At 45.5% G+C, this 108,294-nt stretch overlaps 3 protein-coding genes across 5 annotated transcripts; 1 reads left to right on the top strand and 2 right to left on the bottom strand.

Annotated features, from left to right (window-relative positions):
- The first annotated feature begins 11,567 nt into the window (after positions 1 to 11,567).
- On the top strand, positions 11,568 to 22,928 carry RAB17 (RAB17, member RAS oncogene family). Of its 2 annotated transcripts, none has more exons than XM_053362612.1 (6): positions 11,568 to 11,737; positions 15,988 to 16,165; positions 18,516 to 18,667; positions 19,915 to 20,040; positions 20,520 to 20,613; positions 22,293 to 22,928. In XM_053362612.1, the coding sequence occupies exons 2-6, from the start codon at positions 15,991 to 15,993 to the stop codon at positions 22,415 to 22,417; spliced, it is 672 nt and encodes a 223-aa protein (XP_053218587.1). In that variant the 5' UTR covers positions 11,568 to 11,737; positions 15,988 to 15,990; the 3' UTR covers positions 22,418 to 22,928. The 2 variants fall into 2 exon arrangements, with proteins under 2 accessions (XP_053218587.1, XP_053218578.1); XM_053362603.1 differs by having other exon boundaries at positions 11,569 to 11,791.
- A 2,899-nt stretch (positions 22,929 to 25,827) lies between these two features.
- Positions 25,828 to 30,273, bottom strand: PRLH (prolactin releasing hormone). 2 transcript variants are annotated; one of them, XM_053367465.1, is made up of 3 exons: positions 29,945 to 30,273; positions 27,100 to 27,269; positions 25,829 to 26,299 (listed from the first exon to the last, which is right to left on the bottom strand). In XM_053367465.1, exons 2-3 carry the CDS (start codon positions 27,197 to 27,199, stop codon positions 26,136 to 26,138), a joined length of 264 nt encoding a protein of 87 aa, XP_053223440.1. In that variant the 5' UTR covers positions 27,200 to 27,269; positions 29,945 to 30,273; the 3' UTR covers positions 25,829 to 26,135. The 2 variants fall into 2 exon arrangements, with proteins under 2 accessions (XP_053223447.1, XP_053223440.1); XM_053367472.1 differs by lacking the exon at positions 29,945 to 30,273 and having other exon boundaries at positions 25,828 to 26,299; positions 27,100 to 27,536.
- A 6,392-nt stretch (positions 30,274 to 36,665) lies between these two features.
- On the bottom strand, positions 36,666 to 100,421 carry MLPH (melanophilin). The gene is made up of 16 exons (XM_053362623.1): positions 100,295 to 100,421; positions 89,513 to 89,734; positions 87,761 to 87,897; positions 83,544 to 83,582; positions 81,969 to 82,060; positions 80,911 to 81,030; positions 78,779 to 78,980; positions 74,710 to 74,873; positions 63,427 to 63,510; positions 61,460 to 61,666; positions 48,325 to 48,480; positions 47,701 to 47,793; positions 45,757 to 45,849; positions 44,070 to 44,127; positions 37,994 to 38,091; positions 36,666 to 37,142 (listed from the first exon to the last, which is right to left on the bottom strand). The coding sequence occupies exons 1-16, from the start codon at positions 100,405 to 100,407 to the stop codon at positions 37,116 to 37,118; spliced, it is 1,905 nt and encodes a 634-aa protein (XP_053218598.1). The 5' UTR covers positions 100,408 to 100,421; the 3' UTR covers positions 36,666 to 37,115.
- Between the last annotated feature and the right edge of the window lie 7,873 nt (positions 100,422 to 108,294).

The raw sequence follows: 108,294 nt of genomic DNA on the forward strand, positions 1-108,294 counted from the left end.
CGCAATTTCAATCCAACATCATTCAGCATTCCTTAATTTTACAATATTTCTGTAAGTAGTCCTTAAATTTTTCCCAATCTTCTTCTGCCGACTCTTCTCCCTGGTCACGGATTCTGCTCGTCATTTCTGCCAATCCCATACAGTCAATCAGTTTCATCTGCCATTCTTCCAGAGTGGGTAGATCTTGCGTCTTCCAATACTTTGCAATGAGTATTTTTGCTGCTGTTGTAGCATACATGAAAAAAGTTCTGTCCTTCTTTGGCACCACTTGGCCGACCATGCCCAAGAGAAAGGCCTCTGGTTTCTTCAAGAAGGTATATTTAAATACCTTTTTCAATTCATTATATATCATTTCCCAGAAAGCCTTAATCCTGGGGAATGGTTGCTGTATTCAGAGCCAGGAATGAACTTTTCCTGCAAACAGATTGGCCCCATTTGGAGGTTTTGTCTTCCTCATGAGCAACAGTCAGCGGTGGAGCAGATGCCTGCGCTGTCCAGGACGGAGCAAGCCGCCCACGAAGGCGGAGCGAGCCGCCGATTGCAGACATTTGGCGCACCGCCAGCCCGCCCGTGACTCCTAAGCTTCCCCCAAACTGTCAAAATGAAGGGGGAAGGGGGGGATGCTGCCGGCAAAGTGGTGCAGCTCCCTGCTTCCCCCGACAGCTCGGGGTAAGCTTGGGAGTCACGGGTGGGCAGCACTCCGAATGTTACTTCCCCCCCCCAGGGGTGACACCCGGGGCAGATCGCCCCCACCACACACCCCTTCCTCTGCCACTGGCAACAAGCTTGGGCAGATAAGAGATTCCATTGGGTGGAATCCTTAGTCTAATATTGGGTAAAGTGGTGCATTGCCCCTATCCTGAGCAGGTGCGATTGCAGGGTACCCTGTTAGAGGGGAATCTGTCCAGAAGCCAAGCAGAGGGGCCTCGGGGGACCACCTACATAGAACTGCGTCTTGAGGAGGCCTCCTAATCCCAGGCCCAACCCTGCTGAAGTGCCGGCCCTCCATCTGGAGGCTAAACCCAGTGCCTGAGACAAAGCTTGCCTACAACTGCAATCAATAAAAGGTGCGGCCAGTTTTAAATCCCAGGATGCTGTCTTGTGCAGTGTGTCCCACCTATGATTGTCGAGGCCTCTGTTCCCCGGGGTGGGGGTCACTGCAAGTGGGTCTGCAATATTATAATTGCTAAGAAATAATGCTGTATCTGATTATGCTAGAAGCTGATGCAAAAGGAATACAAGAATATTCCGCGCCGTGAAAGGCCATAGAACCTTTAAATTTAGCACATTTTGCTTGGGTCATCTTTTCAGATATTTGCTACTATGTGAAACCCTGCACTGGTAGGTTGTTGCAGACGTGCTTCAAATGATAAGACCAAGGTGGGAGAATCAGAAGTAAGTGATATATTAAAATTTTTTTAAAAATTATTCATTTTTCTTTTTCATTCATTACACATCCATCGCACAGTGGAATTCATCTAAAATACAATCTGAAAGAAAGTCAGGTGTGCAGTGCATGGTGGGCTGAATATATCACTGTGTCTTTTTGCAGTTTGCCTAGTTTCACGGATGAAAGGAACAAAGCGTTACTATATGTGAGTTACTGGCCAAACCAAACAATCTGGTCTTGCTAGGCAATAAAAGAAAAGATGAGATCAGACCATTTGGGGGCAAATCCTGTGATACTCTTTCTACATCACTATGGCTACACTGCTGCTATTAATATTTTGTCAGAAATATGCATGGACAGAAAATATATGAACAGAAAATTTAATATTAAAAAACCAGCAGCATTCAGAAAAGCTTTGCCGTAAGAGAAACATTCCATGTCCCTGGTCACTTTACTCCTAACTTTGAGGAAGAAGAAAAAGAACCCTAAAATTGCTGAACTAGAATTTATTAGCAAATTTGATTTCATTCAGGTTGGACTTCACTGAGTCTATTGATTTCTTTCATACTGGAGATATTAAACTAACACAGCTCATTGTTTATCTCTCTCGTGTAGATAATGCAACGCCGCCTCCTGCCAAAATCAGAAAGTGGGCTTTATGAACAGTCTGTCACTTTATATACATTAAATCTCCGGGAGCAAGTTGTGATTTTCTCCCCTTCTTGAACAACTTTAAATCTACACTCAGATACAAGATCTCTCTGATTTTGTTGGTTGTACAAAATAAAACCCTGCAGGAACCACGGCCGTATCTATTTATTTATTTCTCACTGAATGTAAAAGTGCAGCATTTGCCTGTATTCTGTGAATTCCCCACTGACTGTATCTTGCATATGGGACATTTCCTTGTCTTTCCTGGTATGGCACACTTATTTTGCTGTTGCTCCTGGCCTAGAGCTTTAGGAGACTGATGTATGGAAGAAGCTACCCTGCGGCAAGGGCTGGACTTAATGGCCCTGTAACCCCTCCAGCCCCCTTATTCAATGGAAGACAGGCAGACATTTGTCATTGATACTTTGCTGCATAAAAACCTCATCTTTTGGAGAAATTAACTAGGTCGGAGATACTGTGGTTCAAGCAGTAGAGCATTGTGGATCTGGCTCCATATATGTGGTTGTCAGTTATTTGGATAATAGGTTGCCTTGAGCTAACTCAGCTTCAGTCCCTGGCAAAATGAAGATACTCTGCACTTCAGGAGACAAGGCGAGAAAATGTCAAGGATTAAGATTATCTTATCTTCTTATAGAGATAAACTGGAAAATTTGAGAGAAGTGCTGACCGCCATAGGATAAGATGCTACAGAATTATTTTCAGAATTCTGAAAGAAAGGAGGAGGCAGGCTGCCAGTTAACAAAACACAGCAGATGAGCATTTCAAACCTTGGCACTCCTGCCAAGGCAGAATTTGATGGAGGCATTGGCTGAGTCTAATTACTGGAAAACCCTTTTTACGACTGTTGTCTTGGGACTGGCATGTTATGTACAAAGAGCAAAAAAAAGATAGTCATCTTCCATTGTGATATGGACCTTCTGCTCTGGAGGAACCAATAGTGGCAGCATGTTATTCTGTACTAGTTTTGTAATTTGATTGTTAACACAAATCTTTCTGTATGCATCTTTGACAATACTGTCCACTCCGCATTATATAGTTGGTACCCAAACTGAGACAGTCTATATCTGTGGCACACAATGTATGTCTTAAGTGAACAGAACCTTTGTGTATAGCTAATGGGAATTAGCTGCTATGATTCCAGATACTTGGAAATTCCCCTCTGAATTTGATTCTGCCAGCTGTGGGGTCCAAGTCTCACTTCAAAAACAATAGATCAACAGTGAAATTGAGTGTCCTGAGCTGGCAGGACACCAAAGAAAGGGAGAAGGATCCTGGTGAAGGGTGTAGCTGTGATTGGTATACATCAGGAGGTTGGGGACTTAGGAGGTACTCACAGGACATGAGAGGCTGCTGCAGGGGCCAGGGGAGCCTGGGGAGGGGGACACATCACTAGAACCAGAGGTGCCCCCATCTCCAGGGACACAGCAATCTCTGAGGAGCTGGGAACAGCAAGAAGTGCACCCAGGAGACTGAGGCAGGCAAGGAAACCCAGCCCAGCGGAAGACCTTGAGGTCCACAAATAACAACACTTTGGAGGCCCCCAGCCTCATCAAAGTTAGATTGGTTTCAACTAGGGCCAGGGCCTAGTTGAAGGTGGTGGAACGCTCTGTCACAAGAGACTAGGGCCCTGCGGGACTTGACATCTTTCCGCAGGGCCTGCAAGACAGAGCTGTTCCGCCTGGCCTTTGGTTTGGAACAAAAAGATTTAAAAAGACATATAGTTCATGATACAAACTTTTCAATAACATATTTCTCTGACCTCCTCATACCTCCCCTTCTTGTATTCCCTTTCAAATTATTTGTTCAGCAAATCCTTAACTTAAAGCATTACAGCTTGTAATATCACCTTATTTTCTATCCAAACCCTTTTTTTCTTCCATATTCCTTTATATCATTACAGCTAGAAACCACTCAATTTCAATCCAACATCATTCAACATTCCTTAATTTTACAATATTTCTGTAAGTAGTCCTTAAATTTTTTCCAATCTTCTTCTGCCGACTCTTCTCCCTGGTCACGGATTCTGCTCGTCATTTCTGCCAATCCCATACAGTCAATCAGTTTCATCTGCCATTCTTCCAGAGTGGGTAGATCTTGCGTCTTCCAATACTTTGCGATGAGTATTCTTGCTGCTGTTGTAGCTTTTACTGTGATTTTAGCCACCCTGAGCCTGGCTCTGGCCAGGGAGGGTGGGTTATAAATAAAAATGATGATGATGATGATGATGATGATGATGATGATGGAATCAGGTGGAGATCACAGGGCTCATTAGCTCTGGGATGAGGTTTGTGGTCACTTAGCTGGATGAGCTTCAGGGCAGGTGAGGGTCATAGCTGCACAGCTGGCACAAACTCAGATACATCAAATAAGATTGGGTGGAAGAAAAAGAGAAACAAGGCACAAGCACTGTGTCTGCTCAACTTTCTCCGCTGCTGGAGCACAACTTGGCTGCTTTGGGGACCCCACCGGACTGTGACTTTGAGGCTGACCCCAGGTGTTCCAACCCTGGATCTTCTGCAGAGGGCAGAACCTGACTCTGCGGATTGACTTTGGACCTTGCTCATTGTATTGGACCTGGACCGATATTTGACCCTTTGGATGGTCTGCCTCCTCTCTAGTGTTGCTCTTGGGGCTGTGAGCACCATCAGGATTTACCTCTGGGTATGTTGGGGTTCAGGACAGTGAGTGGTGCTGTGGGCTTGCCAATCAGAAGGTCGGCGGTTCGAATCCCCACAACGGGGTGAGCTTCCGTTGCTCTGACCCAGCTCCTGCCAACCTAGCAGTTTGAAAGCATATCAAAGTGCAAGTAGATAAATAGGTACCGCTCTGGCAGGAAGGGAAACAGCATTTCCGTGCACTGCTCTGGTTCACCAGAAGCGGCTTAGTCATGCTGGCCACATGACCCTGACGCTGTACGCTGGCTCCCTCGGCCAATAAAGCGAGATGAGCGCCGCAACCCCAAAGTCGTCTGCGACTGGACCTAACAGTCAGGGGTCCCTTTACCTTTACTTATGCCGCGGTTTAGTACAGTGAGGTTGTTCAGCTTTCAGTTTTGCACATCAAGTTATGAACAATACAAATGTATTGATCATTCCTGCAACCAATTTTGATGCTTGACAGTGTGTCTGTGTTGTGGTCTCTGCTCTAATTCTGTATTCTTTAGTCTCAGCTTGGCTGTGAAACACTATTTATGCATCAAGAAGATACTGGCCAGCAAATGAAATTCTATGCGCAATGAGGCTTTGAACTTTTGTTTCTTAAGCCCCACTGTTATGCCTTGTGGCCAGTGAAAGCAAGGGCGGGCTGGTGTTGAAGGAAAAGGACTCAAAATCCCACTGGGCTTGCACCAGCCCTTGGGTGTTCCTAAAGGAACTCTTTGGATCCTTGTCACTGAATCCCCAAATACAAATAGTCCAATTTTGCCATAGTCCTTTAGCTCAGTAGAAGGGGTGACATTGGAAGAGGCAGCACACCGAGCTCTCTGTGTGACTTCCTATATCACAAAAGGAGGGCAAACAATCCTTTTTTGACCTGTGTTCCCATCCCTCTCCTTGCTGTGTATTTCACACAGACAGAGGCAATGATTTTAATGTCCCAGTGAACAAGCCATCAGAACACATCAGCCTCAAAGACCAGACTTCAATAATGTCACATCCCCTCCTAGGCACAGCTGAGGCAAGAAAAACCAATTCAACTGCTGTGCGCTCATGTCATGAATGCATATTATTTGTTGTTTCCTTTTTTTTTTAAAAAAAGCATTCTTGGAGAACTAAGTAAATCTCTATACACAGCAAGCGAAAGACAAAAAACAAAATACCCCTTTTATGTAGACATACCTACGGGAAGGCACAAAGAAAGGGTGCTCTCATTCTGAAAAGCAAAGAAGACATAATAGGAAATGAGAGAGCTGAAGTCATCACAGTCTCTGCAGAAATGAGCTGAGAAAAGCTCTGTGCCCACATGAGCAGATCTGACATCCCCCCTGGCAGGGAACCTAATAAACGGAGACACTGTCCACTTGGCAAAATGAGCTCAAGTTAAAAGACTTCCAAGCTGACAACTTTTGGTATCTAATAGTATGTTTGTTAAATTAATTATTTTTTATGCTGATGATTATTCCCGCCTCAGTTCTCCCTCTGGATCCCTCCACATGGAAATTAAGAAGATTGCTGGTTCACAATCATCCCAAGGACCAAACTAGATGTGACTCAGGAGACCCAGCAGAGGGGTCTCAGTTGTTGTTGTTTTTTTAAGGAAAAAAAACGGTAGTAGAAACGTGTTTTGAATCAGGACCATGAAGCAGGGGAAGGAGTGTTTAACTCATTCTCATTTTCCTTATTGAATTCACCCCAGGTTGCAATTTACCTAATGATGAAATTCTGAATCTGTAAGATTTCTTTGGTGAGGCAAATAATAGCTTTGGGGTTCAGTACCGTATTTTTTGCTCTATAAGACTCACTTTTTCCCTCCTAAAAAGTAAGGGGAAATGTGTGTGCGTCTTATGGAGTGAGTGCAGGCTGCGCAGCTATCCCAGAAGCAAGAACAGCTGCTTTTGCTGCACAGCGATCCCTCTTGTTGTTCTGGCTTCTGAGATTCAGAATATTTTTTTTTCTTGTTTTCCTCCTCCAAAAGCTAGGTGCGTCTTATGGTCTGGTGCGTCTTATAGAGTGAAAAATACGGTAAGCTTAATGGGGAAAATGGCATTTAGTGTGGCAGCACCTGCACTTTGGAACTCCCTGCCTATTGAGATCCAAGCATGCAGCTACACAGTACTGTTTCTGGTGTCTGCCCAAAACACTCCTGTTTAGAGAAGCCTACCCAGATGCTTGGGGATGCAGGTGGCGCTGTGGTCTAAACCACAGAGCCTAGGGCTTGCCGATCAGAAGGTTGGCGGTTCAAATCCCCGCGATGGGGTGAGCTCCCGTTGCTTGGTCCCTGCTCCTGCCAACCTAGCAGTACGAAAGCACATCAAAGTGCAAGTAGATAAATAGGTACCACTCCGGTGGGAAGGTAAACGGCGTTTCTGTGTGCTGCTCTGGTTCACCAGAAGTGGCTTAGTCATGCTGGCCACATGACCCAGAAGCTGTACGCCGGCTCCCTCGGCCAGTAAAGCGAGATGAGCACCGCAACCCCAGAGTCATTCATGACTGGACCTAATGGTCAGGGGTACCTTTACCTTTACCCAGATGCTTAGAAAGTTGAAATAACTTTAATCTGTTTTAGTATTGTAACTTTGGTATGCTTTAAATTAGGTTAGGGTTGTGATTTTTTCTTGATTTTACAGCTTGTAAACTGCTATTAGGTTTTAGAATCAAGCAATGTATATGTTTTTATGAAATAAAATAAATAATATGCCATTTCCATGAAACAGATTCATGGGAAAAACACCCAAATATATAAATGATCAAGTTTGTTATTTAACTTGCTGGTCTAAGCTCCACTTATATGTAGGGCTACATCTTCCAAAAATCACTCTGAGGGCCCATCCAGATTTCCTTTCATGCTGCATTTATAGGCACAGGTTCAGGCTTTACGGCTCCATGTCCGAGTGTTGGTGGGTTTTTGCCTTGTTTGGTTTTTGTCCTGGTGCTTTCCTGCGAAAACACTTTCTTCCTTGCTGAAAACAGTTCTGCAGAAAACCTGGATTGCCGTTTGCCCCAATTCACCATTAAAGAGCAGGTTTTCCTGGGGAAAGCAGCGAGGCAAAAAAAGAGAAAAAAGTGCTTGGGCAGGGACTGGAATTTCGCATGGAGCCCAAGCCTAGAAAGCTGTGCCTCTGACAACACATTGATGGGCAAAGCTGCATCTACTGATTTTCTGCGCCTGTTAAAGATACAGGAGATCATTTATTGAGAGAGAGAGAGAGAGAGAGAGACTCTCCCCCTTGCAGCTTGTCAGGTCTGAACATTTTTTTGAACTTTGAGAACGATGTGCTGACATCCTTTAGAAACATCTGGGCCTGCTCTTTAGCCAGTTCTGCTTTTGTTTACTGGTGAACTCTTGTGTCTGGGAGTGCATCACTCACTGTGCCAGGGCTCAGGAACCTTTTGCCCTCCAGATGTTGCTGGCTGGGGCTGGTGGCACTGTTGAGTCTAACAACATCTGGAAGGCCAACAGTTCCCCAGATCTGCACTACATTGTAAAAAATTAACCTCTAGCATAAGTAGCTCCATGTTGCAGGTGCAAGACCCAGGGGAGGAGAAGAAGAAGAAGAAGAAGAAGAAGAAGAAGAAGAAGAAGAAGAAGAAGAAGAAGAAGAAGAAGAAGAAGAGGAGGAGTTTGGATTTGATATCCCGCTTTATCACTACCTGAAGGAGCCTCAAAGTGGCTAACATTCCCCTTTCCCTTCCTCCCCCACAACAAGCACTCTGTGAGGTGAGTGAGGCTGAGAGACTTCAGTCAGAGAAGTGTGACTAGCCCAAGGTCACCCAGCAGCTGCATGTGGAGGAGTGGGGAAGCGAACCCAGTTCACCAGATTACGAGTCTACCGCTCTTAACCACTACACCACGCTGGCTCTCCAGAGACGGTTATCAGTCGAAATGAGCCAGAAGCAGATTTTCAGTCAAAGCCAGGCTGGCTCCAAGATCCAAAGACCCCACCAGGGAAAGGCAGGAGGCACTGAGTCCATGTCGCCATCCAAGAGAGCACTTGCTTAGATGGCAGAGCAAGCACGGAGGCTAGGACTTTCTAGGGCCTAGTGGGTCAGGATTCGCCCGTGGGGTCCTTGATACTACAGCCTTGATAAAGCCCTTGAAATCCACAGCTCAGTTGACCAGGCTTGCAGTAAAAACCAACTGGGAGGTCAAGAGGTGAGAATCCAGAACCTGACTGCTGGGAGCACAGTTGCCATGTGACTTGAATTGGCTTTCAGCTAATTTATAATCTGAGCATGACCATTTCTGAAATTCATCATGCTTCGCACTGTCGGCACAAAAGAAAGTACCCAGTGGACGAATGGTAGACTCCCCATGCAAGATCTGTTGTAGCATTAAAAACAAACATGAGAAGCAGCTTCTGTAGATCTTCCTCTCATGGCATTGGTCATTTTGAAATGGGTAACAGTGGGGCACATGTTGCAGCACCACAGCATGCCAGGATTGTGCGCATTGTGTCATTTCTCCGTTGAAAGGAGAAGGAAATGCCACTTTCCTGCGATTCTTCCTTCTGCTCAGGCTGCAGTTGGCCCCAGAAGAGGACAAAAATTCAAAGCACCAAATATAGGTCATTCCTTCAGGGGAGGAGGGAGTGCAGCTGTGGTGTAGCTGGGAAAGGCAACTGCAGCTTGGCACAGACAGGCCGGGCTGCCTCCTAGCACCGCTCAATGTCATTTGTGTGACATCATGGGAATTAGTATTCTGCACAGAGGGAAGAAATTAAAATGCACACCACAGATTTCATTCCATAGACAGATCGCCCTCTCCCAACACTCAGCCGTGGGATGAGACATATGGCTTCTGATAAACAGAGGAATGGCACAAAAGAAAACCCACAAAAGAAAACCACAATGAAACTACACAAAACAAGATCTGGAGAATCCTTGCCTCTAACTTCAGGTGCTTTTTTTACACAAGGCTGCAAATTGCGTGCTAACAGCAGAACAGATTCTGGAGAAGGAGGCTGGGAAAACCATACATTCAGTGAGAAAGAAACAAGATTAGTGATAAGCCAAGTGTGGCTGGGCTGAGGAGATGGACCTGGGGCTTTTCTTTGCAATCCGAAAACAATCTGCCAGAGCTTTTGCTATTTGGCATTTTCTGTTGCTGTTTTTAAAAGAGAGCAGCTTTTTCAAGCTAGCTTTTGAGCTTGTATTTGATTGGAAATGACCATTGTAGACAGGGGGGCCAACTTGACTAAAATATTGGTAAGGCCTGCCCCACATAATTGATGCACACACCTCAGTTGAATGACAATGCCCATCAACTTGGGGGGAGTGGCCCCCTCAAATATTTTATCGGGGAGAGTCAAAGGGACCTCAGGCCCTAGGAGTTGGCTCCTAGGATTGTAGGAATGCTTTGCTACATTTTCCTTCCTGTTCTTCATGCAACAAGCGGCTAATGCAGAATGAGAGTGCAGTACATGAGACTGGTGACCATTGGATGTTCACTGTCTTTCACTGAGACATAGAACTGGGGAGCTGGAAGGGACCCCAAGGGTCATCTAGTCCCACCCCTGCAATGCAGGGATCACAGCTGAAGCATCCATGACAGATGGACAGCCAACCCTTTTTTATTAAAAAAAAACACAATGAAGAAGATTTGCTGCTTTCCAAGGTAGTTTGTTCCACTGTCAGACAGCTGTTATCGTCAGAAAGCTCTTCCTAATATTTAGTTGGAATGTCGTTTCTTGCATTTTTTCTATCTGATGTGCATTATCAAAAGTTTTCTTGAAGACTTTTAGAACAAACCAGGTGGGTAAAAGTTTCAGCAAAACTTGGTTCCTAATCAATGAAGGGTCTTGTGGAGTCTTACAGTGGCGTCATCACAACTTGCACCATAACATTCATTATTTCTGAAGATGCCACAAGACTCTTTGTCACTCAGTGGACTGACACGGCTGCAGAAAGTGGCTCCTAACATAATACTTTCAGCAGACGGCGAGAATGACTCATTCCTTACAGGGAAGGGCGAAGAGGAGGAGGCCATGGGGTGTATGGCTGGCTGTAGCCCAGGTAAGATCAGACGGCGAGGAGATAGATAAAAGGCGCTCTGGTCTTGAATGGTACACAAAGCTAGGCTTAATCAAAAACACATGGAAGCCTTTTCGTGTGTTTATTTAAGTCTGGGATCAACTCCCCTACAACGTCAGTGCAAAGACCCATAACACCATGTTGTGATATGATAATATGACGAGGGTACTCTCTTTGTTTTTAAAATAAATTTAAAACGCGGGGACGCGGGTGGCGCTGTGGGTAAAAGCCTCAGCGCCTAGGACTTGCCGATCACATGGTCAGCGGTTCGAATCCCCGCGGCGGGGTGCGCTCCCGTCGCTCGGTCCCAGCGCCTGCCAACCTAGCAGTTCAAAAGCACCCCCAGGTGCAAGTAGATAAATAGGGACCGCTTACTAGCGGGAAGGTAAATGGCGTTCCTTGTGCTGTGCTGGCTCGCCAGATGCAGCTTGTCACGCTGGCCACGTGACCCGGAAGTGTCTGCAGACAGCGCTGGCTCCCGGCCTATAGAGTGAGATGAGCACACAACCCTAGAATCTGGCAAGACTGGCCCGCATGGGCAGGGGTACCTTTACCTTTACCTTTTAACAAATAAATAGGTAGTTCTAGTTAATCCCCTGAATTTCTAGTGTTTGTATTTTTAAAAAAAAGGAAAACCCAAACAGGAGGTGGTGTATAAATCAGTTGTGGGAAATGGCTAGGAACAGGTATCAGGCAGAGGTTTTGCCTTGAGGTTCACTGAGTTGTGCAGGGCTCCACCCTGTGAGAAACACCCCCTGCCAATGCAACTCACCTGGATCATCAGGTTTTATGGCTCTGCATTCTTTACAGCGCAATTCTGAAGGTGACTGTCCAAGAGGGAAATCAGTGGACCTTAAACTCTGGGTCAGCTTGCTGATAAAAGCAGCAAGCGGCTGGGAAAGTACAAGAGCCCTTCCCTGACTGGAGAAGTCTTGCTTTTGTTGTGCCACTGCCGAGGCTGCCCATTCTCCCACCTCAGCACCCCCAAGTAAATGAGCAGAAATCTTGAAAAGGAGAGAACACGGCAGGAACGTCTGGAAAGGTAAGATCTTCAGAGAGAAGCACCCAGACACTTAGTAGAAGAAACTGAGCAAAACGGTTACTCAGTGACCCATGAGAGGAACGGGACTTGCTAATATATAACTTGTGACATGCAGCTACCAGAAAGGTTTGTTTGCTTTGATATGGACAGCCTGGATGAGAGGTGGGTGAATGTTCAGCTAAAAGAGAAACTGGTTAGATTAGTCCTCACATAAAATGGGCCTTGTATCATTTAGAAAACTAGCAGGAATATACAAGGGATAATCAGGCTCCATACGGACTTGCATGGCGGATTTGCAAGAGGAACTATTTTGCTTCCAGTGTGGATTATTTCTGTCAGGCATTAGCTTTAGCCATTAAAGACATTAGAAATAGTAATAGTTATTCTACTACTACATGGGACACCATTTCCACAACCAAAGGTGCTCCAAACTACAAATCTCAACTAGGCGATTCGTATCTGGACTGCCGTTCCACTAAATTCAATAACATTTCCTTCTGGGCAAATAAATAGCCATAGGATCAAACAGCTAAAGACTGAGGGCCCTTCCTGGTAACCTGTTCATTGAGAATTCATCCTGATTTGTTTGCAGGGAGATTAGATGATGTTGGTTGTGTACTGAGCATTCATTTGCGTTTGTTGTGGGGAGGTTAGAGGACATGGCATCAAGGAAGTGTCTTGCACTTTATTGTGCATTTTCCTGTCACTTTCTTTTTCATAAAACTTTTTTTTTGGGGGGAGTGGGTCTGTTGTGCAAGGATCCCACTGGACAGCCCTCTCAGCTACAGTTCAGGAAGTTCTCACTTAAATCTCCCCTCTGATCTGAACTCAGTTAACCCAACTTCCTTTTTGCAATATGGGAGGCAATGCGACCACAGTTCTTTTTAAAGCTTGCAACAAGATATATGCTTCAAACAGGTAATAAATGCTAAGCAGTATTATTACTAAATAGGACAGTTTTACCACTTTGGGGATTGGCCCAGGCTTAGCCTGGGATAAATAACGCCTTCCACTCCCCTGTCATTGTTGCACGTTGGCAAGTTGTGTGGTTTGTGCAGGATTGCAATCCTGGCAGTGCAACGGGTTGTGCTCCTCCCAGGCTTCCCCAGCCGCCTCCATGCAATGGGCCCAGAGCTACCTCTCCTTACTCCCTTGCTTTTCTCTCCTCCTCCAGTGCTGGGATGCCACTGAGGTGTCCCAGACTGCAGCTGCTTCTTGGGTCATGTTCTCCAGGCCTTCCCCTCCATCCTGCTTTCAGTTGTAGCTGAGGGGGTTGCTAGAAGGGGAAGACCCAGTAGAAAAGTAGACTTGGTGGTCCTTCCTCTTGGGAGCCGGATGAGCAGAAGCAGGAGAAAGAGGACTCATGATGGCACATCCAGCAAGGCTCTCCTTACCTTCTGACCGGGTGGATTTCCTCAGCCCCAAGACCTCTATTTCACTACCAGTCCTTCACCGCAGACCTGCAGCAATAGCCTCAACTTTTTTGGCTCAACCTCTTGATTTTCCACTGCTGAGTTGTGTGGACTACACAAGGATCCCAGGAATTATATTTGCAGAATGTTTCTAAGAAATGTGTGACGATGTGGGCAGGAAGAGAAGGAATGATTGCTTCATCTCGATGGAAAGAGAATGATGAGCTCACTATGATGTGCACATCCTAGCAGGATGGAAGTTGTTTATTCTCTGAGGGACCCCCTCCTTATATTTATGGGCCCCATCAGTCACCTGGCAGTGACAACAGCACACCAGTCATACTGGGGAGCTGCTATTTTAATTTCCCACAGCACAGTGCCACTCTGAGCATTGAGGAAATTAAAATAGCGGCTTGGAGGCACCATGGGGGGGTGGCCCCTCCTGGATCCCTGGGGTGCCAAGTGCTGGTGCTGGACCTGCTGCTCCTCAGACTCAAGCAAGATTACCGGTACATCCTATTAAGTATTGCTGTGTTAGAAACTTGGAGGCTAGCTTAAGCTCCAGGCGAAGTGACCCTCTGAAGCATTCGGAATGGAGATTGAACAATTCCTTAAAAAAAAAAGTAGTACTTCGTATGATAAAATTGACCTTTTATCTCTTCTGTACCATCCTGTAAAGGCATGTGTCCAACTGCTGAAGTGGAGTGGAGGTGGCCAAGTTCAGGTGCATTAAAAAGGGACGCAAGTAGTGCTGTGGTCTAATCTACTGAGCCTCTTGGGCTTGCCGATCAGAAGGTCGGTGATTTGAATCCCTGCGATGGGGTGAGCTCCCGTTGCTCTGTCCCAGCTCCTGCCAACCAAGCAGTTCGAAAGCACACCAGCGCGAGTAGATAAATAGGTACTGCTGTGGCAGGAAGGTAAACGGCTTCATGCTGAAGGTTTGATTACTTTCAAGTGTGGAATTAACATTATGTGGCTCTTGAAAAGGGACTATTTCTGCAGTCTGAAGCAGTGAGTGGGCATATGTGAGAAAAGTGATCCTTCAGGTGAACTTGTTGAAGCTGAAGAAAGAGACCCTTATTGTCACCTTCACTCAGCCACTCACAAAAGGGGGGGGCCCTGAGCAGTGTCCGGGCACAAGTGAAAAGAATAACCTGTGCTGTTATCTGCAGCATTTGGGAATAAGTGTGATATCCCAGAAAAATGTGATTCCCCTTCAGTAGCAGCTGTCACCATCTGCCTCTCCATTGTAGCCCCTGAGATTCAGCAGCTTTTCAGCACCATGTCAGTTCTCTGCTTCTTCTATTTTTGCCCCGTGATCTGTGGACATTCCCCCTCCCCAACCCATTCTCTAGTCCCTCGGTCCCCACTCAAGTCTCTCAGCTGCCTCAAGAGATGCTTCACTCTGTCCAGGTCAGAGGTATTTTCTTCCACAAGGACAGCAAGGCAAGGCAAGTGGATGCGCTAGTGGCACTGATCCTCTGGGCTCATCCGAGGTCACTCACCGTTGGCAGTGGAGGTAGAAGGACACTAGCACCCCCTCAACTTGATAACACTCACTTTAGCAGCTGTCACTATCTAAGTGCTTTGAACAGGCACTCAATGAAAGAGCCCCCAAACCAAGCAGGAACATAACCGGGGTGGGGTGGGGGGTAGTTTATTCAGGCAAGTAGACATGAGAGGCAAGGAAGCTATGCATGAACTCCAGGAAGAAAATCATATTGATCAAAAAGTAAGATAAAAATGTATTTAAGGAAATCGTAGTTTACATGGCATTTTAACAGTAGCACCATACTTTGGATCATTATGTTATTTGACCAGGAGATACTTAATGTCATCGGTTGCATGAATAGGCCTTTTCTTTACTCCATCCTCATGGTGCCTCTCAGTGTTGGGATATTTCGTTCCACCTTAAGAACAGACGTGTGGATTGTTGTGTGTCACATGTCTGTTTACATTCCAGCACAGCTTGCTGGGAACTTCCATTTGTGTATAGCTTTTGCTTTAGCTGTCTTGCTTTGGACATGAAGGAGGTCAGACATGTTCCCTTTCGTCCTGATGTGTGCTGAATAAACTGCTTGTAAATATGCTCACACAGCTACTTCTGTTGTGTAACGTTTACTCTGCAGAGTAGCCACTTCTGTTGCGTAGCGTTTACTCTGCAGAGTAGCGTGCCCTAGCTGCACCAAGAACTGGAGATTGCCTGCCACACTGGCCGGTGGGCTGAAGCCAGCTGGGGGCCTGCCAGTTGCCCCCGTTTCCTTGGTTGCATGCCAACACTCAGAACACAGAGGCGTGATGTGTGCCCACATGTGGAAAACTTAATTGTGGAATATAAAAAGCTCCATGCATTTTGATAATGCATTCTTCAGAGGCAAAAAATACACCTGAAAGGAACTACAGTGGTACCTCAGGTTACAGACGCTTCAGGTTATAGACGCTTCAGGTTACAGACTCTGCTAACCCAGAAATAGTACCTTGGGTTAAGAACTTTGCTTCAGGATGAGAACAGAAATCGCACAGCGGCAGTGGGAGGCCCCATTAGCTAAAGTGGTACCTCAGGTTAAGAACAGTTTGAGGTTAAGAACAGACCTCCAGAATGAATTAAGTTCTTAAACCGGGGTACCACTGTACTTGGTGCAAAGGTTGAGAAATGTCATTATCCAACGGCAAAGTGTTCCATTTACTGCAGCCTAGTTGTGAGGCTTCGTCTCCTCTTCCTCTCAGTTCCAGAGCCTCTGTTGCTGCCAAATCATTGCCTTTCCTTTTCCTTTTCCTCTCCAGGACATGGCTCAGAGAAGGGTGCAGAACAAGGAGGCCACGCCCTACCTTTATGTCCCCTCCCTAAAAGATTCTTACATTTTCAAAGTGGTTCTTCTGGGAAGCACGGCTGTAGGAAAGTCAAGCCTAGCCTATCGTTATGTGAAGAAGGACTTCCGGGACTCTCTGCCTACTGTGGGCTGTAAGTGAATGGTGCTGAGGAGGACCCTAATGCTGGCTGAAGGGGCCCTGCCTTTTGCATTAACCGACATGCTACAAATTACTCAGAATAAGGTCAAGGATGCAAGTCATGAACATTGGGCTGAGGAACTGCTTTGGCACAGCCTCAGCTATTTTTATTATGAAATATTGTCTCCATGACAACCAGGCACAGAACACCCTAGAGGGATGGAGCACTATCTCTTTCCTTGCAACTGTAGTGACAGAGTGACCCCCAGTGATAAAAGCAACACAGTGCACAACTTGAACATCATCATGTGGTGGGGGGGGGCATGGCTAATTGACATCTATCCACCCTCCCCCCAGCTGCTGAAGTGCAGCGGATGAGGAGGTGAAGAACGTGGCCAGAAGACACGGAAGAACCTCTTGGTGTGTCTGTGTATTTGTAGACGCTGTGGTGATCACACGGGGTCCCCGGACGTTTCACCGTCTATTGATCCCTGTGCCACCACTTTATTTCTCGCTGCCACCACCCAGGCCCTACCTGGTACAATACTGAGTCCAGTCAGGGTTAAATTGGAACATAAACTTCTGTTTATTTATTGCAGTTTAACAAGCGTGTGGTTTCATAAACGGTATCGGTCAATTTCAATCATGGGGTGCCTATCCAGACCTCTAACTTCCGCTACCTGCTCTCACTCACTAAACCACCTCTCAGATATTTACTTGTCTTCCTAGCTCCTAACTGTTCCTGACTCGGCTTATTTCGCTGCACTAACTCAACCTACCCACAGACTCTATCCCAATTCACTCCCACTCCAACCAACCACCCAACTCCCAACAAACTCTCCCCTTCGCCCCTCCCAGAGCTGGTTTTATAGTTCCTCTGACTCCACCCCCTGGGTCCTGACTGGGTAACCTGTTTAACTATTTCACCTCCAGCACTCTCATATACAAGCAATTTTGAAAGTAGGACCACGTGGGCCCCCTCCCTGCAAAGCATCATGAGGACATTGAGAGGGGCCCAGAGTTGCCCTTCCCAGTATTTATCAGCCAATTGCTAGGAAATGAAGTGGACGTGGAAGTGATTGTGGCAGAGTTCACATGCTTTCAAAATAGTCCAGGGTTAAAGAAGCAATGGACAGAGGCTGAGGGATGCATTGCAGTGACTTTGGTTCTCAGCTATATGATGACTTGATATACTGATATAAAAATTGATTTCTGCACTCTTGTGCACCTTGGGAATGCAGGCGACAGACGGCATGTTGTACAATTAAAGCCACCTGTAATCTGAATGGATGCATAGTCTATTACCACTTCATATTTAACAGGGATGGCTTCCCCAACCTGGTGCCCTCCAAATGGACTACATGCAATTCCCATCATCCCTGGCGATTGGCCAGTGGACAGGGCCCTCTGCATCTGGCCGGCACCAGGAAGGCTCCCCAACAAGCATGGCACACCTTGTTATTTTAAAAGAAAGCAATGCCTGGGCAGGTGCAGAACCTTACTTGCACATCAAAGTTCCATATTTTGACTTTTGAGTAGAAAAAGATTAATACAGAACATTACTGAAGCTGCTTTGTGAGTCTGGAAGTTGACAGAAGTGCAAATCAGTTGATCTCATTTATTTGGATATGAGAAAAAAACAGTAGACCTGAACATTGTTTTCCATTGATGTACACATAGCTGAAGCAGTTCTCATCCCGAAAGAGGCAATCCCTGCACTCTCTCACACACTGATAGCGTTATGACTTTATTTATAGCTTTATTTATTAATTGGCTAAGTGGTTGACTATAAAAAGTCATATCTATATAGGCTGATCAAATGTTCCAAGAGGCTTGGTTAGCAAGCTGCCCTGAGCCAAGCCTTGGTCTAGGGCACTCATGCCAGTGGGCAGGACCCTTCCCATTGCTGCCCTCCTCCCTCCTGCTGTGCTGCCGCCATTAAGCCATGTTTTGGCTTAGCATGTCATTCAACCCTGGGCTTGCAGCTTGTCTCACTCCAGCCAAACAATAACTGGTCTAGTAACCAAGGGTTCTTCTTAGGTTTACTCTGCACGGTTTGTCTGGAGCAAAACAAGCCAAGAGTCTGGGCTCAGACAACATCTCAAGCCAAGCAAGACTTTGCTCATGGCAGTTCAGCAGTGGGAGGACCCGGCAGCTGTGATCTCCTTTCTCAGAGCCCTCACACTTGTGCATTTGTGCAAAGCCATGGTTTGGTTTACGATTATCTGCAAAGTGGCCCATTAGCACAAGGTGTAAGCATAAGGATGAGCGTGACCAGTAAGGCCATCTAGTTAACAAAAATCTAATCTCCATTGTGTCTGCAGCTTCTACTGGAAAGCGATTCATTTCTCTTTTGCTTTTAGGTTCCTTCTTCACGCAGGTTCTAAGTTTGGATAACACCACAATTAAGCTTGAGATCTGGGACACTGCAGGCCAAGAGAAGTACCATAGTGTCTGCCATCTCTATTACAGAGCAGCGAATGCTGCTGTTTTGGTTTATGATATAACGAGGAAGGTAAGGCAGGAATGCTCTGCGTAGGCCTTCCCTTCCCTTTTCCCATTTCACCATTTCTGAATGTGTAATTTTGCTTTATTTTCCAAGGAGAAGTTGTCATATTTTTCTGTATTTGTATGAAAAGGTTGCTCTGGTGCATTTTTGTACCTTCAAGTCCTGGAAAACCTTTTTAAAAGTGGCTTAAACCAGGACAATTTGGGAGCATGTTGGAACAATCACAATATCACAGCAGAGTAAATCAAAATCTCCTAGAAAAGTCAACCAGGCTGATGTTGTCACACACAATAACGTATGAATCAGACACGAAAGTGTTACTGACAAAGAAAACGTCTTAAAATGAAGGATGTCAAACTTGCTGAATATGATGACATTGTGGAGAATTGTGAATTTTTATGCAAAGTAAGGCTGTGGCCTCTGGTGGTCTTTGCCCTTCAGTTCTGCTCCAGGAGCCCTCTCTAAATGAACAGCTTTCATTACCAAAAATTTGTCTCAAGTAGCCCTTTAACTTGTGGAGATGCATGGAAGAGGCTGCTAGCAGTATGGAACTGTTCATAGAATCATCGCCTGGGGAGAGCATTCCGCAAATAAGGAACCCCTGCAGAGAAGGCCTATTCCTGTGTTGCCATCTTCTGGACCTCTTATGGGGGAGGCACATGACAAAAGGCCCCAGATGATGACTGCAAAGTTTATATGGGGAGAGGCTGCCCTTGAGGAATTGTGGCTGTGAGCCGTTTAAGGCTTTATAGGTCAAAACCAGCACTTTGAATTGGGACCAGAAGCTAACTGGCAGCCAGTGCAGTTGAGCCAAACCTTCTTGCCCCGGTGAGCAAACTGGCTGTTGAATTCTGCACTAGCTGGAGTTTCTGAACAGTCTTCAAGGGCAGCCCTCCGCATGACGCAGTAATCTAACCTTGGGGTTACCAGAGCATAGACAACAGTAGTTAGGCTATCCCTGTCCAGATAGGGCGTAGCAGGGCCACCAGCTGAAGCTGATGGAAGGCACTCAGTGCCACCGAGGCCACCTGAGCCTCAAGTGACAGCAAAGGATCCAGGAGGACCCCCAAGCTACATAGCTGCTCCTTCAGAGGGAGTATAACCCCATCCTTCATTACTAAGCACATTTTTTAATGTTGTTTGGTTGCACATGACACATTTCGCACACTAATACAGAACCTAATTTCTCTTAAGAAATTATAGCTCCATTATTGCTTGTATATCAGTTATTTACATATAAGTTGTCTTTTCAGGAAAGTTTGGAGAAAGCAAAAGTGTGGCTGTCAGAACTGGAGAAGGAATTCCTTCCTGATGAAATAATTATAGCTTTGGTTGGCAATAAACTGGACCTTTCTGCTGAACGGGAGGTCACATTACAGGTAGACGTTATTCTTGTATTTAGGCCAATGCCTTTACAAACGTAGGCCTTCTCACTCCCCCCGTCTCCCTCTCATACATATATACACATTCCTCTGCCGAAACACTCAGTCTCACATAGCTGTTTTGGAGTTTCTCATGTATGTGGCAACCGATCACAGAATCGTAGAATTGCAAAGTTGGAAGGGTCACGAGGGTCATCTAGTCCAACCTGCTGCAATGCAGGAATCATAGATGGTTGGTGGGATGCATTTGGCTCTCCAGGTCAAATTCGTGCCTTTTAATAATAAACACATAAACCACCACTCTCGCTTAACTCAAGAAGGCAAATAAATAAATAAATAAGAAACCCACCTTGAGTAGCGTAGAGGGTGTGTTATAGGATTATATATGAATCTACATATCTCTCTCTCTCTCTGTGTATATATATATATATATACAGTCTACTTCCTTGAAATCATAGATAACGTTGTTTCTCCAGGAGGCAAAGGATTTTGCACAAACAAAGAACCTGCAGTACATGGAAACCTCTGCAAAATCTAATTACCAAGTGACAGAACTCTTCGTGTCTCTGGGTAAGTTAATTTGCACAGTTAACATTTAACAAAAGGTGCTCTCTGTCTCTCAAAGTTTTGCCTACGCTTCTGATTTATGCTCTTATGCTTCTCTCAAGATAGAATACCCAACGTAAACTCTATTTCATTTTCAAGTACTAATCTTGTTTTGTTGTTGGCATCCATATGTCTCAAGAGAATGGAGTGCATCTTGGGGGGTGTTGTCAAAACTGCTGTGTTAGCAGCACTGAAGTGACCTCCTGGGGCACAAGTTTGGGCCGTGTGCCTAGAGGTCCTGGGCTGCCCAGATGACAAGACCCCTGTCTTGGCCTCGCTGATGGGGTCCAAAGGAAAGCAGAGCAAGATGTTTGGGAGCAACTTGGCTGCAGGAGTTGCCAGAAGGAGGCGTACAAGGCACCATCCAACCATCTTAGGGACTCCAGTCTGGATTTGTGTATGGTTTGCTCTTTAGCCTTTTCTTCTCCTGAAGATATCCCACAAGGCAGCAGAGGCTGGAGTTTTCCTTCTCCTAGATGGGCTACCTTCCCAGGTTGACAGGTCCCATCTACCCCTCACTTCCCTCTACAGAATGTGCAGAAACTACCCTCTTGACCATTAGACCCATGCTTGGTCTCGTCCTCTCAATCCACCAGAGTCTGTCTTTGCATGCAGGGGATAGACAAGTCCCTAACTCAATAAGGGTTTGAGACCTATTGGCTGCCCTCACCTGGTTTAGCTGTCCTGTTGGAGCCATTTCCTGGGGTGTGGTCACTGTTGCCTGCTGACAGCTTCTAGGAAGCACAGGTGAGAACTGAGTGCAGGATGGGAACATAATAAAATGTCAAACATAAAGAACTTCCTGATACAGGGCTGCCTTCAGATGTCTTCTGAAAGTTGTGTAGTTGAGAATGGCGTTCAGCCTTGGCTCAGATTGCTTCTGAAGGTGATCTGAGAGCACAACTGTAGAAATTGTTCCACGTTCTCATTTTATCTTACGTCCGCTTCAGCCATCAAAGCACATCACCTGCTTTCTCTTCAACATATAAGAGTGGTAAGAAACCATTGTAGCAGGTGGAGCTGGAGGCTGTAAAATGACTCTTGCATAGATGAGAAAAGCCACTTTCTATGTCCACACCGTTTAACATCATTGCTCCAGAATAATAGCCGCGTCTGCAAAACAATCACCCAGTTCGTTTTAGGTGGTTGAGCAGCATGCTGATGTGCATGGCTGAAACTGCAGTCACTCCCATCCTCTCAGGTCCTGCTGCTGCTGCCTTGTTGGGAAATGCAATAGCCTGGCCTCTCATGCCATCCACTGGGTTTGTTTCTCTCCCAAAAGGCCACCTATGGAAGCCAAGTTTTGTTCTTAACTATGGTTTACTGTGTCTTGCAAACTGGGTCAATGATCTATTATTTGGCCATCAACTCCATGACCATTCTAGCTGCCTCCTCCAGCCTTTAAAGGGCAGGGGGCATCTGAAGGCCACTGTTTGACCTTCAAGGGTCAGAGACGTCACCTTACTCTTTCTGAAACCCAGAAACAGGCTCAGGCTCACCAACTGGTCATGTGGTGGAGGAAACAGCTGCACATGGACAATTGTTATTCCATGTAAGCAGATAAGTAAAAACTTGCACTTTTAATTAAGGCTGTAAATCTTATATTTCACAGAAAAATAACCATTTCTCCCTTCCTCACAAAGCTCATGAATTGTTAAAACAAGAACAACAGAGAGAGAAGACATTTCAATCAACACAATGGAAGAAATCACGTGTTGATCTGCGAGAAACAAGTTTTCCCCAAACGAAATGCTGCCAAGCAATCTGAGATTAGTTGTTCGGTGTGGCTGGCGTTGCTGCTGCAGTAAAAAATGGAAGCCCGCTTCTCCAAGCCGGAGGGTTTGCTCTGCTTTATGTGCCTACCTCATTCATTGTCACTGTGAAAAGACATTAAAAAGTAATAATAATAATAATAATAATAATAATAATAATACAGTGGTACCTCGGGTTAAGAATTTAATTTGTTCTGGAGGTCCATTCTTAACCTGGAACTGTTCTTAACCTGAGGTACCACTTTAGCTAATTTCTGTTCTCATCCTGAAGCAAAGTTCTTAACCTGAGGTACTATTTCTGGGTTAGCAGAGTCTGCAACCTGAAGTGTCTGTAACCCAAGGTACCACTGTAATAAAATTTTATTTGTATCCCGCCCTCCCTGGCTGAGGCCGGGCTCAGAGCAGCTAACATCATAAAAACAAGACACACTTCCAAATTATTTGTAAAAGCTTTCAATAGTATAGTTTTTCTTTGGTATCCAAATGTAATAAAGAGAATAAATAGAAGAGGAAAAAATAGCATTGTATCATTTCATAAGAACAGGAGAAGATCCCTGGCAGATCAGACCAAAGTAGCGGTCTATCCTGTCTAGCCACCTGCTTCCCATGGTGGCACAAGTGAAGTGGCCCAAAGTCACATTCCTGGTCAGCCACCGCCAGCTCACATCCCTTGAGCATATATGTCAAATTAGGATGGTTTGCCCGGACACACACCACTCTAAACTTGTTTACATCTCAAAGGGTTGCTGCTTGGATCTAAGCTACTGGAGAGTTGGTGTTGAGGTAATTGGAGGGGCAACACCTAAACATTAGGAAGAACTTCCTGACAGTAAGAGCTGTTCAACAGTGGAATTTGCTGCCAAGGAGTGTGGTGGAGTCTCCTTCTTTGGAGGTCTTTAAGCAGAGGCTTGACAACCATATGTCAGGAGTGCTCTGATGGTGTTTCCTGCTTGGCAGGGGGTTGGACTCGATGGCCCTTGTGGTCTCTTCCAACTCTGTGATTCTATGATTCTAACACCCCTGAGCTGGCAGGCATGAACAAGGCAAGGAAGAAAGAAAGGGAATTGAGCCATAAAACACAAGGTGCTGCTGCTGGGCAGCTGGGTGATTCGGTGCCCTGGTATCGCTTTCAACTGAGAGGCCTTATTCCAACAGGATGGGTGCATGTGGGTGGATGTGTCTGGAGTGTGAAATGACTTACGGGTGTCTGGAGTGTGAAATGACTTACGGGTGAGCGGTTTGGCAGTGAGCATTTGCTTGAGTGGTGGTTTAAGCATTGGATAGGCGTAGTCTTGGTTGGAGGAGAGGTTGTTGTCTCTGTCTTCCCCTACAGAAAATGGCTTATCCTTTTAAAGGGATGCTTCTGTTTTTTATTTTTTTTTATTTTTTTATATAAATTTTTATTAATTTTTCAACACATATTAAAAGACAATACAAAACAATACATAAACAAACAAACATATAAACACGTATAATTTCTTAACCTTCTTTTCCTTAAACCTTCTTTCAACGACTTCCCCATACCTCCTTTTTCTGCATCCCTGTTTTAAATCTTTCCAGCAACCCCTAATTTCAATTACTTATAACACTTCCTTTAAATCCTTTTCCTCATATCCAATTGTTTATCGCTGCAATTCTATTTTGCATTACTCAAGACATTTTAACACTCATTAATTTTACAACAGTTCTTAAGATAAACTTTAAATTTCTTCCAATCTTCTTCCACCGTCTCTTTCCCTTGGTCGCGGATTCTGCCGGTCATCTCAGCCAGTCCCATGTAGTCAATCACCTTCGTCTGCCATTCTTCCAGTTAAAGGGATGCTTCTGTCCAGATGCCCTGGTGGGGGCTAGGTCACAGCACTTCCCAGGTGCAACTCCTACCAGCAGATGGGCTAGAAGGGGTGGGGTTCTACCCAGTGCCAATGCCAAACCTCTTACATCTGTAGTCAATAAAGGTGTGACCTGATTTCACCCAAATACAACAGGTCTCATTATTTATGGGGGATGCCTGGGCATGCAAGAGATAAGATAGTTATCTTCCAATATCTAAAGGGCTGCCACATGGATCAAGCTTGTTTTCTCCTGCTCTGGAGGGGAGGACCTGAACCAGTGTCTTCATTATAAGAAAGGAGATTCTGACTAAACATCAGGAAGAACATTCTGACAGGAAGAGCTGTTTGACAGTGGAACAGACTTCCACGAGAGGTGGTGAGCTCTCTTTCCTTGGAGGTTTTTAAGCAAAGGTTGGATGGCCACCTGTCACCCTTAGAGTCCCTTCAAATTCTACAATTCTATGGTTCTATTATTCTAATTTGTCAAGCTTGTGAATATTTCTCTTCAGGGTTGGTGAATAGTAAAAGAATTGCCTTCTGCCACTTAATCCCAGATGAGGATGCCAGTCTGACTTGCATGACAGAGATGTGGCTTTGGGGGTGGGGTTATCTTCTCTCAGCTTTGTTGATAGGCTTTCTCAGTGCAGCATCAACTTGATGGGTGGGAAGAATGGGTGCTGCCATGATTGGTCAAGATTTAACCTCCACGATCGGGGTTCCTGTCCAACAGTCCACTAAACTTGAGTGTTTGCCTGTAGTGTTGGGTTCTTGAGTTAGGAGAGGATTCTGCTAGGGGACAACCCTCCCCAATGCCCGGCAGTCTACCTTTCTGATTTTAGAGGTAGTGTTGAAGACTCCATGAAATTTGAAAATGGGGAGCCTTGCTGCAGTGGAGGAAGCCTCTTGGGCACCTGGGACGGTGCACCCAGGGGCGGGGCAAGCCACACCCAAAGGGATGGGGCACGCAGTGCCCATAGGGACGGGACATGCCTCTGGGGCTGGGGCCTCAGCTGCTCTACAGCTGGAGGGAGGCAGTGAGCGGACATTGTGGAGCCTGCGGGCGCCTGAGACATGTGGCTTGGGCGTGCTGCAGGCCCTGTGGTGAGTGCCACCCACCATTTTGTCACTCCCCTCAGTGGGGGCACCTGGGGCAGCCCGCACCCTTGTTACTCATTGAGCATCCATACACAGACCTCCTTTCTGTGAGCAAATTGGAGCTTTGTGGAAACTGTTTCTAATGATGTCCGGTTCAATGCTCAGTTTGGAATATATTAGATTTGATGTCCTGTTAAGGTCAGGATGGTGTTGATACTGACTGGGGTGGGTGTGGGGGTCTTAAATGGTCAAAGTCTGTATGTATTTAAAAGAAATTCATATTAATTCCTTATTTACAACTGACTCACCTTCCCCATCCCTTACTCTGTTAACTCTGTTGTATTAAATTTTGGGCTGTAAGCGCGTTGGAGCAGGGAGCTGTTCTCTTACATTTTTTAAGTCCCAAGAATGTACACCTCTGGTACTATAAAAGCAAGTAAATGAAATAAAAACTTGTATCATCAACAAATGGGTGCTTTGGAGTGGAGTTTAAGGATAGTTGTTCTGCAACACATTAACGTCATTCACAAAAGGGACAGCCTTTACTGGTGCAAGAAATCTGAAAATGAATTTGACAGTAAAAGGAATACAATGTGAGGGCGTAGAGAGATATAGTCTAAGGAAATTCTTCAGCCAAACCCTGCTCTTGAACTCTACTCCTCTGGCACGAGACATAAAAGAAACAGGGCAAAAAGTCCAACATTTTTTATTTGGCCTCCGGAGAGATTGCGATGTGTGTGTGTGTGTTCTTTCTTGTCGGGATGGGAGATCGTTCACTTCAGAGGCATCATTCATCTTGCAGCTGCTCATCGCTGTCTCCTATGGGGAAGCAGGCTTGCTGGGGCCGGTGGTCACTTTTCTGGGCATTCTCCCCTGCTGCTCTCCTTCTGCCAAACCGTCCCACAGGTCGGATCCCTCGCCCCGTGTACCAGGAAGGATCAATGTCTGGATCTGGAAGGCAAAGCCCAGGTGGTATTGAGAGCCTAGGAAAAAGATAAGTCCTTCCCACTCCTGCACTGGAATACCTGGCATTGCTCTGCCATATTCTAAAGCACTGGCGCACTTGTTTGTGGGGAGGCAATGTGAGCTTTTCAGCACTAGCAAAGCTTTTTTGCAAGACTACCCTTGTTGAGCTGATGGCATTTTTTCTACCTGTCTAATTTCACACCTGCCTAATACGCCTGCGGGTTGTGTGCTAGGAGTGGCAGTGGCAGGAATAAAGGAGTGAAAGAGAAGCACACATGGAAGGACACCATGTAGCAAAGTGACTTTCGATGCATACGGAATGCTATTAGAAAAGCCAACCAATAATTTCCACTTTCCCTGGCCGGGGGGACCCAGGAAGGGGAAATGTTTCCCCCCCTGGCTTTGAAACTTCCAAAAATGTTCCACCTCTAGTTGGAGGGCCAAAGGTTCCCTCCACCTTCTGTAGGCGCTCCCTCCTCTTGTCTTCTAAGGTCCCTCAAGACTCATCACAAGTGCATGTTAAAGATCAGCAAACCCTGAGCTGAGCTCCTTTATGAAAGTTCACATTCCACTCCATCTGGTTTGATGATTGTGCTGCACACCCATCACTCGGGTCTAGCTGCTCATCCAGTTATCAGTGGTTGCCACATCCCTTAACTCACTGCAGGGAACACTGGCCATTTCCCAGTGTTGCAATGATAAACAGCTTCCTCAGAAAGGGTCTCTTCAGCACAGCTGCTTTTAAAAGTTTTGTCTTCTACCCTGTACAGTCCCCAAGAACTTACTTCTGACTTCCATGGATCGCTCAAGGATTCGGCATTCGGCGTCAGGCAGCAGCAGGCAGTCCATCAGCAAGCACAAGAGGCAGATGATGAAGAGCCTCATGTCTGTTTCCTTTTCCCTCTTCAAAGGTTCTGTGACTCGTAAGGGGAACCTGGTGAAGCTCAGGCCCCAACTGCAGTCACAAGGGAAAGGTCTATCAGTTTCAGGCAAGGAAAGTGCCCTTCAAAGGCACACTTCAGGATGAGTGACAGCTGCAACACAAAACTCTACAACATGCACAACAGGTTTGCAACTTTCATTTCAAGAACTATTAGTGGGGGGTGTGAAAAGAAAAGGGAAGGGAAAGGAAAGGTATTCAGCTGTATTCAGGTTTTTGCCTGAACATGCAAGGCTCAAAGTGAGCACATGCAAGTCCCATCCTCAAGTCTTCATGAGCAGGTTGTCCTGAGCTTGAATCTGAGTAGCATTCCTCATGCAGTCTGGGTCTCTGATGATGCAGTGCACTCTGCTCATGCAGAGTATTTTTTAAAAAGAAGTTTTCTACTTTTCCCATGATTTGGTGCTTTTTATGCCTAAATCCTCTCTGTTTGAGAGAGAGACAGAGAGAGGGGTGGGGTGGGGGGAGGGAGAATGTGAATGAAAATGAATATCCTTGTCTATCCATACATATCTGATTGAGACAATACCTGATTGAGACACCCAGGAAGAATATGGGCTCTCTCTCTGTTTTAAAAAAGCATCACCCAGAAGTCTGCCACTTCTCCAGCAGAAGCTGAAATCACACCCCAGCCCATCACATATGTTTAAAGCTTATCTTGAGCCAGTCCCTGGCTCTGCCTGGAGCTCTTTGGAGAGTAAGTACGGTAAAATGAAAATAAGTAAATGATTTACTTGGTCCTATAAGGATCAGAAGCTCTCAAGTTGTTAGGTGGGAAGCCTCAGCAGAAGAAGAGAGTTACACACACACACACACACACAACACGGAGACAAATGCCTCTGCAAAGGACCTCAGATTTCCAGAACATCTGGAGGGTGGGGAAGTAGTAGTTGAGGGGAGAAGACAACAACATACAGCACAAGCAAATCCCATCACGCGTCACCTTCTGGGCCAACAGGTAACTTTGAGGAAGATTCGGGAGGTGTAACCATGAAAGGTCTCCTGTGTGAATGAAGTCCTCATGTACACATGTAACATCATAGTTGTGACACCGGCAAAGGAGAGGGGGCAGCTGCAGTGTGCACATGCACTTATTTGGATTGGGGTTCCCCTTGCTTACTTTCAATATTTCCTATTTAGTATTTCGAAATGTGGACATTTTAACCTTCACTCTACATTAGCCTGTTAGCTAATAAAAGTTGTTTTTCACCTTTGGAAGAACAACTGCCATCATTCTCTAGCAGTCTTTAAGTAAAAGAACTTAAGGTAACTTTGTTTTTTTTTAAAAGGAACCAGAATTGTTTTAACTCTCAGGGTCTCTGCAATTTTTCTTGCTATGTCTCTCCCTGAATCCTTTGTTGGTGAGAGAAAGAAAACAGACGTGCCCTGGCTCATAGCTAGAGCTGCAGTCCTACAGCATGGCAAGGGGAGAACTGTGTACAGAGCTGGAGATCCTTCTGAAACTTCTACTGCAATGGCTCCAGCATCTCAATGTTTGGGCCAGCCTCTTTTCAGTTTAAAGTTTGCTTGCCTGTTCAGCTGTGCAAAAAGCTGAGGCAGAAAGTTCAAAGGCACTTCCGGCTGTGTGTGTGAAGCTCTTCTCCCACATATACACATGTATATGCATTTGTTTTGCGGGACTCTAGTCAGGATAACTGTAGCCAAATTTTCAAAATTGCCCAGCACTTATCATACAGATTAAACTGGTAAGACATTTCAGCTAACATTTGATTGGAATTGTGAGCCACTGTGCAGATTTCACTTGCAGGGAAGCACAGTGAGTCGGGTCTGTGAAAACTGATCTGTGTGCAGCCTTGACCCAACAGAAAGCACAACGCTTTCTACCATTTCTAAGCATCTTACTTGTTGCGCAGGGGTCCTCTCCTGGGTCTGGAAACTTCTTTCCTATGTGCTGACCACACCTGCTGAACTAGGGGCATCTTTCCCCAAGTCCTGATGCGTTTTGGCACATTTCCTGTTCATCCTCACATTATAGCCTGACCTTTAAAGGCTTCTCGCCAAAAGCAACCATGTTGTTGTATTTATTGGCTGCAGAATACATTGCAAACTATTCATTCTGAAAACCAGCAAGCCTAAATGGAAATAAGGTTGAATCAAACCACAGCTTAGACATGGAACTCACACACTGGCTTTGGGTCAGTTGCTGCTTCCCAGCCTCAGTTTACCAGCTGGAAAGCTGGCATAATAATTGCCTCCCAGTGGATTGTCATTTATGTCAATATCTTAGGGTATATACCTAAAATAATTGCAGTGACAATTTTATTCTTGAAAATCTTAAAAATCCTAAATTATTGAACAGCATCATCTACTATTTCTTTCTGGGAGCAGCACTAGTTTATCTCAAAAAGGGGATACCTGAGCTTTGGTTTCAGAAAATAAAAGTAAGCTGTTAGAAGATCTAGCTAGAAACCCCTTTGGTTTTTATTACCCTAGCAAACCATTATCACTTTAAAATGAAATTACAAGCCCACATACACACAACAAAGCAGCAAAGTTAGAAAATGCTCACGGTGGGTATGGGATGGAAAGCCATTTTACTCAGACCGCTCCCCAAATTTATTTGATGAGGCTACAGGTGCCACACAAAGCATGCCTTCTATTTAGTCTTGCTCATCCCGACTTTTTTCTGAAACAGGCAATGAAAAGCAGAACTGAAGAGGAATACTTACTTTTTCCCTGGAGTGATGGAGAGTGGCACTGCTCTGCTCTCTTCTCAGTGAGTGACGCGGTGAGAGCCGGTGGTCGCTCTATTCCTTTTTATGCTGTCCCTTTGTCTATGTATGGCTGCCTGTGACATCATCAGGACTGGAACAAGGCATCTCAGCATAATCCTCCCATCATCCCATAACAACTTATGTTATATGGGCTGCAAAAGATGGGTCCTTCTTCATATTATATTGCACTTCAGAATTCAGCTTTTGTATAGTACTCTAATATCCTAAAATGCATATTTGGTTATTAACAGGGCAATCCTATGCATGCCTACTCTGGTGTAAATCCCACCAAGTTCAAGGAGACTTTCTCCCAGGTGAGAATGTGTATGTGTACAGCACTACATTACATTTTATATGACTGCAGCCTAAAAACCAGTACTCCAAGATTAAACTGCAAATGTTCAAAGCTCCCCCCCCCCCGTTCCTTCCTTCTGTCCACATGGAGACCATTGCCAATGAATTGCCTTTGTGTACTATGTCATCTTCCATATATTGTGTGACCACTTAGTTCACATTGATTAACTAGAATAAGTTGGGCAAAATTGCATGGATGCATTTGTACACCTTGTTTGTTTTCATAGAATTGTAGAGCTGGAAGGGACCGCAAGGATCATTCAGTCCAACCCCTTGCAACGCAGGAATCAAATGTGTAATTATTTTGTTCCAGTTTGTCTTGATGTTGATGACGGTGATGGGCCAGTGTGGTGTAGTGGTTAAGAGCGGTAGTCTCGTAATCTGGGGAACCGGGTTTGCGTCTCCGCTCCTCCACATGCAGCTGCTGGGTGACCTTGGGCCAGTCACACTTCTCTGAAGTCTCTCAGCCCCACAGAGTGTTTGTTGTGGGGGAGGAAGGGAAAGGAGAATGTTAGCCATTTTGAGACTCCTTAAAGGGAGTGAAAGGCGGGATATCAAATCCAAACTCCTCCTGATGACCTTTCTATCTCAGCCTTCATCCCAAAGGAGCCAAGGATGGCAAACAGCAAAGTAGCAAAAGTAAAGAAATTAACCATAAAGCAAAACATTTTAACAGTGATTAAAAACACCCACATCTAAAATGGTTTAAAATTGTTCTGTACTCCATTGAGAAACAGGCAGTAGGAGTGTATTGGCAGATGGGATATGGGAGGTATAGCCAGAGACACTGATTCTCAGGAACTCGGAATACATGACTGTGGCCTGCAGAACTCCCTACAGTGGACTGTGGGGATTCCTATCAAGAGGGGAGAGGAATTATACAAAGAAATCTATTGTTCCGTTTCTGGGCTCCTCTCTGCATGGTGGGGTTCGCTTCCCATGTCACTGTAAATACAATGGAAACCATGAGCATGATCCATTACATTTCAGTGCATGCACTGAAAGAGATCAGAAGGCCATCTTTTCTCCATTCTTCTTCTGGGCTGATCTTCAGCCATGGGGTGCACAGCACTGCAAACCACACACTGCTTACATCCTTCCTGTCTTTGCCTCTTATATAAAGATGCAAGCAGCCATTCCTCTCTGGCCTGGTAGTTGCTTGTGCACCTACAGGGTGTGTGTGTGTGTGTGTTCACTGGAATTGTGGGTTTCCAGAGTTTTGGTGGCACACAATGGATTTATTCCTAGTTCTGCAAAAACTTACTGGAGTGGAAGCACAAATTTACCCTATCCCTGTTTAATTCTGGCCCAAAGGGAATAACATTATGGGGAGTGGAGAATTCTTCACATCAGGCTGTGAGTTTTTGTGCTGTATGAGTGAAAAGTGTATTTATAGTGCATCTTTTATTTTGATGGCTGACAGATGATGAGAACAACACATACTGTAGTTTAAATGGTTAAGGAACACTAGTCTGTAATATAAACTTGCGGCTGCTACAATACCTAGAACAGGAGGGGAGCTGGGATGGCCTGATCTCTGTCACCAGGATTGTCTCAGTGAAAACTGAGAGACCTGACGGTGTCTCCAAATCCAAGTTTTGCACAGGGAAGTCTGGGAGCTTGCTTCATAGCCGTAAATTATACTTAAGTAGCATTTTTGTTATAGTTGCATGATTGGGATTCATTTGGACAAACTCTCCACTATTTGCAAAGTTGTGTTTTGTGGTTTCAGGATACTTTAGATTTTGATTGCCAAGGTCTGTCATGTTTAGTTTTTAGTACTACATAAGACATGAAAGTTAGGTTTTTAGGATTTGTGGTGTTTGTGTTTTGTATTAGCTGTGTTGCAGTGGGGGCCTCTTTGGGCACAGAGAATTGCAGGGATGTTTACCATAACCATATGCTAATGTTTAGGTTGTTGTCTTGAGCAAACAGTACATCAAGCTATTCTTTCTCTAGCGGGTTGCAGCTGTAACTAGGAAACATAATATTCCCTGCCCAGAAGGCCTGCTTCTGGACTTCAAGAAAATAGCGAGTTTCCCACATGGGACTTTTAGATAAAAGGGTAATGTGTCAAGGATTGGACAGGCAATGTATGTGTCAACATACCAGAATTAACTAGCCAAGGCATTTCAAAATATACTATTTTATCCAAAAGCAGCACCTGATTTTCCAAAGATTGGTTTGAAAGGCACTAAAGGTACTTTTATTTATCCCTACCCAGAGCAGCTAGGAGCAAGGCTGAGTTGGCCTAGAAAGCAATGGTATTGGGGGTCAAGCAAAGCAGCCACACTGTCTATAGGGGTGGAGGAGAAATTGGATTCAGTTTGCATTTAAAAGTGAACCTGCCTAGTTTGCACTTTGGGGGTGGGGGGTGGGAAGTAAACCAAAAAACAGTTACCCTTCTCCAGATTGTGCAGTAGAATTCTCTAGCCAAGTTATGAGGGCAAAAATGTATATGCTGTGCACAAAAATCAGAGGCAGTTTTAGGGTAGTGTAACCGGCTTGGCCACACTGAGCAGAGGGAGCCCCTACAATGCTGTAGAATGGAGTCCAAGAGGCAGGGAAGCTGAATTCTATCATTGCACATGGCAGCGCCATTGAATTCCAAGAGCCCAGAGTCCACCACTGTAAAAATGCATATATCAGTGGAGGCAACATACAAAAATATGCTTGTATGAGGAAACTGCTTAACAAAATGTGCACAATAGGGGAAATTGCATATGAAAAATACAAAGCAATGTGTTGGAGAATAAATTTGTACAGAAATCCTGATGAATTTTCTCAAGGCCTTTTCTTAAAAAGAGAAAAAGTCATGAATTGCTGTGGAAATGCGAAGAACTGAACTTAAGATTGCCAGTCCTAGCTGTCAATGACTCCAGGGGTGTCAACTTGAATAAGATGTTGGGGGGGGGGCAGGTAAGCCCTTCCCCACATAATTGATCAGAAGATGTGGCACATGCACACCATCTTAATGGCAAGGAGCCAGTGTGGCGTAGTGGTGAAGAGTGGTGGACTCGTAATCTGGTGAACCGGGTTCGCGTCTCCGCTCCACCACATGCAGCTGCTGGGTGACCTTGGGCTAGTCACACTTCTCTGAAGTCTCTCAGCCCCACTCACCTCACAGAGTGCTTGTTGTGGGGGAGGAAGGGAAAGGAGAATGTTAGCCGCTTTGAGACTCCTTACGGGGAGTAAAAGGCGGGATATCAAGTCCAAACTCTTCAATGCCCAGTGCTTTTTTTAAAAAAAGGAGATAAAAAGGTGCCAGTAACCATGAAGTTGTTACAGTAAGTTTCACACTTTTAACATGGGGGGGGTTGCTGGTATTGTGTACCCTTGAGTACCCCCAGAAAAAAAGATGCTGGCAATGCCTATCAACTGTGTGGGTGCCCAGCCCCCTCCAATGTGCCTTTATTTACAGATGCAACCCATCCAGTATTCCTGAAGGCTTCTGAGGAACCTCTTCCCCCATTAAGGCCCTGTCCCTGCTTTGAGTTTTTTTCATTTCTTGGGAGGATTTTCTAGTGACATTCCAGCAAATAAAACTTTTGTGCAGAAACTTAGACAAGTCCTGAAATGACTGGATATGATTCACTTCCAGGAGATAAGGCAGAATCTCCATTTTATCCCACTGCACCAATCTTCTCTGAGACATCCTTGGAATGTCAGATCATCCAAACATAAGCAAAGAATTGTAATGAAGCAACCACTCTTTTAAAGGCACAGCCCATGCAGCCTTGGCTTTTCAGGGAGTCCCTAGCCTCTTCCACTATTAGGTTTACACCATCCCATTTTGAAATGCTAGGAAATACATAGCATTGTAGGCTGGCCTGAAAACCTACGACAAAATGCCTCTTTTGTTTTGTGCGCTGATAAACTATTAAGCCTTTCCATTCAAGAACATAAAGTATATTACCTTGCTTAAAAGACCTGTGTTTGACAACAAACCTTCTGTGGTTCAAAATCTCACAAATCAGATTTGGACAGTATTCGGTCTGCTATCTGAAATAATTTCCTCCCGTTTGGAAAGCAAGATGGAAATATAAAGGGATGGTGTGCTATATTTCTCACTACCTGATTTCTTCATTTTCCACTTTGCTGGCAAAACTTTGTTTCCTTTATTAATTTTTTTTAAAAAATAATAATAAGACATTATTAGCACTAGCTGGTTAAGGCGTAAGTGTGAGCTGGTAGGCATGAAGTGCCCTCCCCTCCCCATCTCCCTCCAGAAATCAGGAAGGAAAAAAAGATACTGCAGGAAACATTGCTTAATAGGAACACAATGCCAGTGTTTATTGTATGATTGAGCATATACATATGATAGATACATGGATAGAGGCCAATGGCTTAGATGAGCAGAATGACTATGTTTTATCTTAGGCCAAAAGGAGACATTAGGCGATGTTCTTTACATCTTTTGTCCCAAGGGCTTCTCTTTAAATGGGTAAAGCAGTTGTGAGGAGCCTAAGGTTGGGGGCGGTCATTGCTGCCCCCGCCTTCCACTGGTCCTTTGCGCAACAGCTACGTTATCTGATAAAAATAGCCCTGGGATAAAGAACCGTGGAACTAAAGGCAGCACGCACTTCTGCCCTTTGATTGCATCATGAAACTAATGGACATCACTGGAGGGGATGTGGGACGCTTAAAAGGCTGATGGCAAATGAGACACATTTCAGGGTGCGGCTGCTTCCTAGCATAAGAGGATTCCGGCCAGCGATGCAGTGAGCTGTCTTAGCAGGAGCCTTTGGCGCTTTCTGTGGTTTGTTCATAGGGCAAAGCTTAACAAGCAAAGGAGGCAGGTGCACACATTTTAAGGGTCCTTTGTATACCACTCAGTGTGTGGTAAAAATTGCATTCCTGTATCTCCATGTGTCTGAGCGCCAGTCACATAGGCGTGGTGCCATATAAATCCTGGACATTCAGGATGACACTGTATGGTTGTGTAAAAAAAAAAAAAGTTTGGCTTTCAGTAAAAGAAAAGAAATAAAAATGGAAACGAATCGAATGTGGAATTTGATGCACTTTAACAGAAACTCCAGATGGACTATGTGAGGACGAAATGTAATTGTGCCATTTGGCTCACGGTACCAATTTCTTTGGGGATAAATTTGCAAGTTTGTCATTACATTTGATTTATCCTGAGGAGGATTCAAAGGATACCTGAAGAAGACAGTACAATTCTATACAACTCAGAGGTAAGCTGAAATCAGGCTTGAAAGCTAACTATCCTATCACTTATTTATCATGACAACTTGCAGAGGGAAGAAGTCAGGTCTGCAACTGTGAGCGTATCTGCCTATCATAATGTTTGACCTTCAACAGCAATTCAGATGTGCTTCCTTGAGCCTCTACTTAATGTGCTTATCAGAAATAGGAGAAAGAATTTTGCATTCCTCTGCTAGAGCATATGGAATAGGGGATTCATTTCATATCTCATTTAAGCTCTGTTACTCATAAGCCTGCTCTTCGTCCACCTAAAGCTCTGCAAAGACACATGCTACTATAACATGGAAGCAATGGCATGATCATACAAGCATCTCTGCCTCTGCTCTGCCCAGTATTGTCTATGAGATGCCAGGGATCAGACCCGGAAAAGTCCTGACCTTCCACTCAGCCATGGTTCTGCCACTGTTTCTGCCATTTTACTTCCTGCCATTTTAGTTTCTCATCTCTCTCTCTCCCCCACCCCATAACCCTTTTTTAATGCACAGACCATTTCTGCAACTCTAAAGAGGCAGATGCCTTGCATGGAGAAATTTGAGCAGAAAGCCTCTCTGATTAATGCCTGTGCAACCATGGCCTGCACTCCTGGCTAAGCACCAGAGCCCTAATATATTCCAGAACGAGGAAGAGCCGCAAGATGTTGGCATGCTAAAACCAACAAAGAGTTCTGTGAACCTTGAAGGCTGACAAAAACCTATGTATTGTGGTGTAAGTCACTGGGGAGGAAGAGGGTCAGAGGCCCTCTTTGGTGGACTTGCCATGAGCATCTGGTTGGCCACTGTGAGAAATGGTCTGGTCTAGCAAGGCTCTTCTTGTGCCCTGCGTTGCCATGGGGCTCCAAAATGGGCTCTAGTTCATTTATGATCCCATAGTAAATTTCTTAGTCTTCAAGGAACCACAGGACACTTTGGGAAGAATCCCATGTTGCACTAAGGCGATCAAACGTTCCATCAGAGCAAGCACTTTGACTTGCCAGGCAGAATGTTCCCCCTCTCCTCCTCTGCGTGCTGTTCTGGGGGTTCTCTAGCGTCTGATACTGAAAGGCAGCTAAGGATGAAAGCCCAGCATTCTGCCTTCTGGTTCCATATTCCAGACCCTCCTGATTACTGCAGGGCACTGTGAAATCCTGAGCACTGAAACCTGCATGACATGACTTTAATTCACCAGCCCAAATGATCAGAATATGGATGCATACTTTAGCAGTGCATGAAGAAAAAACATTTTAGCTACGAGTCCTGCTCAATAGATGTGGGCAGGTAATTAAGTCAATCCTAGAACAGAAATCCCTTTTACTAAGTTGGGCTCTGCGTGCCGTTGCAATGACTGTAGGAAGCAAATTTCAAAGGGATGTTGCCCAGAGAATTCTTTTCCAACCTGTTTCTTTCCTGTTTCCTGACTCAGGCAAAGGGAGGGAGCAGTGCGGGCTTTTGCCCCCTGAAGGAAAATGTGTAGATCTAGCGCTCAGGTCAACAGATGGAAAGAAGAAAAGAAAGAAAATAGAATGAGGGGATGAAATCTTGAGTGGAGGTCTTAGAAGACTTCATTCTGTTCAAGAGCGATGGGTCATCACAGGCTTCTGTAAAGGATCAAAACATTGGTGAGGACCCTTCTGGTATCAATGAGGATGGGCCAAAATTGTTCACCCACATTCCCCATCTCACTGTTTGCAGGGTGTGAAGGTGGTGAGCAGGGACAAAACAGGGTGCTAAGCTCTTCTGGTTAGCTGTGCAGGCCCTGCCGTCCCTTCGGCTCACGTGAGTCCAGAGGGACAGTGGGGTTTGCACAGCTGACATGAGGGGAAACTTCTTCCCGTGCGACTGCTGAGCTGATACAGGCGATTCCCCATTTTATGCAATTTCACTGATGTGCACAGGGGTTTGAATGTAACCCCACCTAAATGGAGAGTCGCCTGTAGTGCACCCTTTTCACCGAACAGGGTTCTACTACTAATAAAGTTATAGCAAAAAAAGATATCCACAATGCTATCTTTCTTGTGTTGGAACCACCCCAGGGCAATGTAAGGAACCATACTAAGACAGTTAGGGTTAAAGCAGACCCCAACAGTGCACACATGTCAAGGACAAAACGTTTGGGCAATTATATGGCTGTCACCAAAAGGCATGGTACTTTCGTTTGGTGAAATTTCTAACCAGCTGCTTTTCATTCTGTCTAATGTCTGATAAGGAGTTTTGCATAATTCAAGGATATGCATGTTCTCATATTAACAGGAGCTGGAGCCATGAAAGATTGTACCTCTCCCATTTTGAATTGCCTACATACTTATAACCTCTGATCAAGAAACAAAACTCCATTTTCCTTCTGCATCTCGATTTGGGGTGGCCTGCACTAACTCCTCTCTGCTGTCTCTGGCTAGTCTACTACCTTTCAGCTTACAGAAGGGCAATGAGCTGGATTCTCAATACTTGCCGCAAAGATGTGATCTGCTTTCCTGGTTCTTCCATTTGGATTTCGCTGTGTCAAAGATCCTCTGTAATTGGAGTTCCGAGCAAATGATTCAGCATTGTCTTGAAAAATGGAAGGCAGAGGTGTTTGTTAGGACATTGCGACTGTTTTGCTTTTTCTAGAACCATCTGCTTGGAGAGGAAGCCTTTGAGGTGTTGGAAAACAGGAGGCCTATCTGTGAGCCCATTTATCCATCTAGGTCAGATGGCTTTCTCCACATTTCCATCATTCAGAAGTTTTGCTGACTGAGTGATTCATGGTCTATTCAATCACAGGGAGTGGGGGGGGGGGAGGGAGAAGTCTGATTCAGTCCACATTTAAAAGGGAAAGTACCAAATTTGCACTTTCCCCAAAAGCAAGTGAATGGAATGGATTGGAACAGCCATCTTTTGAAGTTTGCACTTCTCTGAATCTTGCAGTTCTCCAGCCAAGTAATGTGAAAAAAATGCACCTACTGGGACAAGGTGTGCGTAATCATGCATATTTTAGAAAATAACATGCAAAATATTAGGGAAATTGCTTTGCAAAAAGTTTGTATGCTAGGTAAGGTGGCACACAAAAATATGTAATAGAAGGAGAAATCTGAAAATTAAAATACTGGTGAATTTTCACGAGGTTTTAAAAATAAATAAACTGCAAACTGGTGTGGAAATGAGGAGCACTGAACTTAAGCCTGGAAAAATGAGAAACAGGAGGAAAGCGAGATGGGTAGATTTCCCCATCCCTAGTCACAGGACACTAAGCTGAACTCGTCTGTCGCTCCCTACTCGTTTTCAGAAGCTCGCTCTTATCAACACTGGAATTCTTTTTGTGGCCCTCCATTACTGATACACACAAATATTTTAAGATGTAGCCTGTGCACAGTGCTGCCAAGTGCATTATCTTGCTGTCACCTTTGGAACAGTTCTGTGATGTGAGAATGACCCCTGCCATATTAGGGGGAGGAGAGGCTGAGTGAGAGGAAGGTCTCTTTCCTGAGGCCACCTCGGTTCATGGCAGAGGTAAGATGTGAAGCAAGGACTCCCCAGTTTGTAGCTCAGTGCATCAGCTCTTAATATTTTTATGAGCACAGTGAGTTCAGGCACCAGCTAGAGAGGGACACCGATGACTTGGTTTCTGTAGCTTGGAGCTGGCTGGCATTTCAGGGTGTGGGGAATGACACAACATGGGCACAAAATGTATCTTGCTGGCAGCATTTCAGGACACATTTATATAGCAATTTATACCGCATGAAGTTATTTATACCAGGCCAAAGTACCACTCAATGTGGTTAACATTTTACATTCTCTTATGACCGGGTGTAAATGACTATGGATCAAATCTAATTGTCTGTGAAACCTAATGAAGGAAACAGCTGAACCCATTTATAAGTGGCTGTTTCTAAGATTCAGAGGGCATAGCAACACTTCAAACCTCAGACTAGTCCAGTGAGAAAAGACTTTATTCCCCTTTCATGGACAATGATGCTGAGACTTACCCATCCCCCACTTTGAGGGAAGTCTGGCTGAGAGAAGGTCTGTCATCTCTTGGTGGCTTCATGGTAAAGGTAAAGGGACCCCTGACCATTAGGTCCAGTCGTGGCTGACTCTGGGGTTGCGGCGCTCACCTCACTTTATTGGCCGAGGGAGCCGGTGTACAGCTTCCGAGTCATGTGGCCAGCAGGACTAAGCCGCTTCTGGCGAACCAGAGTAGCGCATGGAAACGCCGTTTACCTTCCCGCCAGAGCGGTACCTATTTATCTACTTCCACTTTTGTGCTTTCGAATTGCTAGGTTGGCAGGAGCAGGGACCGAGCAACAGGAGCTCACCCCGTTGCGGGGATTCGAACCGCTGACCTTCTGATCGGCAAGTCCTAGGCTCTGTGGTTTAACCCACAGCGCCACCCGCGTCCCTTCATGGCTAAGTGGGGATTTAATTCCAGATCGACTTGTTTTAAGCCCAACACTCTAGTCAGCTACACTGAACCCACACTTTTCAAGACATTGTCCAGTAATCATTCCACTAGTCTGAGCTGCACATGGGCAGAGAGATAGGACTTCAAAAACTGCACTGGCCAAATTTGCAAAGTCCCATCTTTTTTTAAAAAAGCATGCCAATTTCTGCTGCAGGATGAATCTGGCACATGTAAATAAAACAGCAGGACAAGATTTCAGTGTACTATGGATGACTCAGAGTGAGTGGCATAATATTTTTGCTTGCTAGCCCAGACTGGGCCTATGACATTATGCTATTACCATAAGAATAATTCAGGCAAAGACTATGCTTTCAAGAACACAACTTCACTTCTGAGCTCTAGTTGCAAACTCTTGAACCTTCATGGAACTACAAAGGTGAGAGAACATATGTTGTGTTATGATCAGGCAGTTTTCTGGTGAAATGGAACCACCTGCAGCCAAGTCCAGGCATTCCTTGAGGAGGACACCCCAAACTGCTCACAAGGGAAAATGGGACTATGTTGGTAGACCAATACAAGAACTGACAAACTGCACTCTTGTTGCAGATGTTGGCGGACTATACCTGCTCGTCTGTCTATCTGCAGAAGTATTCCAAGTGACTTACAACATAAAACCACAAAAGTACAGTTAAAACCCACACCAACATGTTAAACCATGAAACTCCTTAATACAGCCAATTATCCACCACTAAAAAAAAATCACATACAATTCATAGCATAAAAGAGTACTGTAACAGTGGCCAAAACAAGAAACACCCAGTCATTTTAAAATGAGCTTTGACACACAAAAAAGTTTCCCCTTGTTCTGAAAGAGTTATACAGTGGTACCACGGGTTACAGACGCTTCAGGTTACACACTCCGCTAACCCAGAAATAGTACCTCGGGTTAAGAACTTTGCTTCAGGATGAGAACAGAAATCGTGCGGCAGCAGCAGCAGGAGGCCCCATTAGCTAAAGTGGTACCTCAGGTTAAGAAGAGTTTGAGGTAAAGAACAGACCTCCAGAACGAATTAAGTTCTTAACCCGAAGTACCACTGTACTTGGTTTTTAGCAAGTTGCAAAAGCCTAGCTGGCCAAAAACTAGTTGTGGGGTCACCCCTTCTGGTGGCACACGTCCACAGGGATCTACCATGCAGTCATGAACAAAAGCAACTCTGCCATAGACGAACTCAAGTGGTCTGGGGACATATTCTGACAAGACTTCTTGACCTTGGGCACATATGCCTCACCTTGGGCATCAATGGTGCCCAGATATAGAACTTGTGCCAGCATATTTGCACGGGCAATGATTGGGACCTCATTTCCATGGATTCTGCATGTATATTTTAAGAAGTAAACATCTGAACATGAAGTAGTTTGAAGTCATTGGGTCTGAAGTATGAAACAGTTGAACTATTCTGCAAATGGAGGGGGAAAGATTTTGCTGCAGCTGTTTAAATCAGCAACTTGAAACGTGGTTCCAGAGGGCTGGTACAAGTGTTCATTATTTAGCTACTTGGATTTCTACATTTATTCTTGCTGTGGCAGCCAATAAATGCTTTGGGTGGCACTTAACTGGATCTGTCTATGAGTGGAACAAACTTCCCCTCATGCTGTGGGATTTCCCCTTCCTCTGGAGCAGATTTGCACAACCTGGAAGGTTGAAAGAGGAGAAGAAAGAGGAGGTCCTGTTGCTGGAGGAGAAGTCAATCTGAACTATGTTGGAGATCAGCCTTCAGATGGAACTATTCTGCCAGAAACCTTTGCACAAAGTCACGAAGTCTGATTTCTAATCAGAAAAGTATTGCCAACAAGACAAAATCAGGGGGGTGGGATGGGCCAAAGGGGAAAGCAGAGTCCTGCAATACACACACACACACACACACACACACACACACACCTGTTTGTCATTCAGTGTGGTTCCTTAGAAGCTGACGCATTTTTTCAATAGGCCTCCCCGAAATAGGGGGTAAAGCAGCAACACCATAATATTGTGTTTGCAGATTCATGTCATGCAAAGGTAATTCACACTGGGGTGTTCTGTTGCTTTTAAAACCCCATCAGGACTCCCTCTGGGTTGGGATTGCAGCACCATTAAAGACAAATGCATGAAGTCAGACATCTGAATCTCTTCCAAAATAATCTTCCAATTTACTACTGTCTGTTTCCAATTTCTCCTATCTACATATTTCCCTCAGCTACTTGGTACAACATCAACCCCTGGGAGAGAGGGCAGAAAGATATGGCTCCTCCCCTTCCAGTCTGAAAACTGTGAGTTTTTAGGCTCCTCACCTTTGACTCTCCTTTGACTGTATTTTTAATATATCTGCATAAGCAGAGTGAAAAGCCAACCAGTTTATCTTTCTGCCCTTTAAGGGCAAGACTGGGTGACTTCTTCCGGAACAACACAGACAACATTGCACAGCTCAGATCAAGAAATATACTCCTTCACCATTCAAGTTTAATGGTAAGGATCTGGGGCTCTGTGGGAGAATGACTGCTTTTTCCCATTCGCCACCAGCCCTTCTACAAAAGGGGTTTATCGTTAGCATTTAATAATACCAAACATGAGTACAGTGTGTTTCAAGTGTTCAACACACTGGCCTATAGATATATGGTCTGAAGCTCAACATCAAAAAAACGAAGATCATGGCCACTGGGCCCATTACCTCCTGGCAAATAGAAGGGGAAGAAATGGAGGCAGTGAGAGATTTTACTTTCTTGGGCTCCATGATCACTGCAGATGGTGACAGCAGTCAGGAAATTAAAAGACGCCTGCTCCTTGGGAGAAAGGCGATGGCAAACCTAGACAGATCTTAAAAAGCAGAGACATCACCTTGCCAACAAAGGTCCGTATAGTTAAAGCCATGGTTTTCCCAGTAGTGATGTATGGAAGTGAGAGCTGGACCATAAAGAAGGCTGATCGCCGAAGAATTGATGCTTTTGAATTATGGTGTCCCATGGACTGCAAAAAGATCAAATGCATCCATTCTTAAGGAAATTAGCCCTGAGTGCTCACTGGAAGGACAGATCGTGAAGCTGAGGCTCCAATACTTTGGCCACCTCATGAGAAGAGAAGACTCCCTGGAAAAGACCCTGATGTTGGGAAAGATTGAAGGCACAAGGAGAAGGGGACGACAGAGGACGAGATGGTTGGACAGTGTTCTCGAAGCTACAAACATGAGTTTGACCAAACTGCGGGAGGCAGTGGAAGACAGGAGTGCCTGGAGTGCTCTGGTCCATGGGGTCACGAAGAGTCGGACACGACTAAACGACTAAACAACAACAACATAGATCTATGAAAACCACAGGCAAAACATCTCTGCCCACTTCAGTGCTGTGACTGAGATGAGCTGTGAATAAGGAAGCAAGAGGCAACTTACCTAGAAGCAGTGCAGCTGCCACAGGAAATTACTTTTGGAAAATTTGCAGCATTTTACCATTGTGGGAAAAACATGGGACACCCAGGGGTGCAGGGGGGCAGCTGAACACAGTGGTCTGAACTTTGTTAGAATTTTTAAGAAGAGTCACTGTTGCCCCAAAAATTTTTTTGGGGAAAGTCACAGAAAATCTGGAGAAGAAATGGCTCATGGCATGGATAGACGTATCAACGTTTCATTCCTAGCCTACTCAAGACTTTAAATTTTACTTGGCTGCAAGTCAGTATAAGCCCATTTTAGAATGAAATCTGAAAGGTAGAATGTTTGAAGTCAGGCCAAGAATTTGTAAATCTGTCGATTTTATGTTTTTCTTTTTTTCTTAGTTCATTGTGATCAATTTAAAATTTCTCAAGAAAATTGATTAATTGTGAAAGTTATAATACTTTTAAAGCTGTCTTGTGTTTTATATTATCAGACAATCCTGTAACAAGACTAACTTTCAGAGAGAGATTTTGTGGTTTTCTTAGTTGCTCAGAACATTTCTTTGTATGTGGACAGATCAGGGTCCACAACTTCAGAGACCCCCCAACAGACAATAACTGAACTCTAGCTATACTTTGGACAGCCGTCCCTAAGCGGGGGATTTCCAGGCTTACTGCAAAAACTCTCCCTCTCCAAACCACTAAGCATTTCCCTCTACTTCGTACATAAATAAGCACAAGTCTTACTTGCAGTTTCAAGTGAAGTGTTGAATTTTCTCCTCAACACATGTGGCATAGACATTACCTAAAAGGAGTACAAACTTAATTAGAGTGCAAACAAGCCAATGTGCGGATCAGCATTCATCGTGGCTCTTCTACCTCAGCTTAAGCACAGCTTTTCTGAAACTTCATTCACACCTGATGGACTGTCTTGCCCATCCCACCGTAACATTTATATTATGGAGTGTAAGCACAGTTAGAGACGTTAGGAATGTTAAGCAACCTATTGAGAGCCAGTGTGGTGTAGTGGTTAAGAGCGATAGACTCGTAATCTGGGGAACCGGGTTCGCGTCTCCGCTCCTCCACATGCAGCTGCTGGGTGACCTTGGGCCAGCCACACTTCTCTGAAGTCTCTCAGCCCCACTCACCTCACAGAGTGTTTGTTGTGGGGGAGGAAGGGAAAGGAGATTGTTAGCCGCTTTGAGACTCCTTCGGGCAGTGATAAAGGGGGATATCAAATCCAAACTCTTCTTCCTCTTCTTATTATTGTTCTCTCCTTCCCACCACCTCACCTCTATGGGATGGTGGATTCCAACTATGTTCAGCCTAGTCCTGTTTGCAGTTTTATAATGTTGGGTGTCAAGAGACCAACAGAAGGACTGCTAAGACCTTGGGACTAGCATTCCATAGTTAAGGAAACGGCAGGTTTCTGCTTTGAGGTTCCTAGGGTATAGTTCGAGTGGTGGGCTTCAGTTCATCTTGGTTGCTCTTAGCTTGTGTTCTGCCTTTCCTGTGCATTTATGTTTGGAGACAGCAAATAACCTGCCCTTTAGACTGTTTAAAATGTAGGAATGCCCAGCTATTCTTTCATGTGTGTGAGGGGGGGTATACAAACCCCCCCAACATGCATAAGCACACCCACCCTTATATATAAGGCACTCCAAGGAGAAAGGGTCCAGTCCTGCAGTCCTGCACCTTTGTAAAGCATTCGGCAGTCCTACATATTGTGTAATTATACTTTTATCTTGGTGCCGTATTTTTATCTTGTTTAATATTTATGTCAAGGATGATGGGGATGGATGGGATGCTCCTAATATGGCCCCTTGCATATCCATTCCAGCAAACATCCATTGTGATATTTTAGGCAAAATGTTTTTTTAAAAAAAAAATCTAAAAAATATTTTAAAAATTAAATCTACACCCTTTTTTTAAAAAAAATCTAAAATTCGAAGGCACTTATGATCTGAGGGCTGTCCTGGCTCCTTTTTACTTTAAAAAAATTTGTTGCTGCTTGGGTCACAGCCACATTTCCCTCATTACAAGGCCATTGTAAGGGACACTCTACTGGGGGCAGCCATCTTTTTCGCCATACACAAACTCAGGAATGGGCGGCATGCTGAAAGGCATGGCTGGTTCCAGGACTATATAGTCAAAGGATTTCAATGACCAACAGCAAGCAGCTAGACATTGTTGTTGTTGTTTTTAAGAGAGTCAGGGAAGCCCTTGGACCACCCTACAAAAGCACAGAGGGAGGTTCAAAGTCGCATGCCAATGTTCTGTTCTGAGCATAATCCCGTTTTGTCTCTTTTTCAGTTTTATTCAGTTTGCATTGTTTAATACCCGTGGTGGCCCCTAACACAGTTTTATCTCTTGGCCAGAAAATTGCTAACGGATTCTGGTCTTGCTTGCCTCTCCGTAAGGCACGTGCACTCACTTTGAAGTCACCGGCTGATGCTGCGACAGGAGTGTCTGGACTCTGATCTTCTAGAGAACTATAAGAGTTCCTGGGAGGCTGAAGAATAAACACCTTGGGGATGGAAGAAATGAAACATATTGCTCTGCTTTGCTGTAGAGCAAAAAACTGACCAACAAGCACACCTCAACTAGAAACCGGCAAGTTACGTCAAAATGGCTCACCCCTCCCTTTTCTGCTCCCTCAGCCCCAGCCCCTGGCTGGTGTCCTGTTCAGAGAGTACCTGGCTTCTGGCCTGTGCACCTCCACCTGCTATGTGCAAAGCCAAACTAAAATGAGGTTATCTATATAATGTCACAAAAGCAGTGAGACTGTTCCAAGAGTATGCCCTGGTGTGTGGGGCTTGCATGCAGAGTCTGGGGCTACTCTTGTAGCCAAGGGGCTACTGGCCATGATGGCTCTGCTCTGTCTCCAGCTTCAGAGGCAGCCTGCCTTTGAATTCAGGGACTGCAAGCAGGGAGAGGGGCTGTTGTGCTGGTGTCCGTCTTGCAGGCTTCCCAGGGGCATCTGGCTGGTCACTGTGAGAACATGAGGCTGGACTACATGGGCCTTTGGCTTATGTCCTTTGGTGATTAAACTTAGGCAAATCCTGATTCCTACATAATATTCACAGTGCTGTGGATAAGAGCTGTAACCACCAAACAGTAGTCAGTATTAGTATTATTAGTATTGTTATTAATATTTGTTAAAAGTTTACTTCATAGCAATTGCTTTTACTTTTGTCCACAAACCTGCTTTCTCCACCCATTCGCTTTTGCTGCCTCTTATGTCTATAGCTTCCTCCCAGAACATCGCTCAGACGTTGCCTTTCTGCCTTCAAGCACCAGAGCAAAATGCATCTTAACTAAGATATCCTTGACTTAACTCCTTGGTCCTTATCCCCAACGGAAGCAAAGCCTAAGTCCACGTAATGGCATATGCCTCTCCTTCACTGCTCTTGCCTTCCTCCCCAAACCTCTCCAAAGCTGAAGTGTGAACTCCTCGGGGCAGGGATCCAGTTTTTGCTTATGTTGCCCTAGAAAGAGCTATATAAATGAAATGATTAAGAACTCAGGTGTGAAGCATAATACTGAACGTGCCTACTCTGAAACCCCACCAAGTGCAATCGGACCTACTGCCAGGAAGTATGCCTAGAATCACAACCCTAGAATATAATAATAATAATAATTTATTATTTGTACCCCGCCCATCTGGCTGGGTTTCCCCAGCCACTCTGGGCGGCTTCCAACAAAGATGAAAAATACACTAAAATGTCACATATTAAAAACTTCCCTGAACAGGGCTGCCTTCAGATGTCTTCTGAATGTCAGGTAGATGTTTATCGCTTTGACATCTGATGGGAGGGCGTTCCACAGGGCGGGCGCCACTACCGAAAAGGCCCTCTGCCTGGTTCCCTGTAACTTGGCGTCTCGCAGTGAGGGAACCGCCAGAAGGCCCTCGGAGCTGGACCTCAGTGTCCGGGCAGAACGATGGGGGAGGAGACGCTCCTTCAGATATACTGGACCGAGGCCGTTTAGGGCTTTAAAGGTCAGCAGCAACACTTTGAATTGTGCTCGGAAACGTACTGGGAGCCAATGTAGGTCTTTCAAGACCGGTGTTATATGGTCTCGGCGGCCACTCCCAGTCACAAAGTAACAAAGTGTCGTCCACGGGCAAAGTGTCTTCTTCACTGAAGCCCGTTTATGGAAAGCCTTTCATGACTCTAAGCTCAGTCCCTGACCACTTCCACATTTAGCTGTGAGGAAATGCTAGTGTACCATTCCATTACTGCAGCTGAATTTTATTTATTACTGCAATACTAATGGCCTCCAACCTGTTTTAAACTGAACTACATTTGCCAAAAGGCCTCCTTCCAGAGTTCATGATTAAGTATTGCCATTCTTTGCAAAACTCTAGTCTACTCACCTGGGTGCTTGATTTCTTCTTAGACTTTTCCACTGGTTTAACAGTCAGGCCAGCAGCACTGAGAGCAGCTATTCGAGATTCTATATCGGATACCTTGAGAGCAAAGAGCCCATGTCATTTCCCAATGAAGGTAGTTATGGTCCAGGTAAGCAGGACATAAAACACCAGACATTCTCAAAAGTGTGCTTCATTCAATGTGTTTTATGGGTTTCACTCTGATTCCATAGCAGTAACATGGAGGTCATGTGCTAGCAGTGGTAAGACATGACAGGAAGAGACTACATTTTTATTAGAACCAATTATTACTTTTCCACCACCCCTGTATCTTCATGAATCATCCCGTAAGGGGGTTTCAAGTGTCAAAGGGACTAGTTAAGTCTGATTTGGGCTAGGAACGTATCAGCACTTGGAGACCCACTACAACAAAAGTAGGCTGACTGGCAACGTTTTGGGGTATATTGCTTCATATATTGTAACTTCTCACTGAATTGCGGATGTTTTATCAGGTTTTTTTTATGTTGTACGCAACTCTGAGCTCCTTCAGGAAGAAGGGTGATCTATATTTACAAATAATAATGATTAATTTTCTGCTTTTGTTTTTGACTTCCCCAAACCAAGGGTTACCTCGCTCTCTGTGTGCTGCACTTGCGCCACTGCAAAGGCCACTTTGTCTTCCAGTTCAGAGAGCTCCGAGTCGGTGGTTGTGCTGTGATAGGCACCATGGCCTTGGTCTCTTGGCCTCTTCTCTAGCCCAGATGCTTTTCCCGCAGAAACAAACACCTGGAGCCAACAATATTAAGTCACCTTCCAGATACAGATTTTTAAAATATTATCTCCCACATTTGGACTAATGTCTACACTCCCGTAAGCCCTATCTAGGCAAGGCTATAATGGAGCTGGAAACAGTGAAGCCCAAATGATCAAGGGGCCAATGTATCCTCCTTGTGACAAAAGGCTTAAGAATTCGGGGCTTTGGGGTTAGAAAAAGAAGATGACTAGGGGAGGGAGAGGATAGAGGTTTATCAAAGTAGGCAGAATGTGGAAAAAGTGGATGGACAAATTATTTTCTTCCTCTCATATTGGAACTTAAAAAGGTAAAGGGACCCCTGACCGTTAAGTCCAGTTGCGAACAACTCTGGGGTTGCCTCGCTCATCTCACTTTATTGGCCGAGGGAGCCGGCGTACAGCTTCCGGGTCATGTGGCCAGCATGACTAAGCCGCTTCTGGCGAACCAGAGCAGCGCACGGAAATGCCATTTACCTTCCCACTGGAGCAGTACCTATTTATCTACTTGCACTTTGACGTGACTTAGGATCGTCTAATTAATTTGATTAGGAGCAAATTCCAGAGAGACAAAATAAAGAGTCATTTCACGTAAGGCAGTGTTAATCCATGAAATTCATGGTTACAAGACACGGTCACTAGCTCAGAAAACTGGAGAAGGGAACTGAACCCAATAACAGGGAGGTTTATCAGCGGCTCTGGGCCGTGGCGATGAGACCGAGCCTCCAAGCGGAGGGGCAGCCGGTGCCTGGGCAGCCACGGAAGGTGGCAACTGTGCCACATAAGCCCCTGTTTGCTTTGCAACTTCTGCTCTGGCATTTCAGGCACCTGCTTGGTCACCTGATGGGTCCCTTACCTGGCAGACCAACAATTTACTGTATAAGGTTTTCTCTCTTTTTGGTAGCTGCAAAGTCTTTAGCATTGGCAGAGAGGGTGATAAAACAGCGGATGCTTTGAAGGTTTTCTTCTTAGCGAGATGGCAGTGTGACGGGGGGGGCGTGCCTTCATGCCAACTATTTTAAATGCTGTATTTTATTACACCCCATAATATTCTATTTACATGTCCTTATAGCTTTTATCTATCTATTTATTTATCCCATGGGATTTATTTGTTGCTATCTACTTATTGCTTAAGATTTAAGTTATATTTCTTTCTTTCCCCCTCAGTTTCAAGTCAATATCCTTACTGCTTGCAGCTCAAATTTATTGCTGGTTCTGGTCTATTGATCATGTCAGGGAACTGACATGAGAGACTAGCAGAGAAGGAAGTCGCTCCAATGATGCAGGGGAGGGAACTAGCAAGGAGAGAGAGAGAGCTTCCGCTGGGGAAGGAAACCAAGGTGACACCAGGAAGAAAGGGGAGGCTGAGAGTACTTCGGAGGGAAGGCTCCGAGACTCTTCCAGTGAGACCAGTGGGGAGAGCGCAGGACCTCCGCTTGGCACGCCTACTCTGCGCAGAAGGATTCCGCGCAGAGAAGCTAGGCGGAGACTGGCTGTCAAGGAATTTTTATGTTGGAAGAAGTTCAGGAAACGCCCACTGACGGATTCTGCCAGTGATTGAGACAGTCGCGTTGTAAGGGGCTGTCAAACTAGGGAAAGGTTTAGCTATACAACCCGCTTGGAGCAGTTTAGAGTTTTACGCATAAGCAACCCCAATTCCCACTACAGATCATAATAAAAATGAATGAATGAATGAATGAATGAATGAATGGCACAGTCAAAGGTGTACTTTACAACCCACCAAAACCCTGGATTAGCTGCGCCTGACCAGTGAGCCCTGCTAATGACATGAAGATCCTTTGTTTCTGCTTCTCACAAAGATCCCATGGAAGATAGTTTCATATATAGTCGTACCTTGGTTCTCAAATTTAATCTGTTCCAGGAGTCCATTTGACTCCCAAAATGGTTCAAAAACCAAGACATGGCTTCCAATTGGCTGCAGGAGTTTCCTGCACTCAATCAGAAGCCATGTTGAACGTTCGGCTTCTGAAAAACGTTCGCAAACTGGAACACCCACTTCTGGGTTTGTGGTGGGTTCGGGAGCCAAAATGTCCGAGTACCAAGGCATTCGAGAACCAAGGTTTTACATGGTTTCCAATACCTTACGGGCCAGCAAACAGGTGCACTTTGGCCTCTCACTCACTGGATCATCACCTTGTCATGATGAGTGGGCTTGCATATTCCTATAACCCTTGTGAGTGAAGCCATCGGGAGTCTCGTACTCCCAGCAGGGTCACCCAAGGCAGTAAGGTCAAAGGGGAGGAGCTAGACAAAGAATGATCCAAGAAGTCCTCAGTGGCAGAGCAGGCAGATGATAACAAGAGGTATGTTACAATGGCTGTGAAGGCAGATGAAGGCTGCAGCAGATAAGAAACTACTGGTCATCGTGATTTACTCAGGCCATCGGAATAGAGCCTTACTGCAAAGACTGCATTGGTCAGTGTGCACTGATCTACACACACAAAACAAATTAACGCACAGGCGTCTTCTAAAAACCCATCCCAAACCCAAACTCAAAAAAGTCCCATGGTAATTGGCAAATGGTAACGGGGGCAGGATCATGACATCTGGAAGCCTCTAGTCATGAACCAGCACATGGGTGGTGGATACAGATTCAGTTGCTCTGACTCAAGGAACAAGGCAGTTGAGCAGCTCGGCAGCTGTATCCATGACTGAGCAGCCCTTTTTAGGATCCACTCTGCTCACCCCAAAAAGGTGCCCTAAACATAGTCCGCCTCCCTTTTTCCATGACTGGATTACCACACCCAGTGGGGTATCCACCTAGCGGTCATAAAACACAATTAAATTGGGAAACACTGGCCTGCGAGCGCTCCAATTGGAGAACAGTCATGGACTTTGAAGACGCTCCAACTCAGGATGAAAGAGAGGAAGGCACACTTGGCAAACCCTCACCTTGATTAACTCCCGCACGGAAACCTATGTTCCCCTTGTGGAAGGACATGTGGATTCAGAATTGGCCTCCACAGTCACTTACAGACTCACTGTTAAGACCGTGTTCATGGAAGACAATCTTACTCGGCTGTGAGGGATCGCCAAAGAAGCAGCAGCACTTTGGCCTGGTTGCTTTTAATTCAGTAGGATTTGTGTGTTTGTGGTGGGGAGTATTGTGTGTATGTTTTCTTTTTAACACAACAGCTGGGAGGGGGGCATTTAACACTGTTCTCTGCAGCTTGGTCCCAATGACCCCCTGCCCTGAAGCTTTGACAAGGAAGATGACATTGGTTAAATTGTAGCTACAAGACTGGTGGTTTTTAGTATGACCATGGTGTGTGTGTCAAACCCATCTCCCTGAAGCTGTTGTTTTGAAAGAAAAAAACAATCCCGTAACCAAGCACCCATTTTCACAGCCCTAAATGTAGCCTTTTGCTTTTTGCAAGACTTGGCTGGCTTGATCATGGTGAATGAGCAGTCAGGGAGCTGGCAAAACTTCTTAGTGTTTATTAGCGATTCTAGAAGATCTCTGACTGGGAAATTCATCTGCAGGAGTGGGGTCTGAGCAGATGACTCTGCAGGTTGTGTATGTGAAAAACAGCAGCCTGGGACTTTGAAAGGGCAGAGGCAGAAAGAAAGTGAAAGATTGCTGAGTTTCTTGATGGAGCTGCTGGAAAGTGCAGAAGGGGCAGTGTGGGGAGCTGTGCTGCACAAGGAGCTCCCTGGGGACCTGCTGCCTGCTGAGCGAGTGCCTGCTTGCCTCCACTTATGTTCAGCTTTCCTATCTGTGAATGAACACAAATGCTAGAGGCAGATGAAGCCCAGCCTCCGAGCCCAAAGCAGGCTGCTTTGGAAGTATCTGGACCTTTGTCAAAGTAACACAGTAAGAGCCGTTCAACAGCAGACAGTGGGAGCTTGTGGACCCTCCTTCCTTAGAGGCTTTTAAGCAGGAGTTGGATGGTCAGGGATGCTTTGGCTGAGATTCCTGCATTGCAGGGGTTGGGCTAGGTGATTCCAAGGATCCCGTCCAACTCTAAGATTCTATGATTCTATGAAAGCAGTCTTATCTGATGTGACCCTTCAGGCTACCTCTGAAGCTTCAGAACATCATGAGCTTTGAAAGTGTGGCTCTTTTTATGTCCCTGCCAGGCCAACTTAGACATTCATGGACCTCTTGCAAGCTCCCTATGGAAGGAAAATGTCACCGTTCAGGATGAGGGTCAGGAGAGTGAGGTGGCATATCTTTGTGACTGACAGCCACTGTGTGGTTTGGGGTGGATTTAGCAGGGCTCTCCTTTCGCAAGGACACTGAAGCAACCCATCAGAAGTTGTTTCCAGAGCTCTTCTGCATGTTGAGTCTCTTAGGGGAGCCAAATGGTCAGCCCAAGCCATTTTGCTCCTAGAGGGCCCAGGGCAGCCCAGGTGGCACTGCTTGTGAGCATGTGCAGCTTAACATTTTGCACTCATCAACATCATCCTGATTACATTTCTGTAAATCATTTAGATAACCATAGAACTGTAGGGTCATCTAGTGCAACTCCCTGCAGTGCAGGAAACCTGTCCCTGCAGGGGCTCAGAACACCAGCCTTCTGGTTAACAGCAGCTGCCTCACTCGCCTGTGCAGGCCCACAGAACTTGACCAGGCTGGAAGCTGAATCTTATTCCGGTGGTGATGGGCCAGGCATCTACCACTGCACCTGGAGGCTAGCTTAGCAGGGGACCCGGCAGGAAGAGTGGCTGGGGGAACTCTGAACGCTCCTCTCCCCTCAGCCACACAAGAGGCCCCTTCACTCTGCCCAATGGTAGGCCTGGTGCTGGTCACACAGAAAATTCCTGGCTGAGGCGAGATTGAAATTGGGGATGCAAAATATGGCACTGGACTAGACAGCCACCTTTTCTGCTTGCATTGCTTTATGGATAAGAATTTCCCCCCCACACCTCTTCATATTGCCACCAGTTTCAGCAGATATTAGTAGCCAGCAAACTGGTATGGCTATAATTCCTGGCACCTTCATGTGATCCTTTCCTAGTTTATAATCCCCATTTACATATTTATAAGGCGAAAGACAAAACTCTCGTCCATTATTTGTGCACAGACTAAACAGCCTTATTTCATTTATCCGCCTAAGACACACATCTGACTCACAGGTTTCTTTCAAGTCCTTGATAGGTTAGAGGCAACTCCTCCTACTTCTTTCTCAAGATCCAAGAACAGAGCCCTCTTCCTAATGCCTTTATCCCTCCAATGAGTCATGCAGGGCTCTTTCTTGGGCGTTAATGGCTCTTAAGCGCTTGGGCTGTGATGCCACACAAAGCCTTAGCCAGTGACCTCTGCAACCTCTATGCTCAGGCAAAGAGAGGCACTCTAACCCCTGTGCTGTGCAGTGTAAATGGGGGAATGAGAGACAAGAGCAGACAGGTAAAGAGCGGGAACGTATGTCGATCTTTAATTAAAGGGTCCTCATTGTCCCCGCAGGGCTCTTAGCTGCAAGAGGAACTGTCCACGTAATGCTTTGATTGGGATAATGCTTCACTCAAGGCAGCTGCGACAAAGGCAGCACCTCAGTATGCAAGTGAAGAGTTCCCATTAGAGACAGGAGAACCTCTTCATGCTGGGGAGCATCTGTGCCCAATGGGAAGAATTTTTATGAGGGGCAACTTCTCTTTTCTGCTCAGGACAATGCCAGATAGGAAGAGAGGAAACCAGATTGTTATGGAGATGGAGGACTGCAGAGGGGTGGGGAAATAGGATTTGTACCATGTGAATTCACACATTTGAAATACATATTCAGCATGTCGCCACAGCATTCAAATCTTGACTTTCTACATGCGCCATCATCACCATCTGCATATTAAATGGACATTTCAGTGACTGCATTGCAAGCTTCATGCTGAACTGAGTTTAGAGCTGAGGAATATAAGCACCCCACCCCCAGTCAAAAAATATTCAAATTAAGATGATTTCAGATTTAGGAAGCCCAGGGCAAGGTAGTCATCTCTGCTGCCTTGAATTCAGTACTGAAGCCACTATCATATTCATGTTCGGAATGTCACTTCTGAATTTCAAGCAGCATTGTGAAGGATTACTTACTCGCTGGAGGTCTCCACTGTGCTGTCCCCACCCCACCCCACCCCCAGGTAAAAAATGGTCTCTCTCATTAAACAATGTTTTTGTAGCCATCTTGAGTTCCACAGGTCATTAGCCCATGAGACTCTGCCTATCTAGTAAGGCTCATGTTTCCAGGGCCAGCTGGCCCATGAGGCAGATGGAAGCAGCCACCTTGGGCGGTGGAATCCCTTGGGGGTGCCACTCCACACATGTGTGTCCCCCCCCACTCCTGCTGCTACCAGCATTGTGTGGTGGCAGCTTCGGGGAACAGCCACTGCCGGCTGTGTGACCCCAGGAAATGAAGCAGCAACAGTGGCCCCTTCTCATTTCACCTCAGGTGGCGAAATAGAACAGGCTGCCCCTACTATTTCCCCAAAGGGAGCTGCCCTGTGTCAGCCCATTGCTCTATCTACCTCAACACTGACTGCATCGACCAGCTGCCGCAGGGCTCTTCCCAGTCGTAGCTGAGCTGGAGCAGAGCCAGCTCGCCCATGAGGGGAGGTGAAGCACCTGCCTCAGGCAGTGGACATACAGGAGGCAGCACCCCACCCACGTGTCCCAATACCAGAATGCCTTGCGGGACACCTCAGTCCTTGCTGACTTCAGCAACAGGGCATGGGAATGATGGGGCGAGGGGCAGCACATTTCTGTTTTGCATCAGGCAGTCAAACGTGATTTTGCCTGACTTGGAGATACCGAAGATGGAACCCGGGACCTTCTGCCTGTGAAGCTTGTGCTTTGCCACTGAGAGACAGCTCTTCTCGCAGGGAAGGCACCTGGAGTGGCAGACATGCCCAGGGAGCAGGGCTCTTGCCCAGCCGCAAGGCTCATGGCGGACAGTGCCTCCCCAAGTGAAGCCTATTTTATCTGTCCCTTTCCTTTCAAGCCCCTTTCCTCCCCAACCTCACCAACTTGGGCAGACACCAACAGGAACACCAGAAAGTAGAGTTGCCACTTTTTAATCCGGCAGATTATAAACAATGCAGCCACCAAGCATATCAGTTCAGCAAAATGACTACATCACAGAGCTCATCAAGTACAGTCAGATGCATCATATAAGGCAGTGCTTAAGGATGAAGCTGGGTGATGCGTTACTACTGCCCAGGGCCCCTTGTCATTGTGCATAATGCAGTTTTCACTGGCAGGGTAGCAAAGCAATATAGATACCGTACATTGGACATTTCTCCTTAATTGTGTACTTTTGAAATTGAAACATCACACAGATCAGCCACACACAGAACATAGTCCAAATGTATCCATAAGCTTTCTGATTATCCTGGAGTGCTCCCAAGAGAAGATCAGACTGTAACCATTATGAAGGGGTGACTCTCTCACAGAGAGGGGGGTTGCCAAAGAGAAAGCTGGGCTGGCCGTGCAGATGCACCCATACATTGCCTAGCACGGCAGGCACTGGCATTTGCCCTCCTTCCAGTGGGGCTGCAGAGGGTTCAGGGCTGAGTGATGGGGGTGAAGGCCTGCAGGCACCCTTTGTGCAGTGTAAATGATGGGGCTCTGAAAGCAAACCCTTCGTCTACATTTCCCCCATCCTTTAGCATGGAGGCCACTGTGGGAAAGGGAATGCTGGACCGGCTGGGCTCTGATTATCTTCACCCTTGGGAGGCAGACTGTCAATAATGTTACACCCAAAACTGACCTTGGGTCAGGGAACAGGGAGTTGCTCCCCAGGCAGAGCATCATTTCCTGACAGGCATGGGATTGGGGTTACCAGTCCAAGGATCCATTAATGGAAAACTTGACTCTGTGCAGAGGATTCTGGTACTGGCAGTCCTAGTCCCAAGCCCAGCGGGGAAAATGAGCCCAGTGGGAGTACCCACTCGCTGCCCAGATAAGTGACGGGGTGCTGGGGGAAGGGGGTCCATATGCCTGCAGGATCCAGCTAAGAGGAGGATCCAGATAAGCAGGAGTTTGCTTGCCTCAACCATGTTCATGAGTATTTGAAGAGGAGAGTTCACTTTTATAAATGAAATGAAAATCCCATCTCAGAGGCACTCTTAATTGCCTGGCAAAAAGGGAAAGAGAAGTCTATAACCTCAGTTTCAGGTTTAGGAAGATGTGATATGAAGATGAAACTTGAATCAGGCGTTGATTCCTTTTGCCTCTGTTTTCTGTTTGAGATACCTGTTGCCCCACAGGTGTCTTAGAAACCTGTGCCATTTACTACAAGGATGGACCATTAGGACTGTACATGCAGCTTCTGCTCTCAGATATTGCTGGGATCCCTAACACAGTTCATGGCTGCTCTGTTCACAAGTGCTCTTCATTCAGCTGGCTGGTGTTCAGACTCTGGCTGAGAAGGATTCTGTCCACAAATGAGCAATTTGCTGGCTGAACCGAGTAGATGCTAATGTTTTAATTTAGACACATCTCTTCATGTGGTTTGGATGATGGGGATGTAAATGTTGTCAGGATTGTATGTGCATTATCACATGGCCCTGTATAAAGGATGTGCAGCCTCAATTGTGCATGATTACATTGGCCCAAAGCCTCCCTAATTAAGGTCTGCACAGGGCTGCTATACATCTGGAACTTCCTGGACATAGCCAAAATTTGGCTGTGTCCAGGCAGAAATAGCTGATATGTCAGGGAAGTGTAGATTTAGGTGAATTTTCTTTAAAATAGCTCAAAAACTTCTTCTTCTTTGAGATATTCCAAAAAAAGATCAACGAGTTTTGTGTCCGGATTTTCACTTTTTGAAACATGGCAGCCCTAGGTCTGCATCATCTCTAAAGACTTCCTTCTTGAGAATGGGGGGGGGGCAGCATGAACGGGGGGCAGGGGAGGGGGCTGGCAAGAGGCTGACCAAACTTGCTAAATAACGTGGGTGGCGCTGTGGGTTAAAGCCTCAGCGCCTAGGACTTGCTGATCGCATGGTCGGCGGTTCGAATCCCCGCGGGGGGTGCGCTCCCATCGTTCGGTCCCAGCGCCTGCCAACCTAGCAGTTCGAAAGCACCTCTGGGTGCAAGTAGATAAATAGGGACCGCTTACCAGCGGGAAGGTAAACAGCGTTCCGTGTGCTGCGCTGGCTCGCCAGATGCAGTTTGTCACACTGGCCACGTGACCCGGAAGTGTCTCCGGACAGCGCTGGCTCCCGGCCTATAGAGTGAGATGAGCGCACAACCCTAGAGTCTGGCAAGACTGGCCCGAACGGGCAGGGGTACCTTTACCTTTACCTTAATGCCCAGAATACTAAACATGCTAACTAAAGCTAAATATCTGTGGGATGGCTGGAGAAAGGCCAAGTTGGGAGATGAGATTTCCCAAGGAAGAACTCTCCTGATGCTTGTACATGGCAATTAGTGGGCACAAACTACATGGACCTGCCGCCATTTCTGAGGTCAACCTCAGGGTTGGGACCAAGGGCAAAAAGAGAAACAGCATCTCAGCAGGCATGTCTGCGCTACATGATGAGTGCTAATTTGATATATGATTGCTGAACAACTAATGTATGCACAGAAAGCAATTAAAATTAGTGTAGGCAACACTGAATATTAGGACTTTTAATTGGTGTCCATTAAAAATGATGAAGGTGGAAAGCAAGAGAACCCCCAAATAGATTACGGTGGGTTTGCCAAAATATGCTATCTTCATTTTTCTGCTGGTTTGCAGATTTCAAAAAAATCATATTTTTAGATCTGATGCGTTCAACAGTGTATTGATGTGGTGTTTTCCTATGAAGTTTGTATGTATTCATTTGTAGTTTGTCAACAGTGATTCATGAGCACATTTCTTATTTGTACAACTGTTTTTATGTACTTTGCTTGACTAACGTTTCCTAAGCAGTTTTGCAATATTTCCACTTCGTAAGTCTGGATGAATACAAAAAGACTAGAGTGATCCGTCTTTAGAGCCATCTCAATGAAACCCAGCTTTGAATGACAATGCTTCACACGGCATGTGCATTTCAGGATTGTGGCTGCTGCAAATTCAAAAAAAGATGCCTTTGATGGTAATAAAGTCTGAAATGAATGCAATGAAACACTGATCCAGATCTTGAAGTCCAGCTTGTTACTGCAGTGTGCAGGGTCTCTGTAGGAGACGAATGATCACGTATAACAATGGCTATATACATGTGAAACTCAGTGAAATCTGTACCTGGTATTACAATGGCCGAGAAATTGTAAAGAGCAGGTTAATTGCTGCTGGGTATTTAATGACTGCCAGCAAAGTCACTGCTTGCGTTTGTCATTCAATATTGCAAAAATGTTGTCTTTTCACTTTCATTTGTGAAAGTGCAACAGAAACAAAACATGCAATGTAAGTAAGCTAGTAGAAGTATAAATAAAGTAAGAAAGCCTTACAAGCTGATGATTTTTCAGAATTTATTTTGTATGCTACCCTGCTCAGCTCTCTACAAGAATCTCCAGAGATCTCAACATGACGCTGCTGGGCCCTCTAGCAAGACAAAACTGCCTGGTACAGACTCCAGCATCATCCTGAACACTACCAAGGAAGCAGAGCATGAATGCTGCACCCACCTTGGCCTGTTTAAAAAGGGGCACTCTAGGAACTACGTCCGCCATCTTCTGGAGGGGATTCTATCATTCCAATTAAAGATGTGTAAATTTGAAGTGGGTTGTATCTTGTGATTTTTTATGTTGAATTAATATTGAACAGAGTCACTGTCAAATTACAGAATATATGGGAATCTGCTGGCAGGTTTGGAATTATGGCTCCTGGGGATTCATCTGGATCAGATTTCCATTCCCCAGAGTTTTTTTTTCCTGGCCAGATTTGATATGGGCTTGTTGGCAATGCTAGACTTGGGCAGAGACTTTGGAACTGGATGCCCAGGTCAACTCAACTCCTGCTCCAGGTGGTAGAAAATACTGCTGTGTCTTTGAAATGCAGCAATGTGTGCCTGGGGGGAGGGGGGATAATGAGGAATATTTCAGAAGTTCAAAACACTAATTTTAATTTAAATTCAGATACGAAGAAAAATTACTTCTGTTCATCTGAGCAATTTCTGAATTGGATGTTTGTGTGTTTGTAGGAGGCACTAGCCTATCTCAAATATCTACTAATTACCCCTCTCTCTAGCATCTCATCATTTTCTCTTCCGAGTATCTACATTTTTGAAAATCTTTTAGCCCAACCCCACAAGCTGCAGATGAACAACATGAAAGATCTCATGAGAAAAAAGCTCCTGCTCTTAGATGAAGATGAAAGTCGCCTTTCAGAGAGTGATATAGAGAGCCTGGCTCAAGATCAGTGCTATGACTGTTCATTCAGAGGGGCAGAATGAGACTCGGAAACAATCAAACAGGGCAGGATTGACAAAGAAGCCATTAGAAACCCAAAGGAATGCAACTTTTTGCATTTTGTGTTAATGTAGCCCCTCAAAAGGAAAAGTGCTCACAAAGATGCCAGGCACACACTCCTCCATTTTAAAATTACACTTGAATCTTTCCTTGTCCTTCATGTGTTACAACCAGACACATATTTGCCAAAACTACGGGTCCATAGACTCTTGGAGTCAGAGACGGAAATGCCTCATTAATCACTGCATGGAGATAGTAACGGCTTAGAGCAGTGTTTTAGCAATGGCAAAAACCATTTGTTTGGCAAAGGCTTTTCAGTTTAAGAAGAATAACATTCCTGCCTAGGCTAATGGATCTGGCAAAGCTGAAAATTTATAGAGCACATTTACTCAGAAGGAAGTCCTACAGAGTTTGATAGATTTATTAGATGTGTTTAAGATTAGATTCTTAGTTGTTTTACTCATATGTAGTCATGGGAAGTTGGAGAACCCTTGAGCTCCGACATGCAAATGCCTGAGAATAACAGGCTGACATTAAGTTTAACGGTTTGCTTGAAACACAGTATATGTAACATGCATGGAGTGAGGATCTGCATGAACCATTTTGTAAACATACTAAACAGCCAGTCGCTCTTCAAAGGTCAGTCTTGCAGGTTTCAAATGGGGCTTCGCTCACAGTAAATATTGTTAGGATTCCAGCTTTTAGGGTGCAACTAGATGCGGTATCAAGAGGCCAGCGATCAGAGATTCCACTTGGTATTTCAAAGTGGAATAGCAGTTCTGGGGAGGCCCTGGATCCAAGTGGGGCTGCAACACAGGACAATGGATGTGATTCCGGAGTGAGTGCCAGGAACCACCAGGATGGTTTCTTTGCGCTTAAGCCAGCCTCTTGGGTGAGAGAGGGAGTTCTGAGGGATAGTGACCTGGCGAGAGCAGATGGCCAAATCCCATGGGGTGGTGCCCCACCAGACCCTGCTACGGCCACCAGAGGATTGGTGGCAGCTAATGGCAAGATCTCATAAAACTGAGGCAGTGAAAATGGACACCCTAGAGCATGGAACCCATTCATGGATACATCTGCCGGATGGTTGGTGGATGGTAATGCATTTTTGAGCTCTCCTGTTGCAGGACTGAGCAGGGGTCCTGGGGGAGAGGGGGAACCAGTAACAGCACCAGGTAAAAACTGGGACAAAAACTGGGGAAATTCAGTGGAGGGAAAGATTAAATGCAAATACCCCAGGGCCATAGACCCCCATGACTGCTATCCAAACACTATGAGATATGTTCATAAACCTCCCAATGCCACATCTGGTGTGACCCTAAGCGTTATTTGTTAGTAGGACTTAAGGGTGGATTTGCAAAACCTTATTGCCCACATGGTGATTATGAATATCATCCCCCCCTTGCAGAATCATCAATGCAATCATATGGACAATTTCAGTGGAGATTGCAATCATCACCTGCAAGATGCACAATTAGGCGGTTTGAATCCACCCCAAGCCCTGCATTATAGCAACTAGCTAGATGAGTTAGGCTGATCATACCAGACGGCAGGTTAGCTTAGATGCATGAAGACTACTTTCCATAAAATATAACAAGCAGAAGGAAAAGAAAGCCAAATTCAAGGAAGACCATACCTTCTTGGCATCAGTAGGCGGGTCATCGCTAGACGAGCTTATTTCTGGTATGGACCCTTCCTGCTTCATTCTGCCCTCCTCCTTCTCCTCCTCTTCTTCGTCAGAAGAAACAGCTTTGTCACTGATGTTTCTTGCCAGCTCTTCTAGTTTCCTCCTCAGTTCCTTCTCTTCTATGCTAGGGTCAGTAGGGGACTCAGGGGCTGGAGGCTAGCAACAAACAGACAGACAGACAGACCAGCAACACTCAGTTTACTTCAGCCATCCAGTTCATGCTTTAATATGCCTCAGGACCAACCCAAGACTTTTTCCCACTTGAGCAGAACAAGAACATGGTGCCCTGCCTAGTGTTCAGAGGTAGACTGTTCCTGAACCTGGGGTTCTATTGCTTTCCCTGCTGAGGCTGACTAGGCAGGCAAGTGAGCAGCTTGGCTGCCCAGCTGAGGGGGCCTCTAGGTGTCAGTCTGGCACTTGCTCGCTTGTCCACCTGTCCACCTCCATTCATCCCTCCCCCGGCCAGTCTGTCTTGGAGACCTTTCGTCCCTCTCCAAGCCCCATGCCTTGCCTGCCCACCCACCTGATTTCCCATGGCAAGTTCTGAACTTACCACATTTATTTGTTCTCACCCACCCAGCCACGGAGTCAGTGGCAGCCTCTTTAGTAAGTATCACAAGGTGAAAATGATGAGCTCTAAAGCCTGGAAACAAGGACTAACCAACACTCATCATTTCAAACAGCAACCACACCCCCCCATATTTACAAGCTCCTATCTATGGAAAGTTTTGCAACCTGAGCCACATTGGGAGAAAGTTTTCCTTTGTTGATAAATTATAATCTGCAGAGACCAAGGACTTTTTCTGGCCTTCTGAATGCAATGACAGACAGTCCGAGCATGCTCATTGGGCTCACATGTTTCCCTTTTGCAGAAAAGAAAGAAAGAAAGAAAGAAAGAAAGAAAGAAAGAAAGAAAGAAAGAAGGAAGGAAAGAAAGAAAGAAGGAAAGAAGGAAAGAAAGAAAGTCCAGCTTTTTGCCTTCACTGAACATTTAACTCGGTGGTGTGGAAATGAAGAAGAACCACACAATGCCACCTGCCCATTAAGTAGTTTCAATGTGGAGACATAAAATAGAGATTGTCTTCCACTTATACATTAAATGGGCAGCATAGCTGCTGTTGAAAAAAATCACTAACAAAAAACAGTGCCAAACACCTATTAAAAGCACAGAGAAAAGTTACACTTGCAGCAGCTGGGTGCTGGCTCTGTCACGCACAACGTCTCCCAGGCAGTTCTCACTCCACATGACATGGCCAATGCATGCCTTTAATTGCTCACCTGTTCTAAAGGTTTGGCGCACCCAGTGCATGTGATTAGTGTTTGGCAACAACCAACCTGTCTGTGCACCATATCCAGCAGGCCTAAGTGGGTGAGGAAACCTGTTACACCCAGGGCTTTTTCCCCAGCCACAACTCACTGGAACTGAGTTCCAGCACCTTTGCCATTCTAAAAGAATAAGGGAGGTGTTCACGGTGAGTTCCAGCACCTCTTTTTCTAGAAAAATAGCACTGTTACTTCACATAGTTAGTGTTTTCAGCTGAATGCATTATTAGGTCAGTGCTGGTATTTGTTGTGTCAGGGCAAGTTCTTGGAAAGGAGAGTGCTCCATGATGAATTCTGAATGAGGTGATCAGCTTCCAACATGGTGCTTTCTCAGGATGGGAAACTAATGTTTTCTGGGTTTTCTGATCTTCTTATTTTTCCATTTTGCCAATGGATGGTTGACATGGACCACAGTGAGGTGTGCGAGGACCAGACAAATGGAGGAAGAAGGAGATGAACTATTCACCCATTATTCCCCAAAAGGAAGTGAATGCTAGTCTTCTCTGATGGCCACAATATCCAAAACACTCCCTTTATGATATAATAGGATGGACAACCTCTGGGGGTAGGGGAGTCCTCTTTCCTGAGTTTACCTCATCTGGGTGAACCAGGATCTTCTCCTCAAGACGGTTCAGCATGCGCTCGACAGCTGACATGCGTTTGTTCAGGTCAAGAATCTAAGAGAAAGGAAAGACGACAGCATAGGATAGAGCCCACCACCACAGTTTTCTTAGCAGCTAAAGAGAAAGTGCAGAATAGCTTCCGCCACCTTTGCCCCTAGATGGAGAAATCAGCAGATCTGCAGTCCCAGCCACTGCAATAAAACAAAAGCAAAAACAGCAGCACAGCTAATTTTAATCCGTTAAAAAATAACAAGACAAGCCTTGTAATATTACCAGAATAACCCAAATGAGTTTGTTTTTTAAGATGATAAATGTGAGTTATTTTTTTCTGGCTATTTTTGCACTTGCAGACTGTCCATGTGAACTGATACACCATGTACTGAGACTGGGAGGCCTTGATTTAACTTCCAGATCAGTTATAAACTTTTATACATTAACTTGCTCCCCTTTTGGGAGCTAAATGGGAAAAAGGTTTTTGTGAAGATAAATGAAGTGAGTAATATAAATTTCTTCACACTGTAAATGTGCAGTGGAAATTACTGAACTCAACAATGCCAGATTATTTATAGGTAATCTTTTTCAGGCTTTTCACACAAGGGTTCGACACTCAAGTTCCCAAAAACTACAAATCTGTTACCCCAATCAAGGCACATGTGGTAAAGGAGAAAGCTGTTCTATGGTTTGTGGCTTCCATATGTTTTATTTCATTTCTCAAAATCCTCCCCACCCCCCCTTTCCTTTCCCTAACATCCCTGCTGCAGAGGAGCAATATGCAGTTGGTGGATCAGGACATTAGTATTTTATTTAACAACAATATTCTGGGACGGTGGCTTTAAGAGCAGGAGAGTAGTAGCATTTTTGGTGAAAATATACATTGCAGTTTGCTATATCAGATTACGACAATTTTGTGCTAATATATTCTTCCCAGGAACACCATGAAAACAATGCTTACATAGCGCAAGTCCAGCTGTGGAAGAACTGCATCTTTCATTAATACAGACTATCATTAAAGGTAAAGGTACCCCTGCCCGTACGGGCCAGTCTTGACAGACTCTAGGGTTATGCGCTCATCTCACTCTAGAGGCCGGGAGCCAGCGCTGTCCGCAGACACTTCCGGGTCACGTGGCCAGCGTGACAAGCTGCATCTGGCGAGCCAGCGCAGCACACGGAAACGCCGTTTACCTTCCCGCTGGTAAGCGGTCCCTATTTATCTACTTGCACCCGGAGGTGCTTTCGAACTGCTAGGTTGGCAGGCGCTGGGACCGAACGACGGGAGCGCACCCCGCCGCGGGGATTTGAACCGCCGACCTTTCGATCGGCAAGTCCTAGGCGCTGAGGCTTTTACCCACAGCGCCACCTGCGTCCCTACAGACTATCATGCATAATGCCTAAAAGGGGGGCTTAAGGGAAGAATGAAGGAATAACAAGGACTTGGACTTGTTCCATTGGAAGGTGAACCATAAAGTTTTTTATTTGTTAAGTGGGAAGGGAGGAATGTCCAGATTGTGCAAGTTTAACTGCCTTTCCCAATAACTTCCAAAGTTTGAGTTTTATATGAAGTTTGAATGCAGGTCTCTCCTTCTCAAGATGGGGGGACAGGAGACAAAAGAGGGAGCTGCCACCTGCGAGGGAAACTTCCTCTGTTGGCCTGGGGCTCAAGCGTACAGCAAATAACACCATGTTATATCTTTCTGTGTTTTTATATTGTAAGCTGCTCTGGGAAACTTGTATGAAGGGTGCTTCTTCTTCTTCTTCTTCTTCTTCTTCTTATTATTATTAGTGTCATCAATGTAATTGATAATTCATACTTATTTGCCAATGCCTTGTCTAACTCGTGAGGAAACATAGTTCTTCTCTTTCATTCTGTTTCTGTTGCTTTGCTTTTTTAAAATGAAATGAGGAAGGGGTGGCTTATTGTGGTTGCAGCCCAACCGTGAGCCTTCCTCCACCAAATCTGTTTGCCCAGATGCCTCACTGCTCTCTTCGGCATCCAGCTATAATAGTAATAATAATACTAATAATTTATTATTTATACCCCGCCCATCTGGCTGGGTTTCCCCAGCCACTCTGGGCGGCTTTCAACAGAATATTAAAATACAATAGTCTATTAAACATTAAAAGGTTCCCTAAACAGGGCTGCCTTCAGATGTCGCCTAAAAGTCTGGTAGTTGTTTATCTCTTTGACATCTGGTGGGAGGGCGTTCCACAAGCGGGTGCCACCACCAAGAAGGCCCTCTGCCTGGTTCCCTGTAACCTCACTTCTTGCAGGGAGGGAACCGCCAGAAGGCCCTTGGAGCTGGACCTCAGTGTCTGGACAGAATGATGGGGGTGGAGACGCTCCTTCTGGGCCGAGGCCGTTTGCCCTCTTTGCCCACACTTTGTCATTTGCATTGGTTAAAAATGCTTGAAGGGCACATTTACTGCTGCCTATGTATTTCTTGATTCTTTTTATTTATAACTAAAATAATGTATATATTATTATTCTATGATGATGAATACCTGAGACCTGCGGGTATAGGGCAGTATATAATAATAATAATAATAATAATAATAATAATAATAATAATAATAATAATAATAATAATTGGGCAATAGACACCCTGAGTGCTTTTACAGTAGGGCCTCTTATGCTTCTTATGCTTTTGTGATTAATTGCCTCATTTTTTATTAATTCCCTCATGAATAATTTTTACCATATGCATAGCATAGCAGATTAAAGCACACTGGGAAAGATGATTGTAAAATTGGCTAGGGTCAAAGTAATGCTGTAATCCATATCCTTAATTGGAAATATTTTCTAATGGATCTTAATATGCAGCCTGGCAATGTTTCATGAAATTCTGAAGTGAGTTTTCAGCAACCAAGTCCAGCTACAAGCAAGCACAACATTGATCAAATCTTTTGACAAATTAACCAGATGAAGCTGGCAACCTCTCAGATGGAAAACCAGAGAAACAAATACTTTGCGAAGTCTAGCACAAGAGACTTTGTGGCAGATTAAAGGGCATCAGAAATATGAGTTCTCTTTGCCATGGTTCCAGTTTAGGATTTGCTGGCTGTAATTTCTCTAAGCCCTTTCCAGGCCTGAATGAAGACCAGAGACATCTCCCCTTGTGGGTTGGGAGAGGAGATGGGGAGGGGAGGGGTGGCAGAGGAAATGGGTGGTCCATGCTGGTGGGGGTATTTTGGGATGGGCCGGTTCCTCCTCCATCTGCTGTGGGAAATGACAGTCATGGGGCTGAAAGTCCTCTGTAGTTCAGCTTGTGTCAGAATATTGTGGTTCGAGGACCCGACCCCCACAATGTGAAATGAATACACAAGGACACATGATATAAGGTTAATGGGCAAGGAAAGGCCACAACTTTATTGATTACAGCAGTGAAAAGGTATTGGCTTAGGCATTGGATGAGTATAGGAGGTGGGTTTATTCACCAGTAGGTGGAGCCTCTTGATGCTAATCCAACTATAGGCTCACCCCTGATGTCACCGAGGGTCGTGCCATGGCCTCCCGCCAAGCAGGCATCGGACAGACTACACGACCGCCAGATTCCTTTAACGGAATACCCAAAAATTGAAGGCATAGGCGATGGCCACACCTAGCCCTTCGACACACCACAACACATTATTCCAATGCCTAACCTACCCACCAATACCACAAAAGTTGTGACGATTGCTACGAGGTAGGCGAAAAAACCAAAAGGCCTAATGCCAAATGGAAAAACTCCTACCAGGCCCCCTGGACAACCAGGGCGACCAACCTAAGGTCCATAGCAAGGCCAATGACCTAAGCCCTAACTCAAAGGGAGTGGAGGGTGGGTGACTCGCGACGAGACGACGGCGAAGAATGAGGCCGGGGAGAGGCTGGCGCTGCAGCAAAAGGCTGCTGAGCACGCCCCCTCGGAGGCACCTGGTTGGGTGCCTGCCGAGGGGCGCGGGCGCCAGCCAGGAGAGGTGGAGGCAGGGGGCTAACGCCCCCTGCTAGGGGCGGTGCTCGGGCTCCCGCCCACAACCACTCCCCTCTCTTCCAGGGAGGAGAGTCTTTCTACTCACCTAAGTTTAGCCACTAGATTTTAAACGCTCTTTTTCAGTTTTGAATCAAAACAAATGAGCTTATGAGATGTGCTTCCCTTCCTTCATTCCTATCCCAGCTTTCCTCCAAATACATGGTCCTTTTTCCTGTTCATATAAGGGTCATTCACACAGCCCGCCCCATGCGCACCGAGGTTGCATCCCCTGAGGTTCACGGGGTGCAAGAGGGAGCGTTGCGGGTTTGCGAGGAGTGTTGGCGCACCCTGCCCCTTCGGCCTGAATGCTGAATTGCTGAGAGAAGGGAAAATGGGAAACCAGTTGGGAGAGGAAAAGGAATGGCGTATCCTGGGAAAGGACAGAGGAAGAGACGTAGGAGAGAAGAGACAAATGATGCGTTGTCTGGATAGGTCATTTCCTGGCGCATAACGCTAGTGGACTCCTGCTCCGAGAGCCCATTCTTAGGTAGCCGAAAGGGCCGCACCCACAAACAAGTGGCAGGTATAGGTAGTTTGGGGAAAACCCAAGGTTTGAATAAGTTTAAGAATTTTCAGAAAGAAAGCTTGAGGGGGGGGGAACCCATCAAATGAGATGACTGAGGACAGAATGCTGTTTGACTGCTGTGGGGTGAGAGGTGGGGGGTAAGGAACTAAGGACAGCATAAATGTCACTGAGTATATCTGAAAAACAAATGACTGGTCAGCTGGACTGAAGCACCTGACACTCCATGCGGCAACATTTTGTCGGAAGCTCCTCATGCAATTCTGAAGTGCAGAAGCCAGCTCCTAGGGGCCAAGGTCCCTTTGCCCCCCAGTAAAATAGTTGAGAGGGACACACCACAAATTGATGGGCACTGCCATTCAAATGGTGCGCATGCACCATGTCTTGTGATCAATTATGTGGAGTGGGGCTTACCTCCCACCCCCTTTTTAATCAAGTTGGCACCCCGTAAGCATCTCCAAGCATCTTAATGACTAGTAAAGGTAAAGGGACCCCTGACCGTTAGGTCCAGTCGTGACCGACTCTGGGGTTGCGGTGCTCATCTCACTTTACTGGCCGAGGGAGCCAGCATACAGCTTCCGGGTGATGTGGCCAGCCTGACTAAGCCGCTTCTGGCAAACCAGAGCAGTGCACAGAAACGCCGTTTACCTTCCCGCCGGAGCGGTACCTATTTATCTACTTGCACTTCAAACTGCTAGGTTGGCATAAGCAAGGACCAAGCAATGGGAGCTCACCTTGTCACGGGGATTCGAACTGCCGACCTTCTGATCAGCAAGTCCTAGGCTCTGTGGTTTAACCCACAGCGCCACCCGCTGTAATTAACAGATGCCTAAACCTGCTTGCCTGTGCATTGAGATCCACAGGAGAGGCGCCTCTCGCTGTTTTGCTGTGATTACACAAGAGATAGCTGGCTTCATCATTGTTGAGCATTCATTACCAGCTACTCCTTCAAAGGGTGGGTGTGGCTGCTAAATGTTTTTTGCACGAATGTGTTGTGATTCAGGTAATGGCTGTTTGCATTGTTAGATTGCATTGCAGTTTATTGTTTGCAAGTTGTTGTAAGCCACTTCAATGGCTATGCCGGGGAGCTGCGTAATAAGCGGGATAAAACTGTCAAATTCCAGAGTCTGCCATGTGAGTCCGTCGCAGCAAATATAGCAAAAAGGCTTCTGTTGCAAAGGCTAAGGTTGGTATCTGGTTGGTGTCCCTTCACAGAATCCTAGAATCTTTGAGTTGGAGGGGACCCCAAAGGTCCTGTAGTCCAACCCCCGCCAATGCAAGAATCTCAGCTAAGCATCCAGGACAGGTGGCCAGAGAAGCTCTGCTTAAAAGCCTCCAGGGACTGAGAGCCCAGGTGCATCCATCAGTGGAAGGGGGGAGGCCATTTTTGGTGACTGTTCCTCCACCTGCATCCCAGTTTCCCATGAAATCTGCTGGACTGGAGCCCCCCCCCCCCGAGCAGACTGGGAGGAAGAGGCTATAAACACCCTAACAAATTTATTTAAAAATTCCTAGATTTAAGGGCCTACCTGGGGATGCGGGTGGCGCTGTGGGTAAAAGCCTCAGCGCCTAGGGCTTGCCGATCGAAAGATCGGCAGTTCGAATCCCCGTGGCGGGGTGAGCTCCCGTCGCTCAGTCCCAGCGCCTGCCAACCTAGCAGTTCGAAAGCACCCTCGGGTGCAAGTAGATAAACAGGGACCGCTTACTAGCGGGAAGGTAAACGGCGTTTCCGTGTGCGGCTCTGGCTCGCCAGAGCAGCGATGTCACGCTGGCCACGTGACCCAGAAGTGTCTGCGGACAGCGCTGGCCCCTGGCCTCTTAAGTGAGATGGGCACACAACCCCAGAGTCTGTCAAGACTGGCCCGTACGGGCAGGGGTACCTTTACCTTTACCTTAAGGGCCTACCTGAGGGTTGTTTAAGCATTACCCGAGAAGGTTGGTTAGTTAAAATTTAGGTTTGGCAAATATTTGTTGAGGCAATCTAAAGTAAGGCTGTTTCTCCTATTGCTGTTCAAATGTTATCAAAATTTATATCAAAATTTTGCCAGGCAACAAAACAAAAGGTACATCCCCTGTGAGCAATGACAGAAAATCAGATGAATTTTTCTTGTCTACACTGAAACACTTCAGAACTTTGAGTCTGATATTCGATTTTTCCCTTGGAGCAGAAACAAAATTTCAAACACAGTGGAATTTCCTGTAAGAATGAAATTCTATTCTGGAGTTGGCTCTAATTGAAACCATGCTTAGCTCTTGGGCTCTGCTTCCACTTAAATCCTCCCATAGGTCAAAGGGACTGCACAGCTCTCCAGAGCGCAGAATTTGCCCCCGACTGTGAACATGGCAGGAATAATAGGGTTACACTCACCTTATCTCTTATATCACGGCCAAGACTAAGCCATTTAGGTAGCTAGGATAATTAGATTACCCCCTTAGCTCAGCACAATTCATTAGACCTCAGTATTTGAATCTCTGCAGCTAAAGAAAGCTTGGCTCTTTCCTAATAAATCCCAATTGTGAGGCTTAACGAGTTCATGACGAAAGCAGACTACAAACATTTGGAACTAAAGCACGGCATTTCTGACACATGTGCTATATCTGTATAAACGAGGCTGTATCCTCTCTGCTAAAACAATCTCAATGCTAAGAATCTTAATATCTCAGGGCAATGCTAATGCCAAAAACATTCCTCTTAAGATGTGTCCTGTTTAAAGGCTAACAATATATATGACAAAAATAACACCAAGTTAAGTTCAGCCTGGATAGCTCGGTTGGTTAGAGGGTGGTGCTGATAACACCAAGGTTGCAGGTTCGATCCCTGCATGGGACCGCTGCCTATTCCTGCATTCCAGTTCTATGATCCTGTGAAAATGAAATTTGTTTACATGCCTTGCATTTGCACATTGTGAATTCCTGCTGTAGTTTCTTGAAGAATTGTGTTTTTGTTGTTAAACCCAAACTAATAACAGCTTTAGCTATAATGTCAGTAATTCAGACCCAAATACCTCTTTTTAGGCACATCCAAGCACTGGGGCAAGCCTGGCTCAGGGCACGAGTCCCTTTCAAATGTCTCATTCTTTCCAAAAGGAGTTTTCCACATGGCATGGTGTGTGTGGCTTGAACAGGAAGAAATAAAGGCACGCTTTTCTGGGTCATGGCCAGAATTTGTATTTGAGGTGGTGCTGGTGGCGAGTATTCAAGAGAATACAAGAACCCTTTCCATAATTCAAATCCAGGTCAACTGTGGGAGTCTAATCTAAAGCAGACAAGAAGCTGGCTAGCATCTGCTCTGGACTGAAAAATGTTTCGAGTTGTCATTGCTGGAAAGTGAAGTTGCAAGAAGGTACAGACATGAATCCTAGTATATGGGGAATGTCCGTTGTGAAAGACTATTTGCTCTTTTCATAGGGAAACACTCTAATTGAGATATACAAAAGTACAAAATGAGCTTTTCAGTAACTGAGATTACTGATTATAGAGGACCACCATATAGTAGCTACTTTGATAAAACAATTTCAGACAAGAGAAGATCTAAGAGTTATGGAATAGAAGTAGTTTTCATTTGCTCTTTTTGTTTTGTTTTGTTACAAACACTAAATGCTTACTGTATCTGAGTATAATTAACTTTTTGCAGAATCAACATGTGTTTTCCCAAGCAGCTCAAGGGTCTTGGGTAAAGAGATAATAAATCTCATTTTACAGAGAAAAATAACAACTCAGTTGCATCAGTCAGACTAGCAAGTGACAAGTCACTGTGACCGAGCTCTGCTGTGATTTGGACACTTGGAGGAAGCACTGAAGAGAGTTCTTGATGCTTAGAAGCCCCACTCCAAGATTTGTCCCTGATCCAAGAGCCCTGGTGAGATCAGTTTCAAGATGCCTAGTGTGGGGGAAGCCACTGGCAGCCAACAGAAAACCATAAAAGGCTGTGAAATTGATGGCTTTCAAAAGGTGGGAATGTCTGTAAAAATCAATGACGCCAAAAGAAAAGAAGAGCCGAATTGTTAGAGGAAAGATAAAATGCAGTGTGTTTCTCAGTAAGAAAAGGAACAAAGATGGAAGGGCCTGTTCCTCAGTATTAGTTACTTAGCATTCAGTGGTAGACGATGAGAACCAGTTCTGGGACAACATGTTGCTGCTTCATTTCTAGGAAAGTAGAAGCAAAAGTGGGCCATAACATCTCTGCGTCACAGATGAAAATATAGCTGAACAGGGCAAAACACAGCCCCAACTTTTGTGAATCTCCCCATCCCAATACACTCTAAATCTGAGGTGGCTAAACCTGAGCCAAGGGTCTGGCCCAGCCAAGGACCTCCCTGATTTTGCAGTATGGCGGGCAGAGAAAGCCCAGAGGCCAGATGGGGATGGGGAACAACATCTCCCTCATCAGTTGAGTAGGGAGAGGGAATTGTTGCCAGAGCAGCTGAAGGTGGAGGGCTGGGTGTGTGAGGCAGGGGAGGGGAGGAGGGAGAGAGAGAGAGAGAGAGTTGTGAGTAAGTGTAAGTATAATGGTTTAATTGACTCTGAAATTGAGAATGTCTGAATGTATCTTGCTAACACTGGAGATTTGCCATGGCTGCATCCTGAGAGCTCTCTGAGCTCTAACTAGTTGATAATTAACTGAGGGTTTGATGAAGGCATTCAATTGCAAATTCACCATCTTGGAAGAGTTGTGGCTCTTTTTCTTTGTTTCCAGGCTCCGTTGGAGAAGGAAGTGTAACAGGAGCTCAGGCTAATGGAACCTATGTGTGTGACAGAGAGCTATGTTTGTCAACTCTGGTTATAAGTTATTTTATTTCTAAGAAGAGGAACCTATGCCTTGGACGGGCAAATGTCTTATGGTATTATGTAGATTATGTAGATGTATCTTCTATGATACATTGAAGATAATGTAACCCACCAGCTCTAAATAGCAAAGGGAATCAGGATTGGGACCATGGCATGTTGGCAGTAGATTAATTCCACCATAGTCAAGACAACTCCCACTGGTATAATGTAAACTGTTGGAGATGTGAGGTATTTTCCCTGGTCCTTGGCCCCAGAATTCAGTTCACACTGGCCTTAAAGTACCAGGTGTCTTCATGGCTTTTCTGAACTCCAGATTCCAGTTCAGAACTTGGAAACAATTGTGGATAAGCATTAAGATGTACACATTTATTGTGCAATCAAACAAATGAATAAGATGCTATGCTGGAACTGGTCTCAAGTTTTCACAGTGTGAAACAGAACTGAGTCTTAAGTAAAACTTTCATTGAGATTTGAATGTCTGAATGAATTGAATTGCTTGGTTGTAAACTGGAAAAATAATTAAAAATTCACGGCCTCCAATAACTTCAGCTATAAACAGTTGGATTCAAGGGGAAATGTTCTTGGAAGAGAGAATCTGGCTTCTCATGTCACTTGCAGACAAATAATTAAAGGACCCGGGTAGACACTTTCAACACTCTCAGTTGCGGGGGTGTGAATGAATTGGGGTTCTGCAGTTCACCCCATCCATCCACACAGGGACCCTGACAATGGGCCAAATCCTTACTCGGAACTGCTTCGTGGGCTAAATTTGATAAATGGGAAGGGCCACTCACCTGTCAAAATCCCTGTTACTCAAAACGTGAAGGGGAACAGGGAGGAGGCTTGTAATTTTTTATTTATTTTTTTACAAAAGACCAATGAATCTACTGGTCTGGAAAACCAGTGAAAGTAATTCCTTTTTAATCTTACCAAGCTATTTTTGGATAGATGGGGTAAAAACCTATTTCGCCCAAATTGTATAGCCATAGTTTTGGTTGTTGTTGTTTTTTAATCAGTGTATTTTTCTTAAACTATTTCTCCTTCCAGTTGTTCTGGAATGAGATAGAAAAGCTTTTAAAAGCCAGTAAAAATAAGGAGAAAGAGAACTATACAATGGGGTGGAAGAACTGGGAAGCTTCAGATCAGTAGTCCGTCCGTCCCCCCCACCCCACCCCATGGTCTACAGGAAGGGAAAAAGTCCATAAGATTCTTGGTCTTGTTGCAGAAACTTAGAACAACTCTAGAAAGAGATCAGTTAGATCATGAATGCTTTCTCTAAATTGTACTTCTCATCTCCAGTTTGGGTGACAATCAGAACCAAGGTGGGTAACCTCCTGTGGTTTCATTAAAAGTGGTGCTACATTTCTGCTTGCATTGATCCTGCAGGATTGATCCTGCAGGTAAGATTTCATTGCAGCATTGATCCTGCAGGTAAGATTTCAAGCAGTTTACAACTCATCAACAGAGGTTGTTCTGTTTTGTGCTCCAAAAGAAATCCATCGAATCCTATGCATTTAAAACACATGCCTTGGAACCAAAATTCAACCAATTAATGAACATAAAATGCAACAAGATTAACCGTGGGTGAATGGGATAGCTCTACAGCCTATAATTTCATGTCCATTTATGAATGTTTGAACATGGATAAGATGCTCTGTGAAAACCGTTTTAGACTCATCAAAGAGGAAGGGAAGTAAGTTTCCTTGTTTTGCAGCATGCTTTCTCTGAAACCTTGAACAGAAAAAATATAAAAACATTTCGTTGGGCAGGCATTTGACTCTTGCAATCTTGTGTTCTCTCTGTGTCAGTCAACCTTAGTCTCTAGTTTGCTCCTGGACACAGATTCTTACTCTGAGCCAATAGTCACCCCTAAACCCCAGCTTTTGGCTTACTTCAGTGGCAGACGCTTCGAAGGAAGGTGTCAAATTCCTTATTTACCTGATTTCCAGATGGATTTACGTTCTCCTGGGATGAAGCTCGGCTCCTGCGTTTTGTGTGGTGGGGCTGATAGACAAGGGTCTTCTGCGCTCCCTCCATGTCTTCCTCAGAAGTGTCCAGATCAGCTGAGTACTGGGATGGATGCTGCTCATTCCAGGGTTGGCCTTTGGGAACAGAACAAGGCTGGGATTCAGAGGAATAGACTCAAAACTCAAATTTTGTGTTTCAGGGCAATCTGGGCGAGATTACTAATTTCTGAAACTTTCTGAAAGAAGTTTCAATTTATTCACTTTGGCCTCAGATATGTTTAAGAAGAAGAGTTTGGATTTGATATCCCGCCTTTCACTCCTTTTAAGGAGTCTCAAAGCGGCTAACATTCTCCTTTCCCTTCCTCCCCCACAACAAACACTCTGTGAGGTGAGTGGGGCTGAGAGACTTCAAAGAAGTGTGACTGGCCCAAGGTCACCCAGCAGCTGCAGGTGGAGGAGCGGAGACGCGAACCCGGTTACCCAGATTACGAATCTACCGCTCTTAACCACTACACCACACTGGCTCTCAAAACAAAAACAGGGGACTTAATAATAATAATAATAATAATAATAATAATAATAATAATAATAATAATTTATTATACCCCGCCCATCTGGCTGGGTTTTCCCAGCCTCTCTGGGTGGCTCCCAACAGAACTAAAAGCACAATAAAACATCAAACATTAAAAACTTCCCTAAACAAATCAAAAGCTGGAAGCAAATTAATTGCAAGGAATAGACTATTTCTATAGCCAGGTGCTGCTTGTTTGCCAGTTTTCAACCCAGAAAAATCAAAATATGTGAAAAGTGTGGCCATTATTTCAGGGGCAAACTAGATGAAAGAGATATGTGATCAGATTATCTATTTCTTTAAAAGCTTGCAAGAGTGAGGGGAGTCTTAACTTTGTCCCTGTGCTTTCCCAACTTCTTTGGCAATTTGACCTATGAAGAGAAAGTTACATGTACCCCAAAGTTTTCTCTCGTGGAGCAAAAAGCCACTTTGGGGACTGGGAGGGAAGGTAATGTTTATTGGGGAAACAGTGCTTAGATAAACCCCGCTATGCTGCGAAGCACGCAGTCCACCCACTGGGCAATGACTCCTCTCCATTCATTGCTTCCCAACGCCCCATGCTAAGAGGCAGGAGATCAGGCTCACAGAAACTCCCTCTGCCCTATGCAAAACTCTCCAAACACATCACACTCTAGGGGACCCTTCTCAAGTTTGCTTAGATCCTCTGCAACTACAAGGGGAAGGCTCTTGTCACCAGTTCTGGTGTTTTGTTCCCATATTTTCCACAGTAGCTCAGCCCTGGTTTGTTGCCGGCCTTTGAACTCTGAGCAGCATTACCTAACCAACAAATGAGGAACACACTGAGCAGCATTTGAGAGGCTGCAGGTGTCTAATCTCTGCACCATTCACTTTTCCGTTTTGTTACCTTGTTAAGAGAAACCACATTAGGGATAATTTAGTTTCCAATAATCACATTTTCCAGGTATTTATAGTAACTGTAAAGCACTGAACCCTGTGGCACAACAAAACCTTCTGAGAGTAACTGGACTGGGATCCATTTCCATAGACAATTTTACAATAAGTTCACTTAAAATGCAAACCTCTGATGGGCAGTGTGCGACTAGGAAGAAGAACTATCTGCGTCCTGCTGCATGGCGTTCTGCACCTTGCCAAAAGGTGTAAATCAGCGTGCCATCCCCAAGTGCCAAGAAAGAAGGTCTTCCATCTGCCAGAACTGTAGGCTGTTGGCGATGGCTTGGGCTTATGCTTTTGGAGTGTCTGTGCGATGAATTCATTCCAATTGCCCTTCTAGAAATCAACTCCAGATCAAGAGCTTATTGTGTGGGCCAACTTGTCTTGTCTGGACCATTTATGACTGGAAGACTGAATGGCATGCACATGGGGGGTGTACAGTTTATAGACCTGCAACAATTGCTGGTGTGGCAGCCTCAAAGTTCTAGCCAGGTTTAAACTACGAGGGAGAGGGGGGTTTCAGGAGGGGGGGAGGACTTGGGGTCTCTTCCAACTGGGCTTGGGGTCAGGCTTGGAGCTGGTTTGCTAGCATTCACCATTTCAGCTGGGGGGTGGGGGGAGTTCCAGAGAATGGAAAAGGGAAATGCAGGAACTGAAGTACTTTCACCTCACAGCTACCATCTCCACAATCCTAATTCCCCTCCAGGATACAGTCATGCCTCTTGTTACGTTTGCTTCAGGTTAAATCTTTTCAGGTTGCGTCCCATGGCGACCCAGAAGTAATGGAACGGGCTACTTCCGGGTTTCGCCGCTCATGCATGCGCAGATGTTCAAAATGACGTCAAGCACATGCGCTGAAGTGGCAAATCACGGCCCGCGCAGACGCGGGTTGCGTTCTCCTCAGGTTGCGAATGGGCCTCCGGAACGGATCCCGTTCGCAACCAGAGGTACCACTGTACTTAGTGTATAAACTATCAGGGGCTTACCAATTCCCCTACAATTTATACTCCAAGTATCACTCCGTCTGTCATCGCTTCCTCTCCCCTCAGCAAAACAAAATACTACTCAACATTACATACATGCCAGGAAACTCACAGAAGACGAAGAAGAAGAAGAAGAAGAGGAGGAGGAGGAGGAGGAGTCTGGATTTGATATCCCGCTTTATCACTACCCAAAGGAGTCTCAAAGCGGCTAACATTCTCCTTTCCCTTCCTCCCCCGCAACAAACACTCTGTGAGGTGAGTGGGGCTGAGAGACTTCAGAGAAGTGTGACTGGCCCAAGGTCACCCAGCAGCTGCATGTGGAGGAGTGGGGAAGCAAACCCATTCACCAGATTACAAGTCCACTGCTCTTAATCGCTACACCACACTGGTTCATAGATCCTTCTTAGGATGGGCTTGATGGTTTCCTTCTTCTTCTTACATTATTTTAAATTTATTATTAACATTTTAATTTAGGGAGAAGTGCTCCCCCAAGTGTTTGGGTGCCACACCCTTTTTTTGGGAGGTCCTATTTCACTTGCAGACTGACAGGCCCTTAACCAGCCACTTTTGCTATTAGGAGGAATGGTGTGAATTAAACAGCTCCTGTGCATAAGAAACATGATGCATGCTACCTGAAAGGAAGCTGCTCTTGTCATATCAGATTAGGAATTTATTTTCATGAAGGGAATATTTCATCATGTAGTTCCCCACAATCTGAAGTATGGACAGCACAGGGGCAGTTTTGGCCTGGGATGTGTGGCTTGTGCTTTATCCTGGGGGCCACCAACTTATCCAAGGCCTTGTGGCCCTGACACCTCCCTCTTCTTCGGCAAGCTCAGTGGCTGCTAGCACAGCGGAGGAATGGTTCACAGTAACAGTATAACCATTTCAAAATGCAATTTTAAAAAGATTTTAAATTTTAAAAATCAAAAAACGAAGACCCCCTCCCCAGTGTAAACACACAAATAATACAAATTTGTTTCTCTCACTCTAATTGATAATTTCAAGTAATATCTGAAGTGTCTTCAGAAAGAGGCTTTAGTGAAACGTCTTTCCTTTTTATTTTAATATATTGATTATATATAATATTGGCAGGGTGAGGGTTCTTTTGTTTTTTCCACCATTTTGGCAGGGTGGCACTGAGGGTTTGCTGTTGCTAAGCATCATTACAGAAATCATGTTTGACTCTTGGAGAACCATGTTCTTCCTGGTCTTCTAGTCAAATGTATTTATGGAAATGAGCATAAATCGTAACTACAGCAATGATCTGAAAATTCAAAAGAAGTTCACATAGTCCATTGCAAGAGGGCTCATTTTTAATAACATATTAGTGTGGTATTTGTTCCACTTTGGCAGGAAGGATTCGGCAAGAAAGACCCATGTTGCTCTGCAACCATTTGCTAGGGATATGCCTGGTCTGTATCCTCTGAGACACGTGATTTTTGCATGTAAATTAGATTCACACTAAAAGACAGAAATTTACAAAAGGCTATACTTTTAATATTTTAGCTCTTCTTAAAATAAACAGTGCTGAGAAGGCATTTCCTCGGGTGTTTGGCTACAGGAGAACCTACCCGCCTTGGGAGTTCTCTCGAGGCTTTTAGGCTGTGAGTTGACGGTCAGCCGAACTTCGGTGCTGAACTCCTGTTTGGGGGCCGGCAGGTGCTGCCCCTGCTCCTGCAGGAGGTGGTGGAACGTTGCCGCCAGGTCAGCTTCGGCAATCATTGATTCCCTCTGGGAGGGGTCTTCCTTGGCATCGGGAAATCCTGCAAAGCTCTAAGAAGAAACAGTGCCCATCAGCGTCAACAAGGAGGCAGTTTGATCTCTCATTCTCCACACTGACAGGTAAGCGTCTGGAGAAGGGGCACTTCCTCAGTGTTGGTTATATATGTGGTGAATTGATCTTTTTTTGCATGCCCCCCCCCAATCACGATGGTGAGTGAGAAACTCTGAGAGGGCTTGCAGAGGAGGGGGAGGAGGTTTATAATCATCATCATCATCATCATCATAAATTTATACCCCGCCTATCTGGCTGAGTTTCCCCAGCCACTCTGGGCGGCTTCCAATTGAGTGTTAAAAACAATACAGCATTAAATATTAAAAACTTCCCTGAACAGGGCTGCCTTCAAATGTCTTTTAAAGATAAGATAGCTGTTTATTTCCTTCACATCTGAAGGCAGGGCGTTCCACAGGGCGGGCGCCACTACCAAGAAGGCCTTCTGTCTAGTTCCCTGTAACCTCACTTCTCGCAATGAGGGAACCGCCAAAAGGGCCTCAGCACTGGATCGCAGTGTCTAGGCTGAACGATGGGGGTGGAGACGCTCCTTCAGGTATACAGGACCGAGGCCGTTTAGGGCTTTAAAGGTCAGCACCACACTTTGAATTGTGCTCGGAAACGTACCACAATGCACAACCACAGTCACTCTGGTAGCTGCCAAGAGGAAAAATACTAACTTTCCACTTCATGTCTCAAAGTTGGGTGGCTGTTAAATGCGTGAACAGTCTACACTGAAGTGTTGTGCTTGAGTTAACATAAGGAGATCTTAAACAGCTTACCAAAAGCGTGAATGGGACTGTATGAAGCTTTCTATGTAATACCTGATGTTTTACTGCTGTTGTGTTTCAAATAATTCCCCATGGGAAAAATTAAAACTCATATATGTGTGTGTGTGATGGAAGTGATAATCTGTGGTGCTCCATCTCTGAAGGCTGGGTCACATTTGCAACTCACTGCTTGATGCTACAGTCAGAAAGTGACAAAGACTCTCCTCCCTGGAAGAGAGGGGAGTGGTTGTGGGCGGGAGCCCGAGCTCCGCCCCTCCTCACCTGGCTGGCGCCCACGCCCACCGGAGGCAGCCAACCAGGTGTCTCCGGGGGGCGTGTTTAGCAGCTTAATGCTGCGGCTCCAGCTCCGCCTCCTCCTCAGTCGTCGTCGTCCCGCAGCGAGTCACCCACCCTCCACTCCCATTTAGCTCAGGGTCTAGGTTTTTTGGCCTTGCTATGGACCTTAGGTTGGTCGCCCCGGTTGTCTGGGGGGCCTGGTAGGAATTTTTCCATTTGGCATTAGGCTTTTTGGTTTTTTCGCCTACCTCATAGCAATCGTCACAACTTTTGTGGTATTGGTGGGTAGGTTAGGCATTGGAATAATGTGTTGTGTGTCGAAGGGCTAGGTGTGGCCATCGCCTATGCTATCTACTGTGGGTTATTCCGTTAAAGGAATCTGGCGGTCGTGTATTCCGTCCGATGCCTGCTTGGCGGGAGGCCATGGCACGACCCTCGGTGACATCAGGGGGGAGCCTATAGTTGGATGAGCATCAACAGGCTCCACCTACTGTTGAATAAACCCACCTCCTATAGTCATCCAATGCCTAAGCCAATACCTTTTCACTGCTGTAATCAATAAAGTTGTGGCCTTTTCTTGCCCATTAACCTTATATCACGTGTCCTTGTGTGTTTATTTCACATAGCGGGGGTCGGGCCCTCGATCCACAACAAACAAAAGCCTCCTGACATCTGAATCTGCTCTCTCACGTTCTAGCCTATTTCCAACTTGTAGCTTTCACTAATACATTTCACAGGGCAGACGAAAATGCTTATACGACAAGCTGGGCTAGCAAAGGTCAAGAAAATGAGAAGAATGAGGGAGGGGAGGGAGGTGCCAAGGATGATGCAAGCGAGCAGGAAGGCATGCACACCCCCTTAATACCTGAAGACCTTCATTCCCAGGAGAGAGTTGCTCAGACTGCCGGCGAGATTGAGAAGAATATTCCGAGTCCATTTCAAAATCAAAGGGATGGACAGACAGCAGGCGCTTGGTCTTGCGCATCTTAGAAAGCACAGAGAGTTTAAGAAACCAGAGTCCATTGTAAATACAGTTGATAGTGAAATACTTTCACAGGTCTCTTGGAAAGGTTAGTAACCACCTTGCTACTTTCCACGCAGTGCTCTGCAGGGGATTTTCCTCGCAGTTCCCTAGTTCTATGCCAGAGTTCAAGTCCAGCCCTGCTGTTCTCTCCTAATGGGATGCTTTTCAGGTCAATAAGGAACAGGGGCAGCTGAGAGCTATTCCATATAGATTTATATAGAAAACATGCAAACACTCCTTTGAAAACAATTTACTTCCCCCAAAAGGGCAGAAATAAGTTCAAACAAAAACATTCCGATCCAGGATTCTGCACTTTGAATCTGGAATTTATTCAAATGTTGATTTCCTTATACATATACTGAAATGCCAAAGCTGAAGTTAAAGATCTGAATCTGAGGATTTAACATTTCAATGAGAATTTTTTCCTAACCTAAATAACAATTATTGCTAAAATAAATCATTTATATGGGTGAGGCTATCCTACTGGGCTCATGTCTAGGTCCATGACTCAAGATCATTCAACTTTTATTGGCTAACAGTCGGTCAGTCATTAATATACTTCAACAGCTTTTGCACACTCCATACAAATGGTTATAGAAGGGCAAAATGGTGGGTTTCCTTTTTTTACATTTTCAGTGGACGCAGAGGTATAATTTAGATTCTTCCTAGAGACTGTGAACACAGAAATGAGAGAACATCACCCAGAAGCCAGCTTGAGGCACGAGGCCTCCAATAAATGACTCCACAGGAAATGAGATTTATATCAGAAATCAAAAGCAGAAAGATCGCCTTTTCCCAAAGAAAAAGGAGTAATATCTTCATTCAGGAAGGCCCAGCGTGATATATAAATGAGCTCCCAGTGCTAACATGGAAGAAAGTCCATTCCCAGGTGCCCTTACCCTTGCATAGCATTCTGCTTCTCCACCATCGATAGCATCTTCTGCCTCTCCCTCCTCACTGTCCTCATTCCCGCTGTAGAAGTGGCAGTCACCTGGGCAGCAAAGAGATGGGCCCTCAGGTCGGTCAAATCAGGCATGTGAGGTGCACTCAGGAAGTGGCTGTGGCTTAGCAGGAGAATGCATGCTTTACATTCAGAATGTGTCAGCCATTTCCACTAGAAAGGGTATTAGCAGGAAAGACACAGGAATATAGGAAATTGCCTTATACAGAGTCAGACCATTGGTCCAGCCATGGCAACAGCTCAACATTTGAGAAGGCCTCTCTGCCAGTCCAGGAGCTGCTTGGCCTTGAACCTGGGATTGTCTGCATGCAAAGCAGATGCGCTTACAGCTGAGCTATGGCTCTCCTCCAAAGACGAGGAAAAGCTTTTGAGATTTTGGGAAAGGGTTGCATATTGAAGGAGGCACCAGTGGTCTGACTCAGCATAAGACTACCTCATCCTCATTTCTGATCATTGCTATTATAGATTTTTTGAATGCACAGCATTTGTTTCAATCCTAGGCATTTCACTCAGAAGTAAGTTCAATGGAGCTCACTTCCAAGTACCGTATTTTTCACTCCATAAGACACACTTTTTACTTCCTAAAAAGTAATGGGAAATGTCTGTGCATCCTATGGATGGTCCCTGGAGCCAAATTGCCCAGGGGCAAAAAAGCAGATCATGCTTTTTTTTGAAAGAGGGAAGTGGGTGCTGATTGTTTGCCGATTGGGGAGAGAGATAAGGGACGCTAGAGATAAAGGAGGCTGCCTGGGAGGGGGGAGGTAAGGACAGCAAACTTGCAAAGGGGGGAAACAGGAAGACTAAAGCAATAAGGAGAGAAATTAGAAGAAAAGGAGGAGCAAAAACTGCTCCAGCTAAGGAAAAGACACTACACTAAGGCAAACAAGAGGGAAGGGAGTTGAAAGGAAACAGCTGATTGGTGGGATCAGAGGAGAGATATGGGATGCTAGTGGAGGCTGCCTGGGAGGGGGGAGGTAAAAGCCCATGGATCCTCAGGATTTTTACATTGGGTCACCCCAAATTCACCATCAGATCACATAGCATGCCCATGGCTACAGCCTGCAGCAAAAACATCACGCACCCACTGTTGCGTGGTGCTGCAATGGCACAAAAGTGTGGTTACAAAGCACGGATCCACATGGTTCCTCAGGATTTTTGCATTGGGTCACCCCAAATTCACCATCAGATCACATGTCTGTGGCCACAGCATGAACCACAAAAATCATACACCCACTGTTTCGTTCAGAATATATTTTTCTTGTTTTCCTCCTCTAAAAACTAGGTGCGCCTTATGGAGCGAAAAATATGGCAAGTGGCTCAGATTGTGGCCTGAATGTTTGCTGTTCCCATGTTATGGGGATGCCAAAGCCAGTTTAGCCCCCTTCCTCTGTCCTTGACAGACCATAGCTCTGTGGCAGAGCATCTGTTTTGCATGAAGGGTTCCAGGTTCAATCCTGACATCTCTTGGTGGGGCAGGGTGTATAGGTTTGCTTGCTTGTTTTAAGCCACTTACTGTTGATGTCTGGCAAGCTATAAACTCTGTCATGAAGACCTAGAATAAGAAGAAAATGCAGCATAAATACTTTCAAAACATATTTTGCAGTAAGTCTGATGTAGGGCTGAATAATTATCCCTTTGAGCATGTAAAGACAATTAAAAATAGCATCTATTATCAGCCTGGAGCCCCAGTTTAGACTGAAAACCAACAAGCTTGTGGTCACATGCAAGTTAGTTCCTGAGAAAATGCTGTATTGGCTTTGAGAGCAGCTACCTTTTGTAGGGATTATTCAGGTTTAGGTCGGCAATTCCTGTTAGGAAACTTGTGCCTGATTTCCACTTAAATTAACATCCACTGAGACATGTAATATGTATACAGGATAGATATATAGATATATATCTCCCCATAGGCTTTTCCTATAACCCGGTCTGCTAGCAAACACTTACAAAGATGTGGTGGAATAATAACTGGGGTCACCACAGTGCCAAAATGTGGAACATGACTAAGACATCTCCCCATCCTGCAACAGCATGGGGTTCCCCAGGTCATGGGTTGATGCTATGGCCCCAGAACATCAGCATCAAGCTAGAAATGCAGCCCATGCCAAAATAGCATGGAGAACTGAGGGTGGTAATTTCAGCCCTACATGAAGCCATTTGTATGAGTACAATATAATGCACCTGATAAGTTATAACCAACTTTTGCAACAGACCCATAACCAAGGGGCAACAGAGCAGTGTGGATTTCCCTGGTTTGCTTTGCAGAGGATTCTGCTGTCACTCTGTCAGCATGCCAAAATCAGAGGGTGATCTGTTAACCATCTTGATCTCTGCTTATTAATGATCCCAAACCCCAGACATCATCAGTCAAATGAAGGAGGATCTAATGTAAACGACCCCATCCTTGGCATGATTTTGGTATGATTTTGTATAAAACTAATTTGCTGTCATTTTAAAAGTGAACAGGGATACAAATTTTCCCAACGACCCCATGCTGAAAACAAGGAAGACCCATAGAAACACCTTCTTCCTTAATGAACTCACTGAGCCAGAGGTTTCCAAATGTCACTTCTCATGGAGTGTGCTGTAAATGGCAGCTTGTCTTCACACGACAAACCTGCAAGGCTGCCCAAGACTGCCATCTATTGGCCAGGTACAATTCAGCAGGTATGAGCAATAGAAACAAAATGCATTATGCACACACATGCACACACTTTCAGGCCTGATAATGTGCATGTATTCCAATGTAAGTCCCACTGGGTTAAGATGTGCTCCAAAGTTAAGAGTGCCTTGGATTTCAGTTTCAGACATTAAACTTTTACAGATCTAATGAGGGTGGGGGAATTAACAAGCATGAGAGAAAGAATCTGAGATTCTCCTAAACATATCATTATTGTTAAGTTTGTAGGTTTCCAGAATTATTATTTTTTATATTACTTTCAATAGTGCTGTTCATTATATATTCCATATTTTATTCTAATTTGCTTTAAAGTTCTTGGATAAGCAAGGAGTCTACCTAAGTACACAGACAATATAGGTTCCAGTGATGCGTTTGGTAACACAAACTGTGAGGTCTTCATTACACAGTGATGAATGGGCTAGCCTACTGCATCAGGCTATTTGACAGATAGAAAAGGAAGATAGCGAGACAAATAGACAAAACAAGGCTTCCTAGCCGGAAGCAAATGTTTCAGCCATGAGAAAGCTTTGGCCATATTAGAGAATGCTTCACTGGAATGAACCCTGGAGGTCAATGTGTCCCAGGAAAGCCAGCAGCAAGTCATTATGTTCCAGCTGCAGAGCAGATCTATTGGACTGGCTTCAAAGAATTCTAAGCAGAAGGAAAATAACCATTAGCAGTCTTCCACAAGGCAGCCACATAGTGCTAAAAACGTAGGGCCTATAGCTAATCTTGGGATGCGGGTGGCACTGTGGGTTAAACCACTGAGCCTAGGACTTGCCGATCAGAAGGTCGGTGGTTCGAATCCCTGTGACGGGGTGAGCTCCCGTTGCTCGGTCCCTGCTCCTGCCAACCTAGCAGTTCAAAAGCATGTCAAAGTGCAAGTAGATAAATAGGTACCGCTCGGTGGGAAGGTAAACGGCGTTTCCGTGCGCTGCTCTGGTTTGCCAGAAGCAGCTTAGTCCTGCTGGCCACATGACGCAGAAGCTGTACGCCGGCTCCCTCGGCCAGTAAAGCGAGATGAGCGCCGCAACGCCAGAGTCGGCCACGACTGGACCTAATGGTTAGGGGTCCCTTTACCTTTTTATAGCTATTCTTATACTTCTGCTTAAGCAAGAGGCTGCACAAACTTCCACATGAGCAGAATAATATATTGGGATCAGGTTTCACTTTTCTTGCACAAGTCTTAAGGATGAAATGTCCAGCCTTAAAGATGCAACACTGGCTCACTGGCTATTTCTTAAGAAGGCAGGCCTGGAGGACAGTCAGGCAAAGAAAGCTTGTCCACACTTCTGCTTGTCCCACCGCTAAATCAGAACCAAAGTCAATTGGGTTTTTTTTTGCAGGTTGATGTTCTGATTCAACAGTGAGCAGTGGCTTTTCCTGGAGAAAGTGGTGGGACAAAGGAAAAACCACTCAGACCTGTGCCTAGAAAGGAAGGGACAAGCAAAAGTGTGGATGAGCCCAGAGAGGCCTGTTTAGTCTGCATTTCTTCCATTGTCTCCCGAGACAGATGGATGCCAACAATAAGTGTGTTCTGAAGTATCTCCCTCACAGCTGAGGGCCAAATGAGGTAAGGTGGCAGATATCTGTGGTCAGACCTCCCATTTCTTTAAATTTTGGCAAATTGCAGTTTCATCCACGGTTGGGGCAATCTGGACCTGCATCACAGCGATGGGAATTAGTGGGTCTCAACCCTTTGTCCGGTCCATTTCCCCAAATAATTCAGTCTGTGATTGCCATTTGCTCTGTGAGGAAAAACATGCATGTGATGGTTGCTGTGCCATTTACGTTTCCCCCAAAATGGTGAACAGCAGCTTTATGAGAGGGCATTTTATACTACACTCACTGGCAGGTGATGATACACATTCATTTCTTTGGTCCGATTGTTCTTGTCCATCATGACTTTTAGAAGCACACAAAAACATGCAAAGACTGTTCACTTGAAAACTGCAGAGAAATGAGCGTGTACACAACTTGACAACAATTGCTTGAAATAGTAGTAGAAGTTGTTGTCGTTACTAACATTATTTTGTTCATCTCCAGCCTTGTTTCTATAATGTCTTATTTGGACATTTTGTTTTACTTGGCCTGCAAAATTAAAACAGATCTGGGCAATCACCAGTTTTTGTGTTTTCACAGATGGCAGCTCGGCCAGTCTTATGCATCTTTGTTCCCTGTGGGGAACCTGATACCTGCACAGCTCCTAAAGAGCCTCATTTGACTTTCTTCAACAGAGACCACCTTCAGATACTCCAGGAAGATTTGCCATCGATCTCTCAATGGTTAATCTTAATGACACCCCTAAACACTACATTGGTTGCTACCAGGAACTGTAACAAATGGTTCTGCCTTCAAAAATTGTTGCTGGATTAACTTTAAATCAACTGCAGTTAACTTCCAAGTGAGTGCCCCTAATTTTAGCATTAAGTGAAAGGGCAAACAGCTCATTGCAATTCACTTTTTCCAAACCGCTCACCAGTGGTGATTAATTTCTAAAAGCAAAGGTGCTGGGATTCAAGCCAGCTGTGAAACCACGCTCTCTAACTTTGGAGCCACGTCACTCACTCCAAATGTGTGGGAACAGACTGTGGCTACTCAGATGTAATTATTGTGATTTGTGGTGACACTTAATTTGGTACCCAGTCTAAACCACAGAGCCTCTTGGGCTTGCCGATCAGAAGGTCGGCGGTTCGAATCCCCGCGATGGGGTGAGCTCCTGTTGCTCAGTCCCTGCTCCTGCCAACCTATCAGTTCGAAAGCACATCAAAGTGCAAGTAGAGAAATAAATACCACACCGACGGGAAGGTAAACGGCATTTCCGTGCGCTGCTCTGGTTCGCCAGAAGCGGCTTAGTCCTGCTGGCCACATGACCCGGAAGCTGTACGCTGGCTCCCTCGGCCAATAAGGTGAGATGAGCACCGCAACCCCAGAGTCGGCCACGGCTGGACCTCATGGTCAGGGGTCCCTTTACCTTTACTATTCTGTGGAACCTTCAGAGTGCTGTATAGAAAGATACTGAGAGGACACCCCCCCCAGACCCCTGCCCATACCAAGCAAGGTAGGATTCATTTTCTGTCCATGTGCCATCCTTCCGTAGAGCGACCGCATCACCTTAGCACTTCCAAACCGCTTAAAACGAGATTTCACATGCTCATAATACCATTCCACAGATCCAGTCTTCACAATCCTGTCCAGTAGGAGAAGGGGAGGAAAGGGATTATGTACACAGGTACGATCCTAAACCTTCAATCAATTAAAACACACCTGTTGACTTTAGTGCCATTTTGACTGCACCACACAACCACAAATCACACAAAAAGGTAACATTTCCATTGCCATGGAGCCAGATTAGCCCTGGCCTCTCCATCCCCATATTGACTACTCCCTGGCTCCCTGTTCATGTCCAGGGGCTCCTCTTCAGTTGTCTGTGCTCAATGAGTGGCTGTTGGGGAACATGGCTGGCCCAGCCATGGATGCAGCCCAGCTCCTTATTCTAGGCACAAGTGTCCTGCATAGGTAGGACAAACCTGGGGATAAAACATTCTGAGGAAAGCAGGGAATTCAGCAACCAAGTTCGTAGAATGAGAGATAGAAAAGATTGGTGCTCGGCAACAACAGATTCTTCTACAGCACTTTGTTGTTGTTTAGTCGTTTAGTCGTGTCCGACTCTTCGTGACCCCATGGACCAGAGCACGCCAGGCACCTCTGTCCTCCACTACCTCCCGCAGTTTGGTCAAACTCATGCTGGTAACCTCGAAAACACTATCCAACCATCCCGTCCTCTGTCGCCCCCTTCTCCTTGTGCCCTCCATCTTTCCCAGCATCAGTGTCTTCTCCAGGGAGTCTTCTCTTCTCATGAGGTGGCCAAAGTACTGGAGCCTCACCTTCAGGATCTGTCCTTCCAGTGAGCTCTCAGGGCTGATTTCCTTAAGAATGGATGCGTTTGATCTTCTTGCAGTCCATGGGACTCTCAAGAGTCTTCTCCAGCACCATAATTCAAAAGCACTAGTTGGCTGCAAGTGCTCCACCTCCTTCCATGAACTTTTTCACTTGGGCAGCCTCCTTGTGCAACATGGCACGCTGGTCTTACAAGCACCAAAGGCTCCCTACTATAGGAGTTCATGCTATAGGGTGATGTGAGGGACTGGGTGGGATCAGCAGGTGTCCTTCTGTGCTTCCCCTCCCACCACTGTAATGGGGGAAAATACCCGAATATAAAGGCCTGTTATGAAAACTAAAGAAAGCATCCTCAAGTCACATTGCTGGCAGATGAGTGCCTGAAGCTTAATGGAATTGATGTTGGGGATGGAGCAAAGCAGAAGTGAACTGAATTGCTAAGAGAGCATCTTAACGTGCTGAACCTTGGAGCAATCCCTGTCCCTAGGTCTAACTTATCCTGCAGGGCTAGGGGAAGAAGACAGGTGTGTGCAGCTACCCTGAGCTGTCTAGGTAAAGGACGGGATAAAAATGAAACAATGACCATTTCATTTCACCCATTTTTGAAAACAGAAAAGTCAAATGGCAATGGAGCACCTCCCTATTGCAACCACTCACCTGCCCAACCCTCCAACACCAGTTCAATCCTGTTCTGGATATACTGGAGTATTAAGTGGAACTTGCAGGAGGTTCACGCAACGGAATAAAAAATGAAAATAAAATCATTTCAGGTGTTCTTTGTAGGGCTAGGTGGATAAACACTGAAACCTGTGAGAAACTCTAGTACCACACAGAACCCAATCTCACATCTACTTTGGCCCACTATTATACAAACAGCAGCAACAACAAGAATCTGTCCTACTTACCTGGATAAACGGCAAGGATCACACACCCAACCTTCCTCCTTTTTATTGTAGCTGCTACAATTTTTACAGGTGTGTAAGTGGCAGTCTAAGCATTTGCGTTTGTTGTTCACCAGGAACTTGAAGGGCTGCAGGCAGTGAATGCAATGGGTTTCATTGAGGTGGGATTGACCGGACAGCAGCTCACGCTTGGTGCTTTCTTTTTCAATCTTGCCTTTCAGCTCCCTTTGAAAAAATGTTAATAGGAGTATTTAGCACCTGAATACAGGAAGTAAACTTTGAGCAAAAAACAAAGGCTTCAAGATCTAGCCAGAAGGCACAGAAGAGAAGTTGGATGATTGTGCCCTAAAAGTTGGTTCAGAACTCAACGGGAGAAAACGGTTTGTTCAGGCTCCAACAAACGTTTGTATTCAGTTAATACTTAGCACATTTCAGGGGTTCAGAACATTTCACATACTGTTTGAATACCGTATTTTTCGCTCTATAAGACGCACCAGACCACAAGATGCACCTAGTTTTTGGAGGAGGAAAACAAGAAAAAAAATATTCTGAATCTCAGAAGCCAGAACAGCAAAAGGGATCGCTGCGCAGTGAAAGCAGCAATCCCTCTTGCTGTTCTGGCTTCTGGGATAGCAGCGCAGCCTGCATTTGCTCCATAAGACACACACACATTTCCCCTTACTTTTTAGGAGGGAAAAGGTGAGTCTTATGGAGCAAAAAATATGCTAATTCTTAATAACCAAACCCTCAGCAAGTCGATGGGTAAAGGACTAGTGAATTTGTGTCAGTGGTGGGATCCGAACTGGAAATCTCCTGGCTCTTACCTTCTACAATCCTCCAATTCTCACCAGTCACAAACATGCACCTATCAAGGCTGGGACAACCTAGTATTTCCCTCTGGCCACTGAATGTATCTCTCTCACTGCTTCAGGGTGAGCCGTGAGCTGATGGCTTGGACTTTAAGAGAGCAGTACAGGGGGAGTTCTGAATCTGGGTGGTAAAACTCATGGAGAAAACCTCCCAATCTGCCTCTGCCTGATTTCATATATTGGCTCCAGTGATGATTGTTTAGGAACAGAGAGTCCAGATTAGTGGCAAACCATTATGGAACTCTGTCGAAACCCACACCCAACGTTCAGCTTCATGACTCAGAAAAACGTTATGGGTTTCCATTAAATAAATATAGTGCAACATCATCACTGTCTACAGTATATTATCAAAGTACTCAAAGTACAAGCAGGCATATGTCCTCTGAAGAAGGTTGGGAATCTGTCCTACATGACTGCTTTGGCTGCAATAGTAGCAATAATAATTGTATGATTCAGAGTACAGGACTCAAAGTACGTCTCATATGTTTCCTTGCTGTAATTGTAGCCCTGCAAAGGTGACCAGTATTACTATCCTGATATTACAGATGGATCCAACCAACCCCCCTACAATCCGCCTCTGACATGACACCCTTTCTGCCCCACCCCCAGAGCCCTTGGGGGACATCTCCACCATCCCTGGGAGAAGGAATCCAAGGGCACCTCTCATTCTGATGGCTCCTGGGACATCCCCCAAGGGACCATTAAGATGGTACCTTAAAGCTGCTCACAACAAGAAAATAATCTACAGTTGTACCTCGGGTTACAGACGCTTCAGGTTACAGACGCTTCAGGTTACAGACTCCGCTAACCCAGAAATAGTACCTCAGGTTAAGAACTTTGCTTCAGGATGAGAACAGAAATCGTGCTCTGGTGGCACGGCGGCAGTGGGAGGCCCCATTAGCTAAAGTGGTGCTTCAGGTTAAAACCAGTTTCAGGTTAAGAATGGAGCTCCGGAACGAATTAAGTTCTTAACCCGAGGTACCACTGTATAAAGAAGTTGCCTTGCAGTTTTGACACCCTTTCACTTTCCATAATTCTTTAGAAACCAAAGCTGTTAGTGACAATCCTATGGATGCCCGTCTCTTCCACGGTACTTCAACAGATTTTTTTCTTTCTTAGCTGAAAACAGAAATGCCTCAACCTGTCAGAAAGTGGCTGCATTGGGGCGTCATGATAAACCAGGGTACAATCACAGGGGTGGGGGACCTTGCTCCACCCAAGGGCCACATTCTCTTGTGGATGACCTTCTGGGGGCCACATGCCAGTCAAAAGTGGGCGTGGCCAGAGCCAAAAAGTGGCTGAGCAATGGATGCGCTCTTAGCTTTGCATGGTATGCTTCATTCCAACCATGCAAAATTCGGGGTTTACAGACACTGGCACACCAGGGCAAACAAGAGGAATGGTCCCCTTAAAGATAAGCAAAAGCACTTGAGTGGGAGGAGCAGGCTCTAGGTGGGGGGGGGGAGTCCCAAGGGCTGGGCAGAGAGTCCTGGAGGGAGGCTGGATTCATCAGCAGGGCCTGAGTCCCCCCCAATTCTGCAAAGGAGCTTGTTGGAGCCTCTGGTTGACGCACCTTCTCGCTCCCTTCCCCTCTGCTAGTGCAGCAATGTTTGGAAGGTTTCACTTCCACTTTTCATTATGGCAGGGGTGGGAAACTGGATCTCTCACCTGACACCACATATGATACCAGGTGTAGGTCGTGGGCATAGTTTGGGGTTTGGAGAAGACAGCCTTGCAAGCCAAACTGGGACTTATGCTGATCTATGGCTTGTTATAATAATAATAATAATAATAATAATAATAATAATAATAATAATTATACCCCGCCCATCTGGCTGAGTTTCCCCAGCCACTCTGGGCGGCTCCCAATCAGTGTTAAAAACAGTACAGCGTTACATATTAAAAACTTCCCTGAACAGGGCTGCCTTAAGATGTCTTCTGAATGTCAGGTAATTATTTATCTCTTTGACATCTGATGGGAGGGCGTTCCACAGGGCGGGCGCCACTACCGAGAAGGCCCTCTGTCTGGTTCCCTGTAGTCTCACTTCTCGCAATGAGGGAACCGCCAAAAGGCCCTCAGCGCTGGATCTCAGTGTCCGGGCTGAACGATGGGGGTGGAGACGCTCCTTCAGGTATACAGGACCGAGGCCGTTTAGGGCTTTAAAGGTCAGCACCAACACTTTGAATCGTGCTCGGAAACGTACTGGGAGCCAATGCAGATCTCTCAGAACCGGTGTTATGTGGTCCCGGCGGCCACTCCCAGTCACCAGTCTAGCTGCCGCATTCTGGATTAATTGCAGTTTCCGGGTCACCTTCAAAGGTAGCCCCACGTAGAGCGCGTTGCAGTAGTCCAAGCGTGAGATAACTAGAGCATGCACCACTCTGGCGAGACAGTTCGCGGGCAGGTAGGGTCTTAGCCTGCGTACCAGGTGAAGCTGGTAGACAGCTGCCCTGGACACAGAGTTAACCTGCGCCTCCATGGACAGCTGTGAGTCCAAAATGACTCCCAGGCTGCGCACCTGGTCCTTCAGGGGCACAGTTACCCCATTCAAGACCAGGGAATCCCCCACACCAACCCGCTATGTCGGCCTAACCTGTGGTAAATCTCAACTATGGTTTGTTTCATAGAATTGTAGAGTTGGAAGTGACCCTGAGGGTCATCTAGTCCAACCCCCTGCAGTGCAGGAATCTCACCTAAAGCATCCATGACAGATGGCTGTCCAACCTCTGCTTTAAAACCTCCAAGGAAGGAGAGTTCACCACTTCCTGAGGGAGACACTTTCACTGTCCAACAGCTTTTACTATCAGGAAGGTTGAGAGTGGAACAGAAGAACCCTACTGCAAACTATGGGTTGTGAAGCTGGCTTGTTTCAACAAGCCTTAGTTAAGCTCTGAATCCTGTTGTTAATCTTAGCTAAAACTGCAGTTAATTTAAAACGGAAACTAAAGCTTTTGAACTTCTTCTCGCAGCCGTGCTAGAAGAGGAGACGGGATGGAGACAGAAACAAGCCCAAGACTTGCGCAGGCTGGTACGTGACACACTAAACTATGATTTGTTTATCATGACATCCACATGCAGCCAATGTGAAAGCAAAACCACTCTAGAAACTCTACTCCAAGCAGAACACCTTTGTGTGGTGTCTAAAAACCCCTTCTGGTGAGGTTCGAACCAAAGTGAATGCCTTTGTACTGGATTATAGCAGGACAGGATCTGCCAGGCTGTGCGATAGGTTTCTGTTTGCTTTCAGAGCAACCAGAAATAGACACGGCCCTCTGTTTGCCTTTGGGGCTACAAGTAAGAAGTGCAATGTTTGGTTAGTAGGATGGGGCCTGGAGGCATGTAGGCAGGGCTGGAAATTTTTCACCTAGAGAGTAATTAGCAATGCTCTTGTGGTACATTAACTGACACACACCTTTTTGAAATGTTTTCTCTTCCTATTTAAGGCTGCGTCTGGGAGTGTGACCAGCTACAGAAACCTCCAAAGAAACAGACAAAAAGATACTGATCTTAGCTAGGGCTTGCAGAAAACCAACTTTTCTGTATACACGAATGCTTAAGTGACGCATTAAGAAGACCTGACAGTTTGGGGTTCTGGTTTGGTCCGTGAGATTGGCCCAGCCATTGAGCCTATGCCAGCACTGGGCATTTGCCTAGATGAGAATAATCCAGGACAGGACAGGGGAGATGTGCAAGAGTTGTGACTCAAACCCAGGGTGCCACCCTCCTCACCGCTTCAGCTGGCAAAAGCAAGTGAGGCAGGACCCAAGGATGCCCAGGCCAAAAGGGATAGAGGGCTTGGGGGCACCACCAGAGTACCCAAAGGCAGGTCCAGTTGTGTGGCAACAGCAGGTAGCATAAGACGGGGCAGAGGAGTGCTAACGGGACAGCAGTTTTCTCTCTTGTCACAATAGCAAAATGTCCGCTAAGCATTTGAGAAGAGGTGGAAAGCCAGCCATGAAGAGCAGACAGAACAAAGTATGCAAAGAACCTTCTCAACACAAAAATCTGCCTTTGCCAATGTGGTGCCCTCCAGATGTGCTTGCTGGAGCCGATGGGAGTGACAGTCCCAAGCATCTGGAGAACATGAGGCTAGCGGATACCAACCCACACCACTGCGAAGCCAAACAGAACAACTTTTACATCCCATTGCATTGAATGGGAAACTTTGTTTTTTATTCTGCCCTTCCCCTTAGCTGAGAGTGGTGTGCACAGTCCTCCCTCTCCATTTATTTAGGAGCTCCAGGTGGGATCCATAGTTCTCTTCCTCATTTAATCCCCGCCACAACCCTGTGAGGTAGGTTGACGGATAGTGGCTGCCCCAAGGTCAGCCAGAGTCGTTCTTCCTGGCCCAACACTCCAGCCACTGGACCACACTGACCACACCCTCTACAGACGGGGCTGAGAGATGGTGCCTGGTCCAAAACTAGGTCCAAAACTACCCTGCCAGCAAAAGGGCTATGTGGGGATTTGAGCCTTGCTCCCTCTGTTCCTAGTTCCACACATGATTCCCTACCCCACACCCACTCTCAGTTAAGCAGAAGATGTGATGAAGATGGGAGTGGCACTCACTTTAGTGCTTAAGGGGCAGCCCTATTGGTACTACTCAACACATCAAAGAGGGACATCAAGGATGTGACAAACTCCCCATCTTGGAAATTCCTATCCAACCCTTCAGTGAAGCAGGCCTTTTGTTGTCAGGGATACAAGAAGTGATGCTTATGTGTTGTGCATTTATAAACTTGGATTTTCCAAAAATGTAACAGATTTCCTTCCAAAAGTGTATTATTCATTCATTCATTTCTTTGGCCAAATTCATTTGGACCTACTCAGAACAGCAAGGTGTTGGGGGCAGACAGCTGGGTGTTGAGGCAATGAAGGGAACATTTTCTCCTAGTGGGCGGAAAAGCTACCACTGTTCATATCTGCTTATTCATAAACTCCAAGTAAATTTAACCTAGTGGTTTTAAATGAATCCATCATTTTTGTCATCGGAAAATGCCTCGTGCACGTTATGCAGTCCCGAAAGCCAAGCTGAGCAGGATGAGAGCAGACACTTCTCATTCAAGAATGAAGCTGAGATGGGGCTCTACTTTGTACAACAAAATGAGAACAAGTGAGAAGATCTGGGCCTCCGCCTCACTCCCATCCAGACTCTGTACTCCATCGTTTCAGGTACTTTTCTTCCTATGCCAGAAGTGAGCTGAGCTGGGGGTGAAGAGTAAATACTTGGGCAAAGCATGGGGAGCTAGCAGCCGGGTTCAGCTATCCTCACCTTCACATCCCTGATGATGTAAAAAAAATCACTCCTACCTCTTTAAACCTAACATGTGGTAGACCCATGAATAAGCAGGCACGGCTGCTCCCTTCATATCATATTTTTACATGAAGGTTTGGAACTAGTTTGCTGCCTCAAAAAAGTATACATACCTCAACGTCATTAGGACTCTGGAAACTGAGCAACAATGCCAAACAACCATGGTAAATAATTCATCTTTGTTTTTGCATGGTAGAATATCAGCTATCTTATCAGAACTTCATTAATACAAGTGCTTTAAAAGCTTTCATGGACCTGCTGTAAATGTTTTATCCCAACCATGTGTTCCAAGCCTTGGCACTGTGTGAATTACAAATCGTAAGGGGCAGATTTTGGGGGAGCTGGTTTCAGTGTTTTCAGAGTCAGTGGTCAGGAAAAACCAGAGATCAATCCTCATCACACTGAATCAAGCTCATCAACATGCAAGCCCAATTCTAGATTCCAAAGCTGTTCTCTATTCTTTCACTGCTCCTGGAGTCAGATTAGCAATCTGAATATATTTGCTCTTAGTTCTTGAACTTGTTAAGGAACAATTTTTACTAGACATACTTAGAGGCAAGCCAATTCTCAGATTCCCATCCATGCAACCAGGCGCAGCCCTCTAATCACAGGGGGGCTGTAAAGCTTTGCAGCAGTTTTCCCAGTTCCCCAAACTACAAGAAGAGCAGTGGTGCATCTGCAGAAGTGATGGCTCATGCAAACTTATCCCCATGCAACTGCAGGAGGCATTGGCTTCTCACATGCAGAAGAACCCTTGTGAACTAAGTGGTTCGTGCAACAATTTTAATCACCTAACTCTCCACAGGCAATCATAGGCTCAGCCACTCTGCAGTCATTTTTTGGTACTGTGGCAATAGCAGAAATCCCCACACAGTGATAATACACATTTCAATCCCTATAGTACCTTTTCTCTGACTGGAGAATATTAAACTGAGAATGAATGCATGAAATGTCCCTGAGTCTTTGCAGAATTAGGGTCAGAAAACTCTTAGCACTGGGGCTTAGCTGGACCATAAAGTTAGCATCAGCAAATTAGAACAGAATTGGTAGGCTAAATTCCAAAGCATCGGGACCATGAGTAGCATAGCAAAGTAGAGGCTGCTGTAGGGATCAGATACAAACCACAGTGGAAGGTGAAAGAGACAAGAGACAAATCATACGTCACAGTAACCTATAGTTACCAAGTATGACTTCATTCCCACCCCGTTGTAGCACTACAGGGGAACAAGCATCACATTTGTTTCTCTCCAGACAAACCACAGGAGGAAGCCAATAACAAACCTTTACCTCCTCTCATGGCTTGTTTGGAGACAATCAAAGCACAAACACTCATCCGCATGCAATGCCAAGCTGGTGCTGTGAGGTTTCTTTCCTCTCCTGTCAGTGAAGAGGGAAGACGGGTTGGTGTGAGTTTAGCAGCATGCACCAGCATGGTGCTCTTTCATGCTGAGCCTTTGCTCACTTGTATGTTCCTAGGCTTCCTGCAAGGAGCAAAACAATTAGCCACTAAAACCCTGAAAGTGGTCACTTCCTCCTACAAGCGTAAGCCTGATCACCATTAAAATGATCAACCCCCAAAAGCAGCGATAAGATGCTAAAAAATCTGCTGAACCTGCTAGAAGGCACCCCAAACCATGGAGGCCACCTGACAACAGGGAGTCCAAGAGTACCCACAAACTATTAACATGAGCTGTCAGCAGACAGCAACCCCATCCAGGACGGGGTAAGCACTACTTATCTGGGAACAGCAGTCACTTACTAGCAGTGTCTCTGCTACGTCTGGATTGAATTTTAGTTTATCGGCCCTTATCCTGTCTTTTAGAGCAGCCCAGCACCAATGTATCACCACTCCCATAGAAAAAGAGTTGTATGTCATCTGTATTGCAAACAGTGCTGCCCACCCCAACTTAGACAGTCGCTCCAGGTGGATACGATGATTTAGGGTATCAAAAGCTATTGAGAGATCAAGCATCAACAGTGTTACACTCTCCTTGTCTATCTCTATCCTGACAAGCATAATCATACAGGCCAACCAAGACAATTGCAGTGCCTAAACTAGGCCTCAACCCACATTGAACTGGACCCAGAAAATCACTCATCCTGGAGCGCCTGGGCCTGGCTGCAGATTGCCTGCTTTAGAAGCTCACCCAAGAGGGAAAATTTGCAAGTGGTCTGTCATGATCTGGATCTTCAAGATCCATGGAAAGTTCTTTTCAGGAACGGCCACACCCGGTGGCCTGTTAGGTGGCCTGCAACCACCCCCCCTCTTGTAACAAGGCAATAGTCCTTTCCTTGGCCCACCCCCATCACCTCCTTGCTGGGTAGTATAAGCCATGAAGCACACAAGCGGCCACACAATCTTGGCCAAGCACCTTTTCCACATCCTTGAGCGGCGCCAACTGAAACTCATACAAAGAGTTCTTCAAGGCAAGGTCCAGACACTCCAAGCTGTATAACTGATTTATTTTTAATCACAGCAGGTAGCTCCCCCCCCCACCCCGCCTAGGGCTAGTGTATAATTAGTTTCAAACCACTCAAAAGATCTCGTCTTGGGAGTACGAAGAGGATGCAGTGGAGGCAGGAAGGGGGGAAAGGAGGATTGCCCTAAACACTGGATGTAAGATTTACAAAGACAGCAGAAGTAAAGGAGGTTGTGTAATTTTATTGGGATCAAAAACTCTCCAGATTGCAAGAACAGATCTATTGCTATTTGAATATAATTTGTACTGCCTTCCTGGGAAATCTAGGTTGAGAGAATGAATCTGGAATGAATATAATGAATTCTCCTCAGGGAAAGGGTTATAGCAGATTGACAAAAGCCCAGAAGGGTTATAATGGTCTAAAAATGCATTTCCTCCTGGACCACTCATAGTACATGGACATAGGAAAGTTTTTCTTTTTCTCATTATGGATACTGTAAAACCATGAATGTCAGTGCACACATTAAAGAAGCCATCCATCTGATGACTCACTTCCTGCCTCTTCCCTCAAAGTAAATAATTCCTTTTAAGAGGAGTGAATTAATTTTTCCTTCTCTTCCCAAGAAACATGGCAACTGCATGCTTCTCTTTCACATCCTCACCTCTGTTCTTCAAGGAAGGGTCTAGGCACTCCCAACTGTATAACTGATTTATTTTTAATTTTGCAGTATGGCAGCTTGTCCTCTCTAAATTATTCTAAAGAGGACTAAGAACCCTGACGAAACCGCTCCAATTCTCCTGCAGCTTCCCCTTCTGCCCTGACTCCTGTTGTAAGGATTAAGAAAGAAAGAAAAATAACTCTTCTAACTCTTCATTTCCTTCTAGCATTCAAAAGTTGCTGTTTGAGAATTTTATGCACAGCTAAGCTGTTCTCCCCACTGCCAGAATACCGTTTCTGTAGTGCTGTGGGTATGCTCCTTAAAGGTTCCATTTTACATCTATGCATTCACAATTCTTCTGTGCCTAACTGCTTATCTATGGACCAAGCAAAATACAAAAGTACAGTACATATTTTTCCAGCCATTTACTAAATGCCTGTCTTTTCCTGAATCTCATGCATTTAAGTCTGCTTTTTCTGTCCCATAAGAACAGAAATACTATACATTTCTGTACTTCAAATTATACCGCAAAACAATACCATGGACATGTTCCTTCCCTCCATCCCAGGGCAGTCTTGAACACCTGAGGAAAAACTACTAGCAGTTAGTTGTCTCTCAGCCTAACTGACCACACAGGGTTGTTCTGAAGAGAAAGAGAAAGCGCCACGTACTGTGAGCATCCTGTGCTCTTCCGGGGAATGATTAAAAAAGCAACTGATGATCATAATTTAACAGCACCATGGATATATGAGAAATGGGACATGATTCACTGCCACGTGCAAAGGACTCTTCCTAAACTTGTTCCTGATGCTTTGTCAAGCACTCGCTGCCTGCTCTTAAATACGTAGAGCTCCAAAACAACAAGGGCTGGAAACACAGATATTTCTTTTTAAAAATTTAAACTGGCATTCTGGGAGCTGTGAGGGTAGCTCTGACCTTGCTGTGCCAAAGTGACATCACAGCCGCATGTGGTCAAGGCTGACATTGAAACTGAGAAAGCCAGAGCTGCGTAAAAATTGTAATGTACTTTCAGATGCACATAACTGAGACTTTTGAGAAAATGGAAAGAGTGTTTTTGTATAAGCTGCATTTTCCAACCAACCAGCTCCTAGAGAAGTCTACAAGATAAATCTATGGACCAAGCAAAATACAAAAGTACAGTACATATTTTTCCAGCCATTCACTAAATGCCTGTCTTCTCCTGAATCTCATGCATTTAAGTCTGCTTTTTCTGTTCCATAAGATTTAGCATGCAACAGCTAGTAAGTGGTAAAAGAATTTTCCCATTTAAATTTAAGAAGTTTTAAATTTAAATTAAACTGTATCATTACAAATATTAACAAATTGTGTGATGACGTTATCTATATTATCCCATAGCCATTTTTGTAGCCCCCTGTCCACCCCTATGTGTCTAGCATTAGTGATTCAAGCTAGTTGGAAAACAGCTTGAAAATGACAAATGCTAAAGGCCTCCATTCTGAAGAATCATCAAAGTTCCTATTCTCATGTTTTAGCCACTTACTCTAAACGCTCTTCCTCTTTTTTCCGCAGATCGAAGTCCCGCTGAACAACTTCCCAGACATGCTCGGCCTCTTCATCTGTCAGTTTGGAAAGATCCAGTTTCCGCCTTCCCATCTTTAGAAAACAGAGCACCTAAAAATCAAGAACAAAAATCGGGTAAACTGTGTCAAACAGGTTAGAATTCATTATTCTCCAATAATATTTGATCAATTAAAATAAATCATTTCCTCCCTAAAAGAGGGCACGTGTTGTAGTGAGACCTGGAGACTGACCTCCTGGTTGTGGGTGGGTCTATTGGATAGCCACAACACCCGATTGGTAGGTCCCTCATTGCTGGATTTAATCTGGTCAATGGGGTGCAGTCTAAATGGATCGAGGGACCTATATAAACCCATATAAGTCCCAGAGCTTCCCCTTTCGGCTCGTGCATCGGAACACCCGCCAACCTCTCCCTAATTTTAGGGCATTTTTGCGATTGACCTTGCTATGCCGTCGTGTGTTGTCTGTCGTTGGGACAGGGGCACGGCAGGAATTTTCCCCACTTGGCTGATTGGCTGTGGCCATTTGGGTTTCGCCTGCCACGTAGCAATTCGTCACAACTTGTAAGGTTGCGGATAGGCACTGGTTCAGGTGATAGGGATGGGAGAACAGTCTTGCCATCCCTATGTGAAGGGTATTCCGTTAAAGGAATCCAGGGACTCAACTTGGTTTGGTCAACCCCCAAAAGGGGGTTGTGCCTGTGCCTGAGGCCAGGGGAGCGTCTGGGGAGTGAACAGAGTCTGTTCCCAGGCTTTTCACCTGCCTCAAGTGTTCACCCTTGGCTTACCTATGATAGAGCTCTGGCTCAGTGCTACCTGCAAGGGTGTAGGGAGCTAGTCGAACCAGAGCCTATGCAACCACTCACTTTTCTGTAATCAATAAAGTTGTGGCCTAAATTCTGCCAAAAACCAAAAACTAAAATTTGAGTCAGATGTGTCTTTATTTAAGGGGGAGGTCTCTAGGTCTGAACACGCAAATAAATTAAATGAACCACACCTTCTTAAATTGTGACGCCCAGAACTGGACACAGAACTCCAGGTGTGGTCTGATCAAGACAGAATAGAGTGGTACTATGACTTCCCTTGATCTGGACACTAGACTTCTCTTGATGCAGCCTAAAATAACATTCTCTTTTTTTGCTGCTGCACCACACAGTTGACTCATGTTAAGGTTGTGGTCCACCAAGGCTTGAATTCTGATTCTGTCTTCTGCAGCATTAGCCACCCCTCCCAGTTTGGTGGTGTCATCTGCAAATTGGAGATGAGCATCCCCTCAATTCCTTCATCCAAGACATTTATAAAGACTTTGAACAACAACAGGCCCAGGACAGAACCCTGTGGCACCCTGCTTGTCACTTTTCCCCAGGATGACGAGGAACCATTCATGAGTACTCTTTGGGTTTGGTCAGTCAACCAGCTACAAATCCACCTAACAGTTACCTCATCCAACCCACATTTTACTAGCTTCTCTGCAAGAAGTTCATGGTGGGACTTTGTCAAAAGACAGTTTGCAGCCATCATGAGAAATGAAGGGAGAAATGCATTCCCATCGCCCTGAAATGCATGTCAGGCAGCCAGCAATCCCCTACCTTTGCACAGTTGTCAAACAAGCAACGGACACTGGATAAGGCTAATGGCACTGTAGTGTGAAGGGCTTTCCACAGAGCCACAGAGTTGGCAATAATACACAGGACAGACTTAACATTGGGTAGATTTCTTTCCAGAAGGAAAAAAACTAGTTCAGCTGCTTCTTCTCCAGGAAGTTATCCGGTAAACTGAACTTGTGGAGGATGCCAGTGAAGAGACAGAAAAGTCTGCCAAGAAAGTCTGCTGATCTCCCACACGCAGGCCAACTTTGCTTAGCACAGATTCAGGCAGAGGCACTCCTTGTGAGCTGCTATCATTTCCAAGGGCAAAATGAACAACAGGGCCTTTATCTGACCATACATGTCAGGTCATTTCAGTTTACGGAAATAAAAGATTGCTTCATTATGAGTCTGAATTAAATTTATAACTGCGTCTAGATAACAAACCAGAAAAAAGGCCCATTTAAACTAGGAAATCAGATAAAGTGACCCAAGTCAAATGCGGACAATTCCAACAAGAAAGAAAAATGTGAGGCATGTAGAGAAACCGGTGTGGCTGCATAAGGGGCTTCCAGGTGAGCAGAGTTATAAAAAGGGGAAGAAGGGGGAAATCACAAAGGAGGAGTATACACCAACAGTTGCAGCAGGAAAGTCAGGCCAGAATGAGCCCAGAATGAGCTCAGGCTTGCAGGAAAGGTTAATAATAATAATACAGTGGTACCTCGGGTTAAGAACTCAATTTGTTCTGGAGGTTTGTTCTTAACCTGAAACTGTTCTTAATCTGAAGCACCACTTTAGCTAATGGGGCTTCCTGCTGCCGCCACGCCACCGCCACGTGATTTCTGTTCTCATCCTGAAGCAAAGTTCTTAACCCGAGGTACTATTTCTGGGTTAGCAGAGTCTGTAACCTGAAGCGTATGTAACCTGAAGCGTATGTAACCCGAGGTACCACTGTAATAAAGGTTTCTTCCACCATGTTCCAAGCAAGAGGAAGAACAAGTAGATGGTAGGTACTCTGTGTGGAGAAGATGGAGAAATGCTATTGGGTGACAGAGAGAAGGCGGAACTGCTCAACACCTGCTTTGCTTCTGTCTTCACCCAAAAGGAAAGTGATGCCCAACCTAGGGATAACAGAATAAATGCTGCAAAGAGAGAGGTGCAGCCCATGATTGGAAAAGAGGTAGTAAGGGAACACCTAGCTACTTTGTTGTTGTTTAGTCATTTAGTCGTGTCCGACTCTTCGTGACCCCATGGACCAGAGCACGCCAGGCACCTCTGTCCTCCACTGCCTCCCCCAGTTTGGTCAGACTCATGCTGGTAACCTCGAAAACACTATCCAACCATCTCGTCCTCTGTCGCCCCCTTCTCCTTGTGCCCTCCATCTTTCCCAACATCAGGGTCTTTTCCAGGGAGTCTTCTCTTCTCATGAGGTGGCCAAAGTCTTGGAGCCTCAGCTTCAGGATCTGTCCTTCCAGTGAGCACTCAGGGCTGATTTCCTTCAGAATGGAGAGGTTTGATCTTCTTGCAGTCCATGGGACTCTCAAGAGTCTCCTCCAGCACCATGATTCAAAAGCATCCATTCTTCGGCGATCAGCCTTCTTTATGGTCCAGCTCTCACCTCCATACATCACTACTGGGAAAACCATAGCTTTACCTAGCTACTTTAAATGAATTCAAATCACCAGGGCCAGATGAGCTGCATCCAAGGGTCTACTGGAACTTGCAGATGTACCGTATTTTTCCGTGTATAAGACTAGGTTTTTCCCTAAAAAATAATGTCACAAATTTGGGGGTGTTTTATACTCTGGGCCATCTCCCCCCATTTTCTTAAATCTGAGTTCCCCCAAATAGGAGGCATCTTATACATGGGGACGTCTTATAGATGGAAAAATTCAGTAATTTCAGAGCCTATTACCTTTGAAAAATCTTGGAGAACAGGTGACATGTCCCTGCAGACTGGAGGCAGGCAAATGTTGTCTCCATCAGAGGAAAGAAAGACCCAGCCAACTACTGACCAGTCAGCTTGACATCAATACCAGGAAAGGCCCAGAACAGATAATTTAACAGTCTGTCTGTGAGCACTTAGAAAAGGATGCAGTGAGACCCAGCAGGGGTTTCTCAAAAACAAGTCATGTGAGACAAATCTCATGTCTTTTTTTTTTTATGGAGTCACAAGCTTGGTGGATCAGGGGAATAATGTGGACCTAGTGTATCTTGATTTCAGTCAGGCTTTTGACAAAGCCCCCCATGATATTCTTGCGAGGAAATTGGTAAAATGTGGGTTGAATGAGGTAACTGTTAGCTGGATTTGCAGCTGGTTAACTGTCCACGCCCAAAGAGTACTCATTAATGGTTCCTCATTGTCCTGGAAAAAAGTGACAAGTGGGGTGCCACAGGACACTACCACAGGGTTCTGTCTTGGGACCATTGTTCAGCTTCTTTATAAATGTCTTGGGTGAAGGAATTGAGGGGATGCTCATCTCCAATTTGCAGATGACACCAAACTGGGAGGGGTAGCTAATGCCGCAGAAGACAGAATCAGGATCAAGATGGCCTTAGCTGACTGGATCCCTGGGTCCAAGCTTACAAAATGAAATTCAATAGGGACAAATGTAAGGTTCTGCACTTAAGGCAGGAAGAACCAGCTTCACAAACATAAGATGGGGGACATCTGGCTTACTAGCAGAACATGTGGAAAGAATCTAGGAGTCTTGTTGGATCACAACCTTGACATGAGTCAACAGTTTGATGATGATGCAGCAGCAGCAGCAAAAAAAAGGGGGTGAATGCTATTCTAGGCTGCATCCACAGAAATTGAGTGTCCTGATCAAGGGAAGTCATAGTACTGATCTATTCTGCCTTGGTCAGAGCACACCTGGAAGAGTGTGTCCAATTCTGGGCACCCCCAATTTAAGAAGGCTGTTGACAAGTTGTAACTTGTGCAAAGGAGGGCAATCAAGATGATTAAGGGTCTGGAAACCAAGCAGTATGAAGAAAGCTTAAAGGAGCTGTGCATGTTTAGCCTGGAAAAGAGGAGTTTGAGAGGAGGTATGCTAGCCATCTTCAAATATCTGAAGGGCTGTCACGTGGAAGATGAAGCAAGCTTGTTTTCTCCTGCTCTGGAGGGTAGGACTCAAACCAATGGATTCAAGTTTCAAGAAAGCAGATTCTGACTAAACATCTCACAGTAAGGGCTGTGTGACAGTGGAAAAGACTGGGAGGTGGTAGATTCTCCTTCACTGGAGGTTTTGATGCAGAAGGTGGATGGCCATCTGGTTGAAATTCCTGTATTGTAGGGGGTTGGACTAGATGATCACAGAGCACCAGCACAGCCTGTGTTTAGGGTCAGTTGGTGGACCTGACTGACGTCAGGTAGCAGTCAGACCCACCCTTGTGAAACTTCCTGCTTCTTTGACCTGATAAGCCAGTTTAAACTCAAAATTTGTGGGGGGACACAACCACCCTAGCGGCATATGGAGGAGCTGACGTCATCCATTGGCGATGCAGGAAGCCAAAGGCCCCCCCAGACCTTTGGTGGCCCCACTCGACTGCAATTCCTACTCCCAATTGATACTAGTAAGCGGATATTGCTTTACTTGCCAATGAATGTTATTTGTGCAAGTCATACTTAGATGATGCATTTCTCACACAAAACTGGCCATCTGAAGTATTTAAACATGGACACTGTATATTTTTACAAAGACAAGATGACCTGGTTATAAGATTTAGAGTCCATTAGTGGGATCTTACAGAGCCGCACAACTGGATCACTCAGCCAACACCCAAGTAAGTATAAGACTGTTCCCTTTTGTGAGAGGGAAAATAAATTCAGCATGACTGTCAGCTGATTTTCTGCCATTTTTTTTCCAGTGAACAAGCCAGCACACAACTTATTTGCAGAAGTAATGCAATCAAGATCAGATTATATTTATGTTAACCTAGCAAAATGACTACTGTTATGATGGTTGTTAAGCAAAGGGAAGCCCTGTATATTGCATACCGCTGTGCTTTCTGCTTAAAGAGAGGCTGTGCAACATACACCCTGTTAAGTCACCCTGTAAGAGAGGTGATGGCTGCTCAGTCACCTTATACTCAGTTTACTGTATAAATATCCAAGAACGCTACCCATAGTGAACTTTCCCTCTCTCCTTATCCCAACCCAGTCTGGTCTGTTCAATGCATTTACAATGAACCAAAGTTTCCAAGTCATCTTCAAGAGCAACACCACGTACAGCACCTTCTAATAATCCCATCTGGAAGTGACCAGAGCAGGGAGTACAGTAGCCAAGTATTCTCTGTCGAAAAGGGGCTATAACTAGCGAACCAGCTGGAGCCCAAAGAAGGCACTCCAAGCCATCAAGGCTACCTGAGCCTTCTTCCAGGAGAGTGCTAACCTATCCAGGATAGGCCGCCTCCACACCTCACAGACAGGAGGAGCTGGGATACCTCTGTCTCTCCAGGATTCAGCCTCCATTTACTGGCCCACATCCAGCCCCTCACCACCTCTGAGCACTGGTCTAAAACCTCAGCTGCCTCTCCTGATTCAGTCTGAACAGAGAGATGGAGCTGGTTGTCACCAGCATTTTAACACCACTTCACTCCAAATCTCCTAATGACAGCTCCTAGAGGCTTCCTTTGGATGTTACATAGCACAGGGGCCAAGATGGAGCCCTGTGGGACACCCCAGGATAATTCCCAGGAGCCCTTTAGGACAGTGCCCCCCCCACCATCCACACCTCCCTGAGGCACCACTGAAGTATCCTTCAGGGGCCAACAGTTTCAAAAGGTGCAGAGAGATCTAGGAGAACGAGCAGGGCTGCACTCCCCTTAACTTTCTCCTGACAAAAGTCCTCAGTCAGGGTGACCAAGGCAATTTCAGTGGTGTGACCAGGCCTGAAACCAGACTGGAACAGAGTGGATCCAAATAATCAGTTTTCCTCAGACATGCCTGAAGCTGGGGCACCGCCACCTTCTCCCTTGCCCAGAAAGGGGATATTTGCCACTGGGTTTAACCCCTCTGAGTCAAGGGAAGTCTTCTTAAGGATGACATTACAGATCTCTGCCATAGATATTACAATGCCACTACACCACCTATGGGAACATAGAACTGAGTCAGACCTTTGTTCTACCTTGCTTAGTACTGTCTACACTGACTGGCAGTGGCTCTCCCCTGAACCTGGGACCTTCTGCATGCAAGGCAGGTGCTCTATTGCTGATCTGCAGCCCTTCCCTCATGCATGCCACCTATGTGTGCAGAATGCTTGCAATGTGAATTCATATCAAAATAGCATGATTTGCCTCCTCTGTTTTGCCTCCCATTGACATTTTTGTGCTTTGTGATGCGGGAAGAGCCTTGCCAAGCACTTAGCCATACAGTCACAGATATCGACAATGTTTGTCTGTGTTCAACGGCTTGTCTCCAGAAAAGCTCCTGCAGCTTCTTGTGGCACAACAGATGGTGCTCTGGGGCCATCTGATCTTTGGGGTGCTCTTCAGTATCAACAATGATAAGGAGAAGCTAAGAAGCTTCCAGGCAGGAGCAGGAGCCGCCTGGCACATCTCTGGAGGCATGGTATGAATACGAGGCAAACACACGTGTCTGTTGGGCTGACATTGCTTCTGGCTGTCCATTCCCCTCGAGTCAAGGGAGAGACTCATTCCCTCAGGATGTTGCTGCCAGTTTGCAGAGTCAGAGCTGAGAGCGTTCTGGATTAACTCATCCAGAATAAAGAATGTTCTGCCTCAATTTTCACCATGGCTTCAACTCTAGTTAGAATGCTCAAATCTATGTAGGTCTACTCAGAAGTAAGTCTTGCTGAATATGATGGGGTTGCTCTCAACTTGTCAGAGGATTTTTAGACTTGGGGTTATTGGGTTTTTTTAGTATAGCAGACAGATGCAGCGTCTGGTCTGGAAAGCACCACATATATGGTAGATACCTATTGGTCTGTTCTCACATGGCCACAGGTGAAAAGGATGGATCTAAAGGCTGAGGAGCCTTCAGTGCTCCATCCCTTCATCCATCTGCTTATATGGCCATTAATTTCAGTGTGCTGTGAAACAAGCGCCACAAATGGAAATGTCCAAAGATTTTGATTCAATTCAATTGAACAAACATAAATATGCATCTGAAAACAAAAACAATGTAAGCATCACGGTTCTAATACATGTATAAAATTATCTACATCCACTTTTGGATGATTGTTTCCCCCACCCACAAACTAACATTACCTCCAGGTTTTGAGCATTAGGAGTTAAAGGGGTTAAATATGAGCCTCCTGCTTCAGCAAGTGTAATTATTAATCCGGTTAGGACTTACACTGCCCTTGAGAAACTTGAAGATGGCTCTTATACCTCCTCTCAGTCTCCTCCTTCCC

The sequence above is a fragment of the Podarcis raffonei genome, chromosome 1 (assembly GCF_027172205.1).
Source record: "Podarcis raffonei isolate rPodRaf1 chromosome 1, rPodRaf1.pri, whole genome shotgun sequence".
Classification (NCBI taxonomy): Eukaryota; Metazoa; Chordata; class Lepidosauria; order Squamata; family Lacertidae; genus Podarcis; species Podarcis raffonei.

Coding starts and splice junctions, on each gene's coding strand:
- MLPH (XM_053362623.1), bottom strand. CDS start 100,407: ATGGGAAGGCGGAAACTGGATCTTTCCAAACTGACAGATGAAGAGGCC. Junction 87,898..89,512: donor GATCCTTGCCGTTTATCCAG/GTAAGTAGGACA, acceptor CCTACTGGACAG/GATTGTGAAGACTGGATCTG. Junction 74,874..78,778: donor CGAGAGAACTCCCAAGGCGG/GTAGGTTCTCCT, acceptor CTGTTCCCAAAG/GCCAACCCTGGAATGAGCAG.
- PRLH (XM_053367472.1), bottom strand. CDS start 27,199: ATGAGGCTCTTCATCATCTGCCTCTTGTGCTTGCTGATGGACTGCCTG. Junction 26,300..27,099: donor GCGATCCATGGAAGTCAGAA/GTAAGTTCTTGG, acceptor TTTGCCTTCCAG/ATCCAGACATTGATCCTTCC.
- RAB17 (XM_053362612.1), top strand. CDS start 15,991: ATGGCTCAGAGAAGGGTGCAGAACAAGGAGGCCACGCCCTACCTTTAT. Junction 16,166..18,515: donor CTCTCTGCCTACTGTGGGCT/GTAAGTGAATGG, acceptor TTTTGCTTTTAG/GTTCCTTCTTCACGCAGGTT. Junction 20,041..20,519: donor AACGGGAGGTCACATTACAG/GTAGACGTTATT, acceptor TTGTTTCTCCAG/GAGGCAAAGGATTTTGCACA.